Here is a 144,179-nt window from a genome sequence, read left to right on the forward strand (position 1 = left end):
ACAAAACACCAAGGCAATCATTTATAGGTCAATGTTGTGTTATGAGTGGCACCATGAGACAGAGTGGAGTATCAGTCGGGTACAGTTTGCATTACAGAAACAATACGTTATTACCACATTGTCAATATCTCTGGAAGAGAACTCCCCCAAGGTCCCCATTCATTCAGCAGTAGTTCAAGTAGAAGTTCTGATATAGTGGCTGTAGATGCATTTCAGCTATAGAATAACAGAGGTGGTAGGGACAATGATGGAAGCACTCTAACGTTTACCATAATATACACAGACATGAGAGGATGAGGAGTTACACCTGAGGACAATCAGTGTGTTTAACTAGCACTTAGTGACTTACTAAATTAGTGATCTAAATCTTCCAATTGAAGTGTTTGCCTTCTGAATAGGCGTTTCCTTCACAAGATTGACATACTAGCCATTTTTGTTTGCCAAGCGCACTTATAGGATTTACACTGAGCTAGCTACATGTTTTAGATAACATCGCATTGGTGGGATTCTTTACCATACTGTACCATGCAGACCCCTTAATCAACCAACTACTCGTATGAGTTGCTTTTCAGTTTGACTGACAGAAGTCGTGCTTGACCATGAAGCTAAATGAGTCATCAGTAAACTGTACCCAAGTTATAATAAACTATAGTATCTGTATCACAGTGCATTTTGTACTCATTTAAATATGTAATAGGATAGGATGTAGGTTGGATGGTAAACATGTACAGTCCCTTGTTGTCAAAGAACGCTGGAGAACTGCTCCGAGGGGGTTCGATGACTGCATAAGAGATGACAAATGACATAATAGCTTATATAATGAGGAAGTTTATGATCATTTGGCAGTGTCAAATTCAAACCCACAAAGTAATAGCAGCTGAAAGTGTAACGTAACACTACATTTCATAACAAAAGTAAACTACAAAATGACTAAACATTTTCCAAGGTTTTACTTTAATGCAAAGTTTAGACCAATTATTTTCAGTGGGGAAGAGAAGAAGAAACTATGTACATTTAATCTATAGATCCTGTCTTTGTCCACTTTCATGTTTTATTCTCTCTTGAAAACAGGTGAAATCTTTGCACGGGTGCAAATGCTTTATGCAGGTGGTGAGAGTAGGCAACGACAGCTCCGCCATGCTGACCCTCAACTCGGAGGCCCCCCAGGGGTGTGTGATTAACCCCCTTCTGTACTCCCTGTTTACCCATGTCTGTGGCCACACACGACTCCAACTCCATCAAGTTTGCTGTTTACACGATGGTGGTAGGCCTGATCACCAACGGTGATGAGAGAGCCTACAGGGAGGAGGTCAGAGACCTGGCAGTGTGGTGCCAGGACAACAACCTCTCCCTCAATGTCAGCAAGACCAAGGAGCTGATGGTGGACTACAGGAAACGGGGGGATGCACACCCCCATCCATACCAACAGGGCCACAGTGGAGAGGGTCAAGAGCTTCGTTCCTCAGTGTCCACATCACTGAGGACTTAACATCCTCTCACACCAGCACAGTCGTGAGGAAGGCACAGCAGCGCCTCTTCTTCCTCAGGAGGCTGAACTTTTACAGCTGCACCATCGAGAGTATCCTGACTGGTTGTATCACCGTCTGGTATGGCAACTGCTCCGCCCTCGACAGAAGGCCCTACAGAGGGTGGGCCAGCGTATCACTGGGGTTGAGCTCCCAGCCATCTAGGACGTACTTGCCAGGCGGTGTCTGAGAAAGGCCCGAAAAATTGCCAAAGACTCCATCCACTGGAGACATGAATTGTTCTCCATGCTCCCATCCGGCAGGTGGCACCGGTGCATCAAGACTCTGACCAACAGAATCCTACCAGCTTCTATCCGCTGACCACAAGACAAACGGCTAAATGGCTACTAGTATGTTTACTATGTTAAATGGCACACACCCCCTCACACCTATGCTACTGCTAAAATGGGTGCCAGGCGCACCGGTTTGTGTCAAGAACGGCAACGCTGCTGGTTTTTTCACGCTCAACTGTTTTCTGTGTGTATCAAGAATGGTCCACCACCCAAAAGGACATCCAGCCAGCTTGACACAACTGTGGGAAACATTGGAGTCAACATGGGCCAGCATCCCTGTGGAACGCATTTGACACCTTGTTGAGTCCCTTCCCCGACGAATTGAGGCTGTTCTGAGGGCAAAATGGGGTGCAACTCAATATTAGGAAGGTGTTCCTAATGTTTTGTACACTCAGTGTATTCTCGCATTCATGTTTCTTCAACCTATATCCTACTTCTTAATATATATATATATATATATATATATATATATATATATATATTATGTATATTATTATTATTATCATTATCACTGCATTGTTGGGAAAGAGCTCTCAAGGTGTACTGTTTTACAGCTGTTGTATCCTGTGCACGTAGCGAATAAACTTCTGAAATGATAAAATTCTATTGTATCTTGCCAAGCAGGTCTCTGATGTGTCACACACTGTGATAATTCATCGTATAATGACAGACAGGTATGAACAGAGAGAAACTCCCACGTTACTTTGACCTACTGTGTCCACAACACCCTGTGGCATTTGCAGACTTGAGTGGTATAAAATGTAATGATGACTCCCACAGAAATATTGTTGAAATTCTAGTCCTGTGTCCTTCCTCAACTTGTGAATACTACAGAGGAAGAGAGGAAAGGAGGCAGAGGGTGAAGAAAAAAGAAAGAGATGGGACTGAGAACGTTTAAAAAATATATAGAGAAAGAAAGAGAGCCTCCATTCGGATGGCTTCCTGAGACACAGCCGAGTCTTAATCAAAATCCACACAGGAAGAGCTACTTGAGTAACTTAATCAAAGAGGCTGCTGTGTATTAATAATGGAGCACGGCGGTGGAATGGAGTTTTACTTATTCAAGACTGTGCGCTTACTTTACCGCATACCTTTCAGAGTATTATTAGGCACAGGGTTCACACGTGTGTGTGGCAAGAGACTGAGACATGCTAATAGAGGTCTTAGGCTAATGACTGCTCCCCCCACGTTCAGTCCACCTACCACCTTTACTGGTGAAAGACAAGTCCAGTATGGAGTCTATGATGGTCGGGCCCGGCCCGTCCCATTCCTGGCCCTGAACTACCTTCATTATGATAGATATGGATTGTCGTTCATAGCGTGTTGCAGCAGAGCTGAGGCCTTAATAGCAGATGGTATTTTCTCGTTTAGAGGGGTATAACTCATGTCAACGGATTGGCCGTATATGTCAGGATGTCTTGACGAATCTCCCCTCTCTTTCCCTCTTCCCTTGCCCATCTCTCAACTACTCTTTCAAAAAACACAGAGATAGAACTTCAGAGCCCCACACCTGCCTTCCCCAAGGCGACGGCACTTGGGAAAATATCTGTGGGGCAGATAGGGAGCCGACTCACTTTGCTTTGCCTGTGACAACATAGAAGGGAGGCAGGTCCTTCTTTCAGTGTTTGATGAAGGTGGATCGTTTCCATCGCCCAACTATGGGGCCTGTGTCAAAAACCGAGGACAAATGCCTGAATGAAGCTAGCATGACTCAGTGACAGTTGCGGGCCAAATCTGATGAAAACTACAAAAACTCTAGTTACAGATAATCTTGTCGTCCATATATTTACTTCTTATAACCGTATTACCTAAAACACATTCTGATGTTTATTGCTTAAAAACAATATCCCAGACCCAGACATTCTCTAAACATCTCTTCTTAGATGATAATTCCTTATTTTCCTCGAAGGTGAGATGTTTTTCAAGGATGCCTTGTCAGGAACTTTTAAGACTCTCTAGTCTTAATCTTGCCGAGACAATAGAGGTAAGAGAACAAATAAGAAATCATTCCGAGTGCTTTACACTAAACCTCTGTCTGGTCATGTCACTACAGCACTGGGATCTCGCAACACTGTGACAAACAAACACTGACGTTACATGGGATTATTGAAGAAACCGCGGCAGACAATGGCCTTTTTCGATACAGTGGGACCCAGATGCGTGTAAACAACAGAAATGGCGGACATGTGTGGCGTGCAGATAGGGACGGGGACGGTAATTAGCTCAGCGAGAATATGGCGAAGCCCGCCATTGTCTAGGCGCCCAGAATGCCTGCACTTCAATGGCAATCTCACTTGTGGATTTGGACGCCCCAGATTGAGACGATGTGACTGGCTATTGTTCTGCTAAATGCTATTAACTTCTAAGCTGAGTGACACATAAAAGTGAAGCTGATGTAAATTACAATTCCCTTCTCATAATCCACTTGCTGATGGGAAACATTAGAGAGGCCTTGTGTCTTAACAACAGATTACCGGGTTGAGCTTTAACACTCTGCAGGTTTTAGTGAAATAGGGAAGATGCCACAGGATTTCTGTTTCATCCACCCATTCCCTCCTCCTTTTTTTCCCTCCTTCCCTCCTTTCATTGATCCTTTAGTGGCATTCAGTATCTGCCAATGGTGCATGCCTGCAGGGGGTCCACCAAATCCATTATCAGGTAGAACAACAACCTCCACAGTGTTTTTACTCACACTGAATTTCGGAGCGGGGAGGGGAAGTGGGGGCTCGCCCGTACCTTTTGAAGAAGATTATGAGAAAACCAGGGAGACAAACGGGCGACACGAAAACACAGCGAACAATGAAAGAAAGTTCTAGTTGCCATTGAGTGTCAGAGATGTGCCACATTGGCTGCCTACGCTTACTCCTGTCTCCTGAGATGCCTGAGATGGTGAATAATGGACATAATCAGAGCTATTACCAGAACAGGACAACAGTACACTCTCACTCATCAGACAGGTATATTCTAAAATCCTTACGAGAGATCAAAATTAATTGACATAGTTTGTTTTGGTTCATGAGAGGTCAGAAATTCATGCTATCGAGGAACATAAGCTATTGGCGAATGCAACTCTAGGCTAATATGTATTAGGATTCCTTAGGAAATACAATATTTTATATATAGGTTAACAGAACCAACACCTGTGCTTTCTAATGCGTGTTAGCAGTGGTTAGGAGTCTTGGGTGTGACAGCTGATCGTACCAAGAGTCCTGCTGGTGATCTCTGGGAAATCACTCCACACCTCGCTAATTAGCGCTAGATTATTTTCGTGTGATAGCACCGGGGCCCTCTGAGCGCACTCAGTAAGAGACCGTGTTTACCTGTGCTCCAGAATCCCCATCAGCACGCTGACAGAGGCATGACAAAAACCGGATCCCCCTTATCTAGCCAAGCGGCCTTCTGAGGTGCGCCGAAAGTGACAGGTTGAATAAGTGTGTAGGCAGTCGGAGAGAGAGAGGCAGAGCCGGCTAATCCCCAGAAACATTGGTTTCTTCTCTCTGACTAAAACGGTGGGTGCCCAGACTGACCAGCTGCATCTGCATCGGCGTGGCCCCTAATTCTGCTGTGCATGGCATGCATACACGCACGGGAGGTGGCACCCGTTAGGACTGGCAGGCGTTGGGCACCTCTGACTTCATAGCGACTCCACAGCCTGGCTGGCTGCATTGGTCTCTCTGCAGGGCAGAGCCTCACCAGGGGGCCAGCATAACGACGTACACTCTTAGAAAAAAAGGTGCTATCTAGAACCTAAAAGGGTTCTTCAGCTGTCCCCATAGTAGAACCCTTTGAAGAAGCTTTTATGGTTCCATCTTGAACCCTTTCCACAGAGGTTTCTACATGGAACTTAAAAGGGTTCTACCTGATACCTTAAACCAAAAAGGGTTCTCCTATGGCGACAGCCAAAGAACCCCTTTGGAGCCCTATTTTCTAAGAGTGTAGCGTACACAACATCCACACTGCCCACTGCTGAGTACCAGCCTGAGACAGTCCAGTGCAGTGTGCAGCACAGCGTGCCTAACCCCCGGGTACCATTCATCCTGGCTGCTTGCCACCCCTCGGATTATTCACTCTATTTCTTTAAAAGCTTTCAAAGAAAACGAGAGGGCCAGAAAGAGAGAGAGGGGGGGGGGGGGAGAGGAGGGAGAGAGGAAAAGAGCTCTGCGAGTAAAGATGGGCTAAAGAGAGGTAGGTAGGGGCTGTAGGAGCTGTTGGGTGACCTCTTAACACAACCAACCTGAAATAGCCATTTGTGTGACCTGCGCATATTCCAACACACCGTACCAAAATAATGTATGCACTTACTAACTGTAAGCCGCTCTGGATAAGAGCGTCTGCTAAATGACTAAAATTAAAAATGTAAAAATGTAGCCGTCAGGATGCGACTGTGTTTCCCTGCAGTCTGACTTGCCTTTCCTGAGGGGGGGGGGGGGGGGGGGGGGGGGAGTCAGGGCCTGTGGCTTAGCGACTGCAGTGCAGCAGGGCTTTTCTTTTGAAACCTGAAGCCGCCGATGGCTGCCTATGGCTTGGCCCAGTCTGGGGGTGTAAGGTATGAGGGAGGAGGGAACCTGTCTGGCCGGAACGGCGTGTTGTCTGAGTTCCAGGTCCCTCTGGCTCTCATGGGAGTCGTGACGTTACTCCTGCCACCGTACTGTAGCTGGCCTGCTGTCAACAACAGGGCATGGGGTTTTGAGCGACTGAGCGCACCTATCAAACTGTGTCATCTTCGACACCAAAGGCCTTTTCGAATGCCACTCTTTCATTGTCTTTCACTCTACATAAATATACCCTCCAAAATAAATGTGTTGTCAGCGCATTTATCCCCCAGATATGCATTTCTAAGAGCAGAACCACAGGCATTTTGGGAGATACCAAAACTTAAACTTTGGCTTCAGGTGATACTAGTGTAGAACAAGATCTTTAGAGCGTATAATAGATCTTTAGAGATATTCAAATGATTGAACTCTCATAAATAAATAAAATTGGGATGCACTTTATCTCATAATGTTTTGGTTTGTCTTCCTGTAAACACAGTGAATCTACAAAGAGAACAGAGCACTGTGTGAATTGACAGGCTAATTTCGCGATAGCATTCCAGGAAAATAGAGCAAGTCGAATGCATTCTCTGTAGTGGAGTAAAGGTCAGAGTCACACTTGTCATCCTGCAAGGAGACGTGTTTCGAGAGCCGTAAAGAGCAGCGCACACAGCTCTAATGTGGCCTTAATAAGCAAAAGCAAAGAACTCAGAGGATGTTGCGTGTTATGCAAACAAGGAAGATTTACCAAATAAAATCTCTATTTCTCCACTCAAGCTTCGGAGGCTTTACGGTAGCCAAGATATGGAGTATGAAGAGATGAGGAAAAAAATCTGAATGACTTCCAAATGATAATGCTGAGAACCTTAGGCACGTCTCCAAGATAAAATACTGGAATGGTGTATTTAAAGGTTAATGGTCATGAGTGTTCCTGATTGTGTCTGTGTGTGTCTGTGCACATGTGCACACATCAGCCAAGGCAGATGAGGATGACAGATGTGTGTGAGCGAGCGTGTGATGGAGGGATGTTGAATCGACATCGAGGGGGGAGACGGCACTTTGAGTTCCATCCTCTCGTCCTCCCTCTATTCCTCTGTTTCCTAAAGGCACAAACTCTGTGAGTTGTCACCTTGGAGTAGTCTGGAGGCCTGCTGAAGCACTCGACTCCTCCGGAGAGAGAATGTCAGCCCGAGCCCTGGGCAGTTTTGACAAACAGAGTATATATTGATACATGATAAAGTATGCTAGAAATCACCCCACTGCCAAAGGCTACTATAGTTTTAATATCATCATTTGAATTAACAAGCATTCTGTGGAGAAATAATGAGCTTTCATTATTCAGAACATCATCCTTACCCGGGGAGCTCAGAAGCTATTAGCGCTTGAGAACTTAATGAAAAGAAGATAGAGAAGGTTTGAGATAAAAGTTTGAATGACCACACTCGGTAACCAGAGTTAAATTTTAATGTGGCCCAGTGGATGACGGATAGCCTCTTATCTCAGCCTCAGCCGGGAGGAGGGCGGGTGGACAGGGTGACAGGGTGAGCCACCCCCAGAAGGTGCCAGGCAGGCTGGCGCGCAGGTGAAGGATGGGTGCCCACCTCACCTCTGTGAGTTACCACGACAGGCCTGGCAGAGTGTGCCCATCAGGGTAGTGCCAACCTTCCCCCAGTGTGATCCTGTAGGTATAGATAACCTGACACATCTATGGCCCAGACCTCCTAAACTGACTGTTAACCGTGTCTCAACTGTGTTCCTTTTGTACAGTATTGTAAAAGTGCCATACAGTGGGGAAAAAAAGTATTTAGTCAGCCACCAATTGTGCAAGTTCTCCCACTTAAAAACATGAGAGAGGCCTGTAATTTTCATCATAGGTACACGTCAACTATGACAGACAAAATTAGAAAAAAAAATCCAGAAAATCACATTGTAGGATTTTTTATGAATTTATTTGCAAATTATGGTGGAAAATAAGTATTTGGTCAATAACAAAAGTTTCTCAATACTTTGTTATATACCCTTTGTTGGCAATGACACAGGTCAAACGTTTTCTGTAAGTCTTCACAAGGTTTTCACACACTGTTGCTGGTATTTTGGCCCATTCCTCCATGCAGATCTCCTCTAGAGCAGTGATGTTTTGGGGCTGTCGCTGGGCAACACGGACTTTCAACTCCCTCCAAAGATTTTCTATGGGGTTGAGATCTGGAGACTGGCTAGGCCACTCCAGGACCTTGAAATGCTTCTTACGAAGCCACTCCTTCGTTGCCCGGGCGGTGTGTTTGGGATCATTGTCATGCTGAAAGACCCAGCCACGTTTCATCTTCAATGCCCTTGCTGATGGAAGGAGGTTTTCACTCAAAATCTCACGATACATGGCCCCATTCATTCTTTCCTTTACACGGATCAGTCGTCCTGGTCCCTTTGCAGAAAAACAGCCCCAAAGCATGATGTTTCCACCCCCATGCTTCACAGTAGGTATGGTGTTCTTTGGATGCAACTCAGCATTCTTTGTCCTCCAAACACGACGAGTTGAGTTTTTACCAAAAAGTTCTATTTTGGTTTCATCTGACCATATGACATTCTCCCAATCCTCTTCTGGATCATCCAAATGCACTCTAGCAAACTTCAGACGGGCCTGGACATGTACTGGCTTAAGCAGGGGGACACATCTGGCACTGCAGGATTTGAGTCCCTGGCGGCGTAGTGTGTTACTGATGGTAGGCTTTGTTACTTTGGTCCCAGCTCTCTGCAGGTCATTCACTAGGTCCCCCCGTGTGGTTCTGGGATTTTTGCTCACCATTCTTGTGATCATTTTGACCCCACGGGGTGAGATCTTGCGTGGAGCCCCAGATCGAGGGAGATTATCAGTGGTCTTATATGTCTTCCATTTCCTAATAATTGCTCCCACAGTTGATTTCTTCAAACCAAGCTGCTTACCTATTGCAGATTCAGTCTTCCCAGCCTGGTGCAGGTCTACAATTTTGTTTCTGGTGTCCTTTGACAGCTCTTTGGTCTTGGCCATAGTGGAGTTTGGAGTGTGACTGTTTGAGGTTGTGGACAGGTGTCTTTTATACTGATAACAAGTTCAAACAGGTGCCATTAATCCAGGTAACGAGTGGAGGACAGAGGAGCCTCTTAAAGAATAAGTTACAGGTCTGTGAGAGCCAGAAATCTTGCTTGTTTGTAGGTGACCAAATACTTATTTTCCACCATAATTTGCAATTAAATTCATAAAAAATCCTACAATGTGATTTTCTGGAGAAAAAAAATCTCAATTTGTCTGTCATAGTTGACGTGTACCTATGATGAAAATTACAGGCCTCTCTCATCTTTTTAAGTGGGAGAACTTGCACAATTGGTGGCTGACTAAATAATTTTTTCCCCCACTGTACCAATGGGTAAGCTATAGTTAATTAATTAGCTATGCATGATTTCTATACAATAACCCTGCCCATGCCCTGGGACATGTACCGGACCATCAGTCTTTTTCAAACATGATTTCCTTCAGTATGCAGTGACTGTAGTTTATTACATAATTACACAAATTGCAATAATGTAATGCATTGTTCTGATATGAGGGTATCATTATGTAATCGCTGAACAATTACTCTTTACAATCAAAGTCAAGTCAATACAGGTCAACGACGACACATTTATACAAATCCAAATGAATGACGACTGGTTGGAGAAATGTGAACGATGTTCTAGTCTAACGTTATATATGGAAAGTGCACAGAGAAAAAACAGAAAGACAGAGGGGGGGGGGGAACCACTGGAGTAGCAGGGCAACTCACTCTCTCTCTGTGTGATGCTGCTGCCTGTGTTTCTCCCAAGGGCCTAGGGAACTATGTTTGCTTGCTGAACCATTGTGATGTCTCCAACAGACATGTCTGCTGCGCTGTGCTGGAGGAAATCTTTGTGAATGGGAGAGGAATGCATTGATTTGATGAATGAGTGGATATTTGCGGGAGTACTGGTGGCCAATGTGCAATCTGGGAATTATTTTTGTTGCTTTTGCGAGTTCTACTTAACAGCAGCTAAAACCTTTAGCTTTGGATGCAGACTGCAAAAGTCACAGTTTAATGAAATGCCAGCGAGGGGTTTTCTTTTCTCTCTTGAGAGCAAAACTGAGACACGCCACATCACACTTTCTATCTTCGTTAGCTGACGATTGTGTTCATGCATGAAGCGGCATCCAACTTGAAACTACAAGTTCCATCTGCATAAGGTTTAATTCACATACTTCGAATGGCCAGTTAATTCTGGTATTTCAGCTAGGCGACTACTTCCCTCTTAGTCTTTAGAAATAAGTTATATATCATCACCAGAGCATTCAGAAGTTCCCCTAAAAAAGTGCTTTTCAATCTATAGATTATATACTGTATATACTTAGACCTACATCAACATGGTTGGTTGCTCACCTCATATTTGTAATATTCGACAGTAATGGTAAGTGCGGTTGAACAATACAATTTACCACATCTCACCGCATTAAGTTTAAAATACCTCAAACCAAAACCCCAGTGACTGACCCCTCGCCTATAGTTTGGATTTTATGTCATCTTACCCTCAGCTTGGGTGATTGGACCCAAAGTACTTCAGTCTGGTTATCTTTCTGGATATAGGCTGCACCTTGTCCCATTCCAAATACATCAAGGACACATACATATGTTGCCAATGTGCATTTCAGTATATAAAACTCATATGTAGGCCTATATAATATTTTTTAAATAACCAATTAATACTTCTACTAGGACAATAAAGTTGGACATCAAACTCAGGTGTTTTATAGGAAAAAGGTAAATATCATTTGAATGCATTTTACTCCACAGCTTCTACTATTTGTACCACAGTATGTGTCACACTTCAAAGAAAGTGCTTAACTTTTTAAGTTCCCATAAAGAATCCTTACCCAAAATAGGGACTCTGTTTATGGTGGCCATATAACCGTAATTAAACACACCCATGTGTTGCCTGCTACAAGTGCTTAACACAGAACAGCGGCAATACAACTCCACAAAATAGAGTTGAGGGGAGAGAAATGCCCACTATAGATTTTCATATATATTTTTTAAAAGCAGTTTACCTTTGGATTCCACACATAAACAGCTTGCTTTGGCCTACCTTACCACCTTCTATATACTCCAGCTAATATCAATGTGATAAAGCAACTGTTCACTTTGATAAATCCAACATTTACTACTTGGATATTCATCACTTTACTCAAAGTGTATAAAGTCTTGTTGAACTCAATGTCCAAGTCTGAGTCTCTTAAATCTCAAAAACCTGAAGCAAAGTATCTGACACGGATTAAAGATGACACAAGGGTAGCAGGCATTTCTCCCAAAATTGTATTGGAAAATGTAGTAATCAAATGGATTTTATTGGGGATTCTATAATATATAACGCCAGCTTTCCTGATAACTTCAACCTCTTTAATTTGCCTCTATTGCATCACTTTGGTTGGGATTTATATTTGTAGCACTGCTGGGGCCTGGAATGGCTGAAGGGTGAAGCCCGGCAGGGAGAGGGAGAGTACCCCGGCAAGCCCTGTGTAAGGCAAGCATTCACAAGCCCCAAGCAGGCAGGCATCGTAAAAAAACAGCCTACTAATCATTTCAATACACCGCCCAGCCAGGCACCTCTGTACTCATCCACTCTCACACTGAGATAGTGTTATGAGCAACAGTGTACAAGGGAACAACTGGTTGGGTAATGCTGTAACATTATCCGCAGAAGAGGAGAAGAACAGGTACTGCATTTTTATGAGAGGGCGGGGCCCTCCCCCCACCCGACACAAAAGACACCTAATTTAGATAAATGGAGCTGGCATCTCATGGGGAATCTTCCTCATAATTTCCCTTGGAGTCACAAACAGCTGTTGTTTAACTAGATCATATCAGTATCACATTGCTGCAGGCCTGAAAAGTAGCTCCTCCGTCGCTCCTGATTGAGCTAGATAGTCATTTTTAAAGTTGATCTTTTTCAGGTACTTGAATGTTACCGCTGCCTCGTGAGACGGTATACATGCCTGCGAAGCGAAACCCGAGACACCAGCTATTAAATATTTCTTTAATAAATCTCCCGACCTAGGCCTTAAAGTGAATCTAAGCCCACCGCCAAACCCCCGTAATAAAGAAGGGATCCGTCTTTCCGTCTCTATCCTGCATGCCGTTGTCCAGGAAGTTCCAGCCTTCCCGTTCCAGCGTTCCCAGGCTCCCACACTCCTTCCATGTGTTGACGCTTGATTACAAACACATGGCATCATTTCTATACAGCCAGCTCGGGACAGAAAGACAGACAAGCAGGCAGGCAGACAGATGTCACGTGCCCCAGACTGCAGACAACCTGTAACATACTTTTCATGTAGTCCATCCATGAATGTGTGTTGCAGTCAATCAGAAAGTCTCATTTTCTAGCAACTGTAAATGGGGGTTCCTCAGGGATCCGTCTTAGGACCTAATGAAGTCACTTTGTTACACTGAGATTTATCCTTGTTTAATTAATATTGTATATTACTTTATATTACTTGCTGTTATTTTGATTTCGCATTTACTTTGATATTTTACTTTTGATTATTGATATTTGTACTGCACTGTTGAGGAGAGCTTGCACGTAAGCATTTCACTGTACTGTACTGTTTACACCTGCTGCATCCTGTGCATGTGACGATAAACTTTGAATTGATTCTGATTTGGCCATTCTCAGCTGGTTATCCAAAATCAACTCACAAAACATTTAGTGTCTGAGGCTCATGAGGGAATCAAAGCCACAACCAATGGAGTTATCTCAGTCTGAATCAGAGGCCTGTGAGTGATTTGGGATTTCAGTTGAACAGAGATTACTAGAGCTCTCTCTTTTCTATTCGTCTCCGACCCCCTGGAATGACTTCCTGCCAGAGTGCATTCACCAATCAGCAGCCAGCTGTGAAATTGGCATTGAGAGTTAGCAGTCTGTTTCTCCGGCTCTCCGGGACGGACAGGAAATGGCTTGGGTTGGCCGGCCGCTGAAAATTGATCACCTGCGATGCGTTTCCACCCCATAGAACCCGACCACATCGGAGAGGCAGGGAGCTAAGCCTGGATCACCATAGCTTAGTCTACCCTACCATTTCTACAATCCACTTGTACAATCCTCTACAATGTGATAAAAAAAACATGAAGCTAGCCAAATGAATGTCCCACTTTAGTATCTTACTTTTACAGTTACACACACACAAGTGAACAAGTGTCTAAAATCACCTAATAGTTACATAAATAACACACAAAGCGTTTTTGTCAAAGAGCCCCATTACTGATGTTAAGGGACGAGGACAAAAGGACTCCCCTATAGCAAAGTGCTACATTTTCTCGGTGGCCGGATACTTTTACGATAATTGCCGCTACTTTCCCTATGTAACACTCTCATAATTAGGGTTTACTTCACGTCCCCCAGAGGGATTTTTGGGAAGCGCTCGCTTGCATCATACGTGTGTTTACACTTCTGCTAGAGAAAGTCTTCATTCAGATACTGCTCACGACCTGGTCTACGGAACAGAACAGGAGTGTTTTTACATCTTCATGCTTCGATCAAAAACAGAAATATGAGTTAAGGACACAGAAATGCTAATGAAGTATAGGCTATGGTATGACGCAGTGTCATACAGTACTGCTGTCTATTACCCCCAACAACTATTTCTCTATGTCAATCTAAGTCACTCCAGCAACTGTTGTTTCACGGAATAACTGGCTGGATAAGTGTGTGTGTGTGTGTGTGTGCGTGTGCGTGTGTGTGTGTGTGCGCGCGCAGGCAGGAGAGCAGACAGTCAGAGTGCGTTGCTCTGGGGCGTAGCTCAGGGGAGCTGGTTTTCGAGTACAGCGCAGAGGCCTTGTCATATTCATGTCACATTACCGGTATAATACACTGCTTCAATCCAATTAACTTCTCCTGGGACTGGCCTTGCTGCAACAGCCATGCAGGGTGCTTTTCAGGAAAACCCAACCGTACAGTAGGAGCTCTGACCTTGACCCTCTGTAAGGACGATGTCTGATACGGAGAAAAAATTTATATGATATTGTTGGGTATAGTATGTCTTATCAATTAAAATTTTTATAAAATTTTATTCGTGACATATACAGTTTACAGCAGGTATAAAAGTTGCAGTGGAATGCTTACGGGCTAACTCCGTTAACATTTGCAGTCCAGTATCAATATAAAGTAATAAGTCATAATAGTTATTCTATAATCACATTTATACAACAAAACTGTATTACACTGCATGTATTAGACTGTCCAGATATGTTTCTTATAACGTGTGTGTGTTGTTGATGCTAGACGTGTGTGTTTGTGTTAGCGTGGTGCTTCAGTGGAACACAATGGGGAGCAGCTAGTTTCTTTGATGACTCATTGAGAGTCATAAGGTGAGTCACTGGGTGTCACATTCCACAGCCAGCGTTTCCTGTGTGAGCTTGGTCTTAAGAAACGCATCCACTCCAGGTGTGTTGGAAATGAAACACGTGAGTAACTGTCTTTGGAACAAACTACAAATCGATAGAGAGATGCAAAGACGCATACCCCCACACATTCACACTGTGATTCGAACCCAACCCAGCCCACATAAAAAATGAGCAGAGAGCGTGTTAATGTTAGTAGCATAGGATCCCACAGGGATAATGTTCACAGCACTTTGCAGCTCCATTGTGAATATGTTACGGCAGAAGATCAGTGGAGAGATCTACGGTTAATGTGACTTCCTTTGATGACCTACGCTTCTGTGCGGGCCTTATGCACTGTGTATACATGGCGTATTACTCAAAGGACTGTGGTGACAAAAGTGTCTCCGAAAGCCCTGTTTTCATTCCAGAGCGCCGGGGCAAACTTGACAGTCTGGTTTTTCGCCAGTGACAAGCGGGACCAAAAGGTCAGAGACTTCAAAGGCGAGCCCGGCAGCAGCGTCAACACAGCGCTCAGCCCTGACTGCCAGCCTACTTCAGGGGGGATTTGCGTGGGGTTATGAGAAATCCTTGGAAAACAGGCGTCAATAGGGCTGTGTGGAGTGCGCTTGGTGCACTTTGCAATCAGCACCTCTGGTTTCAATGCACTTGTCCAGGTATGGACTGACAGACTGACAGATACACACACACCAATCCAACTTGCCAAAGTCACATTCAACTCTCCACCATAACTCTGTTTTCTTTTAGAGGATTTTGGGGATTTTTAGGGGGGGAAATCTGACACAAATATACAAAACAAATAAATCAATAAAACAAATATATGCATAATAAATATTAATCAAACTTTGAGGAAGCAAAAGAGAGAAAAAACTGCTCTATCTTGTGAGCAGGGGAGGTTTCTGTCCTTATCAAAGTGGCACAGGGCAAGATTAAAGAGTCCAAATCCTCCGTGTCCTATCCTTCTCTCCCTCTCTCTCCCTGTAGCAGTGGGCGCTGGGTGCCAAGCTCTCGTCCTCTCTGCCTCCATACATCCCTTCTTCCCTGGAGGAGGGCGTATTAATTACTCCAGTCAGGGGGATCTGCATCCTGTGCCATGTTTGCTCTTAGTCCTTCATTGTCACCATGCAGATCTACCATCACCGGCACAATTATCAATTTAGAGCACGGTTTGGGATGCTATCATTTCGTCCTTCTCTCTAAAAGTGTGACGTCGCCGCGGCTTCTGCGTTCATTCTGTTTCCACTCTCTTCTGCTTAGTGATTGTTGTGTATAGCTGTTTTATTAGCGACTTGGCCTTATGAGATATGACTATGATGTGGGGGGTGTTAGAAGGTCCTAGTTGGTTGGCTTGTTTTATCTGTTGCAGTGTTTACCAGGTGATGAATGGAGAACACAGGTGGATTACTCAAAGGTGAGTCTTCATAGGGTCATTGCATGGGGGGCTGTTTGGGGTTGATGACATCACTTCCTATTGCTGTACAGTAACTGCTAAATGACAGCATTTACCATTTGTATTAAGATCACGAAAGTATAAACAATATATATATACACAGTACCAGTCAAAAGTTTGGACACACCTACTCATTCAAGGGTTTTTCTTTATTCTTACTATTTTCTACATTGTAGAATAATAATGAAGACATCAAAACTATGAAATAACACATATGGAATCATGTAGTAACCAAAAAAGTGTTAAACAAATCAAAATATATTTTATATTTGAGATTCTTCAAATAGCCACCCTTTGCCTTGATGACAGCTTTGTACACTCTTGGCATTCTCTCAACTATCTTCATGAGGTAGTCACCTGGAATGCATTTCAATTAACAGCTGTGCCTTGTTAAAAGTTAATTTGTGGAATTTCTTTCCTTCTTAATGCGTTTGAGCCAATCAGTTGTGTTGTGACAAGGTAGGGGTGGTATACAGAAGATAGCCCTATTTGGTAAAAGACCAAGTCCATATTATGGCAAGAACAGAGAAACGACAGTCCATCATTACTTCAAGACATGAAGGTCAGTCAATACGGAACATTTCAAAGAAAAAGCCATATCTCAAAAAGAAAAGATTAAGATAGGCAGTCTGAGATATGGCTTTTTCTTTGCAACTCTACCTTGAAGGTTAGCATCCCGGAATCGCCTCATCACTGTTGACGTTGAGACTGGTGTTTTGCAGGTACTATTTAATGAAGCTGCCAGTTGAGGACCTGTGGGGCGTCTGTTTCTCAAACTAGACACTCTAATGTATTTGTCCTCTTGCTCAGTTGTGCACTGGGGCCTCCACACTTTCTATTCTGGTTAGAGCCAGTTTGCACTGTTCTGTGAAGGGAGTAGTAAACAGCGTTGTACGAGATCTTCAGTTTCTTGGCAATTTCTCGCATGGAATACCCTTCATTTCTCAGAACAAGAATAGACTGATGAGTTTCAGAAGAAAGTTATTTGTTTCTGGCCATTTTGAGCCTGTAATCAAACCCACAATTGCTGATGCTCCAGATACTCAACTAGTCTCAAGAAGGCCAGTTTTATTGCTTCTTTAATCAGCACAACAGTTTTCAGCTGTGCTAACATAATTGCAAAAGGGTTTTCTAATGATCAATTAGCCTTTTAAAATGATAAACTTGGATTAGCAAACACAACGTGCCATTGGAACACAGGACTGATGGTTGCTGATAATGGGCCTCTGTACGCCTATGTAGATATTCCACTAATAATAGCTGTTTCCAGCTATAATAGCCATTTACAACATTAACAATGTCTACACTGTATTTCTGATCAATTTGATGTTATTTTAATGGACAAAAAAATTGCTTTTCTTTCGAAAACAAGGACATTTCTAAGTGACCCCAAACTTTTGAACGATTGTGTATATATCTCTATCTGCAGTTGCCGAAGAAATATCTCAAAATAACATCCAACTAAAAACACTAGCACTCCGATACAAAAACCATGACCTAACGAATATTAAACAAATGTTCATAGCTTCCTCACCCTCCCCTCTTCACATCACTAGGGCCAATTCATTACCCCTCATCTAATTCAGTCCAATTGAAGCTGTATATTATTGAAGCCAATGAGTCCAGAGGGCCCACACATGGACTGATGCTGGGTTCAGACTTCAGCCTTCATGCAGTGCCTCTCTGCGCCTGTTGTGCCCACTGTGCCAGGGCCGGAGAGCAGTGTGGACAGCCCTGGCTCTGACTTGCGTATTCTTGGCTGCTAAACAGGGGGAAGTAGAGCCTGCGAAACTTAGGCCCTCAGGATGTTCTGTCCCCATGCCAACGCCAGAAGTGTGGCTGGAAGATAACGGGCCCACCACGTGCACTGGTACACTTTACACACAGAGCGAGGGAGGGATGGAGGAGGAAAAGAGGGGAGGAGGGAAAAGGAGAGCAGGGAGAGAGAAAGGGGAAGGAGATAGGCGGGATGAGAGAGGGAAAGAAAGATGTTCACTAGAGAGATAGAAAGACAGAAAATGAGAGAGAGAGAGCAACCACAGTCTGGGCAGGATCAGAGATGTAATGTTCATTTCTCCTGAGAGGGATTTCAAGGTTGCCGTCTACTCACATCTCGATTTAGTGTATATACGTGGTATACAGGGCTAATTATTTAGACATGGTGTACGGTGTACTTCTTCTGCTATTGAGGTCAAGGCTGTGTTGCATTATGCTGCAACCAGTTCACATAGAATATGCTAATGTTAACAGCATTCTGCGTGCAGACACACACACACAGTACACACACACACACACACACTGAGGGCTACATGTTACACAGAGGGAATTGGAGATGCATCTTCAGTCAGGTTGCCCACTCCCCTCTCTCTCTCTCTCCCCCCTCTCTCTCTCTCTCTCTCTCCGTCTCTGTGGTGTCTCATTGGAAATGTAGAATGGAGGAGCTCGGGGCCATGTGTGGAGGCTTGGCCAATTATAGGGATTTTCATCAGTGCTGGAGCTGCTCGTTGCTGCAGGCGGAGAACAGGCAAACCAGCCACGGGTCCCTGGGTCAACACTGTACTCTCATATCTCAACACAATGAGCATACCTGGGAGAAGCAGGAGAGAGATTTGCACAGTAGATAGTCAGAGAAATGCAGCACCGACTTTACAGCATATCGTAAAAACGTAGACCGTGGTACTGCATACAGATCATTTCATGGCCTGGCTGCTATAGCAGCCACTGCTCTACCAATGGTGAATGCTACTTGTTATCGCTAATACTAGTTTAATGTCTATAACACTATGACACTGACACTATATTGTAGGATCATTACTGCTGATGACAATGATTGAAAAAATATTACATTACATGCACATAACAACATGTGATCTACTAAGAAGAGGGTTGAATGCTGTCAATACACTATAATAAAACTGTGAACAGTGGACAGCTTTCCTTCAGTTCCCTACTACTACTACTACTTACCTCACTTCACCTGCAACAAGCTGATTTAACTAGTTTCCAAGTCATAGTCAGGTAATCTACAAATGAGGAGGAAGTGAGAACAACCAGAGTTTTGGGTGCAGCTGGTGAACTAAATTGTGGAACTAAATGGCCATGTCACCCACAGCCAGCCTCGTGTCAGGCTGATAACCCATTGAATTGGCTTCGGCTTACTAAAGGTTACAGACCCCATGCAAGGTCTAAGACAACGATTCACTCGTATATAATTTAGTAGCTTGCGGGATATTCAGCAGCAAAACTGGATTAAGCAAGCCCTGAATCTTCTTAAGTAGTAGGAATCAAAGCATGGTGAATGTTTGCCCTAGGTTTTGGCTCGGGGATGAAACGTTTGGCCCGCTTCATGAACTAGAACCAACACCAGAAATGTCTCTGTGAATTATCTGCCTTTGTGCTGAACAGAGTCTCTGACAACACTGCACCGTGTTACACTACAAAAACTCAAAAATGGCTGCAAATTGAGTGACTTGGAAAAGGCACCAAACTTGTGGCCCGTTCCGTGGTGTTGCTGTGTGTGTGTTAGCACTGGAGGCTAGCTTGTGGTGGAGGGGGAGATTCACGCCTCCTCACACGCCAGCTGAGAAACCGCTAACCGCCTGCATTTACAACTTATCCCCGACGCAAGTAAACACGTCTCTCTTTTTTTTAAGAGAAAGTAGCGAGCACATCCAAAAGCACTGCTGGGGGACTCACAATGCTCCTGAACAAACACTGTTGGGATTGCTAAATTACGCTTGTCATCTAAACGCAAACAAGTCTTCGATACGATCGGAGGGGATTAAGCCAAGGTGTCAAAATGGAGAGAGCAAATAAAAGGAGGTGGTCGCTTCTCCTCTCACAATCACAGGATTTCTCTTAACGCTTAATGAGGAGGGGGGCGTTGATTTAAAAAAGGCCAATACAGACTCCTGAGTCTATTTAAAGAGAGACAATTGGATATCAGAACCATATTTATTTCCCAGAATGCAAAGGGGGGCGAGAAAGCGAGAGAGAGAGAGTGAGACAGAGCGCGAGAGAGCTCTAAATCTGTGTCAAAAAAGACATTAGGCCTGGGCGAGATGTTCATTTAGCGAACCAGCAGTGAAAGCAGGTATGTTGGCCCATTAATTAAAATAATCACATCACAGGTGTTAGAATAATTCATTAACTCAGATTTAGTTAATGCTTAATTTAATAAGTCCTTGTTGGTCAGGAGAATTGAGAAGGAGGGGGAAAAACGGTACAAGGAGGCTATTAAACAACGGCGGCCAAATTGTCAGTCTGTGTTTAGGCGTTCCATGGGGGAAACATTCCTCCCTTTTAAGAGATATATTATTTTATGAAAGACCAAAGGGATGGAGGGTTGGAAAAAAAAGACAAAAATGGGGTGGGGAAAAAATCAAGTTGCCTTACTATTTTTAACTGACCCATAAATCTGTTTTTAAATTCCCTTCCATTTAAAATACCCTGGTGAAGGTTTCCTTCTATCGCACAGTGCTGTTAAGTACCACAATCCATGCATAGCGCTACATTTATCCTAACAATGTAATTGGTCCAGCTCCCTCGGCTAGTGGCTCAGTTACTGGCCCTCCCCCAGGCCTAGAATGAAGAGAAATCCCAACCCTCTGTGGGACTCAGACATGGAGAAATAAAAACTACTACTACGCTAGCGTCAACTACACGCCTGCTAACAACTCCACTGGAGGGGTGTGTGTATGTGGGGGGATTCTGCCTAGTCGCACCATGGGCAACAGATGAAAAGGAAGGCCTGCCCCTGCTCTTAGACACACACACACACACACACACACACACACACACACACAACCCGAGCTGGCCACTCGGCAGCGAGGCGCAGCGCAATTACGAGGAGGAGGACAAAAGCTTCACAGAGAGAGCAACAGAAGGGCCGGCTCCCTGTGTCACCTGCAGCTAAATATATAAAGCAAAGGGGAGGCTAAGGGGTGGGGGGAGAGAGGCGCATAATCAAGCACTTGACTAATTTGGAAAGCTCCAGCTGGTTTGAGCCAGAGGGCCTGAGTAGCAAGAAAGTCTGAAGCACCTTACTGCTAGACTCCACCCCCCCCCCTCCCCCAACCCTACACACACACACACACACACACACACACACACACACACCTTCCTCTATCTACCAACATACTCCCCCCTGACCAAAACCAACACCACCCACAATATAACCCCAACTCCACCCCCTCCTCCCAATGCCCCTCCCTGCACCAGCAGCACGCTCCCAAAACAAAGAGCCAGAGACATCAAACGCTACAAAATGTCAATATGTTTGGTGTGGGGTTGGGGTGGGTGTGAGGTTGAGGGTGGAGGAGGTGAGAATCTACCATGTAGTACCTGGTTTGCGTGCCTTCCATATTTACATATCTGCATTTACATTCTGGCGCTGCACCTGGGTTTCACATGAAACCCATACAACTTATCATGCAGCTGGAATGGGCCACAGATGACAATGGTATGGGCCCTTCATGTGTGAAAGGCCATCTGAAGTGTCAGTGTCAACAACCCTGATGCTCCTACATATACAGTACACTAAAAGAATCCTGTTGTTTTTACGGTAACATACTGGCAGCGAGTTACCTGTAAGTTCATGTAAAAAAGGTACAGTATGTTACTGTAAATTCCCAAAAACCGTTGGTTTAACAGTACATTACTGTAAACTTTACAGTAATTTACTGTTAAGCCAAAGTTTCTTTGGAATCTACGGTATCATATTGTACTTTTTTTTTTACAGTAACTTACAGGTAACTGGCTTCCAGTAAGTTACCGTAAAAACAACTGGATGTTTTTTTTTACAGTTTAAGCTTGTAGTATCACTATCAGGGTCTTTCAATACAGGAGTATCAGGTGGAGGTTTTTACATTGACATTCAGCAAGAGAGTGAGTAATGGTGTAAGACCTGCCATGAAGGTGCTGGTTGATACACACGTTAGCTAACATATGTCAATAAAGTTACAAACAAACAGGGATAAACCCAGACCTATATGGATGAGATGGTCTCCCGACTAACCTGATATTGTGAGAAACAATGTAATTTTTGATTAGTCAAAACACGCACACACACACAGACACACAAACACACACACACCAAATAACAGAGACCCATGTGGGCGAATCACGGCAGTGTTCTCTACCCCTCTGCCCAATGACAGAGTTCATGACGAGGAGGAGGAGCTACGACTGAACAACTAACGGAAGATCTCTCAGAGGGAGATCAGATGACGGTTGATGCTCGAAAGCACAGCAACTTCGGATCCCAACGATACAACCGAGATGTTCAGGGGAGGAGCACAGAGATAAAGAGAGATAAAGAGAAAGAAAGAGAAAGAAAGAAAGAAAGATGGGAGACAATGGGTTTTGTGGTCAAGAGGTCAAGAGGTCAAGTGGACTATCCCTATCTGATGCCATGGATCGCATTAGGACTGAGGGTTTAGAATAAAGACAGAATCTGCATCACAAATGGCACCCTATTCCCTACATAGTGCCATAGACACTACCCTATGGGCCTTGGTCAAAAGTAGTGCACTACATAGGGAATAGGGTGCCATTTGGGACAAAGACAGACAGCTGCCATTGAGGGAGAGGTTTTGTGTCTCTGGTGTACCGGTGCCACTAGTCTGTCCTAGATTTTTTGGAGGTTGATTAGATGAGTTTATAAGTCACATGCACAGGGTCGCAGATGTATTCGCAGGGTACATTGAAATTATTATGCTCCGAGCTCCAACACTGCAGGTAAAAAAGAGAGAAGTGAATGAGACAATAATAATAATAACAACAACAAATATACACATTTACAACTGTAGCAATGATACATGTCCATAGGGGGGTGGCAGGGGGGGTAGAATATCAATAGGGGGAGCAGCAAGGGTGGGGGTAGGAAGTCCGGGGGGCAGGAGTGGGATGGGGGAGAAGGTAGCTGCCTAGCGGCTACTCAGCAGCTTTATGGTCTGGGGGTAGAAGCTATTGGCCAGTCTATAAGGATGAGGGATGAGGTATCACCCAGGAGAGCTGAGATCAATGGTTTCCTATTCACTTTACATGGGTTATGATAATTGAAAGAGATTCTGCTAACAGTTTGTTTTGATTGTCCCTATATACTAGCAGTAACGCGCATGTCTTTTGCCAGGTCGCAGTTGTAAATGAGAACTTGTTCTCAACTGGCTTACCTGGTTAAATAAAGGTGAAATAAAAAAATTAATAAAAAATAAAAAACTTTTTTTATTTTTTTCAACAGGGAACCATAAAGTAACTGTTAGCTTAATTTGTGGGTCATTTCTTGAGGATCTATAGATGTAAACACAATAGACTGTCAATATAAAGTTTTACAGAGAATACTGAATAGGAACATCAGGCAAATTGTAACTAAATTGAAGGGAACCAATGAAGCCAGTTACCATTACAAATACCAATGGAGTCTTTAAACAATGAGATTTAGGGCATGTTCCCAATCTGCAAACTACTTGGTAAACCTCAGTACTTTCATGGTTACCTGGGGTGTTTTGGGGTGACAGTGTTTTGATTTCTACTGCTGCCATACTGAAATGTTCGCTAATTCAGAACATATGGTCATTTTTACTAGATTTACGTCCAGCCAAGATTTGTATTCGGTTGGCAGGTGAAGTCAAGAGTATGAGGCCTGTATGTGAGTGTGCGCACACACACTTGTACAGACGCGCACAAACAAGTCCCCCAAGCTGGGGTGTGGTGGTGCCCACTGAATGACAGGCACCTGAGCAGACCAAGCAGCCCTGTCAAGCAGTCTGTCACTGTAGTTTTATGTGCTCTTGATTTATGAACTTTTGGCTGTGCCCCCGCTGGCACTGTGGCAACACATTTAAAATGACATTTCTCTCATTCTCTTTCTCTTTCACGCACACGCACACGCACACACACACACACACACACACACACACACACACACACACACACACACACACACACACACACACACACACACACACTAAGTAGCTCCCACACACAGCGGGAGGGCCCGGCGCTGGGTTCACGTCGCTGTGTTTAATTTGCTCTGCGCCTCCATTAAATCCACGCAAAACACTCAGCACCCCAAAAAAGATCTGAGGGTGAAGTGGCAAGAGCACGGCCCCGACCATTTTTCAATCATCACACAGCCTGCCACTGCCAGGGCAGCAGCCAGACCTGCTAGCTGTCAGCAGCTCCAACACTGTAATAAATTAGGCAGGCAAGGCCACTGTGGTGGCATGTGGATATGGTTCATATGGTTGTGCTATAAACATGCACTGCACACATAGGTCTGTTGATTGTAGGCATACCTGTAGACTATTCATAATATTGATAAGACCTTCACACACACACACAATTACAAACACACAACGTACATATAACATCGACTTCCAAAGAACCCCATACATACAAGGGTATAATACCCACGCACACTAAAACACCTACAGTCCATGTGTACCTTCACCCACCCCATGTACCACTCACATGTAGCCTACACACAGAGAGCCGCAGAAAACAAGGGCCAAATTGGATTTCCGAGGATGATTGTGTGATGAAAGATTGTGTATTTTTCTCATCTCCCCACCAGTTAGTGTGATTAAATAAAACCTTGCCCAAGTTTCAATAAACGTATTATAACAATTGCATTGCCTTGACAAAGATTTAGGGACTGGCGTGATGGGATTTGATTACTTCGAAACATTGAGGTTTTTTAATGCTATTTCTGCTTCTTTAAGTTGAATGTACACCTCCACTTGAAGAAGTTTAAAGGATTACTCTTCTTTTCAACACGTGGTTAACAGTACTTTGATGACGACAGCGGCGGCTTGAGTTCCTCCCAACAAATTTGCCCAGATTGTAAAAGTACCATAAGGAACCATATCCAAAATGAGACCTTATTCCCTATATACAGTAGTGCACTACTTTTAGTGCACTATCAGTGTTGGGGCAACGACTCTGAAAATATTGTTTATCAAGCTACAAATGACTTCACACTGGAAGAAGTTAAGCTACACTAAAGCAACCCTTAAGAAAAACAAGCTTACTTAGATACTTAGAAAAAGTAGTTCACTACATCCAAACTACTTTGTGAAGAATTATCATTTCTAAATCAGAAATGTCATAGACTACAAATTGCAAGAACAGTTCTCTTTGGAGTCAGATATTAACAGAATGTGTAATTTAGCCTATTAAACACAACGTGAGAATTAGGCACACAAAAAGTTTTTCAAGTGAAAAATATTTTTGCTAAAAAAAAGTGTGTAGTTCCAGTAGTTAGCTACACCACTACATGGCAAAAAGTAATTAACTACAGAAAACACAACCAATATTTTTATTTAGTTCAACTACTACCAAGCAACTGCAAAATGTAATTAAAATTACTATTTGAACTAAATGTAGTTCAATACTCCCCAACACTGTACACTATATAGGGAATAGGGTGCCCTTTCAGACGCTGACTTAGAGTACAATAGGCTAGTAATCACAGGTAGGGGGAAAAAAGGGGAATTCATCTGTTTTAGACTGTCTTTAGGTGTATGCATACTGTCTGTCTGAAGAGAGTCTAGCAGTATGACCAGACAGGATTACTAAGTCTAGATGAGCGCTGACACAACCAGAGTCTACTCTACTGTTCCTCCATATGGGCTGACTCACAGATGGGCCTGACGCATGCTTTCCACTGCATCATGAAAGAGAGAGAGAGAGAGAGTCATCTGTTGGCCTGCTCATTGATTTACCTCTCCAAGGGTGAGAAGCAGAGACAGGTAACAGGCAGACCCAACCCCAGTTTGTTCTTGGCAGGTGGTGACAAGCCGCAAAATATCTTCCACGCCTTTTCTTCTAACCAAGTTAACTTCTGACGCAACACATGAGATTGAATATCTGTTGGGAGCCACAGATATCCTGAGTGATCGTCAGCTACACTGGGATCTGTTTTCACCTCTCTGTGTTCCCACACGCCATTCAACTCACACTGTAATAGGCCACATCGCGTCATCACAGAGAGGCAAGGATGGATCCTGCTGAGGTGTGTGGGTGTCTGCCTGTCTGTCAATACACACATACTCTATATGACTCTGTCTGTCTGAGTTGATCTATATGAGTACTAAGTGTACTGTGTGAGAGTGCTAGTTGCCCCTGATACTGTCTGACGTAAGCCCACTACAGCAGTGCAGAAACAGAGTGTGTTTCCCTGTCTGGAGGCACATCTGCTCCCACAGCTGCTTCCCCCCTCACCTTGAGTCAGCGGCTCTGCTACTGCCAGACCAGTGGCACCACTTCCTGTTGGGCGTAAACAAATGATAACCAGGTAACCATGGAGCGGAGATAGTGAACAACTACACCACCACCAACAACAATAGCTAAGCCACTGAGAGGAGGAGAGAAATAAGAACTGTCTTTACTTATTAAAGTAACTGTCCAGTGTTTCCAGATTTCTATGAAATATGACCTATAATTAATTACAATATGAGTGAAATATTTTTCCACCAAAACTGTAATTAAGTATGTTAAAAAGCAGCTTTTCTGTGTTGGAATGGTGTGGGCGTACCCCAACAACAGAATGGTGTGGGCGTATATCGGTCATAAAAAATATTCACTCGCGTAGATCACTGATTGGTCAGCTCATCCTCTATGAGGAAATAGCGAATCAAATCAAATCAAATGATATTGGTCGCGTACATATATAATGCAGATGTTATCGTGGGTCTAGCGAAATGCTTATGTTCCTAGCCCCAACAGTGCAGTAATACCTAACAATACAAAACAATACACGCAAATCCCCAAAATTAAAATACAATTATTAAGAAATATATAAATATTAGAAAGATCAGTGTCAGAGTCCGGAATATAAATATATATGTATATGATGGTGTGCATATACATTATGGACAGTATATGAATAGAAAAGGTATACACAGCAATAGTTATATAGGATGAGCCTTGACTAGAAGACAGTACAGTATATAGAGTGCCTTTGGAAAGTATTCAGACCCCTTGACTTTTTCCACATTTTGTTACGTTACAGCCTTATTCTAAAATGGATTAAATAAATAAAAATCCTCTCAGCATTCTACACACAATACCCCATAATGACAAAGCGAAAACAGGTTTTTAGAATTTTTGCAAATGTATTAATAATAAAAAACAGAAATACCTTATTTACATAAGTATTCAGACCCTTTGCTATGAGACTTCAAATTGAGCTCAGGTGCATCTTGTTTCCATTGATCATCCTTGAGATGTTTCTACAACTTGGAGTCCACCTGTGGTAAATTCAATGTACAGTTGAAGTCGGAAGTTTACATACACCTTAGCCAAATACATTTAAACTCAGTTTTTCACAATTCCTGACATTTAATCCTAGTAAAAATGCCCTGTCTTAGGTCAGTTAGGATCACCACTTTATTTTAAGAATGTGAAATGTCAGAATAATAGTAGAGAGAATTATTTATTTCAGCTTTTATTTATTTCATCACATTCCCAGTGGGTCAGAAGTTTAGCATTGCCTTTAAATTGTTTAACTTGGGTCAAACGTTTCGGGGAGCCTTCCACAAGCTTCCCACAATAAATTGGGTGAATTTTGGCCCATTCCTCCTGACAGAGCTGGTATAACTGAGTCAGGTTTGTAGGCCTCCTTGCTCGCACACGCTTTTTCAGTTCTGCCCACACATTTTCTATAGGATTGAGGTCAGGGCTTTGTGATGGCCACTCCAATACCTTCACTTTATTGTCCTTAAGCCATTTTGCCACAACTTTGGAAGTATGCTTGGGGTCATTGTCCATTTGGAAGACCCATTTGCAACCAATATTTAACTTCCTGACTGATGTCTTGAGATGTTGCTTCAAAATATCCACATAATTTTCCTTCCTCATGATGCCATCTATTTTGTGAAGTGCACCAGTCCCTCCTGCAGCAAAGCACCCCAACAGCATGATGCTGCCACCCCCGTGCTTCACGGTTGGGATGGTGTTCTTCGGCTTGCAAGCCTTCCCCTTTTTCCTCCAAACATAACGATGGTCATTATGGCCAAACATTTCTATTTTTGTTTCATCAGACCAGAGGACATTTCTCCAAAAAGTACGATCTTTGTCCCCATGTGCAGTTGCAAACCGTAGTCTGGCTTTTTTATGGCGGTTTTGGAGCAGTGGCTTCTTCCTTGCTAAGCGGCCTTTAAGGTTATGTCGATATAGGACTCGTTTTACTATGGATATAGATACTTTGTACCTGTTTCCTCCAGCATCTTCACAAGGTCCTTTGCTGTTGTTCTGGGATTGATTTGCACTTTTCGCATCAAAGTACGCTCATCTCTAGGAGACAGAACGCGTCTCCTTCCTGAGCGGTATGACGGCTGCGTGGTCCCATGGTGTTTATACTTGCGTACTATTGTTTGTACAGATGAACGTGGTACCATTGTACCTTCAGGCGTTTGGAAATTGCTCCCAAGGATGAACCAGACTTGTGGAGGTCTACAATTTATTTTCTGAGGTCTTGGCTTATTTCTTTTGATTTTCCCATGATGTCAAGCAAAGAGGCACTGAGTTTGAAGGTTGTTGTTGGAAAAATTACTTGTGTCATGCACAAAGTATATGTCCTAACCGACTTGCCAAAATTATAGTTTGTTAACAAGAATCTTGTGGAGTGGTTGAACAACGAGTTTTAATGACTCCAACCTAAGTGTATGTAAACTTCCGACTTCAACTGTCTATATAAGGTCCCACAGTTGACAGTTCATGTCAGAGCAAAAACCAAGCCATGAGGTCAAAGGAATTGTCCGTAGAGGTCCGAGACAGGATTGTGCTGAGGCACAGATCTGGGGAAGGGTACCAAAAAATGTCTGCAGCATTGAAGGTCCCGAAGAACACAGTGGCCTCCATCATTCTTAAATGGAAGAAGTTTGGAACCACCACGACTCATCCTAGAGCTGGCCGCCCGGCCAAACTGAGCAATTGGGGGAGAAGGGCCTTGGTCAGGGAGGTGACCAAGAACCCGATGGTCACTCTGCCAGAGCTCTAGAGTTCCTCTGTGGAGATGGGAGAACAATTTTATCAATTTTACAATAAAGCTGTAACGTAACAAAATGTGAAAAAAGTCAAGGGGTCTGAATACTTTCCGAAGTGGGTAAAACAGTATGTAAACATTATTAAAGTGACCAGTGTTTAATGACTATGTACATAGGGCAGCAGTCTTGGGTTGAGTACCAGCTGGTAGCTGGCTAGTAACAGTAACTAAAGTTCAGGGCAGGGTACTGGGTGGAGACCGGCTAGTGGTGAGTATTTAACAGTCTGATGGCCTGGAGATAGAAGTTGTTTTTCAGTCTCTTTGTTTCAGCTTTGATGCACCTGTACTGTCTCCGTTTCTAGATTGTAGCGGGGTGAACTTGCCGTGGCTCGGGTGGCTGAGGTCCTTGATGATCTTCCTAGCCGGGTGCTGTAGATGTCCTGGAGGGCAGGCAGTGTGCCCCCGGTGATGCCTCACCTCCTCCCTGTAGGCTTTCTCGTTGTTGTTGGTAATCAGGCCTAACACTGTTGTCGTCTGCAAACTTGATGATTAAGTTGTAGATGTGCCTGGCCACGCAGTCATGGGTGAACAGGGAGTACAGGAGGGGGCTGAGAACGCATCCTTGTTGGGCGTAGCGGTGGTGTTGTTGCCTACCTTCCCCACCTGGGGTCGGCCCGTCAGGAAGTCCAGGAGCCAGTTGCACAAGGTGGGATTCAGATGTAGTCGATGAACAGATGGGATAGGGCAGCGTGCAGTGTGATGACGATTGCGTCATCCGTGGATCTGTTGGGGAGGTATGCAAATTGTAGTGGGTCTAGGGTGTCGGGTAAGGTGGGGGTGATCCTTAACTATCCTCTCAATGCACTTCATGATGACAGATGTGAGTGCTGCAGGGCGATAGTCATTTAGTTCAGTTACCTTCACTTTCTTGGGTACAGGAACAATGGTGGACATTGTGACGCAAGTGGGGACAACAGACTGGGATAGGGAGAGATTGAATATGTCCGTAAAACACTCCAGCCAGCTGGTCTGCACATACTTTGAGGAGGCAGCTAGGGATGCTGTCTGGCCATGGAGAATGAGAGCTTGTGAGCGGCTTTGGCCCGCGTCAGCGGCAGTATGTTTTCCTTGAAGCGGGCGAAGAAGGTGTTTAGCTTGTCCGAGAGTAAGGCGTCGACGTCCACGACGTGGCTGGTTTTCCCTTTATAATCCATGATTGTCTGGAGTCCCTACCACATACATCTCGTGTTTGAGCCGTTGAATTGCGACTCCACTTTGTCTCTGTACTGACGTTTTGTCTGTTTGATTGCCTCACGGAGGGCATTGCTGGACTGTTTGTACTCGTCCATGTTCCCAGTCACCTTGCTGTGGTTACATGCGGTGGTTCGCGCTTTCAGTTTTGCACGAATGCTGCCATCTATCCACGGTTTTTGGTTTGGATAAGTTCTAATCATCACAGTGGGTACAACATCCCCTACGCACTTCCTGATGAACTCAGTCACCGAGTCAGTGTATATACGTCAATGTTATTCTCAGAGGCAACCCAGAACATACCCCAGTCCGCGTGATCAAAACAATCTTGACGCATAGATTCTGATTGGTCAGACCAACATTGAACAGTCCTTACCACAAGTACTTCCTGTTTAAGTTTCTGCCTATAGGAAGGGAGAAGCAGAATGGAGGCGGGATCTGATTTACTGAAGGGAGGGCGGGGGAGGGCCTTGTAGCCGTTCCTGAAGGAGGAGTAGCAATGGTCAAGAATTCTTGATGAGCGAGTAGTGCAGGCGATGTGTTGATAAAACTTCGGTAGTGTTTTCCTCAGATTTGCTTTATTAAAGTCCCCAGCTACAATAAATGCGGCACAAAGTCCAGTGTAGTTCCTTGAGAGCCATCGCGGTGTCGGCTTGTGGGGGAATATACATGCCGTGACGATGACTGAAGAGAATTCTCTCGGGAGGTAATGCGGTCGGCATTTGATAGTGAGGTATTCTAGATCGGGAGAACAAAAGGACTTGAGTTCCTGTACGTTACTACAATCACACCATGAGTAGTTAATCATTAAATATATACCTCCACCTTTTTCCGGAGAGTTCTTTCCTTCCTGTCCGCGCAATGTACGGAGAACTCTGCTTGCTGTATGGATGGGAACAATATATCTGGAGACAGCCATGATTCCGTGAAACAGAGTATGTCACAGCAAGCATTTTTGAAATGGTCTGTTTGAGATACAAGTTTGAGGTTTTTTTCTGAAATGTATACTTTGGCCACAAATAGTATAGGATGAGTCAACAACATTCTTTGGGTATGAGTTAAAAGAGTATGAGTTATAAAAATATTTAGTTATTTTAATAACATATTCAATGAATACAGGTATGGAAGTCGAACAATGTGCATTGAGGACCTCATAAACACACACAAACACACTTATTCCTCCGTTCAGGGGCCAAGAGCACGGGGACTGTGAGGAGAGGGCCATATTCATCATCCCAGCGCCAGGCTGGCACCCCCACTCAATCACGCCGCCTTGTCAGAATGGTCAAACCTCATTCACATCTTTAAACATTCAATCACTGGCTTTACCCTGACCACAGACAGACAGATAGACAGGTATAGCCCTCAGCTATATGTGACAGGCCTCTACTTTATCCAGGCTGTCTCCCTCTAACCTGGGATAGCACACATTATACCTATAGCTCATCCACTATCTATCTACATGTCTCTTGTATCTAACATCTGATCCAATGAAATTGACAGAACTGAAGTCACACCTCAACCAATGAGAGGTGACACAGAAAGACATAACAGAATAATAGATAGTATTCTAAAATATTCTTCATAATTGTGTTTCTGACTACTGTGTTTGAGGCGTAGGGCCCCGTTGCATAGCTCACAGTACAGTAACTCTTTCTGCCTGAACAGGTCTCCTTGGAGGGAAAGGCAAAAGGCTTTCATTTATCCTGAATGGAAGACAAAGCACAAAACACAAGTCCCCAGTGGCCCCCTGCACTAGGAAACTACGCGAACACCTTGCCCCAAATATCTGATCTTGGAGGTGCAAAAATAGCATCCGCTGTATTTGTTTGCTGGGACGAATTCTTCCAATCCCCAGACATTGTCTTGTCATTGAACATTTGCCGCGGTGTGTTAGGAATATAAAAATGCGTTTCTATAAAAAAGAAAACACATAGCATACTGCTCAAGAACAAAAAGATAATTGTATTGATTTGGATGTGATGTGCAGAAGTTCAAAACTCTCACCTGGGTTATAATGTTTGCTGTCAGATGGGCTATATTGACCGAGTTGTTGACGCAGGAGCTCTGCTCAGAAATGGATCAATGAGTTGGTTTGAACTCCACATGAAAAGAAGAAGCTCAGAGTAAAAAAACAAAAGAAGTTCCAATGGATATGAGTTCAGTTCCTTTGAGCCGAGAGAAAGAGATGTGTGTGTGTGTGTTTCTGTTTATGTTTATGTCTGTGTGTGTGTGTGTGTGTGTGTGTGTGTGAGACAACGAGAGAGAAAAGTGTCTGGTATGGAGGCTGTGAGAAAGTGAAAGTGACTGCGAGCCCCTGAGCCATAGGACTGAACATAGCTGGTGGGTTTGGTGGGGCGGGAGACTCAGTAAGCGAAAGCTGCACACACTGACATCAATTACACTGAAGTAACTAACAGTAAATGGCAGTTGTCAGTTAGTCTTGATGGCTTGGGGAAATATTTCCTCACCTGAAGGTTATTGGCCAGCTCTGAGGAAGCCAGGTTTTGCTTGTTGCAGAGCAGGCCCACTTTCTCTCTCTCTCTCTTTTTCACTCCTTTCCCCTCTCTCCTGTCTAGCTCCGAGCTATGGTAAATCAAATAGATTTGCATGATGATAAACATGCTGGGGCAGCGATTTGAGTGGAACAGCACTCACATTTATAAAAAGCAGAGCAAGATGAAACACACACACACACACACACACCAATAGCTAAAGCAAGTGTACAGGGGGACTAGCAAGACAAGAAATCCAAACGGCAGTCACAATCGCTGACATCTCCAGGACGCTGTATGCCTGCCTGCCTGCCTGGTTACATCCCATCCAGCATGCCACAAAGTCAGCTAGCCTTCAGCCCTGCTCGTAAAACCAATGACTAATTTCCATTCTCTCTGCTGCCATTCAGCCTCAAGGTGGACACGGTCTGGGCTCCCTCAGCACACACAGATACAGAGGGGGAGAGAGAGAGGCAAGCTCTCTCTCTAGCTCTCTTTTTGCCTGGGAGCGGCTGCTGTACAGTAGCTGGGCAGGTTGCTGTTGTGTGTATAATCCAGTGAACACAGTGTGCAGTGTAGCCCACCCTCCCCCCTTTTCTATCCCCCTCTGTCTGAAACAGACCCAGGAAAAGGGAGGCCCAGGGGTCAGGCAGCCAGTCTCTCCCCAGAGGGGGTGTGCTCCAGGGGGGGCTGGGCTAGGTCGGCGTGTGGCTGAGGCAGGTGGTGGTGGGGAGGCAGTCAGCGAATCGGCACCTCGCTGCCAGGGCCCACCCACACACAGACAAACGAACACACACAAACACACTGAAGACTGGAAAGTTGTATCTACTGATCAACCCTAGTCGCCTCGCCAGGGGGCTTGTGGGACACCCCTGGATTTTGGCAGCAGGTTCCAGTTGCAGCCAGCCCTCTTTTTTCATAGCAGGAAAAGCGTGTGTGTGTGCTGTGGGTGTTTCTGTGAGTGTGCATGTGGGTGAGTGTGTGTAGTCACAGAGCATGTGTTTTTATTTATGTGGCCATGTTTGTTTGGTGTGCGAGTGTGTGTTAATTTAGGTGCATGCCTGTGTAGGTGTGGTATGCCTGTGAAGATTTGTTTTCGAGTGAGTGAGCCTGGGTGTGTGTGTATATATGAGTCAGAACCCCCCCCCCCCCCCCCCCCCCCCCCCAAACCATTTCCTGAGAACACACATGCACAGCCACTCCTGACCCCTCCTTTTATAGCCTCCTGTCTGGCTGTTAAGGTTGCCTGCTTGCATTAATTACCTCCCGCCCTGCGCTCCCTGGACACCCTCATTCCAAACCCACCTTTAGGGTCCGCCATGCAGGAGCAGGCCTGACCAGGGTTCAAACCAATTAACAAACAGCTTTCCTTAAAGGAGTCTATGCCTTTATTCTCCCCACTCTCCAAGACAGAGCCTAGTACCACCTACCTACCCTGAGAGCTGGCATGCCCTGCGTCTAGCTACCTCGGTTAGTTGAATTAAAGAAATGAATAATGAATCGACTTCACCACCCCAAGACTTTTTCGTGCCTCTCGTGTTTGCACCGCAGCTCATGTAGCCCTCCCATCAATTAAGCATGTTAATACAGCCACGGTTATTCATTTAGGTGTGCTATTGCCTACTCAGCATGTTGTGTGCAGTACTTTAGAAATCCCATGGTTTGCTTAGTTGCTTATGCCCAATGGCATGCTGACGGTGGTTCCGTCTATGTGCCAAACGTTTGATGGGTTTGAATCTGATAGTGTGGTAGTAAGTGCAGTCGGAACGTATCAAGCCCTCCGGTGTGGAGTTGACGTTGTGGTGGGTTATGGGTGTCATGGCTAGGTTTGTGTTCTTCTCATCGCAAGCCTGTACATGCAAAACATATTTCACATGAGATGGGATGCTTGCTACACACACACACACACACACATACACACACACATACACACACACACACACACACACACACACACACACACACACACACACACACACACACACACACACACACACACACACACACACACAAACACACCTTTCACCTCTACATACACTACAAATGACAACAATGTTTATTTTGCCATACCTATAAATAACACAAGACAGTTTCAGCACAAACCAGTATAAAACAAGTATACAGTGATACATTTCATGTTGTCAACATTTAAACTGACACAGATACCATATTTACTGTGTTTCTATCCCACACTTCCTGCATCTCCCTCTCCCTCTAGCTCGTCTTACAAACGCCGCCTGCACTGCTTATTATCATTGGTATGCACAATGTTAAAGAGGAAGGAGAAAAAGGTAGAGGCAACCTTCCTGTCAGACAGCCAAGAGAGGCAGACATTTGATTTACGAATCCCCACCTGGTTGTCAGGAGGATGTACCTGTGCAGTGGAAACTCAGAAGGTGAATCATTATGTGTGTGTGTTGCGTGTGTGCGCTTGTGAATGTGTGTGTGTGTGAGAGAGAGAGGAGGCTAAGCAAACGAGAGACAGGTGGAAAGTGGAGGGAGAGATATTTGTGGTTCGGCTACTAGGGTGTGATGTGCATTGTTTTGAAGAGCAAGAACATTATGTAAATAAATACTGATATCCTGCATCAGCAATGAAACGGACAGATGTAGAGATGTAGACAGGCACATGCATGCCCCATGTTTTCAGTTAGATGGAGGAGACAGCATACACACAGGGCTGTACAGCAGGGGCCTATACTCATTCAGCTGACTCACTTGCTGTCTTGGGTGATGATGACGGTGGATGAATCCAAGACGACCTCACTTCCTCTTCCTGTCACGTGACCTCTGGATGACATACTTTAGAGGGGGGGGGGGTGATGTCATAAGAGCCCTCTGATTTGGCAAGGCCAGCTTCCTTCATCGCAAACCATTGGTTGATGAATGCAACGTCCAATATCAGTCTTGTCCAATGTGATATCAGCTTGTTTAGCGTGTTCATTTTGGTGCTGAGGGGCCAGTGGTTTAATGTCCATTCCTTTCCACTCTGTCCTCTCCGACTACACGGTTCCACTGAAAAACATCAAGGGGAGGAATGTGTGTAACGTTTTATGAATCCGACACAATTAAGACCATCGTTTCCTGTAGCCCGGAGCGGCCTGTAGAAGAGCAACTGTCTCAGCAGAGCCCAAGTGAAATGTTTTTCTAATTACCACACACCCACACACACACACACACACACACACAGCCCCATCACATGGTTTGCGTTACATTTTTAAGTAAATACAGCTAATCTTTATTGGTAATTTCATCAAATAAATGGGGCTGTATAAATGAACCACATCAGGTTTTTGGGCATCAGAAAGTGAATGAATGGACGTCCTGATTGAAATGAAGGTCTCTTCAAACTCCCCAGTGAGGGTTTTCATGAGTACCAAAGGGAAGTTGAGGATAAGACAAAAGTGCCTCCGGTCCAGTGGGACCTGGGTTACATTTTTCTTAATGTGTTGGTTTCTCTAATCAAAACGTCTGTATGTTTATTCTCAGGTAAACCTCTGTAATTTCCCTCATATGTTTGTAATCTGACCAATTTAGTCCGTCATTCCTCAAGATTTGGTGTAATTTGTCATATACAAAAAAAAAATTCTCCCTCCGTTGTGACTCTGTTACATTATTACTCAAAACCATACCTCTCCTCTCTCCCTTTTCTTCAGCTTTATTTCTGCCAGACGACAGCCGTTCAGTGTGGGCCTACATGAAATGAACAAACAGAGAGTGTTTAATCTCACACAGATGACAATAATGGCTGTTGTTGTGACCACTCTACTGATGGCAGTGACCAGACGCTGTATTGATCAAAAGGTATTTTTTCTCTCTCCACAAGCAGACCGTTGAATGTGTTGGTCTGTGGTGCTAGACAATGCTATTGACCGATAGCTCTCTCACTCTCTGGGTGACAGGATAGTTACTGTATGTATTGGTGAGAACATCATATGTGAGAGAGAGAAAGAGAGAGAATTAGAGAGAGAGAGACAGCGAGAAAATTAAGGAAGAACACTAGAGGAACATCTTGTAATGTATCCTGACATGGCTTATTGTGTAAAGGTGAGGTAAATCAAGGCTCCAGATATTAAATCAAAAGTCTGACCTCACCCACTCCAAGAAAATTACAAACCCAGAGAAGATGGAGGATGCTGTCAGTGTCTTATTAAACCGCTGTAGGTCTAAGCCCTTAGATCGCAATTTCTACTAAGCCTACAGTGGGGAAAAAAAGTATTTAGTCAGCCACCAATTGTGCAAGTTCTCCCACTTAAAAAGATGAGAGAGGCCTGTAATTTTCATCATAGGTACACGTCAACTATGACAGACAAAATGAGAAAAACAAATCCAGAAAATCACATTGTAGGATTTTTAATGAATTTATTTGCAAATGATGGTGGAAAAAAAGTATTTGGTCAATAACAAAAGTTTCTCAATACTTTGTTATATACCCTTTGTTGGCAATGACACAGGTCAAACGTTTTCTGTAAGTCTTCACAAGGTTTTCACACACTGTTGCTGGTATTTTGGCCCATTCCATTTTTGGCCCATTCCATTGATGTTTTGGGGCTGTCGCTGGGTAACACGGACTTTCAACTCCCTCCAAAGATTTTCTATGGGGTTGAGATCTGGAGACTGGCTAGGCCACTCCAGGACCTTGAAATGCTTCTTATGAAGCCACTCCTTCGTTGCCCGGGCGGTGTGTTTGGGATCATTGTCATGCTGAAAGACCCAGCCACGTTTCATCTTCAATGCCCTTGCTGATGGAAGGAGTTTTTCACTCAAAATCTCACGATAAATGGCCCCATTCATTCTTTCCTTTACACGGATCAGTCGTCCTGGTCCTTTTGCAGAAAAACAGCCCCAAAGCATGATGTTTCCACCCCCATGCTTCACAGTAGGTATGGTGTTCTTTGGATGCAACTCAGCATTCTTTGTCCTCCAAACACGACGAGTTGAGTTTTTACCAAAAAGTTATATTTTGGTTTCATCTGACCATATGACATTCTCCCAATCCTCTTCTGGATCATCCAAATGCACTCTAGCAAACTTCAGACGGGCCTGGACATGTACTGGCTTAAGCAGGGGGACGCATATTGCACTGCAGGATTTGAGTCCCTGGCGGCGTAGTGTGTTACTGATGGTAGGCTTTGTTACTTTGGTCCCAGCTCTCTGCAGGTCATTCACTAGGTCCCCCCGTGTGGTTCTGGGATTTTTGCTCACCGTTCTTGTGATCATTTTGACCCCACAGGGTGAGATCTTGCATGGAGCCCCAGATCGAGGGAGATTATCAGTGGTCTTGTATGTCTTCCATTTCCTAATATTTGCTCCCACAGTTGATTTCTTCAAACCAAGCTACTTACCTATTGCAGATTCAGTCTTCCCAGCCTGGTGCAGGTCTACAATTTTGTTTCTGGTGTCCTTTGACAGCTCTTTGGTCTTGGCCATAGTGGAGTTTGGAGTGTGACTGTTTGAGGTTGTGGACAAGTGTATTTTATACTGATAACAAGTTCAAACAGGTGCCATTAATACAGGTAACGAGTGGAGGACAGAGGAGCCTCTTAAAGAAGAAGTTACAGGTCTGTGAGAGCCAGAAATCTTGCTTGTTTGTAGGTGACCAAATACTTATCTTCCACCATAATTTGCAAATAAATTCATAAAAAATCCTACAATGTGATTTTCTGGATTTTTTTCTCTCAATTTGTCTGTCATAGTTGACATGTACCTATGATGAACATTACAGGCCTCTCTCATCTTTTTAAGTGGGAGAACTTGCACAATTGGTGGTTGACTAAATACTTTTTTCCCCCACTGTATGTATGTGGACACCCCTTCAAATTAGTGGATTCGGCCATTTCACACACATTGCTGACATAAGTATAAAATCAAGCACACAGCCATGCAATCTCCATAGACAAACATTGGCAGTAGAATGGCCCGTACTAAAGAGCTCAGTGACTTTCAACATGGCACGGTTATATGATGCCACCTTGCAACAAGTCAGTTCGTAACATTTCTGCCCTGCTTGAGCTTCCCCGGTCAACTGTAAGCAAAGTTATTGGGAAGTGGAAACATCTAGGAGCAACAATGCTCAGCCGCGAAGTGGTAGGCCACACAAGCTCTCAAAACGGGGCCGCCGAGTGCTGAAGCGTGTAAAAACCGTCTATCCTCGGTTGCAACACTCACTACCGAGTTCCAAACTGCCAAACTGCCTCTGGAAGCAATGTCAGCACAATAACTGTTAGTCTGGAGCTTCATGAAATGGGTTTCCATGGCCGAGCAGCTGCACACAAGCCTAAGATCATCGTGCGCAATGCCAAGAGTCGGCTGGGGTGGTGTAAAGCTCGCCGCCATTGACCTCTGGAGCAATGGAAACGCATTCTCTGGAGTGATGAATCACGCTTCACCATCTGGCAGTCCGACGGACAAATCTGGGTTTGGAGGATGCCAGGAGAACGCTACCTGCCCCAATGCATAGTGCCAACTGTAAAGAGGAATAATGGTTTGGGGCTGTTTTTCATGGTTTGGGCTAGGCCCCTTAGTTCCAGTGAAGGGAAATCTTAACGCTACAGCATACAATGACATTCTAGGCGATTTTGTGCTTCCAACTTTGTGGCACAGTTTGGGGAAGGCCCTTTCCTGTTTCAGCATGACAATGCCCCTGTGCACAGAGCGAGGTCCATACAGAAATGGTTCGTTGAGATGGGTGTGGAAGAACTTGACTGGCCTGCACAGAGCCCTGACCTCAACCCCATCGAACACCTTTGGGATGAATTGGAATGCTGACTGCGAGCCAGGCCTAATCGTCCAACATCAGTGCCCGACCTCACTAATGCTTGTGGCTGAATGGAAGCAAGTCCCAGCAGCAATGTTCCAACATCTAGAAGAAAGCCTTCCCAGAAGAGTGGAGGCTGTTAGAGCAGCAATGGGGAGACCAACTCCATATTGATGCCCATGATTTTGGAATAATCTTTTTGACAAGCACATGTCCACATACTTTTGGCCATCTAGTGTAACATATGGAATATGGAATTGTTTTAAGATGGTCATAAAATGTATTATCATTTATCCATTTAATTTAGAATTTTAGGATCCCTGTAGGTATAAAAAAAAAATATATATTATTATTATTTGATGAAACATTGAATTTGGCCTTTACTGCTATAGCTCATAGAAACTAATTGAAAAACACATTCATAATAGGCAAAACAGAAAGTGAAAAAATAAATCATAAGGAACAAGGTTTTGAAGTGTCTGTCCTATATCTGAGAGATATAAGAAAACTTTTCTAGACCCATGTTTGGTCACGTTATTTTCAGCTTGCGTGCATTGTAGAGCAGAACAATCGATGCCTTCGTGTTTGTGAGTGTCTCTCCTTTCGATATTGGTGACATTTTAGTTTGTAGCTCCAACGGTTCGGTCTGGAAAGTTGGTTTTGTGAGAAGACCTCTTTGAAATGACGACATCCGCGACAGAGAGTTCAGACAACTCCCGTAAAGCTTTTGGATGTTGTAGTGCCAAACAACTGACACTGTCGTGTTCGTGAGAGTCTCTCCTTTCGATTTGGTGACATATTAGTTTGTAGCTCCAACGGTTCGGTCTGGACAGTCGGTTTTGTGAGAAGACCTCTTCGAAATGAAGACATCCGTGACAGATAGTTCAGACAACACCGGGGAGTTACTTGTGTGTAGAAAAAGGCCACTTTCACAAGCCCTATGTTATGGAATTGGCACAATCGGTGGAAAGAGGGGATTGAGCTGCAGCCACTACAATATGGGAAGTATCTAGCATAAACACACAGAGAGCTATTCAATATTCAAAATTATGTCACTGTGTGACGCACGGGTGCGTCAATCAACTCTATGGGGTTTTAAGGACTTAGGGGCTAACCAAGGAATGTGTGTTAATTTCTTATGAATCTGACACAATTAGGGATGTAGGGAGGGCTATCCCAATAACACACTTAGGTGGAACGTGAGCCTAGATATGGGGGTCAATTCATATTTCTATTCAGTCGAATAGGCTATTGTTTCCTATGAAGATTTTTCTATTCATAATATGAATTTCAACTCACTTTCTGAATAGAAAACCGCATTGACCCCAACCCTGGTACTACTCAACATTGACCTCTGTAAAGGACCAATAGCCCTGCAAGACCTGTGTTGCATTGGGGAGAGAAGTCTCAAAATACAGTATTTACTTTATCAGCTCAAAATCTGGTATGATACAGTGAGGAAAAAAAGTATTTAGTCAGCCACCAATTGTGCAAGTTCTCCCACTTAAAAAGATGAGAGAGGCCTGTAATTTTCATCATAGGTACACGTCAACTATGACAGACAAAATGAGAATTTTTTTCTCCAGAAAATCACATTGTAGGATTTTTAATGAATTTATTTGCAAATTATGGTGGAAGATAAGTATTTGGTCACCTACAAACAAGCAAGATTTCTGGCTCTCACAGACCTGTAACTTCTTCTTTAAGAGGCTCCTCTGTCCTCCACTCGTTACCTGTATTAATGGCACCTGTTTGAACTTGTTATCAGTATAAAAGACACCTGTCCACAACCTCAAACAGTCACACTTCAAACTCCACTATGGCCAAGACCAAAGAGCTGTCAAAGGACACCAGAAACAAAATTGTAGACCTGCACCAGGCTGGGAAGACTGAATCTGCAATAGGTAAGCAGCTTGGTTTGAAGAAATCAACTGTGGGAGCAATTATTAGGAAATGGAAGACATACAAGACCACTGATAATCTCCCTCGATCTGGGACTCCACGCAAGATCTCACCCCGTGGGGTCAAAATGATCACAAGAACGGTGAGCAAAAATCCCAGAACCACACGGGGGGACCTAGTGAATGACCTGCAGAGAGCTGGGACCAAAGTAACAAAGCCTACCATCAGTAACACACTACGCCGCCAGGGACTCAAATCCTGCAGTGCCAGACGTGTCCCCCTGCTTAAGCCAGTACATGTCCAGGCCCGTCTGAAGTTTGCTAGAGTGCATTTGGATGATCCAGAAGAGGATTGGGAGAATGTCATATGGTCAGATGAAACCAAAATATAACTTTTTGGTAAAAACTCAACTCGTTGTGTTTGGAGGACAAAGAATGCTGAGTTGCATCCAAAGAACCCCATACCTACTGTGAAGCATGGGGGTGGAAACATCATGCTTTGGGGCTGTTTTTCTGCAAAGGGACCAGGACGACTGATCCGTGTAAAGGAAAGAATGAATGGGGCCATGTATCGTGAGATTTTGAGTGAAAACCTCCTTCCATCAGCAAGGGCATTGAAGATGAAACGTGGCTGGGTCTTTCAGCATGACAATGATCCCAAACACACCGCCCGGGCAACGAAGGAGTGGCTTCGTAAGAAGCATTTCAAGGTCCTGGAGTGGCCTAGCCAGTCTCCAGATCTCAACCCCATAGAAAATCTTTGGAGGGAGTTGAAAGTCTGTGTTGCCCAGCGACAGCCCCAAAACATCACTGCTCTAGAGGAGATCTGCATGGAGGAATGGGCCAAAATACCAGCAACAGTGTGTGAAAACCTTGTGAAGACTTACAGAAAATGTTTGACCTGTGTCATTGCCAACAAAGGGTATATAACAAAGTATTGAGAAACTTTTGTTATTGACCAAATACTTATTTTCCACCATAATTTGCAAATAAATTCATAAAAAATCCTACAATGTGATTATCTGGAGAAAAAAAAATCTCATTTTGTCTGTCATAGTTGACGTGTACCTATGAGGAAAATTACAGGCCTCTCTCATCTTTTTAAGTGGGAGAACTTGCACAATTGGTGGCTGACTAAATACTTTTTTCCCCCACTGTATAATCTAATATGAAATTGCTGAAAACAAAAAACTTCTACAAACACAAGGGACGTGGCTACTGTACACAAACCAATGGGGGCCTGCCATGAGAATTCTGACCAGCTGTGCTGTACATAAGTCTTAAAAACAGCTAAGTACATATACCACAGCTTATTGTATTGTGTTGTGTTCAATGCTACACAATAGGAAATACATTTAAAAAAAATGTTTTCAGGTTTTATTGTCACGTGAACAAGTACCGTGAAATGCCTTTCTTGCAAGCTCTTTCCCAACAATGCATTAATCAATATCAATATCCAGTATAGTACTATAAAATAAAGTAAAGTAGAACAAAAACACACAAGAAATAGAAATAAGAAGAACACGAGAAATTAAGTAAGCTATATACAGGGTCAGTTCCAGGGTCAGTAAGCTATATACAGGGTCAGTTCCAGGGTCAGTAAGCTATTTACAGGGTCAGATTCAGGGTCAGTAGCTATATACAGGGTCAGTAAGCTATATACAGGGTCAGTTCCAGGGTCAGTAAGCTATATACAGGGTCAGTTCCAGGGTCAGTAAGCTATATACAGGGTCAGTTCCAGGGTCAGTAAGCTATATACAGGGTCAGTTCCAGGGTCAGTAAGCTATATACAGGTTCAGTTCCAGGGTCAGTAAGCTATATACAGGGCCAGTTCCAGGGTCAGTAAGCTATATACAGGGTCAGTTCCAGGGTCAGTAAGCTATATACAGGGTCAGTTCCAGGGTCAGTAAGCTATATACAGGGTCAGTAAGCTATATACAGGGTCAGTTCCAGGGTCAGTAAGCTATATACAGGGTCAGTTCCAGGGTCAGTAAGCTATATACAGCTTCAGTTCCAGGGTCAGTAAGCTATATACAGGGTCAGTTCCAGGGTCAGTAAGCTATATACAGGGTCAGTTCCAGGGTCAGTAAGCTATATACAGGGTCAGTTCCAGGTCAGTAAGCTATATACAGGGTCAGTTCCAGGGTCAGTAAGCTATATACAGGGTCAGTTCCAGGGTCAGTAAGCTATTTACAGGGTCAGTTTCAGGGTCAGTAAGCTATATACAGGGTCAGTAAGCTATATACAGGGATGTAACTCAGTTGATAGAGCATGGCGTTTGCAACGCCAGGGTTGTGGGTTCGATTCCCACAGGGGATATGAAAATAAATAAATAATGTATGCACTAACTAACTGTAAGTCGCTCTGGATAAGAGCGTCTGCTAAATGACTAAAATGTAATGTAAATGTATGTCAGTTCCAGGGTCAGTAAGCTATATACAGGTTCAGTTCCAGGGTAAGTAAGCTATATACAGGGCCAGTTCCAGGGTCAGTAAGCTATATACAGGGTCAGTTCCAGGGTCAGTAAGCTATATACAGGGTCAGTAAGCTATATACAGGGTCAGTAAGCTATATACAGGGTCAGTAAGCTATATACAAGGTCAGTTCCAGGGTCAGTAAGCTATATACAGGGTCAGTTCCAGGGTCAGTAAGCTATATACAGGGTCAGTTCCAGGGTCAGTAAGCTATATACAGGGTCAGTTCCAGGGTCAGTAAGCTATATACAGGGTCAGTTCCAGGTCAGTAAGCTATATACAGGGTCAGTTCCAGGGTCAGTAAGCTATATACAGGGTCAGTTCCAGGGTCAGTAAGCTATATACAGGGTCAGTAAGCTATATACAGGGTCAGTTCCAGGGTCAGTAAGCTATATACAGGTTCAGTTCCAGGGTAAGTAAGCTATATACAGGGCCAGTTCCAGGGTCAGTAAGCTATATAAAGGGTCAGTTCCAGGGTCAGTAAGCTATATACAGGGTCAGTAAGCTATATACAGGGTCAGTGCCAATACCATATTTACAATGTGCAGGGATACTGGAGTGGTAGATACTGTATGTATAGGGGTAAGGGGACTAGGCATCAGGATATATGATAAATAGAGTAGCAGCAGCATATATGATGAGTATGTTAGTGTGTGTGCGTGTAGAATCAGTATGAATGTGTCTGCATGTATGTGTGAAAAAAAAAGAGTAAAATCCACCGCACTAGGCCGTTAAACATAACCATTACCGTTGCTTTACTTGTTAGCATTCTAGTAAAATCTGGGTTTTAAACCATCAAAAAATGCTCTTGCACTGAGCTGCCCACAGCCCAGGTAAGGCCCCTGAAATCCCCAACTCAACCCAGTTAATGACCATGAATAATGTCCACTGCTCTCCTCTTTGTCTTGTCTGGGTGCCCAGCCTAATCCGGCCTGACAGTCAGCTTTGCTCTTTTATTAACTCTGCGTCACTTGTAATCAGTGACAGTGAAGTCAGGCGGCAGGCAGGGCGTGCTTGTGTGAACTCCCACCACTGTACTGCCTCCCCTGGCCCTGTATGGCTGTATCTGTATGGCCTGGGCCAGCCTGGCCAATAATGCAGCTACTGGGGCACAAACCCCACATAATGAAATAACCCTGGTCCGCCTGCTCTCCCGTATTTGGGTCAGGCCCATACAAAGCTCTATTGATTTTTGCTCTGTGTCCGACTGTGCCCCTGTCGGAAAACCATCATCCTCTACTAATACGCACACCGCTGCTGCAGACTCTCTCCCGGATCACACCAGAGTTGTTGGAGATGGGGTGTGTGTTTTTTCTCTCTTAGCGTCCCCTGCATTGGCAGACACTGGAGTGGTTTGATAAAGAGGCAGGCTGACATTCGAATGGGCAATTTGTGTGCGAGCGGCGACGAGGAGGGGATCAGGAATTCGCTTTACTCCCTTAAAAGAATGTAGCAATGCCCATATGTCCGTCTGCCCTACTACATACTCGTCGGAGTGGAAGAGCTCAGATGGATGCTAGAGTGCTCTCTCTCCCTTTCTCACTCACTCTACCCCTTTCTGCAGGGCTGACAACACTCTCTCCACTCTCTCCAGTGCTGTGCTGCAGACCCAAAAGCCTAATGCTATTTTGTCTATCACATTAAACCGTGCACTGTCCATGTCCATTTAGGACGGTATACAGGCCACAGCATGGTGAAGCAGAAGGAGAGATGGCCTCGTTGTTGTCATTCTCAGCCGAGGTTAAAGAACGGACAAGCTGCATTTCACATGGAAACATCGAACATTATGAGCATTTATAATGGAAGGCTGGAATGTCACACATCCTGAACATCCAGCATTTCTTCTCTCGAGTACAAAATGCCTGAAACCCTGGTAAAGTGCTTTTAGAAGAGCCACTATTCATTCTCTTAAATGCAGGTTTGAAACCTGTATTTACTCCCGCAGACCTTTTGACCCTGGGACTGGCTAACGTCTAATTTGTAAAATTGGCTAATTTGTAGAACGGCTGAAATTTTGGTAAAACTACTTAGAGGTAATGGGGGTCTCATTTCAATATATCAGCCATGCTGAATGGAGGGGAATATAGGGGCAGAAGAGTTACTACAAGCTGCAGTGAGCCAGGGCCGGTCCTAGTATTAGCTGGAATTGCCCATCTCTCAGCACACAGCTATTTTCCCAACATCAATCTGAACAGGCTTTTAGCACTTCCATTAGCTTCCTATTCGTTATCATGTATGCTGTAGGCTTTTTCTCAATTACAGTCATTTATGACGGCGAGTAATTACATTAAACTCAGTTACCTGTAAGGTGGGTAACAGTAAATTAATTTGGAAGTTTCTGTCTTTTTCTTTTCATTTGGAAGTAACCGGGGCCGACTGTTATTATGCAACGCAACCAGGGGGCAGAATTCTGATGCAAGACACTGACCTCATGAGGAAATAAAAAAGAGACAGAATTTAAAGTTCAGAGCAATTTCATCGCGCCAGGAGATAGAACACGATATGTGACAAATGATGCTAAGCGTGCACATTGTCTACACCCGACACAGAAATGCCTGCAAGTATTTTAGAACATGCTGCCACTCTCCCCATTATTCCTAATGCTAAGCATTATGCACATGGTTAGCATTAGTCATAACAAATGATTTGTTCATTTTTAAACAGTTTAGGGCATGACATTAATATATTTCCTAATGAACCCTTCCGTATATAGCACTATCACCTTCACTAGCTTTTGAAGAATGCATGATCCCTTCTATTCCATTTAACTTATTATCCTGTTTTAGAGGTGCTGGCTGATAACCTTTTGCACATAAAATACATGGAAAATCCTCAGGGTCTAATACAACAGAAGTGATGTGTGGAAAAAAAGGTTTCCCTGCTTTCACAATACATACGGTAACTTAACTCCCTTAGTATCAACTGGCTCTGTGCTCTGCAGTTCAACTGAGCGCTGAGCCTAATTCTATAATTACTGATATTGATGACAATGGAACGGGAGTTTTTAGAAACGCCTCTTCCACACCCGGGTGGGGGGGAGCTATCTGTAGTACTGGGCTGTACAGAGAGCCATCTGCAGTACTGGGCAGTACAGAGAGCTACTGGGCCGTACAGAGAGCTATCTGCAGTACTGGGCCGTACAGAGAGCTATCTGCAGTACTGGGCCGTACAGAGATCTATCTGTAGTACTGGGCCGTACAGAGAGCTATCTGTAGTACTGGGCCGTACAGAGAGCTATCTGTAGTACTGGGCCGTACAGAGAGCTATCTGTAGTACTGGGCCGTACAGAGAGCTATCTGTAGTACTGGGCCGTACAGAGAGCTATCTGTAGTACTGGGCCGTACAGAGAGCTATCTGTAGTACTGGGCCGTACAGAGAGCTATCTGCAGTACTACATCTAAACTTTAACTGCTACTCTAAGGAATGTGTCTAATGAACAGCTTGTGTGTGAAAATGTGAAATTCTTATAACCTCCTAACCTTTGTAAATTAACACCTTGGTGTTTTCCTTCCTCAGCCTTTGCCTGCTCTCTCAAACCAAGCTGATCATCATCCTACTGCAATACCGCTGCTACCCCATCACAGGTGCAGTCAGCACATTTAGCATAGCCCTTCATTTGTGCTCATCATTTAGGCTAACAGCTTACTCAGCCTGTTTATTGATGGTTCCTGAGAGCTAAATTAATAAAAGAGGCTTTGGGGACCCAGAGCCGAGTCATAAGCAGGATTGTAATGATCGTTTGCGATGTCGAGACACTCACAGCAACTAATTACCAATTTGCCTCTCTCTCAAATCCTATTTCGAAATATAGCTCTCATCGTACTCCTTTGTTTTTAGGTACCCGCGAGCTATGAACGACTTTAACACAACATGTTGAAGGGTGTAACTTCACAACTTGTTTTGCGGAAGGAGAGCGTGAGCACGATGCACATACTGTAGACATACTGCAGACGTTTAACATCTGCTGAAATGAGGATTCTTCAATGAGCACATCCGTCTACTATGGTTTGACTGACTATTCATTTTACGGCAGTCTTTGTCATTCACTTTGAAGGATGCTGCAGTGAACAAGCCAGTCTTACTCTGACATTTAAAACCTTCCATGTAATCAAAAGCTAGAGTTGAGCCACTGTTCATGGGTTGAAGGAGTATTATCTGATAAAATTCTAATGGGGTGAGGGAAGTCAAATACTCAGGGCCCTAAGAGCCTACAGTGGTGAATCGGCGGTAAAGGGATTGAATGATTGTAAAGGCAGTATTTGTCATTCACTTTGAAGGATGCTGCAGTGAATCAGCCAGTCTTACTCTGACATTTAAAACCTTCCATGCAATCAACAGCTAGAGTTGTTTCCTGGTCAATCAGCACTTTCAGGGCTGGTACTGTCATAGATATACAATCACAGAACATTGACTTGAATGGGGTTTTCCATTCTAGTAATTATATTTCTATGTGTACAGTAGTAAGCTCCACCCTATTACCTACAGACCACAGGGAAAAGTGCCAACTGAAACAGCCTCAGAGTTCAGCCACACTGCATGTTACACACCCATCTTACAGACCCAATTCCAAGTCAGTTATCCTTTATCATCTCCAATTAGTTTTGCCGAAATAACTCTATTTTGGTGGCCTCTGGTACATTCTAATTCCTTTATTTCATCTGAAATTATTGAATATTTAATTGATTGGAAAATGTTGTTTTGGTATTGTGTAGAAAGACATGACAGTGGTGTAAAGTACTCAAGTAAAAATAGTTTGAAGTACTATTTAAGTTGTTTTTTGGGGTATCTGCACTATTTTTGACAACTTTTACTCCACTACATTTCTGAAGAAACTATGTACTTTTTACTCCCATACATTTCAAATGCTCAGGCAGGACAGCAATATAGTCCAATACACACACCTATCAATATAACGTGTTGTCATCCCTACTGCCTCTGATCTGGTGGACTCACTAAACACAAATACTGCATTTGTAAATTATGTCTGAGTGTGAGAATGTGCCCCCGTCTGTCCGTAAATGTTTAAAACCAGAACATTGTGGCGTTTGGTTTGCTTAATATAAGGAGTTTGATATATAGCATTTACTTTAACTTTTTCACTTTTACTCAAGTTTGACAATTTAGTACTTTTTCCACTACTGTACTTAAAGGGATACGTCGAGACTGGAAGTCTATGGGTATCTGCTATGGGTATCTGCTAGCATGCTAGCAGATACCCATAGACTTCCAGTCATTGCGCTAACACTAGTTAGCAACTTCCTTCAAACTGCATAAAAATGGTATCCACAAGTTCATCTGACTCTGGGGAAGTAGATAAAGGGCCTCATTGCCAAAATCCCGAAGTATCCCTTTAAAAACATTTTAAACCAGATACTTTTACTCAAGTAGTATTTTACTGGGTGACTTTCATTTTTACTTTTTTAGGGGGTAGAGCCGCTTTAATATTGCAGATTGTGGCTTCTATCAATTTAATTGTCTGCATCATTTCCAATCCCCCATAAATATATATATATATATATTTTTATAAATACACTACCGTTCAAAAGTTTGGGGTCACTTAGAAATGTCCTTGTTTTCGAAAGAAAAGCAATTTTTTTGTCCATTAAAATAACATTAAATTGATCAGAAATACAGTGTAGACATTGTTAATGTTGTAAATGGCTATTGTAGCTGGAAACGGCTGTTTATCATTTATAAAGGCTAATTGATCATTAGAAAACCCTTTTGCAATTATGTTAGCACAGCTGAAAACTGTTGTGCTGATTAAAGAAGCAATAAAACTGGCCTTCTTGAGACTAGTTGAGTATCTGGAGCATCAGCAATTGTGGGTTCGATTACAGAATCAAAATGGCCAGAAACAAAGAACTTTCTTCTGAAACTCGTCAGTCTATTCTTGTTCTGAGAAATGAAGGCTATTCCATGCGAGAAATTGCCAAGAAACTGAAGATCTCATACAACGCTGTGTACTACTCCCTTCACAGAACAGCGCAAACTGGCTCTAACCAGAATAGAAAGAGGAGTGGGAGGCCCCGGTGCACAACTGAGCAAGAGGACAAATATATTAGAGTGTCTAGTTTGAGAAACAGACGCCTCACAGGTCCTCAACTGGCAGCTTCATTAAATAGTACCCGCAAAACACCAGTCTCAACGTCAACAGTGAAGAGTCGACTCCGGGATGCTGACCTTCTAGGCAGAGTTGCAAAGAAAAAGGCACACTGGACAATAAACATAAGTTTGAGGTGTTCGGATCACAAAGAAGAACATTTGTGAGACGCAGACCAAATGAAAAGATGCTGGAGGAGTGCTTGATGCCATCTGTCAAGCATGGTTGGGGCAATGTGATGGCTTGGGGGTGCTTTGGTGGTGGTAAAGTGGGAGGTTTGTACAGGGTAAAAGGGATCTTGAAGAAGGAAGGCTATCACTCCATTTTGCAACGCCATGCCATACCCTGTGGACGGCGCTTGATTGGAGCAAATTTCCTCCTACAACAGGACAATGACCCAAAGTACAGCTCCAAACTATTCAATAACTATTTAAGGAAGAAGCAGTCAGCTGGTATTCTGTCTATAATGGAGTGGCCAGCACAGTCACTGGATCTCAACCCTATTGAGCTGTTGTGGGAGCAGCTTGACTGTATGGTACGTAAGAAGTGCCCATCAAGCCAATCCAACTTGTGGAAGGTGCTTCAGGAAGCATGGGGTGAAATCTCTTCAGATTACCTCAACAAATTGACAACTAGAATGCCAAAGGTCTGCAAGGCTGTAATTGCTGCAAATGGAGGATTCTTTGACGAAAGCTAAGTTTGAAGGACACAATTATTATTTCTATTAAAAATCATTATTTCTAACCTTGTCAATGACTACATTTCCTATGCATTTTGCCATTTCCTATTCAAACTCATTTCATGGATGTTTTCATGGAAAACAAATACATTTCTAAGTGACCCCAAACTTTTGAACGGTAGTGTATATGCAGTAGGAGTCAAAAGTTTGAACACACCTACTCATTCAAGGGTTTTTCTTTATTTTTACTATTTTCTACATTGTAGAATAATAGTGAAGACATCAAAACTATAAAATAACACATATGGAATCATGTAGTAACAAAAAAAGTGTTAAACAAATCCAAATATATTCTATGTTTGAGATTCTTTAAATAGCCACCCTTTGCCTTTATGACAGCTTTGCACACTCTTGGCATTCTCTCAACCAGCTTCACCTGGAATGCTTTTCCAACTGACTTGAAGGAGTTCCCACATATGCTGAGCACTTGTTGGCTGCTTTTCCTTCACTCTGCCATCCGACGCATCCCAAACCATCTCAATTGGGTTGAGGTTGGGGGATTGTGGAGGCCAGGTCATCTGATGCAGCATTCCATCACTCTCCTTCTTGATCAAATAGCCCTTACACAGCCTGGAGGTGTGTTGGGTCATTGTCCTGTTGAAAAACAAATGATAGTCCCACTAAGCCCAAACCAGATGGGATGGCGTATAGCTGCAGAATGTTGTGGTAGCCATGCTGGTAAAGTGTGCCTTGAATTCTAAATAAATCACAGACAGTGTCACCAGCAAAGCAATCCCACACCATAACACCTCCTCCTCCATGCTTTACGGTGGGAACTACACATGCGGAGATCATCCGTTCACCCACACCACATCTCACAAAGCCACGGCGGTTGGAACCACAAATCTCCAATTTGACAAATTTCCACCGGTCTAATGTCCATTGCTCGTGTTTCTTGGCACAAGCAGGTCTCTTCTTATTATTGGTGTCCTTTAGTAGTGGTTTCTTTGCAGCAATTCGACCATGAAGGCCTGATTCACACAGTCCCCACTGAACAGTTGATGTTGAGATGTGTCTGTGACTTGAACTCTGTGAAGCATTTATTTGGGCTGCAATTTCTGAGGCTGGTAACTCTAATGAATTTATCCTCTGCAGCAGAGGTAACTCTGGGTCTTCCATTCCTGTGGCGGTCCTCATGGGAGCCAATTTCATCATAGCGCTTGATGGTTTTTGCGACTCCACTTGAAGAAACTTTGAAAGTTCTTGAAATGTTCCGTATTGACTGACCTTCATGTCTTAAAGTAATGATGGACTGTCGTTTCTTATTTGCTTATTTGAGCTGTTCTTGCCATAATATGGACTTGGTCTTTTACCAAATAGGGCTATCTTCTGTATACCCCCCGTACCTTGTCACAACACAACTGATTGGCTCAAACGCATTAAGAAGGAAAGAAATTCCACAAATTAACTTTTAACAAGGCACACCTGTTAATTGAAATGCATTCCAGGTGACTACCTTATGAAGCTGGTTGAGAGAATGCCAAGAGTGTACAATGCTGTCATCAAGGCAAAGGGTGGCTATTTGAAGAATCTCAAATATAAAATATATTTTGATTTGTTTAACACTTTTTTGGTTACTACATGATTCCATATGTGTTATTTCATAGTTTTGATGTCTTCACTATTATTCTACAACGTAAAAAATAGTAAACATAAAGAAAAACCCTTGAATGAGTAGGTGTCCAAACTTTTGACTGGTAGTGTATATACAATTATTATTAAATATATTTTCCTTCTTTATTATTTTCCCCTAACCCTACCACCCGTCCCCATTGGAGTAAAATAATGGACAACAATACTTAGGCTTCTACTTCCAGCTACATACAATATACATTTTATGGACACAGTATATTTTACATTAGTTACCTTTATTTATTTATTTTTTAATTTTGGCCCACCCTTCAGCTACCCTCAATCCCTCCCATCTAGTTTTGATTTCTAATTGCCATATCATTTTCTTCTTTACTTGAGTCATTTTCTATTAAGGTATCTTTACTTCTACTCAAGTATGACAATTGAGTACTTTATCCACCACTGCTGAAAATGTTTGAATTCAGCATATTGTTAGTTGTTTTGAATATCATCTAGGTCTTGTTAATGTTGGGATGTAGCTCAGTAGAGCATGGTGTTTGCAACGCCAGGGTTGTGGGTTCGATTCCCACGGGGGGCCAGTATGAAAAATATAAAATAATGTATGCACTAACTGTAAGTCGCTTTGGATAAGAGCGTCTGCTAAATGACTAAAATGTAAATGTAAAATGTAGGCCTACAGTGCCTTCGGAAAGTATTAAGACCCCTTGACTTTTTCCACTTTGTTAGGTTACAGCCTTATTCTAAAATTGATTAAATATTTGTTGTTCTCAGCAATCTACACACAATACCCCATAATGACAAAGCAAATACAGTGGGGAAAAAAAGTTTTTAGTCAGCCACCAATTGTGCAAGTTCTCCCACTTAAAAAGATGAGAGAGGCCTGTAATTTTCATCATAGGTACACGTCAACTATGACAGACAAATTGAGAAAAAAAATCCAGGAAATCACATTGTAGGATTTTTTATGAATTTAATTGCAAATTATGGTGGAAAATAAGTATTTGGTCACCTACAAACAAGCAAGATTTCTGGCTCTCACAGACCTGTAACTTATTCTTTAAGAGGCTCCTCTGTCCTCCACTCGTTACCTGTATTAATGGCACCTGTTTGAACTTGTTATCAGTATAAAAGACACCTGTCCACAACCTCAAACAGTCACACTCCAAACTCCACTATGGCCAAGACCAAAGAGCTGTCAAAGGACACCAGAAACAAAATTGTAGACTTGCACCAGGCTGGGAAGACTGAATCTGCAATAGGTAAGCAGCTTGGTTTGAAGAAATCAACTGTGGGAGCAATTATTAGGAAATGGAAGACATAAAAGACCACTGATAATCTCCCTCGATCTGGGGCTCCACGCAAGATCTCACCCCGTGGGGTCAAAATGATCACAAGAATGGTGAGCAAAAATCCCAGAACCACACGGGGGGACCTAGTGAATGACCTGCAGAGAGCTGGGACCAAAGTAACAAAGCCTACCATCAGTAACACACTACGCCGCCAGGGACTCAAATCCTGCAGTGCCAGATGTGTCCCCCTGCTTAAGCCAGTACATGTCCAGGCCCGTCTGAAGTTTGCTAGAGTGCATTTGGATGATCCAGAATAGGATTGGGAGAATGTCATATGGTCAGATGAAACCAAAATAGAACTTTTTGGTAAAAACTCAACTCGTCGTGTTTGGAGGACAAAGAATGCTGAGTTGCATCCAAAGAACACCATACCTACTGTGAAGCATGGGGGTGGAAACATCATGCTTTGGGGCTGTTTTTCTGCAAAGGGACCAGGACGACTGATCCGTGTAAAGGAAAGAATGAATGGGGCCATGTATCGTGAGATTTTGAGTGAAAACCTCCTTCCATCAGCAAGGGCATTGAAGATGAAACGTGGCTGGGTCTTTCAGCATGACAATGATCCCAAACACACCGCCCGGGCAACGAAGGAGTGGCTTCTTAAGAAGCATTTCAAGGTCCTGGAGTGGCCTAGCCAGTCTCCAGATCTCAACCCCATAGAAAATCTTTGGAGGGAGTTGAAAGTCCGTGTTGCCCAGCGACAGCCCCAAAACATCACTGCTCTAGAGGAGATCTGCATGGAGGAATGGGCCAAAATACCAGCAACAGTGTGTGAAAACCTTGTGAAGACTTACAGAAAACGTTTGACCTGTGTCATTGCCAACAAAGGGTATATAACAAAGTTTTGAGAAACTTTTGTTATTGACCAAATACTTATTTTCCACCATAATTTGCAAATAAATTCATTAAAAATCCTACAATGTGATTTTCTGGATTTTTTTCTTCTCATTTTGTCTGTCATAGTTGACGTGTACCTATGATGAAAAGTACAGGCCTCTCTCATCTTTTTAAGTGGGAGAACTTGCACAATTGGTGGCTGACTAAATACTTTTTTTCCCCACTATATATTACAAATAAAAAACAGAAATACCTTATTAACGTAATTCAATTGATTGGACATGATTTGGAAAGGCACACACCTGTCTATATAAGGTCCCACAGCTGACAGTGCATGTCAGAGCAAAGGCTACCAAGAAATGTCTGCAGCATTGAAGGTCTCCAAGAACACAGTGGCCTCCATCATTCTTAAATTGAAGAAGTTTGGAAACACCAAGATTCTTCCTAGAGCTGGCCGCCCGGCCAAACTAAGCAATCGGGGGAGAAGGGCCTTAATCAGGGAGGTGACCAAGAACCCAATGGTCACTCTGACAGAACTCTAGAGTTCCTCTGTGGCAGGTAGCATAAACGTTACCACATGTAACATATAGATTTGCATTAGTATACACATCAAAAGTCCCAATGCAAAGTTACACCTCACTTTCCTATTTTTTGAGTTATTACATAAAAAATATCAGAATTCCGAAGAATGCTGAAGTCATGTCGGGGAGTGATGTAATATGGAGGAATTGGCAAGCCAGGCTATTGCCTATAATGTAACAGAAATAACTTAAAATGTATAACTTAAAATTAAACCAAATAATTTGCACTTATGACTACTGGTGTCAAATACATTTTCAGCCAACTTACAAGCAAATACTTTATGAATGTATTAATACAAATCAACTTGCAAGGCCGCTAGCCAACTAGCCTGCTAACGTTAGCCCTACTAGCCTGCTAACATTAGCACTACCAGCCTGCTAATGTTACATTAGCACTACATGAGTCAACCAGTTGCTATCAACACCTAGCTTACAGCTACATTAAAGTCAACAAAAGTTTTGGAAATACTGTACATTACGCCATCTAACCAGTTATCAAATTATGTTAGCTAATGCAGTTAACTTAGCCAGCAAGCTAGCCAGCCAGCTAACGTTAGCTATTTAGCAGAGTAGCTATTAGCTTAGCCATCTTAGCCAACCACCACAGTTATGGTTGGCAAGCTAGAGCCCAACTTCTGGAAAACAGCTAGAACACAACACAACTAAAACATACCACAGATCAAAGCAAAGAGAAAGCAGAGACTTACAGATTGATGGCTGGGGCCCATCTGATGGTAAAACTTTTTAAAGCGTGCACGCTGAGTTAGCTATCAAGCTAGGAGGCGGGCGCTTCACCGGCCGATGGAGAGTCAGGGAAATCCAAAATAGATAGATTCCAGATGTCCGTCAGCTAGCATGCTAGGACTACGCCAAGGTGAAAAAGTTACAAAACTCCTGTAGCCTACTTCACAGAGAACATGCCAAAAAATTTACTAAACAAAAAAAGAGAACAGACGAGGTACTACAAAATTAGAGCAATCAGGTAAGATTTTCTCTTTGACGTTCAGCCCACGGCAAGAAGGCTCCAAAGCCTGCCATGCTAGATAACACAGTCACAAAGTCCATAAAAAGCATGCAACGTGGCTGCACTTGCTTCTTGTTTACATCATACTTTCTGTGATTGGTGGATTGTAGCTCACCACCGCAACACATGGTCTGGAATGGAATTACATAATAGCATAGCTAGTGGCTAACGTTAGCCAGCTTGAGCTAGCAACCGAGCTAGAATATGACCTCGGTAGCACAAAGTAGATCCTCCATATGATGTTGAGAAATAGTGCATTGTGGGTAGAAGGATATCCGGAAATAAGTTAATAAATATGCAATAACCCAAAAACATAACTATGTTTGCACTTATACAGTTGAAGTCTGAGGTTTACATACACTTAGGTTGGAGTCATTAAAACTTGTTTTTCAACCACTCCACACATTTCTTGTTAACAAACTATAGTTTAGACATGTCGGTTAGGACATCTACTTTGTGCATGACACAAGTAATTTTTCCAACAATTGTTTACAGACAGATTATTTCACTTATAAGTCACTGTATCACAATTCCAGTGGGTCAGAAGTTTACATACACTAAGTTGACTGTACCTTTAAACAGCTTGAGTCAATTGGAGGTGTGCCTGTGGATGTATTTAAAGGCCTACCTTCAAACTCAGTGCCTCTTTGCTTGACATCGTGGGAAAATCAAAAGAAATCAGCCAAGACCACAGAAAAAAAATGGTAGACCTCCATAAGTCTCGTTCATCCTTGGGAGCAATTTCCAAACGCCTGAAGGTACCACGTTCATCTGTACAAACAATAGTACGCAAGTATAAACTCCATGGGACCACGCAGCCGTCATACCGCTCAGGAAGGAGACGTGTTCTGTCTCCTAGAGATGAACGTACTTTGGTGCAAAAAGTGCAAATCAATCCCAGAACAACAGCAAAGGACATTGTGAAGATGCTGGAGGAAACTGTTACAAAAGTATCTATATCCACAGTAAAATGAGTCCTATATCGACATAACCCGAAAGGCCGCTCAGCAAGGAAGAAGGCACTGCTCCAAAACCGCCATAAAAAAGCAAGACTACAGTTTGTAACTGCACATGGGGACAAAGATCGTATTTTTTGGAGAAATGTCCTCTGGTCTGATGAAACAAAAATAGAACTGTTTGGCCATAATGACCATCGTTATGTTTGGAGGAAAAAGGGTTAGGCTTGCAAGCCGAAGAACACCATCCCAACCGTGAAGCACGGGGGTGGCATCATCATGCTGTGGGGGTGGTTTGCTGCAGGAGGGACTTGTGCACTTCACAAAATAGATGGCATCATGAGGAAGGAAAATGATGTGGATATATTGAAGCAACATCTCAAGACATCAGTCAGGAAGTTAAAGCTTGGTTGCAAATGGGTCTTCCAAATGGACAATGACCCCAAGCATACTTCCAAAGTTGTGGCAAAATCGCTTAAGGACAACAAAGTCAAGGTATTGGAGAGACCATCACAAAGCCCTGACCTCAATCCTTTAGAAAATGTGTGGGCAGAACTGAAAAAGTGTGTGCGAGCAAGGAGGCCTACAAACCTGACTCAGTTACACCAGCTCTGTCAGGAGGAATGGGCCAAAATTCACCCAACTTATTGTGGGAAGCTTGTGGAAGGCTACCTGAAACGTTTGACCCAAGTTAAACAATTTAAAGGCAATGCTACCAAATACTAATTGAGTGTATGTAAACTTCCGACCCACTGGGAATGTGATGAAAGAAATAAAAGCTGAAATAGATAATTCTCTCTACAATTATTCGGACATTTCACATTCTTAAAATAAAGCGGTGATCCTAACTGACCTAAGACAGGGAATTTTTACTAGGATTAAATGTCAGGAATTGTGAAAAACTGAGTTTAAATGTATTTGGTTAAAGTGTATGTAAACTTCCGACTTCAACTGTAGGTAACCAGATCATGACTACAACTAAGTTACTAAGTCTTTGACCACACTGTGTTGTTACATTGGTGAGTAAAAACTCATGCTTCCTACCCTTTAATTGAAAATTATAGTTTGGTAGGGCCCTATAAAATCGTTTTTTGCCTGATTCTGTTTTGTTCTTTCCCAGATTCTGTTTTCTCCATTTTGTATTTTTCAGGTTTCTGTTGGGGTTTTTTCTTCTGTTTTTTGGGGGTGTAGTTACCCTTTAATTTAAGTGAGCACCTAGCAAGAGGCTGTTGTTTAGCATGTTTTTGTAGTGCACATGTGATGGTAGAGTTTGCAAAACAAATACCCACTGGATTGATGAAAATATAGTTAACATTTAACTGAGAAGGTTTTTCGGAAAGCCTTTCCATTTACCAGAAGACCGTTTTCATTAGCATCAAAGCTAACGGCTACACAACATTTTTGAATATTGTTTAATTCTGTTTTAATGCCTGGATTCCGTGAGAGCTCTAATTATCACTTTTGGACCAGAATGAGGCTCTCCACTACCTATTGATGCAGTGATGATTCACCATCTTCATCAAATGTTTTCATAATTTCTCTGCAGATAATTGCCGAAAAGCCTAGGCCTGCCAGTAAAGTATGCAAATAAACTGCTCCCTCACCGATGTGATTCGGTAGGCTACACTAACCAAGTGTACATGCACACAGTATTCCTGATAGTAGCTTATATCCCTCTTAAGGTCTTATTCGGTACAAGCTGTTTACATGCACCTTTGATATCCCGCTCATGACGAGTATCCTTGTATTCATGAATAAACAGAATATTTATAATTTAAGTTAATATGGGTTAAATGGAATAGTAACTGAAATATGGACACTGACTGTAGGCCTATAACCTCTCACATGTACCGTAATATAATAAGAACTCCTTCAGAATTATGCATTTCTTGCAATAAAATGATACATTTTGTCTCAGGAGTGGAAATATGATTTATTTCTTTCAGCATCTCTTGAGAAAATGTGAATGCGCGTGTAATGGGTTTTCTTTGACACTGTTATGCAATCAGATAGTATTTCAACCACATAAAATATGCACCCAAGAAAAACTGAAGTCTTATCAGAAACGTGTTCAATCGTTTTCTTAGCTCTCCATTTCCTTAAAACCGGTGATGACATTTGGACATTTTGCACAGGATCAATCTTATAATAATATGCCATGTAGCAGACGCTTTTATCCAAAGCGATTTACAGTCATGTGTGCATACATTTTTACGTATGGGTGGGTCCGGGATCGAACCCACTACCCTGGCGTTACAAGCGCCATGCTCTACCAATTGAGCTACAGAGGACCACATCTTTCCACTGTTTCGGAGTTATTGCATTTTCTCCCGGTCCCTAAACGAAACAGATAACTTTACCGGTGTTAACTATTACTAATGCATTAATTATATTAATGTAAGACATTATTCTGGTGGGCACTACTTTATTTAGTCTTCTGTGGCAACAAGTTATGACAGAAGAGAAGCTTCATGTATCTAACTATAGTTGACAAAACAAATGGCCTACCAAATGTCGGAAATTATAAGCAGAAAGTTGTCTAAATTAGGGGTGAGAGTAGTGGTGGATCGAACTACGCAGGTAGCCTACTTTTTGAAGTGATTTGTTTGACAATCAGATGAAAACATCATCACACAACACCCATGATATGCGAAACTGAGCGTGCACAGACCGCGAAAAACAACGGTAAACGGGATAAGATGTTTACATGCCATAGTATCCCGTCTAAGATCAGCATATCCCAGGCATCTTAACAGGGTTTCTCATAACCGGGATACAAGCCTTTTCGGGTTATTGTCGGGTTATTGTAAACGATATTGGTATGCATGTAAACGTGGTCACTGACTGACGAGAGTCGCTCACTTTAGCGTCACTGTCTGACATCCTACGAAAGGAAACCTAACAAATATGTTGGTTTACTTGTCCGGATGCGATACCATGTACATCAGTGGAGGCTGCTGAGGGGAGGACGGATCATAATCACAACGGGCTAAATAGCCTATGTGCCACGAGTCTGCATGGCTGGCTATGTGAAACACGCGAAAGAAAATAAATGAATGTGCCAGAAAACAATAATTAGGCTAAGTGGATTTCGACATGCAAATTCTCGAGCATCATGCTCTCCCCCTCCTCTATGTAAAGAAATTCGACTGCAATCAACCACAGTGCACACAAATTGTACCGGGGGGCTGGACAGACAGCAGACTGCGTTTACCTGTCATTGCTCGCTTTGTGACTAACTGGCACCTATCCTACCAATAGATCGCAAGAAGATGCATATCGTTCATTCTAGCATGAGAGGGCCCAACGGCCGGCGCTAATGTAAAACACTGCAACACGATCACAACAATGGCCATATATTGGCTATTTATTATATATTTTATTTAACTAGGAAGTTAAGAACAAATTCTTATTTACAATGACGGCCTACCCCGGCCAAACCCGGACGACGCTGAGCCAATTGTGCGCCGCCCTATGGGACTCCCAGTCACGGCCGGATTGTGATACAGCCTGGAATCGAACCAACCTGGAATTGTCCTCTAGCACTGATATGCAGTGCTTAGACCGCCACTCGGGAGCCCCATATACAGACTACACAATCCTAAATATGGCACTGCCTAGTCTGAGAAAATGTATATCCTGCAAAATGCTATAGTTCACCTCATTGTTCATGTGTGTATATACAAACAGAGGCCTGTGATCATAGTGGTCATGCTTGAGCTGCTGTCTGCAAAAAGCTCTTGTGCCATAAGAATGAACTAATCTGCTTGACACTGACAGTACGCATTAACTGTATCAACATTTTCCTCCACCCTTTTATGTACTTTCCCTCTCTGGTTAAACAAATACTGCACAATTACTCATCGTGCCATTCATCTATACAGTAAACAGAGTTTTCATCCAACCTCAATCTTATATTAAGAATTCAATTCAGAGCTCCCCTTTTCAATACAATTACAAATAATAGAATAAAAACCTTGACTTGACATGTGATGCTTCATCCAGTCTCTGTCAGGACAGATAATGAGTGATGGATAGGAGGGGGGAGAGAGATGGAGAGAGAGAAGAGAGAGAGAGAGAGAGAGAGAGGAGAGAGAGAGAGAAGACAGAGAGAGGGGAGAGAGAGAAGACAGAGAGGAGAGAGAGAGAGAGAGAGAGAGAGAGAGACAGAGAGAGAGAGAGAGAGAGAGAGAGAGGGGGGAGAGAGAGAAGACAGAGAGAGAGAGAAGACAGAGAGAGAGAGAGAGGAAGTGATGGCAGACCTTCAGTTTTCCCCACTTACAAGGTAAGTTAATATGGTAATACAACACACACAGTAGTAAACTTAGCCTTAAATCATTAACTTGGAGGAAATAGATCATTAAACGTTTAAAAGATACTGGAGTTAAACACACAGGGTGAACATTACACCCCTTTTAAACTTAAAAGGCAGGTGACGGTCCACTCTGATCTTTAGGTCAGTGTAGCATGTCCAGTTGAGGATTAAAGCTAAGGGAGTCCCTTGAAAACATTTCAATTCCAAATACACAGCTGAAATCACACAACAGTTATCCAGAGAGATGATTAACTGAGTTTAGCGTCAGTAGACTGCAGTGTCCGTCAAACGACGACAACCTCCAACTGTCATTACGCCATCTCCGTGGAATTCCTGCTAAGGGACAGAAGGGGTCTCAGGGGGTTTCATAATTATTGTAATCACTACACCCCTTCTCAGCCAGTTAATTGCATACTTACAGAATAGATGGGGTCATTGTCCAGTGGAGGAAGCTAAATCCAACCAAGAGCTGATTGAATCTATACTATTTCAATCACTAGGCCTAAGTCTATCATTTCTACGTCACTATTTCAATCACTAGGCCTAAGTCTATCATTTCTACGTCACTATTTCAATCACTAGGCCTAAGTCTATAATTTCTACGTCACTATTTCAATCACTAGGCCTAAGTCTACAATTTCTACGTCACTATTTCAATCACTAGGCCTAAGTCTATCATTTCTACGTCACTATTTCAATCACCAAAGTGATGTGTGTTCTAGCTGTATTATTTCTAGCTGTATGATGATATTCGTAACTCTATCTGCATAATAGATTCTTGCCTGTAGGAAAAGGAGCAACAACCATGTGTTAGGTTCCAGATGAGTCAAAAGCAAGCACTGCATTTGTCAATCACTGAACAGGCAATATGGTCCAATGAAGAGGGCCCTGCCACTGCCATGGAGTAGTAGTATATCTCATGTCTCCTACATGTCACCCAGTCAAGCTTTATGACACACTGCAGCCGAGGGCACTTGACCCGGCAGGGACAGGCACCGCCATCATGGCGCTGACGGTGTAGCCTGTTTTTAGCATAAAGTTTCGTCATTCCTATTTCCTACAGTTGTCCAATTGTTCTTTTCCTAAAGCGTTTGCGAGAGCTCACAGTGTGCTAATCAAAGAGGAAACTTGCTGCCTGTCAAGAGACGCATAATAAATCCTTGTCAAGAAATGCGGCTGTCGCATGCTAGAGATAGTCCTTATTGGTGAACAATATGTTCTCTAAATGGTCCCCATGGTCCCAATTTTCATAAGATCATGCCCTAATGATGACCCAAGGCCCATTTTTAATAATTATTTGTGGTGCCCTTTTAACAATCATTCCACTTCTTTGCACAATTTGACTCCAAAGCCCAAGATGGATTCCTTGTGTTCCCTTCCCTGCCTCGTAGACATAATATTTTGGGGACATTAGTTTCTTGTTTTATCACAAGCAGCAGGCATGATGCATTCAAAGAAAGCAGAACATTCAGCTAAAAGTCTTTACTTTTTTCTTCTCTATGCATATTAAATATATCATGCTTGACAGACTTCATTCCCCCTTTTTTTTCTCCCCTACACGTTCCGAGTGCAGAAAAGCTATTTCCCAAAAGCTATGCTGAAGCGGAGCACAATCTTACAAAATATTCAAACACCCACCACCCTTCACTCCTTATGTGCAGTACAAGTCTGCATGCACTCCGAGGTTCAAGGGAACTAGTGAAGTTCTATACTTACACATAAATTGAAGTGCAGAACTAAGCAAGCAAGCTAGAAAAAACTTTGTGACAGCTTGAATTACAGAGATTTTAAGACTAACTAAAATACATGATAGATAAAGTTATTCTAAAATAAACAAAAATAAACTTTACTGGGCAAGTTGGTACAGTGATCTTTTTTCTCATAATAGTGAGACTGGGATTTAAAAATAATAATATTTTCATAATGTTTGTGGTAGGAACCACTTCCCGTCACAATGACTGAAAATGACGTGTGTTCTTTCAACAACAATCTACTCGTCCAATTTACTAATTATATATTTTGTCTTTATAATAAATATCCAAAAAGATTGCTCAAGACATTAGCCTAAACCTTCGTTAATATTGACATTATCAAAGTGTATAAAATATAAATCCTAGGCCTATGATGAGTGCATTTCCAGGTTTCAAAAGGGATTAAGTTCATACAGTGGCTTGCAAAAACTGCAACACTACATTCATGTTTGAGTAATCTAGATGTGAATAATAAAGTAGCCTTCAGGTTTATGTATTTTCCCTTCACCGGTCTGGTTATTTATAGCTTCATCTTTCTTACACGCTTAAATACAGTATATGACCAAATATTTGGACATTTTGATGGCAGAGAGAGCTATAGGTCTACAGTAGGCCAAATCAATCATTTGTTTCTGAGTTAAGTCAACTTAAAATGATGTGTTTGCTCAAATAGTCTCAGACATGATGGCATAGCAGGAAGATCGGAATACCATGAACCTAGAGGTTGTGGGTTCAAATCCCAGGTGATGACATGTTGAATAATATCTACTGTATAAATGAACATGCACAATGTAATCATGTGTGTCAAATATGTAAGTTGAAAACATTGTATGTTAAAATGACTGTGTAACTAGTTCCACAGCCTTTTTTAGGTAAGATGACCAAATCATAATTTCTAGTTGAATTAACATATGAGACAATTTCAGCAAACACATCATTTTAAGATGACTATATGTTTGCCTACGTTTTCTCAAGTTGGAGCTAAGTTTTGGCCACATTTTTTTTCGTTTGTTCAGGTAACACTTGGACCAAAAAGTTTAGTAAATAAATAAAAAAAAAGGCTGTGGAACCAGTTACTTAATAATAATTACACTGAACGAAAATATAAATGCAACAATTTCAACGATTTTACTGAGTTACAGTTCATATAAGGAAATCGGTCAATTTAAATAAAATCATTAGCCCCTAATCTATGGATTTCACATGACTGGGAATATAGATATGCATCTGTTGATCACAGATACCTTAAAAAAAAGGTAGGGGCGTGGATCAGAAAACCCGTCAGCATCTGGTGTGACCACCATTTGCCTCATGCAGCCGACATCTCCTTCGCATAGAGTTGATCAGGCTTTTAATTGTGGCCTGTGGAATGTTGTCCCACTCCTCTTCAATGGCTGTGCGAAGTTGCTGGATATTGGCGGGAACTGGAACACGCTGTCGTACACGTCGATCCAGAGCATCCTAAACATGCTCAATGGATGACATGTCTGGTGAGTATGCAGGCCATGGAAGAATTGGGACATTTTCAGCTTCCAGGAATTGTGTACAGATCCTTGCGACACGTTGCCGTGCATTATCCCGCTGAAACATGAGGTGATGGTTGCGGATGAATGGCACAACAATGAGCCTCAGGATCTCGTCATCGTATCTCTGTGCATTCAAATTGCCATGGATAAAATGCAATTGTGTACGTTGTCCGTCGCTTATGCCTGCCCATACCATAACCCCACCGCCACCATGGGGCACTATGTTCACAACGTTGACATCAGCAAACCGCTCGCCCACAAGACGCCATACACGCTTTCTGCCATCTGCCCGGTACAGTTGAAACCAGGATTCATCCGTGAAAAGCACACTTCTCCAGCATGCCAGTAGCCATCAAAGGTGAGCATTTGCCCACTGAAGTCAGTTATGACGCCGAACTGCAGTCAGGTCAAGACCCTGGCGAGGACAACGAACACCCAGAAGAGCTTCCCTGAGACAGTTTCTGACAGTTTGTGCAGAAATTCTTTGGTTTTGCAAACCCACAATTTCATCAGCTGTCCGAGTGGCTGGTCTAAGACGATCCCGCAGGTGAAGAAGCCGGATGTGGAGGTCCTGGGGTGGTGTGGTTACACGTGGTCTGCGGTTGTGAGGTCGGTTGGACGTACTGCCAAATTCTCTAAAACAACATTGGAGGCAGAGAAATGAACATTAAATTCTCTGGCTACAGCTCTGGTGGACATTCCTGCAGTCAGCATGCTAATTGCATGCTCCCTCAACACTTGAGACATTTGTGGCATTGTGTTGTGTGACAAAACTGCACATTTTAGAGTGCCTTTTATTGTCCCCAGCACAAGATGCACCAGTGTAATGATCATGCTGTTTAATCAGCTTTACATGTTGCGTTAATATTTTTGTTCGTTATAGTTTAAACAACTTTATTGGTTTTTCAGTGTATAGTAGTGTGTACTGTTTGACCTTGTAAATAAACTACAAAAAGTGCAGAAATCAATCGCTCCTCTCTGAAGATGCCACAATATTGTATTTTGGAGCTGGGGGAAAGAAAAGAACGTAAGCAAGATGAACAGCTGTATTGTGATAAACCGTCACCCCATATGCTGAAGGAAAACAATTTCTATGAAGTGGGAGAAAAAAATACGCTTAATCAACTAACATTGATATTACTTCTGGCAATTAGGAGCATGCTGATAATGATATGAGTTTTCAACTGTAAATAATTATGCTGCCTGCAGGCCATGCTTTAATTCTCCTCTGTATCTATAAACAATAATCAAACCACCAGGCTAGAAAGTTGGATTTGGCGGTTGCGGTGCGTACTGTTGTTTGGGGAAATGCTGCTCAGTGGGGCCCTGTGGTGCTGCCCGTGGCAGGCTTGACCTTCAGGTGCTCTGAGTGCTAATGTGCTAACGCTATCGATCAGCCTGCAAGCAAACCCAACCAGCCCAATGCCCCGGCTAGCCCAACATCAAACAGCCAACTGTCTGTGAGCCTCTGTGCCATGACAGGAGGGGTGGGGCTGGGCCCGCTACTGTGGCCTCTGTGGTCCGCTAAATGGGGACATTATAGGGGAACCGCTGCCATTGCAGCAGACCACAACTTGTTAATGAGTAATGTATATTTGGGCCTCATGCAGTTTCAGCTTTATTGTTTATACAGTTTATACAGTGCTGCTCCCCCATGTTGCTGGAAGAGTAAAAAAATTACTCCAATGAATGTCACAGTCGGCGTTTGGGTTTGCCTAATTGCAGTAAAAAATACATTCAAAATGCATTAACAGTATGTGACTGTGTTGACTGCCGTTTGAGTACAGATGGTACAATGATGCCATGCCACCCTGACATTGTAGATCATGCAAGCAACTATTAAATGCAAGTAAGCCTATAAAACTATTTCACTAGTTTCAAAGAACTACAGTATATGGCACAATAGAGAGAGCCTAGTTGCTTTGGCAGGGCAAGTAAAAAAACCAAACTAAAAGCCTGACAGCTAACTTTACTCACTGTCTACCACGAGGCACAAGTGTGTCAATGTCAGAGGACTAAGATGAAGAACATAATTAAGGAAACATATGAAAGCTGGAGCTGGGCTTGAGATTAATTAGCCACATGTCAATACTCTCATCAATACCCGATTAACAAATGACACATGGCCCAATGAAGGCTATTGATTCCCCTTGCATTTTGTAGCGTTAATAGGTTGAAGCTGATTCTGAAAGCTGACAAAAAAGAGAGAGTTTTCAAAGTACAGTTTGCTGCTGAGCCTCACCGAGAACAAAACAGCAAATCTAAAGTCTGAAATCACCGAAAGTAGCAAAAGTCTTTACTGTAATTAAAAATGACCCCTAAGAAAAAACAAAACGAAATGAAGCAAAAAAGGACTCAATCTAAATTAATGGTGCCAGAACGGCCAACATCATAAGTTAGTCCCTTTATGGTAATGATAGTAATGAACACTTAGATGAGGGATGAACAATTCCTGTCCTAGAGTCGAATCCCTATGCAGGTTAATTAGGTAAGATAACATCATTAACCAGTCTCATGCCTACATGGAGAATTAATTGGATAAGATAGAGCCAGATCGTAGATTTAGGTCTATATTTAATCATTTAAACGATCAAGGACAACTAAGCTGGAAAATGGGCTGTCCAGATCGGTGAATGTCTTATTTAGATCACATATACAACCAGTTTATTAGGCACATAGATCATGCTAAGCTCTGTAGTTTGGTGATTGTATAGGCCTATTGACGTATTACTGAACAAAGGACTTTATTTCAGGAAATATATTATAGATTTGGTGCCCTCTGTTTTGTTTATATGTTTTTTTTCTATTGTGCATGTTCTTCACTCTATTAAAGGTAACCTGTACATCTCTGGAACTAACCAGTTGATGTCTAACATGCATTGTCCAATATAAATTAGGTGAATGTTAGTTTATCATATTATTAATGATCAAACATGGTAACATGGATTCCAAATCTCTAAAAGAAACAAACAAATATATTTCTCATGCAAGCAATCTCTCTCCCTCAGATGAAAAGGCCACCGATGGCCTAGGTAGTTCCTCAGTAATAAATAACAAAGCTAGGGCTGTTTCTTCTTGTGGAGACATTAGCCATGCCCTGTGCCTATTGTGAAGGAAGTAATCTGCTGTGTTTTGTACCTATTCTTCACACCAGCTGTAATGCACTCCAGGTTTTCTTTGTGACAAGAATGTTTATATGAACCATCCTAAATAATTAATGGGGAACCTTTGTGTGAATTGTCATACTGCATAATGAATGTTTACAAAGCTGTATGATGGCTTTACCTTGGATGGGACCTCATTACTGTAATTGATGTTGAGAAGTAACAAAGTCATAATATCACTCCTCCCTGGAAATACAGTGGTGGTGAAATCTCTTTGAAAGGTTGTCTGAACCCATGCAGATCTGCTCTGCATAAATAATAAATCAACATTTAAAATACTAACGGTTGTGCCATCTGGCAGATGTATGTAGCCTACCCATTGCTGAAACCTTATCTTTGCACTCAACAGTTACACCAAACAGTAACAATGTTGCTTGCGTGCTCGTAATTGGCTGTCGTTTCCCATTTGCCAAAACGTGGAATTATGGTATCAATGTTATAGTTAGTTACACCGACGTTATAGCCATACTGCCAGATGAAAGGAAAAATACTTGGAATTCGACGCCTGGAATAATGTAGGCCTTTTGTACGCTATTTAGACACAAAAACCGTTCACTCAATGAATGATGTTTATATTTTACGAAAAACGTATAGAAACTTAGGATACATTGATAAATATTTGAGAGCTCGAGCAGGACATTTTGATACTCACCTGTAGTAATGACCGCAGCATATTGGGTAGCAACGTCACCATCACCTTGGCTACAGGATCCTTGGTGAAGGCAGGGTAGTGTTCCGGGGAGAGAGGAAGGCAAAACTGTGTAAGGTAATTTATTCTAAAATCCTATTCCTGTTGCCAATTCGCATATTTTAACATTTACCCGAAGTCATTTCAAAGTAAGATAGAGCTGAGTGATGCTATCAACCGACAAATATCACGTTTTATCCTTCTGTATCATGAGTTAACAAAGGCCTTGCCTTGTAACGCTAGACTAATGCAGGAAACGTGAGCTTTTATTCGTAGACGTTTGAAGTAATGAACTAGGCTATAGGCATTATTTCGACATGAAACATAAATTCCACTCACATAAACTTGTGTCAACGTATTTAGGGGTACAGTTTGCCATTCTTGTGCTACCTTTGTGAGTTGTTCTGAAATTGCAGGTGTCTGCCTGACTCGAGCGCGCGTGCGCCGTGCCATACCTTTGGGTCGTCACTAGTTACGACAGCCACAAAGTCATATGCCGCGTTCAAAACAACTGGGAACTCGGGGATAAAAAGAGCTCCGACTGGGAAAAATCGATTTGAACGGTCATCCAACTCAGAACTCGGGCCACTTTATAGAGTTCCGACTTTGCGACCTGGTGATCACTGACGTCATGATTTGACCTCGTAGTTTTCCGAGTTCCCAGTTGTTTTGACAATAAACCCCACAGTCTTATTAAAATGTGATTTAAAACCTAACCTTAACCACACTGCGAACATTATGCATAACCTTAAATGAAGACCGAAAAGCTCATTTTTGTTTTTCATAAATATTGTGGCTGTGCTATCTAGTGGAAACCATACCTTTGACATATCTTTGCGGGCTTGGTTGGCTGCTCACTCGAGTCAGACTCAGCGAAACACCTTCAATTTCAGAACACACACAGGTAGGTAGCACAAGTGGCAAACTGTACAGCTAAAAGGCTGATATAAGTTTATGTAAGTCGAAATAATGCAATAGTAGATGGCCTATTTCACGACTTGTCTACAAATAATAGTCTAGCTAAGCTTTCTGTAACGTTAGGCTAGTGGGCAAGGTAAACTAACTCATAATACAGATGAATAAAACGTCTTATTTGTCAGTGCCATATGTGTGTGAAATGTTTCTCCATTCGCCTGCTGCTAAATCAATCCAATAATGTGAACAACAATATTGCACCTCAAGCCAGGCCTTGTCGACTACTGCAGGAAACTTCAGCTATTATTTGAGGACTATAAATACACATTTTCGACATGAACATATACATTCAAAACGCAGGAAGTTGTTTGCATATTTTGTGATATAGTTTGTCATGCTAGTGATACATTGTTGCTCTCAATTTGCAGGCATCCCACATCCTGAGTAGGCTTATGCACTCGAAGATCAAGTTCCACATGCATGTGCTAGGTTTCTCGATTCAGCTGTTACTCATTCCATCTAGTTGCCAAGAATGTGAACTTCATAAGAAGAAACAGGTAAATAAAATAGAAGTAGTTATTAAGTAGTCTATATTGATAACAGGGCAGGTAGATAGGCTATTGTCAAATAAACAACTGGGGAGCAACAATAATATTGCACCTAAATGGCATGCAGGAAATGTGGCCTCTGTGTCCAAGACAAGATAAAATAAATACTTAGGAAATAATTGTGGTATGTGCCTCAATGACTATGAAATTACATCCTTTATCCCTGTTGGTGGAAAACAAAGAATATCAACCAAAATGTAATGTCACACAAAGCCTTAGAGAGCGGAAGTTCTTATGCATAGCAACACAGAACAGAACACCCTCTCATTCAGGATTAAGAGTAGATTGAGCTTTGCTGAGTAGTTTACCTAGGAGATGATGCTTCTCAGGGCAGAGGAATGGGAGGTAGTAAAATAAGTTATTTGTATCACTACATCCTGTTGAAACCATATACAACTGGGTTTCATTTTCTGTTAAGGTAATTTCACACTTTTTATAAGCTCTCTTTGGGTCCATTATTCCAATGGAGCGCTTGATTTATTGGAAGAATTGTACATTTAAGATTTGTAGTAACAGTTGTCATGACATGTTTTCTTCAAAGTCTGTATTTAACAGGATTTTATGTTATTGGTCAACACTGGCACTGTATGGCATAGATCAATTACTAAGCATGAGATAATGTAAGACAAATCAATGAACTCATAGCCAGTCATCACTGGATGGGCGCTTGTGTCGTTAACTTCAACCCACAGAGTGTATTAAACTCGAAGGACTGAAGGGTGTTGTGTACATATATTTGCATGGCCTTTGCAGAGCCAGAACCCGAAGCAGTAATGAGTCAGTCATTTCTGTGGTTAAGAAACTGTTGGCAATCACATTACTTGGAGAACAGCATTTGGCAGATAGAGGCTAACAGCTTTTTACAACCAATTGTCTGGGCTTCTCACAGCATCTCGTTTTATGACCCTTATAAAACATTCAACCACCCATCTCTATTAATAACTAAGAAAAACAAAACCCCAAATGAAAAACATGAATTTGAAAACTGCCTTTAATTCAATAAAATGCACATGTACAGGAAATGCTACAAAGTAGCTCTTTATCCGAAAAGAGTCCTAATCTTTCCCTTATCCCAGTGATAAAGAGGAATGGAAAGGAATAGATGCAGCTGGAAATATAACTAAATAGTTATTATTTTTCTCAGTTGTTGGAACTATCTACGTAATGGCCCATATTAAGGTGTAAGGATATCCCGTGGTCTTTTCTTTTCTAGTGTGTGTGATGTGGACTACACACTGGATCACTTTCACCCGGTTATTACGCAGAGTGTAATTTGAAATAATTACAAAAACATCGGCCCACTTGTTACAATATACATTTTCCCTCACACATACAGCACACAGATTCAATAGCTTAATGTTTTTCAATCACACCCAGTGGAGCAGTGTTTAGTGTGAAAAAGTGTAGCATTTCATCCTAACTCACATGGTATGGGATCATCTTTCACATTTTGCCTGGGGTTTGTTTAGCTATTTCAGCAGAAACTTGTTGAAGCCATGTGAATTACCATAGGAAAAGAAGATAGAAAATACCAAATAGTATTGTATCAGATGTAAATGAATAAACTATTTGAATAATAAGGGCAAATAATTTGCTATCTCTGATATAAATAAACTGCACTTAGCCCTTCATTCTCCTAGATGCATTTCAAAGATTACAGTCTGTAGATCTAAACACAAACAACAGAGGGAAATTAAAGATATGATAGTACTGTATGAAATGAAGCATTTTGTGCTATAGGGTCTGCATAGGCATACAGTAAGAACTCTCTGCAATAACAGCATACAAAAGTGTTTACTATATTCACTCAATTGATTGCCAACTTTGTATAAATATAGTTTTTCTTCACGATTCATTTAGCAATTTTGTTCTGCACAGGTTCCAGTCACTGTCCAAGGATCAGAGTCAAATGCTCCAAGATCGGTGCAGTGTGAGCAGTCATGGACACCTCTGGCAGCGTGAGTACAGTTTTACCACTAGCCTCATTGCCAAATACAGGGGTTAGGCCTTCGTACCTCCATTTTCTCTGAAGGTGCTGGGGCAGGCTGACCGTTGACATTTAGCATTCCTCCAAGCTGCCTCTGAGATTTCAATGGGGATTGAGGGTTGTAGAGGGCAGAGCTGCGGCTGTGGGGAGTTCTCAAGGAGAGGGAACAAAAAGGCTCTTGAAAATCCCAAGGAGTTCCCATGATCCTTGGTGAAACCTTGATCCTACTGTTTCCATTACTTGGATTAGGGTGCACAAAAGTCCATATTTCAGTGATTTATTTTGCATCTTGCCAAGGCGTTAGACAATGAATTTGTGAGATTTCCCCAGTTTGGGAGTGAAATGTTTAAAATGGATTTGATAGTTATGATCTCTTTGTTTTGCTCATTATTCAGGCCTGGGAATGTCTGGTCCATAATCATTGTGTATTATGGGTCTGCACTGACATTTCTTTCAGCCTTTAGAGCAGCCTGTAGTGACATTTTGTCATGGAAAGTTTTCAAAGTCATATTTCAAGGTTCTCCCTGTAACATACATAATCTGTTAGCATCAAAGGAGCACACATGCATACATAATTGACTAATTCACTTAAAGGGGCCAGCATAGATTAATTAAGCCTGAATACTAATTATGTTTTTCTGTCTACACCAACTGAAGCTGTTGTTTTAATGTGAAACTGTTTGGTGGACAACAATTACCACAAACCTATAAGACTATTTATATCCTCTAAATGAAAATAGGTTTAGTTCCGATTTAATTTAAAATAATATGTTTTGATGCTGTTGTAGGACAGAAATGTCAGCCTTTTCCTATAGTGTTTTAAGTCAGGGGGTATTGTACTATACACACTTTGATTTAAATACAAAATACCTCTATATACATTGTATTTCCATCATTCACGTTTTGCTGATATGACTCTTATCTCAAACTGATTTAAAATAGCTTTTCATGCGGTAATTTTTTTTGAATTGGCCACTGCAAATGTATTTGAAAGTAGATAAAGCGGGCCTACATAAAAGATGACAACAAAAGCAATTTCTGCCAGCATTGATTAAACAATATGTTGTTTAGTTCAGTCCCAGCCTGCACAAACCTTTCACTACACGACTATATACCTGTCACACACTTGCATATAGATTGAAAAAAGATTCAATTCCATTGTCAATTTAGATATGCATCCATTTACTCTCTGTGTGGCAGTTGTTTTCCTTTCATGGGCCAAATTGGGAGAATAGCCAGTAAACTAATGCACAATGCTGCTATCCTAATGATTTAAAAAACAGTTGTTCAGATTTGGAGCGCTCTAATATAATATAAGGATAGAGACACAACACGTCAGCATCAGTACGGGCCTAATGTATTCGCCCCTTTAAACCCCAGTAAAACTCTGTCATTCCAAAGAAGCTCCTCTCTTTGACTCTGTGCCTGCTGCACAGACTGCTGTCTGGAAGTGGTAGGCTTTAAGTTGCTTGTTTCTGACACAGCGGACTTGGGCTGTCTGCGCTCCCATCGTAAGCAGATTGGGATGAGGGAGACAGCTCAGAGCGGGGCTTGTTTACAGCCGGATAGAAGAAAACAGCCAGACGTAAATTAGGGTTGACGGTTTCATGAAGCACAATTGGTTGATGGCAGATTCAATGTGACTGGCCTGAACTGGGCGATGATCCGTACAGTATGCAAAATTTACTTTCTAGCTGGTCTGTGCCCACCAGCCTAGCAGCAGTCTTCTCCCCGAGCCCTCACAGCTCCGGCTTTGAATGGAACCCGAACTGAACAAGGCATTGTTGTGCCCAATTCCTTTTGACAACAATCACATTCTTTTAAAAAACTTCATAGATTTTTCTTGTCACCAGTTATTAATGATTTTTTTCTCGTCTTGACCACAAAGTAAGCATTTCTTATGTGCCGATTCAATTAGGGAAGGAAGGGGCATGGTTTTGAGCAGTAGATGCCTTCAGATGACAACACAATGAAATCAGGGCATTTTTTGCTTTGTATTCAGGGCTTGTTATAATACTCTAGATCTTCTTGGCACATGACTCCAATACAGCACCATGAATTTAATATATTTATGTTCATTGGAAAGACATGTCAGAAGATATTTGCCCCTCTGTAGTTTATCCTGCTCGTGATATTGTTAGAATTGGAACAGTTGTTCAGATTCCTAAAATCCAAGCTGGCAGAATCGTCACATTATGCCACGTCTATTACCTTGTTTTTATCACTTGCATGTTTTAGAAATGAAACATCTGCATGCTGCATTCTGTTAGAGCACATTGGGTTATTGTCGTTGTAAAACGGGACATGCTGTCACTGTCAGTGGAAACCAAGGAAGGAGAAGAGAAACATGCAATCTTTTAGCTCTCTAAATGGAGTGGATTAAGTGAAGTTTTCTGATTTTGATTTTTTGCAACAATGACCAAAAGCGTTCTGCTCGCAGCATGTGCACGCTCCATGTGTACGTTTTTCTGAAATGGTTTACTGAGGTTTGTCTTAAGCAGGAACCGAACTCAAGGCGATACATTCATGCAAATCTCAAAATGTGTTGACATTTTGGTAGAAAACAGAGCTAATTCATTTGAGGAATAGGACCAACTCCCATTTTAAATTTAGCCAGACCTGATGTGCAGATGTACATTTAAACGTTATGAGTTTGTCTTTTGATGTTGATTTAGGTGTTACTGACAATAGACTACAGTTTGCCTTTCTTAACAGCAGATTGATGCAGAAAATACAGAAATACTCAAAGTCCTACGACATAACAACGGACTCAGCTTGACTCATACAGATTGGGAAAACATGTCTTGAATAAGCCTGGGCAATAATGCAGCATTATCAAGAATCACAGTATACTGTACATGTAAATGCACTGAATAAGATGTCTCTTTAAAGGCAGTGTTAAAGGGATTGGGAATGCTACATTTCTATATTTTCTATAGGGAAGGAAGCAAATATGGATATTTCATAGTAATTAGAAGGATGTATAGTTCATTTTATTCTGGCCTAAGATAAAACATAATGCGTGATAATTAAATGGGATTTATGTTAGGTTTTTTGCCTCCCTCTTCAAAGTGCCTTAGTCTCAAGGGCAAAAACAATTATTTGAAAAATAAAGGCGTGCTATCCGCCCACATTGTGCTAATTTGATGATTAATTACACTAGCTAACTAAAGACCAGCCCCACAAATGTCTCAATGTATCCTACAATACCACATACAATACATGCCTACTGTCATTTACTGTTAATTCCTCACCATGCTGCATTATTGCATATTCTACAGTATTTTTCAAACGTAAACAGCAGTTTCATAGTGTGTTTATCTCGATTTGTCCTTCAATATGATGATGAATTCTCAGAAGTATGATTTGTAGGTTACCATGAAACTAAAACAACAACAACAACCCAAGCACCATTTTGCATGCTGCTGCATCTTTTTTTAATTACTAACTCAGCCTATTACGGAATCATATAATCTGGTGTTCATATACACAAGGCGATGTTCATTATGTGTCATTTTCCTCATTTTCCTATTAGTAAACTCATTACTTGCTTGTTTCTCAAGTAGCGATACTATTATAACTTCGTCATTTACTTTTGGATATGAACCAAAAACTGTACAGTATGTGTTTAAAAAATATGTTTGACACTGGAAAAGGAAACTGAATCTCGTGCTACACACTGGTCTCTGGTCAGTGTTTAAGTCTTACTGTTCTCTACAACTGAGAGAAATTGATTGGAATGCAGTGGAAAGAGAAAATGGTTTTTAAATAAGTTACAATTAGATAACCATTAATCTCTATGGTATAAATGAATGTCTTGCTGTAGGGCTTGTTGGATGTAAAAACAGATTTACAAAACTCTTCTTTCCAGATTGGAATGTGTCCTCCACTATTTTAATTGCTCTGTCATTTAGAATGAAAAAACACCCCCGCCCTCCCATACCCCTGATTTTGTCTTTGAAATTAAATATTGTATACAAATACATGCTGTTCATGGGCATGGGCACCGTTCATCATCAGAATCTGCGTAAATGATTTTTGAAATTGAAGTTCCAACTAAATGCTTTGAGGCTATAGCTAGAGATCTTAAACATAAGGATATGCACGTACAGGAAAATAAACATCCATAACAAAAACAACTACTTATGTGATTTACCTGGGCTTTTCTTATTGTTCTTCTTGTCCACAGAAATTAGAGAAATGCGGGGCTCACCATTTTGTTCCACCATTTCTTGGTTTCAAAGGGGATTTCAACATTTCTAGTGTCCATTGTCATTAGTATACCACTCAATTGAATGACATCGCCTCCAAGAGTATATGGAGCATATAGAAATATCCATGAAACGTTATGTCAAAATCCTCATTATTACATTGAAGTGCTCATAGAGAAATACCCATTATAGGCCTACCGTGCATGTATTCCGGTAGGTGGCTTTCAGCGATCACGGTTTGTATTTCCCTCTTTCTTGTGTTACCTGAAAATGTTATATTGTGGCCATGTACGGTAGGCCATTGAATGGTCTTATCTTTGGAAGGGGCAAAGGGATGCTTCATCTAACTTCTTTGGAGCACACTAGATCTTAGCAAAACTATTTTAGGAAGATCACAATATGCTGTGATTAAGTGAAAATGTTCCATGATGCTTGGGGTTGTACATCAAAGTTAACAAATGGCTGTGGAGCCCAATTACTATGGGGCATTCATAGGATATTATGAAAGGTTCGCTGCAAGTTGGGTTGTGTTTGGGCTTTGATATGCAATTTGCTTTCTATCACATAAGGGATATTTTTTTTGCACTTCCCATGAATCGAGTATTGAATATTTTTCAAAGCATCACAAAAAAATATCAGAAGCCTTTAACTCTCTGATTTAAGGACAATTTTTCTCCAGACTTTTTAGGATGTGTTCATGAGAATGTACGTAATGAGCAATGTGCTTGGATTTCCATATTCATTTGCACACTGAATCTCCACACTCACCAAGCCTGTGTAAAAATGCATCATTTTCCAGGGGAGAGAGTGTTGTTTCCCATACATTTGGAAAAAGGAGGAAGTATTTTAATGTGACCTTCATTACGCATTCGTGACAACTTTTCTTATTTATTTATGATTAAAAATGTTTCCACTCCTGTTGTTCAATTAGTGCTTGACCCCTTTAGCGGCGATGTAAATTAAATGACATTTCGGTGTCGTCCCATATTTAAAATACTGCGTTAGTTGCGGATCATAAATGATGATCTTCATTCTGCAGCTAATTTATTCATTTAACAATTTCCCTCCAGAAGTTACAGCAGAAGGCTCTGCAGCAACCTAAGCAGAAGAAATCCAAGTCGGCTGAATCTCTGATGGGTGAGCCCTGCTTGATGAGTTATTGCTCATAATTTGTGTAAGGATTAATTAACTAATTACAGACAAATGGCTTTGGGCTAAATTTTGCTCTTGCTTGTCAGGGCGCAATTTGTAATTATTTTAATCATTTCTTCTTCTTCTCCCCCCCCCCCCTCCCCCCCCCACCTCCCCCCCTGCAAGATTCTGATTTAATTTTAACCTAATTGTGTTTTAGTGACATTCGAGGAGGATGCACATGAGTATTTTGGGGGAGAGGAATCACTAGAAGGAATGTTCTGCTGCCATTAAATGTACTTTGGTATAATGCGCCGCTTCTGACCTTGCTGTTGTGGTGTTTTTTCTTCTCTTTTTGCAGGCGGAATGGAGGAGAGCGCTGTAGTGGAAGGCATTGAAAACCCTACCTTCGATGGCGGCTACAGCACAGAGCTTTCAGCTTCGCGGGCTTCAGCAGGGAGAGAAATTCGACGTGACAGGCAAGATAGCACCCTTGCAGCTCACCAACAAAAAATGGAGCTGCGAGCCCCTGCCAAATCAAGAGGTGAAGCTTCATTCTTCATTAGCCTCAAACTGGTTGACAGTGGATTTGTGGATTTGTTTCTGATCTAACCTTTTGGGTTTCTGAGGGCCTGGTCCTCACATTCCAAAGCTAGCGTGTCCTAACAAGAACCCCTCATATAAATTCCACCTAACCGAAGAATGTCACAAGAGTGGGGGTTCCAGAACACCCTGACGGAATCAGCCTCTCGACTCCCACTCTAACAGTATTCTACCTTCTGGAGGGCTGGAGTCATCGGAGAGAGCATTTACTTAGCCTACCCCTACCAGCATATACACACTGTCTTTATAGTGTACGCCCCTGAAACAGAGCTGATGGCCCATCATGCAGAAAAATATGCCCCGTTGTAATTTACTATGTTCAGTGAGACTCTTGGAGCAATATGATGTTACACACGCTGTGATGCGTTCAAACATAAATAAATAAAAATGGTAGTTTGGTCTTGATAGGTCACACAAGTCAGGTATTTTGAATTAAGAGATGTTTTTATTTATTTAATTAATAATCTAGTAATTAATTGAAGCTTAATTTTAGTGGAGAGAAGCTTCCAACATTGGGCCATCATTCAAACACACACACACACTTTTTCTGGAGCTGTTGAGAATAACCCTTGGTTACTTTTGTCATGGTTGTGTCTGTTCCATGACAAAGTTAAGGGATCATTCTAAAAGATTTTCAAAAGATAATACTGCCAGTTGGAGTGAGACACAGAGAGAAAGAAACTGTTGGGGTTTAAATCACGAACACGGATGCATAGACACATCATAACACATGATCGTAAGCAGTGAGGTTCTCTTGGTATCTTTCTGAGTTCCCATGTACCCAATTTGTGTAACCCATGGTCACAGTAAACTCATTAGTCTATTTTATACTGAAGAAAAGTGGATTTTCCTTAGATCTGGTGTATTACAGTAGTTTTGATTAGTGGCATTTTATTGTGGGGAGCAAACCTCATTCAAGTCTAGTCCATTTTGCCCCCACCCAGTGCTGGGTAGAGTAGCACATTAGACGACAGTGGTGCTACTGAGCTGATCCATCTGATACAGTAGACATTGTGTCACCCATCGGCACGCCAGGCAGGGAGCAGGGAGCAGGGCTTTGATGAATCCCAGGGAAGTCTTCTCTCATCAGAGATTAAATCGATAGCATCTGCCCCCCACGTCTCTGAATTGTCAGGGAGATATCTTATGACTTGCACTTATTTAAAAAAAGAAAGAAAGAAAGAAAGAGGAGAAACTGTAATATTCTGAGACGAGGAGGCCGCCTGTGTGAAATCAATCATTCATGGGAAACTTTCTCATTGGATGTGGATGGTGTGTGTGCCGTTGTGTGTGCGTGTGTGCAAATGCCCCCGAGACTTTCAATGTGTGTCAAAGTTAACACTGAAAAAATACCTTATAGTTGAAGGAGCGCTAAATGAAAGAGTAGTGTCTCATCAGTTATGGATCAAGGCTTCTTTAGAAATGCTACATCTTATACGTAGGGCTAATAAAATATGTGTATTACTGAGATAAAACATTTACTTCTACAGAAGTGTATCGTGAGCAATGCTACAATTGTCCCCCCCAGTAAATTTAACATTACATCTAGAATACTATCCTATGTATTAGATATAATTTAGAGGTCTGAATTTTCATTACAAATTGAAATAGAGCAGCCAAACATATGTGGTCTTATTTCTCCATCAGGCACTGCAGTTATTTTCATATTCAAAAAAGGCATATATTAAATCCCATTGCTAGTGCACTGACACGCATAGCAACAGTCTGTAGAGCCTGTACCTCTATATAATAGATGCAAGCGGCAGCTCTTTCATGTTTGTGACACTTCTATTTGGTTATCCTCAATATCTTTCATCAAAACTGCCTGTTAACAGTAGCGTTGGATGGAGAGAAGTAGTGTGGGTTATTGATAGCTTGCATGTAAGAACAGGGAATTGCTATTTTTATTAGAGGCGAAGAACTGGAGGACAGCCAGACTATTTAGGTAAATCAAAGATATGATTCAAAGACAAGATCTTTGAGAGCTGCCGCCATTATGTAAATTTAGATTGAAAAAAGGCTTTCATAACCTCGAAGCTATTGCGGCAAAATTGTTAAAACTGTGTTTACGACGTAAAGGGACTTACTTGTGAATTTTACAGTTAATTTATGGTGTCACTAAAATTCATAAGTGCAGCAATGAATATACAGGACTCCAGCCTAATAAGTGTCTCTATCTGACAATTTGTAACTGGCGTTCAACAGTGAGGAAGGTATGTAGAAAAGCTTGTACAATATTTGACATAAACACAAATAGAAGCCTACAGAATTCTTGGTGGGTGGGTAGTGGCAGAGTAGAGGTCCTATGCAAACACACTTACTCCACATTTGTATGCGTCCCAGCGTTGATCCTCTCCCTCTAATATAAATGTGATCCTTGTGTGAAAAACATTTTTTACGCACACCTCTTCATTTAGCCCGACCGAGTAATACAAGTAAAGCAATTTAGATTGGGGATATAGTCTGTGAAATATTCAAGCCAGGAGAATGATTTCAGGTTAAGAAAGCAACTCTGTGGGGTGTACCTGTTTTAATAGAAACACCCCTTGAGGTGCTGGATTCCCATAAATTCTAGCAGAGCAGCTTTGATGCCCATAGGTCAGCGATTGCTAATAAGAAGTCAATGGGACACGGGTTAAGTTATTTTCCTTCTCTGCCTTCTCTCGGCCCAAGCCGACCGGGTTCTCCCAACCGTCGACCCCAGAGCATTTAGAGGGGTATTGTCTTTGAAATTCCAGGTACTTTTCACTTGTACATTTTCTCATTAGTTCCTTTTGAACACAAGTAACATATGGCAATCGTATTTAAGAGATTGCCTGGCGTGACCTTTCGCGGCATGCTAATTAGGCCCCAGAGCTCCTCTGGGCCCCGGCGAGCCGCGCTCATGTGAACGGACTGACCGGCCAGGGCTTATCAGGTAGCAGACGCTGGCTCTCTGGCCAGCCTCAACAGTGTGGCTTTCAAAATTAACATTTCGCTTCATATGTTTCTAATAAACACTGACCTCCACCAACCTGCCCCTCCACCACTCCCAACTTCCTCCTCCTCTCTCACTCTCTCTCGCTCTTCTGGCGTAGTTTCCACAGGAAATGAGCGTGCCCGAAATTACTTTGACCCAGCGCTGGTGCAGGAAACCAACCCAAGGCGGTGCGGGATGGCGGAGGTCAGCACAGAAGATGAGCTGGAATTAAGTATGCCATTTCTCGTCATAATAGTTCTCCTCAGTTCATTAAAGTGAGGTGAGAAAGATCACTCATTGCCAGCCAGTTTCTGACGGCAGGGGCGGTACTATGTAAATACATTTACTACTGATGGTCCACAAGATGGCTCATACATAGGACAGTGTGTTAGTTTCAAGCTCGTTGTCATTGACGAAGGTCACGTATCATTGGTCAGTTTCATTTCGCTCCAGCTTTTCTTGCACTCCCATCAAATGACAGACACCAGACAGAGCCATATCAATAGTTGCACCCCCCCCCATGCCTATTAAAACCATGCTCTTGGGAGTCAAGTAATATGCATGTTATAATGAAACATGGCTATTAACAGAGGAGCCATTTCACCTGTATCTTTTGGATATCACTGCCTTGTAATATCAAAGGAGTCCTAAAGCCCAATCCCATCAAATGATGACAATCAACCTAAGAGGCATATTCCTGCTCCTTTTTCATTACCTTTGTAGAAATGTTATTCCCTACCTGACCATTCGCTATTACCCCATGAATGAGAATGATTTGCATGTCTGCATATATATTCTTGCCTTGACAATTTGAATGTAATTTCAAGCACACATATATGCATATTTTGTAACAGTATTCATATTGAACAAAAATATAAACGCAACATGCAACAATTTCAAAGATCTTACTGAGTTACATTTCATATAAGGAAATCAGTCAATTAAAATACATTCATTAAGCCCTAATCTATGGATTTCACATGACTGGGAATAAAGATATGCATATGTTGGTCATAGATACCTTTAAAAAAAGGTAGATGCGTGAACAGAAAACCAGTCAGTATCTGGTGTGACCACCATTTGCCTCATGCAGCGCAACACATCTCCTTTGCATAGAGTTGATCAGGCTTTTAATTGTGGCCTGTGGAATGTTGTCCCACTCCTCTTCAATTACTGTGCGAAGTTGCTGGATATTGGCTGGAACTGGAACACGCTGTCGTACATGTCGATCCAGAGCATCCCAAACATGCTCAATGGGTGACATGTCTGGTGAGTATGCAGGCCATGGAAAAACTGGGCCATTTTCAGCTTCCAGGAATTGTGTACAGATCCTTGCGACATGGGGCTGTTTATTATCATGCTGGAACATGAGGTGATGGCGGCAGATGAATGGCCTCAGGATCTCGTCACGGTATCTCTATGCATTCAAATTGGCATTGATAAAATGCAATTGTGTTCATTGTCTGTAGCTTATGCCTGCCCATACCATAACCCCACGGCCACCATGGAGCACTCTGTTCACAACATTGACATCAGCAACCGCTTGCTCACACGACGCCATACACGTGGTCTGTGGGGCGGCAGGTAGCTTAGTGGTTAAGAGCGTTGTGCCAGTAACCGAAAGGTCGCTGGTTCTAATCCCCGAGCTGACTAGGTGAAAAATCTGTTGATGTGCCCTTGAGCAAGGCACTTAACCCTAATTGCTCCTGTAAGTCGCTCTGGATAAGAGTGTCTGCTAAATGACTAAAATGTAAAATGGTTGTGAGGCCAGTTGGACATACTGCCAAATTCTCTAAAACAACGTTGGAGGCGGCTTATGGTAGAGAAATTAACAGTAAATTATCTGGCAACAGCACTGGTGGACATTCCTGCAGTCAGTATGCCAATTGCACGCTCCCTCAAAACTTGGAGACATCTGTGGCATTGTCTTGTGTGACAAAACTGCACAAGGTGCACCTGTGTAATGATCATGCTGTTTAATCAGCTTCTTGATATGCCACACCTGTCAGGTGGATGGATTATCTTGGCAAAGAAGAAATGCTCACTAACAGGGATGTAAACAAATTTGTGCACAAAACTTGAGAGAAATAAGCTATTTGTGCATATGGAAACTTCTGAGATCTTTTATTTCAGCTCATGAAACATGGGACCAACACTTTACATGTTGCGTTTATATTTTTGTTCAGTATAGTTAAATTTGAAAAAGAAGCGAGCAATTCTGAGTTGAAGTAATACAGTTATCAGGAGATTATGTGACATTTTATGTGACATTATTTGTTTGATTTGTAGAAATAATGAACCAAGATGAAAAGGGCCTATATCAGAAAATGGCTGAAATGATGGACGCAGACGACGACACAACCATCATAGACTTACCAGGTATTTTCGCAACACTCCAGAGCCTAAAAACACATATAAAACAGTTTTTAAAAATTCCAAAATGATCAAACCGCAACTATGGAGTCAATATGCAGGCAACTGCTCAATCGAAACATGCTGTTCATTTTCGGACGGAACAAAGAAGAACACTTTAAAGGGACACAAAGTAGAAGGACTTGTTCCAAGCTTTCCAGGCACAGGCCTATTGTGGTGCAGTAGGCGTGCCTTTTTCCATTAACAGAAGGCTCATTTGAATATGTACCCAAACGGGGAAACTGAGGTTGGTTTAAGCTGGCATTGTTCTGGGGGGGAGACAAGACAGTCGCACCGGATCCTGTTGACATGACGCATCTCTGTTGTAATTCCAGTGCAGAAGGGATGGGCTTAGACCTGCTCGAACATGGTAGAATTTTGCCTGCTTGTATTATTCGGCATTGTTATGGATTTAGCTGTAGCAGTGAGATTAGCAGCCCCTTCCATTGTCACAGAATGTACATGAAATCCGGTAAAAAAAAGTAAAGAGGTTCTTGGATTAACAGTTTTATGCAATAGGCACAGGCAGAGCCCTTCTCTCTCCTGCACTGCGAGCGCCCAACAGCATCGACTGCCAGAGAGCTCTCCGGTGAACCACAATAGACTTCAAGACAATCACCTTATGCTTTTCTATGGATGCCTCCCACCGGTATAGGCCGCAGCCTGACTAGGCAGGCTCTCTCTCTCCTCCTGATCCTGATGCATTGTGACTGGAGCAGGGTTTTCTCTTCCTCTTACAGTTGTGCACAAAGCACACGCACAACAAAACGAGGGGGAAGAAACAGAACATTAATGAAATGGACACAGTCCAGTGAAAGTCATTTCAGGAGGGATTCCTGGATAAATCCCCCGCAGGGAGGTTGTCATCTCATCTGTTTACCTCTTGAAATATTTCATCTCTTTGGTTGAGAAAGAAGAAAATAATCACTTTAGGCATTGATTGGCTTCATCTGATTCACACATTGGACTGCACACGTTGACTGTACCTACAAGAGGTAATAACAATACCTCATAATCACTATTAACAAGGCAATGCAGTAGCGTAGAAGATACATTTCAATGTTGAATCCATCCTCTATTTCTAACTGAAACCTAGCTAGCTTTGTTAAAGGTATAGTTCTACTCTTGTTACTTCCCAACTACGAGCAGAGCACAGAAGCCAGCAATGTCAGCCCAGCTGGATATTTCTCTCTGTGCTGCAACACAATAAACTCCCTCAGAATTTTGAGACCAAACTTAGAAACATCAGTACATGGTGGGTATAGTGGCAGTTTCTATATTGGAGCTGTCACAGTGTTGAGTCTGTTTGTCGACCTCAGACTTTTTATGGAGAAAGTGCTGCATCAGTGGCCTCTTGAAAAGCTAGCTTGGCTAATCCACCGGCAACAATTCATTGATGTACTGTAGGGGACTTGCTGTAGCACTGGTGGTGATTTAGTGATGGACATTAGTTAAGGCTTCGACTTATCCAGTTCCACACTGGATGCATACTATTACAACATGTCATTGACATGGACGTAGATGGTCAGTGGCGTATAAGATGTGAGTTTGTCCAGTTTTTTTGCCAGTGCTTATAAGAAATAATGTTTCAGACAAGTGCATTTTTCAGATGGCCTTCAGTACTCTGCATGTGAAATCTTAACTGTCTACTACTTGTGCATACAGTATGTGTGTGCGTGCATGCATATTTGTGTGTACATCCATCTGTGTGTGTGTATGTGTGTGTGTTAACTCCACACACTCCCCTGTGTGTCCAGGTATGGTGCTAGCCCACAGGGAGGAGGCAGAGGTGTGGAAGGTGAGGGCTGGTGATCCAGCGCTGGGTACCGGTGCTGCAGGCCGTGGGCACTTCATGGCGGCGGTGGAGGAAGGGGAAGAAGAGGTGATCCCCCGCTACGCCCAGCAGCTGAGGGAGCGCGTGCTGCCTGACATGATCACGCTTGGCAGCCTTTCACTGGAACAGGTCAGAGCCACAAAGAGGAATATCTATGTCATCTCCCATATTCACCAGCACATGAGCCATGTCCATTACATACTCCGGCTAATGGACAACACTGGGTGCTTCGCTTCCCGCCCACCTGCCCCTCACTGAGATTTCTCTCTGTGTTGTGTTTCATATTTTTTTGTTTTTTAGTGGCCCTTTTAAAAGTTGCCCGTTTGGTTCCTAATGTAGTTGATGTAACTTTCAGATGCACTGAACTGAAATCTTTTTTTATGTAACTTTAATTAATTGTAAGGTTCAATTCATCTCGATCCCAGATTTGCCAAATTGATCGCATCATACATTGTGTGTGAAAATAGGATATTGTCCAAACTATTAATTTGTTAGCGTTTGTTGTTTTTGTGATTATTCATCATTATGCATTTGTCATTGAAGCCTGGATTTCCATCTTGGTTTGTCAACCATCTCTTTTCAGGAAAAATAGAGCGTGACAATTTTTTCTCCCCACCACTTGTTTTGGGAGAAGGGGATTTTGTGAAATAGCGTGAAGATCTGAAGAAGCTTATGAAATGAGTGTTGATACTCCATCAGTCATAAAATGGGGTGAAAACGGGAACATGGGGTTTTCATTGTTCAGCGCTATTGAGGTAGCCAAACCCAAACATAAACGCATATCTAAACAGAAAAGAGAAAACTATCCAGTATATTTATAGCTGTAATCTGATTTAAAAAGGAAGAAGAATTAAGGAGTTGCAAATTAACACCAAGAATATGGAAGGAAGTGAGAAATGGATGGATCTTGTGATGTTAAGACTTGAGTCATCGTTTCATGTTTTGATAATCAGTTCCATCTACAGTAATACTGTGTACGAGCAGAGATCAGTGTTTTATGCTATCATAATGTGTATTCACTCCCCAACTGTTTTGCGCCCACTTCTCTTTGAAAGAACATTAGGCTATGCACCGGAGATTTCCTCATCTATTTTGAAATAATAGGGCTTTTTTCCCCCGTTTGTTACACACAAAAGCTTTCATGGTTGCTTGCGAGACGTTGTCATTTAACAGTGTCAATGCGACTGAATAGCTGTGTAAACTTGCTGACTGAATGGTACCGGCTGGAAGGATTCATCAACCCGTTACATGTCTGTAGGCTCCGGGCTGGCTGCTATTGATTGCCTGCAGATTGCATTACCACGTTGTTTCAGAGTTAGATGCTGTGTACTTAATTCACACTAGACCTCCCTATCACAGATCTCGCCCAAACTAAGGGTGCGTCTGAAATGGCACCCTATTCTCTAGCACACTACTTTTGACCAGGGCCCGCATAAGGTGCCATTTTGGATGCAGCCTAAGTGTGTGCTTTTATTTTTGGCAGGATACACATCTTCAAAGAGGAGGGATGTCTCAGGAAAATGAGTGGGTGAGGAAGAAAAGACTAATGTCCTTCTTAAGGGGAAATGCAAAGGTACTTTGCTGTGTCCATAAAGGGAAAGATTACTTTGTGCTATGTAAAATGATATTTCCTGAAGTAGTATTGTTGGTATTACTGGGATGATTTGAATACATTGTGCCAGGTTCGCTGAGAGGCATTTTAATCTCCTTCCTCTTATTGTGTCGTAGAGTTGTACATGCAATCGAAGCTGTTATAGTAATATAAACCAGAGAAATCTCTGAAATGGTTGTAGTTCAAATCATGCACTATTTCATCAGTATAATAATATAATAATATGCCATTTAGCAGACGCTTTTATCCAAAGCGACTTACAGTCATGTGTGCATACATTTTTAGGTATGGGTGGTCCCGGGGATCGAACCCACTACCCTGGCGTTACAAGCGCCATGCTCTACCAATTGAGATACAGAGGACCACTGTATCACTTCTGCATGCGTTTGTTTTGTGAGTATTTATTTTTACTGGCTGCAAAATGCCCATGTTGACAAAAAGTTGGCTCATTCTTTCAAAGGAACCCCAGGCCCAGTCACACAGAGACTGTGACCAACAGGAGAGGATACTGCAAGACAGGCTGTATGCAGCATTTCAATGGTATGTTCTCTATAACATCTCACTCAACATTTACAACTAATGTTACATGAATGGAATAATCATTCATTGTACAGAACATTCACCATTTCTATTTAGCTGCCATTTGAGAAAACATGTAAGATGACTGTAGCCTATATGGGCTCTATATTGCAATGCATTGTCTGTGCTTCTGCATTGTGGGTAAATGGCTGCGAGGCATGAAAATCTGCCTATGTCACTGGACTCAGGAGCATCAGTTTGTGTTCCATCCACATCAGTCTGGAATCATGCATCTCCTCCCTCAGCCCAAAGGCTATAATGGCATGTAGAGTTTTTTTAGTAATTATGGCCTACCATCCGGCCTGACATAATACAGTAAAATCAAGAGAATCTACATGAGCCTGTTGTTCTCACTGTTTACTGTGGGTGTTGGTTTGGACACCATGGCTGTCAGATGAATGCCGTTTGAGTTTAGCAACGATGACCTTCTCCGCGCAGCCTTGGCCCCTGCAAATTCCTTCTGATATCATTGGTGGGTGGCTATTAGACATGAGAGGCTTTAATACACATCACCTAGGGCTACGTTTTCTGAGATTCAATGAGAAATTATCTCCTTTTCTCTAGAATGGGAACGGGATGCCAAGCTGACTTTCTTTAAAACATGTAATTTATTTCCTTTCACTGTTTTTGATTTAACAGTAATTTCATTAGGGAGAGGGCCCCCATTCTGCTGCGTTGTTAACTGACGAAAGCACATGTAATACTTTTGATCGGGCGAGCAGAAAATAAAGTTGGTGGCTGGCTTTGATGCTGCGCCGATGAGCATTTATTTGCTGAATTATTCTTACTTTAAAGCCATCTTATCCACTAGCAGGCGGGCCTATGATATTGCTTTATTTTGAGGAATTAAGAGAGGTGGCTGGGAGACGGAGCGGAGCAGCAGTTTATTACATTACCCCAGATAAGATTGAAAGGCCAAGCAGGCTGAGGAGAGAGCGAGAGAGAGAGAGAGAGAGAGAGAGAGAGAGAGAGGGGGAGAGAGAAAGAGAGGGAGGGAGGGAAAAAAGTGGAAAGTGTTTGTTGTTGCGTTATTAGATTCTCCGCTGTTGGCTACAAAGTGGAAACAAGAGAGCACAATATGCAGGTGGCTGGTTAACAGGGTTACCGCTTGTGTTTCGCAGCGCAGAGAGCCAGTTGCTGAAGGCACTGCGGGAGCGCAAAGGTGAAGTGATCGCCAAATACGGCGAGATGACAGAAGCCTCCTCTGCAGCAGAACCACCGTGGGCCAGGGAGCCGGGCCTCGGCTGGCAGGTAGGATATGTTATCCCAGCCATTATCAGACACAAACACAGGAAGTAACATGGCACATCAACAGGAAGTCCCACTTCTATATCGGAGGCTTATTTCCACCAGGGTTCAACCATAGAAGAAATGATGATATCTCGCAAAATATGTTTATGGCCCAAGAAACAGATAGAGGAATGTTTTTTTTAAAAGTCAAATGATGTAATTATATGAAATCCATGCTGCCGTGAATGGAATCTGTCAGCAGAGTCTATTTTGCAAGCACACTCATGCACGCGTGAGCATACACACACACACACACACACACACACACACACACACACACACACACACACACATAAAAGGCTTCCCTGTGTTTATCATGGAACACTGGGCAAAACCGCCGTCTCTCTTTCTCCTTTATTTAGGATGTTTTTCATCCCCCAGTGTGTAAAAAGCCGTCTGGTGTCTTAAGGAAAACAGAAAGGGAAAGAAGGGAGAGTGAGGAGGAAGGAGCAGCATCAGGCAGCAGCAGCCTTAGCATCCGTAGGAGTGTGCTGTTGTGTTGTTAGGCTGGGGATGAGGCTGCTCTGCCACCATGCAGGCTTAGAGATGTAATGAATCTTCTATCAGCCCTTCCTGCCAGGGTGACAACTCGCTTTGAGGAAGGTTGTAAATGTAGGAGAGATTGTGGTATAATTCCTCAGACTGGCATTTCTGCCCCCCAGTCACCATTCGATTATCTCCCAAATTGCTGTGTTTCAGAGAGATAAAGATTTTTTATGGCTTGCTGACTTGAAACAACCGGCACAGCCAGGAAAAGCAATGGCCAACCTGCCATGCATAGTAATTCCATTGGTAAATGACAAAATCTTTGTATATATGACATTTCCAAAATTACTGCGGCAGATGAATCTAAAATATAAAATGTCACATTTGGCATGCAAAACTATGAAAATATATTTCTGTGCAAAATTCATGGAGGCATTTAATTTAGAACGTGTTTAATAACTAAGTCTGCCTGCATCAGTAATCCTGCCTGGAGGTCCCAAAAAGATTGTCATATTTATTCACTCGTTTCTCCCCCCCCCCTCCCTTCATTCCGAAGCCAAAAATTTAAAGGGTGAATGTTCATTGTTAATTAAGATTTACTAATTAAAATGAAAATAATTAACGAGAAAGCTTAATCTCCGAATATTAGGCTATACTTAGAAAGAAAATATGTTTTTGTATGCGGCATTTCCTATATATTAAAGAGTTCATTTTGTGGAGCAGTCAATGTAGGAACCTTGAAAATATGTTTCGGTGAAGGATGCGCTGTGTGCCAAAAAACTGCTAACTGCTGAGGATCCGTGGCTGAATGCTTTGATCTCATCTGTAGGAGTGGTGTAATGTTATGGCACTTTAGGCACAACTAAGGCTCCGGGCAAACAAACCACCTTCTGATATGGAAAATTGTCTCACTCCGCCTTTTACCTTCCCGGATGTCTTGACTTTCCGCCGTGCACGTACCGGTCCATGCATGAGAGACCGATATTAACAATATCTCTAAAGACACATATAGTGAAAAATGAACACTGGTGTGCTGTGAAGTTTTTATTTATTTGTATTATTCTTTTTGTACCCCCTTTCTTTCTCCCTCTGCAGTGTGGGGGCTTAGAGCCCTAACCTCCTGGATGTGCGATGTGTGGGCTAAACCGCTTTACCACCAATTATACTAATTTCACTTCTGCCTAAATTGTTTTGTGTTGTGGCGTATGCAAAGATGCTCAGCGAGGAGATTGCGGGACATAACGGCAGGGCTCGGCACACAGCTTCCCCCTCTGAGGCTAGCTTTGCGCTGGGCACTGCCAGGCACAGGCACGCACGTGGTGCTGGGTGTGTATCTGTTTACGTGTGTGTGTTTATGTGTGTTTGTGTGTGTGTGTGTGTCTGTGTGTTCCAAATGGTTAATATGGGCCATTAACAGTCAAAGAGCGACACTGCCAGGCACACAGCGCTGGGTAGGTGAATCCAAATAGTGTCACCAATATAGACCGTTTATGTAGCATGGGAAAAGTCAGAGCGGAACATGCAAATTTAGTTAAATAAAATCTCCAGAGGATGTTTTGGAATATAATGGATGGCTTAAGATATGGTGACTGTGTGTTGAACTGTCATCCCTGTGCTGTTTGTGGACGTGTGTTTGTTTTGTGGTAGGTGAATAACACCAGTATCTGTCCCCTTTGCTCCTGCTCAACCGCCACTGTCTAGCTCCCGGGTAGCTGACTGTATAATTCAAGACCTACAGTGCATTTGGAAAGTATTCAGACCCCTTGACTTTTTCCACATTTTGTTACGTTACAGCCTTATTCTAAAAATGGAAGGTTCTCCCATCTCGACAGAGGAACGCTGGAGCTCTGTCAGAGTGACCATCGGGTTCTTGGTCACCTCCCTGACCAAGGCCCTTCTCCCCCGATTGCTCAGTTTGGCCAGGCGGCCAGCTCTAGGAAGTCTTGGTGGTTCTAAACTTCTTCCATTTAAGAATGATTGAAGCCATTGTGTTCTTGGGGACTTTCAATGCTGCAGACATTTTTTGGTACCCTTCCCCAGATCTGTGCCTCGACACAATCCTGTCACGGAGGTCTACGGACAATTTCTTCGACCTCATGGCTTGGTTTTTGCACTGACATGCACTGTCAACGGTGGGGCCGTATACAGTGCCTTGCAAAAGTATTCATCCCCCTTGGCGTTTTTCCTATTTTGTTGCATTACAACCTGTAATTTAATTGGATTTTTATTTGGATTTCATATAATGGACAAAATATTATACAAAATAAATACCAGAAAAGTGGTGCGTGCATATGTATTCACCCCCTTTGCTCTGAAGCCCCTAAATAAGATATGGTGCAACCAATTACCTTCAGAAGTCACATAATTAGTTAAATAAAGTCCACCTGTGTGCAATCTAAGTGTCACATGATCTGTCACATGATCTCAGTATATATACACCTGTTCTGAAAGGCCCCAGAGTCTGCAACACCACTAAGCAAGGGGCTCCACCAAGCAAGCGGCACCATGAAGACCAAGGAGCTCTCCAAACAGTTCAGGGACAAAGTTGTTGGGTTATAAAAAAATATCAGAAACTTTGAACATCCCACGGAGCAAATTGAAAGAATATGGCACCACAACAAACCTGCCAAGAGTGGGCCGCCCACCAAAACTCACAGACCAGGCAAGGAGGGCATTAATCAGAGAGGCAACAAAGAGACCAAAGATAACCCTGAAGGAGCTGCAAAGCTCCACAGCGGAGATTGGAGTATCTGTCCATAGGACCACTTTAAGCCATACTCTCCACAGAGCTGGGCTTTACGGAAGAGTGGCCAGAAAAAAAGCCATTGCTTAAAGAAAAAAATAAGCAAACACGTTTGTTGTTCGCCAAAAGGCATGTGGGAGACTCCCCAAACATATGGAAGAAGGTACTCTGGTCAGATGAGACTAAAATTGAGCTTTTTGACCATCAAGGAAAACACTATGTCTGGTGCAAACCCAACACCTCTCATCACCCCGAGAACACCATCCCCATAGTGAAGCATGGTGGTGGCAGCATCATGCTGTGGGGATGTTCTTATTTCTTGTTTGTTTCACCCCAAAATATATATTTTGCATCTCTAAAGTAGTAGGCATGTTGTGTAAATCAAATGATACAAAGCCCCAAAAATCAAGGCAACAAAATAGGAAAAATGCCAAGGGGGGTGAATAGTTTCGCAAGCCACTGTATAGACAGGTGTGTGCCTTTCCAAATCATGTCCAATCAATTGAATTTACCACAGGTGGACTCCAATCAAGTTGTAGAAACATTTCAAGGAGGATCAATGGAAACAGGATGCACCTGAGCTCAATTTCGAGTCTCATAGCAAATGGTCTGAATACTTATGTAAATAAGGTATTTCCGGGGGTTTTTCTTAATACATTTGCAAAATATTCTAAAGACCTGTTTTCGCTTTGTCATTATTGGGTATTGTGTGTAGATTGATGACGAAATAAATGCATTTAATCCATTTTAGAATAAGGCTGTAATGTAACAGAATGTGGAAAAAGGGAAGAGGTCTGAATACTTTCCGAATGCACTGTATATTGTTTGTTGAATGCTTAATGTTTGAATTTTCATGTATAACTGGGTACCAGGATGCACTGTCTATGGAACCTTTTTTATGCCCTCGGCGCTACTGTACTAGATAGATAGATAGAATGATAAATAGATAGATACTGTACCTTCAGAAAGCATTCATACCCCTTGATTTATTCCACATTTTGTTGTAAAAGCCTGAATTCAAAATGGATTAAATTGTGTTTTTTTTCTCTACACACAATATCCCATAATGACAAAGTGAACAGGTTTTTAGAATAGTTTGCAAATTTATTGAAAATGAAATACAGACATATCTCATTTACTTAAGTATTCACACTCCTGAGTCAATACTTTGTAGAAGCACCTTTGGCAGCAAGTACAGCTGAGTCTTTCTGGGTAAGTCTCTAAGAGCTTTGCACACCTGGATTGTGCAATATTTGGTTGTTGATCATTGCTAAACAACCATTTTCTGGTCTCGCTATAGATTTTCAAGTAGATATAAGTCAAAACTGTAACTCGACCACTCAGGAACATTTACTGTCTTGGTAAGCAACTCCAGTGTAGATTTGGCCTTGTACTTTAGGTTATTGTCCAGCTGAAAGGTGGAAATCAGACTGAACCAGGTTTTCCTCTAGGAATTTGCCTGTGCTTAGCTACATTCCGTTTATTTTTTCTCCGGAAAAACTCCCCAGTCCTTAACAATTACAAGCATACCCATAACATGATGCAGCCACCACTTTGCTTGAAAATATGGAGAGTGGTACTCAGCAATATATTGGATCTGCCCTAAGCGTAACACTTTGCATTAAAGACCAAAAGTTAATTGCTTTGCCAAATTTTTAGCAGTATTACTTTAGTGCAACAGGATATTTTTATTCTCTACAGGCTTCATTCTTTTCACTCTGTCAATCAGGTTAGTATTGTGGAGTAAGTGCAATGTTGTTGATCCATCTTCAGGTTTCTCCTGTCACAGCCATTAAACTCTGTAACTGTTTTAAAGTCATCATTGGCCTCATGGTCAAATCCCTGAGCGGTTTCCTTCCTCTCCGGCAATTGAGTTAGGAAGGACGCCTGTATCTTTGTATTGATTGGGTGTATTGATCATTAATAATTTCACCATGCTCAATGGGATATTCAATGTCTGCTTTTTTTACCCATCTACCAAAAGGTGCCCCTCTTTGCGTGGCATTGAAAAACCTCCCTGGTCTTTGTGGTTGAATCTGGGTTTGAAATTCACTGCTCGACTGAGGGACCTTACAGATATTTGTATGTGTGGGGTACAGAGATGAGGTAGTCATGAAAAAATCCTGTTAAACACTATTAGTTTCACACAAAGTGAGTCTATGCAACTTATTATGTGACTTGTTAAGCACATTTTTACTCATTAACTTTATTTAGGCTTGCCATAACAAAGGGGTTGAATACTTTTTGACTCAAGACATTTCAGCTTTTCATTTTTAATTAATTTGTAAAAATGTTGAAAAACATAATTCCATTTTGACTTGATGGGGTATTGTGTGTAGGCCAGTGACAAATACATATTTAATTCAGGGTGTACACAACAAAATGTGGAAAAAGCCAAAGGGTGTGAATACTTTCTGACGGCTAGCCTTTATATACTGAACAAAAAGGAAAGAATCCAAATAGTGTCACTAGTATTGACCGTTTATGTAGCATGGCAAAAGTTGAGAGCGGAACATGCAAATTAGTTGGATGGTTTAATATTTGGTGACTGTTGGTTGAAGTGTGTTTGTTTTGTGGTAGGTGAATGATATCAGGATCTGTTCCCTGGTCAACTGCCACTGTCTAGCTCCCGGGTAGATGACTGACTAAATCAAGACCTGCAGTATCTGCAGGGGTTTTGTGTGTAGGCCAGTGACAAATACATTTTTAATTCAGGGTGTAACACAACAAAAGGTGGAAAAAGTCAAAGGGTGTGAATACTTTCTGACGGCAATGTATCTAAGCCTTTATACAGTGCCTTCGGAAAGTATTCAGACCCCTTTACTTTTTCCACATTTTGTTACGTTACAGCCTTATTCTAAAATTGATTAAATTGTTTTTTTCCCTCATCAATCTACACACAATACCCCATAATGACATAGCAAAAACAGGTTTTTAGAAATGTTTGCTAATTTACCATCAGGTGGATGAATTATCATGGTAAAGAAGAAATGCTCACTAATAGGGATGTAAAGAAATTTGTGCACAAAAGTTGAGAGAAATAAGCTTTTTGTGTAATCTTTTATTTCTGGGATCTTTTATTTCAGCTCATGAAACATGGGCCCAACACTTTACAGGTTGCACTTACAGTACCAGTCAAAAGTTTGAGAAATAAGGATACATAAATGATCAGGTTCATGCCTAAGTTGTATTCGGCTGAGCCCGGTGAAGCATGAGGCTAGCTAACCCACTACCTGGACTAGCTAGCGGGTAGCTACTGGTAACTATTAGCAACTGTGGATAGTTGTTTCACGCTTGAGAGTACCTGTAATTACGCCAGCTAGCTGCCTACCATTCAGCTGTTTTTCTAACCTCATTGTCTGAAGCGTTAACGTTAGGTAGTTAGTAGCTACTGTGCTCGAAATGTAGCTAGCTTGTTGCTACCTGGATAGCTACTAAACAATAGCTGGAACGACCTAGCGAACAGACGCGAACTGGCTGAGTCGATTCAGTGGCTAGCTTTGCACTTGGCTAGCTAACAGTAGCTGCTAGGGGTAAGTTATACATAGTTATACAAGTTTTTACATACTGGTAACCAGAGTCGTTCAAGGGAATTCGGGACATGGGTGACTAGTTAACGTTAGCTTGGCTCTCTCTGTGTGTTCGTGCCGTGGGAGGAAGGGTTTTTTCGTTGGCAGAAAGCAATGGCTAGCTAGTATGCTAACTATTCTAGCTAACTAACTGGCTGAATAAGTTGACGACGGACTCGCTCAAGCTGTCGGGACTAACCCACAACGTTAGACAAGGACACGAATGATCTGCTTGGCGTGTTGACACACTGGTGGTTTATTGTGGCCGAGTATTGGTGCTAAACCGTGTTGTTGGAGGCTGGCATGCTAGTTGGCTGTGGCGTCATAGGATTTGGTGCCCTGGATGGTTTTCACTGAAGAATACTGTACCAAGTTAGCTAGCTGAATAAACTAAGTTAGTCTATTCCTAGAAAACATTGAACCGCTGTAGTTTACAACAATTATAGTTTCTGAGGTGGAAGTTGGGAGAGTTATATTTGGGTGTTTCAGTGAAACGTAAGTGAGGGAGGCCCCGCTCTCTCGCTTTCACAAATGTTTAGTTCATTTCATTCCGATCTCCTTTGCATTATTGTAGCCATTTTCTGTAGCCTGTCAACTATGCGTCTGTCTATCCCTGTTCTCTCCTCTCCGCACAGGCTATACAAACGCCTCACACCGCGTGGCTGCTGCCACTCTAACCTGGTGGTCCCTGCGCGCACGACCCACGTGGAGTTCCAGGTCTCAGGCAGCCTCTGGAACTGCCGTTCTGCGGCCAACAAGGCAGAGTTCATCTCAGCCTATGCTACCCACCAGTCCCTCGACTTCTTGGCGCTGACGGAAACATGGATTACCACTGAAAACACTGCTACTCCTACTGCTCTCTCCTCGTCTGTCCATGTGTTCTCGCATACCCGAGAGCATCTGGTCAGCGGGGTGGTGGCACAGGAATCCTCATCTCTCCCAAGTGGACATTCTCTCTTTTTCCCCTGACCCATCTGTCTATCTCCTCATTTGAATTCCATGCTGTCACAGTCACTAGCCCATTCAAGCTTAACATCCTTATAATTTATCGCCCTCCAGGTTCCCCTGGAGAGTTCATCAATGAGCGTGACGCCTTGATAAGTTCCTTTCCTGAGGATGGCTCACCCCTCACAGTTCTGGGTGACTTCAACCTCCCTACGTCTACCTTTGACTCATTTCTCTCTGCCTCCTTCTTTCCACTCCTCTCCTCTTTTGACCTCACCCTCTCACCGTCCCCCCCTACTCACAAGGCAGGCAATACGCTTGACCTCATCTTTACTAGATGCTGTTCTTCTACTAATCTCACTGCAACTCCCCTCCAAGTCTCCGACCACTACTTTGTATCCTTTTCTCTCTCGCTGTCCTCCAACACTACTCACTCTGCCCCTACTCAGATGGTAATGCGCCGTCGCAACTTTCGCTCTCTCTCTCCCGCTACTCTCTCCTCTTCCATCCTATCATCTATTCCCTCTGCTCAGTCCTTCTCCCTCCAATCTCCTGATTCTGCCTCCTCAATCCTCCTCTCCTCCCTTTCTGCATCCTTTGACTCTCTATGTCCCCTATCCTCCCGGCCGGCTCGGTCCTCCCCTCCTGCTCCGTGGCTTGACGACTCATTGCGAGCTCACAGAACAGGGCTCCGGGCAGCCGAGCGGAAATGGAGGAAAACTAGACTCCCTGCGGACCTGGCATCTTTTCACTCCCTCCTCTCTACATTTTCTTCCTCTGTTTCTGCTGCTAAAGCCACTTTCTACCACTCTAAATTCCAAGCATCTGCCTCTAACCCTAGGAAGATCTTTGCCACCTTCTCCTCCCTGCTGAATCCTCCTCCCCCCCCCCCCCTCCCTCTCTGTGGATGACTTTGTCAACCATTTTGAAAAGAAGGTTGACGACATCCAATCCTCGTTTGTTAAGTCAAATGACACTGCTGGTCCTGCTCACACTGCCCTACCCTATGCTTTGACTTCTTTCTCCCCTCTCTCTTCAGATGAAATCTTGCGACTTGTGACGGCCGGCCGCCCAACAACCTGGCCGCTTGACCCTATCCCCTCCTCTCTTCTCCAGACCATTTTCGGAGACCTTCTCCCTTACCTCACCTCGCTAATCAACTCATCCTTGACCGCTGGCTATGTCCCTTCCGTCTTCAAGAGAGCGAGAGTTGCACCCCTTCTCAAAAAACCTACACTCGATCCCTCCGATGTCAACAACTACAGACCATTATCCCTTCTTTCTTTTCTCTCCAAAACTCTTGAGCGTGCCGTCTTTAGCCAACTCTCTTGCTATCTCTCTCAGAATGACCTTCTTGATCCAAACCAGTCAGGTTTCAAGACTGGTCATTCAACTGAGACTGCTCTTCTCTGTGTCACGGAGGCTCTCCGCACTGCTAAAGCTAACTCTCTCTACTCTGCTCTTGTCCTTCTAGACCTGTCTGCTGCCTTTGATACTGTGAACCATCAGATCCTCCTCTCCAACCTCTCCGAGCTGGGCATCTCCGGCGCTGCTCACTCTTGGATTGCGTCCTACCTGACCGGTCGCTCCTACCAACTGGCGTGGCGAGAATCTGTCTCCACACCACGTGCTCTCACCACTGGTGTCCCCCAGGGCTCAGTTCTAGGCCCTCTCCTATTCTCGCTATACACCAAGTCACTTGGCTCTGTCATATCCTCACATGGCCTCTCCTATCATTGCTACGCAGACGACACACAACTAATCTTCTCCTTTCCCCCTTCCGATAACCAGGTGGCGAATCGCATCTCTGCATGTCTGGCAGACATATCAGTGTGGATGACGGATCACCACCTCAAGCTGAACCTCGGCAAGACGGAGCTGCTCTTCCTCCCGGGGAAGGACTGCCCGTTCCATGATCTCGCCATCACGGTTGACAACTCTGTTGTGTCCTCCTCCCAGAGTGCGAAGAGCCTTGGCGTGACCCTGGACAACACCCTGTCGTTCTCCGCTAACATCAAGGCGGTGACCCGATCCTGAAGGTTCATGCTCTACAACATTCGGAGAGTACGACCCTGCCTTACACAGGAAGCGGCACAGGTCCTAATCCAGGCACTTGTCATCTCCCGTCTGGATTACTGCAACTCGCTGTTGGCTGGGCTCCCTGCCTGTGCCATTAAACCCCTACAACTCATCCAGAATGCCGCAGCCCGACTGGTGTTCAACCTTCCCAAGTTCTCTCACGTCACCCCGCTCATCCGCACACTCCACTGGCTTCCAGTTGAAGCTCGCATCTGCTACAAGACCATGGTGCTTGCCTACGGAGCTGTGAGGGGAACGGCACCTCCGTACCTTCAGGCTCTGATCAGTCCCTACACCCAAACGAGGGCATTGCGTTCATCCACCTCTGGCCTGCTGGCCCCCCTACCTCTGCGGAAGCACAGTTCCCGCTCAGCCCAGTCAAAACTGTTCGCTGCTCTGGCACCCCAATGGTGGAACAAGCTCCCTCACGACGCCAGGACAGCGGAGTCACTCACCACCTTCCGGAGACACTTGAAACCCCACCTCTTTAAGGAATACCTGGGATAGGATAAAGTAATCCTTCTACCCCCCCTTACCCCACCCCCCAAAAAAATAAAAAAATAAAATAATTATACATATTGTAAAGTGGTTATCCCACTGGCTATAAGGTGAATGCACCAATTTGTAAGTCGCTCTGGATAAGAGCGTCTGCTAAATGACGTAAATGTAAATGGGTCAAATATTTATTTCCCTAATTAAAATGCAAATCAATTTATAACATTTTTGACATCCGTTTCTCTGGATTTTTTTGTTGTTATTCTGTCTCTCACAGTTCAAATAAACCTGCCATTAAAATTATAGACTGATCATTTCTTTGTCAGTGGGCAAACGTACAAAATCAGCAGGGGATCAAATACTTTTTTCCCTCACTGTAGGTCCTGGATGGCAGGAAGCTTGGCCACAGTGACATACTGGGCCATAAGCACTACCCTCTGTAGTGCCTTACGGTCGGATGCCGAGCAGTTGCCATACCAGGCAGTGATGTAACTGGTCAGGATGCTCTCGATTGTGCAGCTGTAGAACTTTTTGAAGATCTGGGGACCCATGCCAAATCTTTTCAGTGTCTTGAGGGGGAAAAGGTGTTGTCATGCCCTCTTCACGACTGTCTTGGTGTGTTTGGACCATGATAGTTTGTTGGTGATGTGGACACCAAGGAACTTGAATCTCTCGACCCGTTCCACTACAGCCCCGTCGATGTGAATGGGGGCTTGTTCGGCTCTCCTTTTCCTGTAGTCCACGTTCAGCTCCTTTGTCTTGATCACGTTGAGGGAGAGGTTGTTGTCCTGGCACCACAATGCCAGGTCTCTGACCTCCTCCCTATAGGCTGTCTCATCGTTGTCGGTGATCAGGCCTACCACTGTTGTGTCGTCAGCAAACTTAATGATGGTGTTAGTTGTGCTTGGCCATGCAGTCGTGGGTGAACAGGGAGTACAGGAGGGGACTAAGCACGCACCCCTGCGGGGCCCCCGTAAATCACCAGGTTGTTGCCAAGTTTCCAGGAGGTCAGCGATCAGAGGAAGAATCCAGGCAGGTGGAGGTGATCACCGCAGCATAGTCCAGACTCAGAGGTAGGCTAACAGCCAACTAGCAAGCTAGCTAGCACTAATAAGCCAATGTTGTAGAAGTCACAAAACTCCAGTAGGCCTAAAAGTGGACAAAAACAAACACTTAACTAAAAACAGACTAAGAACTATGTTAACGTGTAAACACTGTTTCTAAACAGGTACCAGGGAGAAATGGCAGTCAAGTACCACGCCAGCAGATACTCGCCTGGAAATAACATCACTGTCATATCTCAGCATATTGAATGAGTCCATATTTGGCCATAGGAAATGTCCATGTGTGATTTTGGAGTAATCCCAATATCATACAGTGCCTTGCAAAAGTATTCATCCCCCTTGGCGTTTTTCCTATTTTGTTGCATTACAACCTGTAATTTAAATTGATTTTTATTTGGATTTCATGTAATGGACATACACAAAGTAGTCCAAATTGGTGAAGTGAAATTAAAAAAAAAAGTCTATAAAATAAATAACGGAAAAGTGGTGCGTGCATATGTATTCACCCCCTTTGCTATGAAGCCCCTAAATAAGATCTGGTGCAACCAATTACCTTCAGAAGTCACATAATTAGTTAAATAAAGTCCACCTGTGTGCAATCTAAGTGTCACATGATCTCAGTATATATAAACCTGTTCTGAAAGGCCCCAGAGTCTGCAACACCGCTAAGCAAGGGGAACCACCAAGCAAGCGGCACCATGAAGACCAAGGAGCTCTCCAAACAGGTCAGGGACAAAGTTGTGGAGAAGTACAGATCAGGGTTGGGTTCTAAAAAAATATCTGAAACTTTGAACATCCCACGGAGCACCATTAAATCCATTATTAAAAAATGGAAAGAATATGGCACCACAACAAACCTGCCAAGAGAGGGCCGCCCACCAAAACTCACGGATCAGGCAAGGAGGGCATTAATCAGAGAGGCAACAAAGAGACCAAAGATAACCCTGAAGGAGCTGCAATGCTCCACAGTGGAGATTGGAGTATCTGTCCATAGGACCACTTTAAGCCATACACTCCACAGAGCTGGGCTTTACGGAAGAGTGGCCAGAAAAAAGCCATTGCTTAAATAAAAAAATAAGCAAAAAGGGTATGTGGGAGACTCCCCAAACATATGGAAGAAGGTACTCTGGTCAGATGAGACTAAAATTGAGCTTTTTGGCCATCAAGGAAAACGCTATGTCTGGCGCAAACCCAACACCTCTCATCACCCCGAGAACACCATCCCCACAGTGAAGCATGGTGGTGGCAGCATCATGCTGTGGGGATGTTTTTCATCGGCAGCGACTGGGAAACTGGTCAGAATTGAAGGAATGATGGATGGCGCTAAAAACAGGGAAATTCTTGAGGGAAACCTGTTTCAGTCTTTCAGAGATTTGAGACTGGACGGCGGCTCACCTTCCAGCAGGACAATGACCCTAAGCATACTGCTAAAGCAACACTCGAGTGGTTTAAGGTGAAACATTTAAATGTCTTGGAATGGCTTAGTCAAAGCCCAGACCTCAATCCAATTAAGAATCTGTGGTATGACTTAAAGATTGCTGTACACCAGCGGAACCCATCCAACTTGAAGGAGCTGGAGCAGTTTTGCCTTGAAGAATGGGCAAAAATCCAAAATGTTGTCTTATTTCTTGTTTGTTTCACAGTAAAAAATATTTTGCATCTTCAAAGTGGTAGGCATGTTGTGTAAATCAAATGATACAAACCCCCCAAAAAAATCAATTTTAATTACAGGTTGTAAGGCTACAAAATAGGAAAAATGCCAAGGGGGGTGAATACTTTCGCAAGCCACTGTATATGTATAAAAGACACATCTGGATTTAATTTTTTTATATACACTACCAGGCAAAAGTTTGGACACACCTACTCATTCAAGGGTTTTTCTTTCTTTTTATAATTTTTTACATTTTAGAATGATAGTGAAGACATCAAAACTATGAAATAACACATACGGAATCATGTAGTGAACAAAAAAGTGTTAAACAAATCAAAATATATTTTATTTTTGAGATTCTTCAAATACCACCCTTTGCCTTGATGACAGCTTTGCACACTCTTGGCATTCTCTCAACCAACTTCACCTGGAGTGTTCCAACAGTGTTGAAGGAGTTCCCACATATGCTGAGCACTTGTTGGCTGCTTTTCCTTCACTCTGAGGTCCGACTCATCCCAAACCATCTCAATTGGGTTGAGGTCGGAGGATTGTTGAGGCCAGGTCATCTGATGCAGCACTCCATCACTCTCCTTCTTGGTAAAATAGCCCTTACACAGCCTGGAGGTGTGTTGGGTCATTGTCCTGTTGAAAAACAAATGAGCCCAAACCAGATGGGATGGCGTATCGCTGTAGAACGCTGTGGGAGCCATGCTGGTTAAGTGTGCCTTGAATTCTAAATTAATCACAGACAGTGTCACCAGCAAAGCACCCCCACACCATAACACCTCCTCCTCCATGCCTTACGGTGGGAAATAATATAATAATAATAATAATATGCCATTTAGCAGACGCTTTTATCTAAAGCGACTTACAGTCATGCGTGCATAATTTTTTTTGTGTATGGGTGGTCCCGGGGTTCGAACCCACTACCTTGGCGTTACAAGCGCCGTGCTCTACCAGCTGAGCTACAGAGGTCCAAATACACATGTGGAGATCATCCGTTCACCCACACCGCGTCTCACAAAGACACGGCAGTTGGAACTAAAAATCTCCAATTTGGACTCCAGACCAAAGGACACATTTCCACCGGTCTAATGTCCATTGCTCATGTTTCTTGGCCAAAGCATGTCTCTTCTTATTATTGGTGTCCTTTAGTAGTGGTTTCTTTGCAGCAATTCGACCATGAAGGCCTGATTCGCACAGTCCCCTCTGAACAGTTGATGTTGAGGTGTGTCTCTTACTGGAACTCTGTGAAGCATTTATTTGGCCTGCAATTTCTGAGGCGGGTAACTCTAATGAACTTATCCTCTGCAGCAGAGTTAACTCTACGTCTTCCATTCCTGTCGCGGTCCTCATGAAAGCCAGTTTCATCATAGCACTTGATGGTTTTTGCGACTGCACTTGAAGAAACTTTCAAAGTTCTTGAAATGTTCCGTATTGACTGACCTGTTTTAAAGTAATGATGGACTGTCGTTTCTCTTTGCTTATTTGAGCTGTTCTTGCCATAATATGGACTTGGTATTTTACCAAATAGGGCTATCTTCTGTATACCCCCCTACCTTGTCACAACACAACTGATTGGCTCAAACGCATTAAGAAGGAAATAAATACCATGAATAAACTTTTTAAGAAGGCTAACCTGTTAGTTGAAATGCATTCCAGGTGACTACCTCATGAAGCTGGTTGAGAGAATGCCAAGAGTGTGCAAAGCTGTCATCAAGGCAAAGGGTGGCTATTTGAAGAATCTCAAATAGAAAATATATTTTGATTTGTTTAACACTTTTTTGGTTACTACATGATTCCATATGTGTTAATTCATAGTTTTGATGTCTTCACTATTCTACAATGTAGAAAATTGTAAAAATAAAGAAAAACCCTTGAATGAGTAGGTGTGTCCAACCTTTTGACTGGTACTGTATATACAGTGGGGGAAAAAAGTATTTAGTCAGCCACCAATTGTGCAAGTTCTCCCACTTAAAAAGATGAGAGAGGCCTGTAATTTTCATCATAGGTACACGTCAACTATGACAGACAAAATGAGAAAAAAAAATCCTGAAAATCACATTGTAGGATTTTTTATTTATTTATTTGCAAATTATGGTGGAAAATAAGTATTTGGTCAATAACAAAAGTTTCTCAATACTTTGTTATATACCCTTTGTTGGTAATGACACAGGTCAAACGTTTTCTGTAAGTCTTCACAAGGTTTTCACACACTGTTGCTGGTATTTTGGCCCATTCCTCCATGCAGATCTCCTCTAGAGCAGTGATGTTTTGGGGCTGTCGCTGGGCAACACAGACTTTCAACTCCCTCCAAAGATTTTCTATGGGGTTGAGATCTGGAGACTGGCTAGGCCACTCCAGGACCTTGAAATGCTTCTTACGAAGCCACTCCTTCGTTGCCCGGGCGGTGTGTTTGGGATCATTGTCATGCTGAAAGACCCAGCCACATTTCATCTTCAATGCCCTTGCTGATGGAAGGAGGTTTTCACTCAAAATCTCACGATACATGGCCCCATTCATTCTTTCCTTTACACGGATCAGTCGTCCTGGTCCCTTTGCAGAAAAACAGCCCCAAAGCATGATGTTTCCACCCCCATGCTTCACAGTAGGTATGGTGTTCTTTGGATGCAACTCAGCATTCTTTGTCCTCCAAACACGACGAGTTGAGTTTTTACCAAAAAGTTCTATTTTATTTTCATCTGACCATATGACATTCTCCCAATCCTCTTCTGGATCATCCAAATGCACTCTAGCAAACTTCAGATGGGCCTGGACATGTACTGGCTTAAGCAGGGGGACACGTCTGGCACTGCAGGATTTGAGTCCCTGGCGGCGTAGTGTGTTACTGATGGTAGGCTTTGTTACTTTGGTCCCAGCTCTCTGCAGGTCATTCACTAGGTCCCCCCGTGTGGTTCTGGGATTTTTGCTCACCGTTCTTGTGATCATTTTGACCCCACGGGGTGAGATCTTGCGTGGAGCCCCAGATCGAGGGAGATTATCAGTGGTCTTGTATGTCTTCCATTTCCTAATAATTGCTCCCACAGTTGATTTCTTCAAACCAAGCTGCTTACCTATTGCAGATTCAGTCTTCCCAGCCTGGTGCAGGTCTACAATTTTGTTTCTGGTGTCCTTTGACAGCTCTTTGGTCTTGGCCATAGTGGAGTTTGGAGTGTGACTGTTTGAGGTTGTGGACAGGTGCAGTGGCGGCTCCTGAAAAAATTCTCAGGAGGGGCAATTTTTCTGATGATTTAGGTGACCTACACACATTTTAAAAAAGATATGTCCAGCAACAACATGAAGACAGGGGCAGCATATAAGTCAATACCAGAAGCATTTATTGACTGATCTGGGGAGATGGATTCCAGTTTCTGTGACAGATTATAAATAATCTCTGATGCCTTTGTTATATTAGCTTTTGGTTGAATGTACTGTCGTAGTAAATATATAATGTTATAGCTTGGTCTGACTAAAATCTTGTGCATGACCCATTTTGTGTTGGGCGTTTGTTTTCAATCAATGCTGTTCCTATCCTATAACAATGGACAAAAGAGTCCTATCTTGTCAGCCTTGTCAGCAGGTGGCCAAGGACAACACCCACGCCATAGGTCTCTCAGTTCTTCCAACTCACGAGTTCTTGCTCTGAGGACACACACACACACACACACACACATCATCACTGATAACACACACACACACACACATCATCACTGTTAAACACACACACACACACACACATCATCACTGTTAAACACACACACACACACACACAAAAATCCCCTCTCTTTAGGCTGAACATTTGAAGACAGAGAACCCGACTCAGAGCCAATGCAACAGTGGAGGGGACCTCGCCCAACTCATCAGGACCAATCAGAAGATCAGAACTACTAGATTCAACCTACATCATTTATTGTATAAAATGTCAGCACACAATGTTTTCGGGGCTCTCTTCAGATAGCTCCCTAAGAGTTTGACGAACGAGTCCGTGCACGCGATTCCAGATATCTTTACCTCTGAATAAACTGCCTTTATTATACCATATCCACCCTGTCCAAAGTCTCTACTTGGTCTCAGTTCTCCAGTAAACTTGTGATTATCAACAGTACACAACGGTAACAAACAATTGGGGGAACTCACGGGGCAGATAGTAAGGTCGCAGTGACACAGAAAGCAGTTCAATGTCGGGGTACAGAGTCGCTCTCTTACCAGGATCGATTTTCCCTGTGACTGTCAGATCGAGGTCCGCTCCGACCAGGGTGAAGCCGGCCGGCTCCACTTCTCTGTCCGGGACTCTGTCATCCAGCCAAGTCTCCCAGCTGTATTGGATTCCGCTGCCAGCAACGTTTTCATTATTTAGTCCGTTCGTAGCGGGTATGTACACGATCAACAAGATCAGTCCAAAACCCACCACTCGAAATCCATGGTTGGCAGAATGTTTGTAAACTAAGTGTACAAATTAAAAACATAAAATAACGCCACTAAGTGTACAAATTAAAAACATAAAATAACGCCACACTGCAGGTCGCAAAGAGACGCTGCTAGCCGCTATTTGCTTAGTTACGTTCATGGTTACGTCACGTATGACGAAAGCGCGTAAGTGCAAGCCCACAGACACCCATAGAGAATGTATTGAAAGCTTTGAAATTTGAAAAAAATAGATTTTACATGACAGGCTATGAGAGACTTCTGGGCGATTTTCAACCTGACTGAAATCGCCCAAAAACGGGCGGGGCCATTTGAAGCACGACTTTAGCCTGATTTGACATTTAGTGGCAGTCAGATCAGATTACAACACTGATAACTACTGTTGCCGTGATATAATTGATTAGAAAAAAAATCCCTTCCTTTTCCCGTTTGGCAGTGCGTCGCCCATATCGCCCTATTGAACAGGCCGTCCCTGGACAGGTGTCTTTTATACTGATAACAAGTTCAAACAGGTGCCATTAATACAGGTAACGAGTGGAGGACAGAGGAGCCTCTTAAAGAAGAAGTTACAGGTCTGTGAGAGCCAGAAATCTTGCTTGTTTGTAGGTGACCAAATACTTATTTTCCACCATAATTTGCAAATAAATTCATAAAAAATCCTACAATGTGATTTTCTGGAAAAAAAATTCTCAATTTGTTTGTCATAGTTGACGTGTACCTATGATGAAAATTACAGGCCTCTCTCATCTTTTTAAGTGGGAGAACTTGCACAATTGGTGGCTGACTAAATACTTTTTTTCCCCACTGTATATATACACAGTGCCTTAGGAAAGTATTCAGCCCCCTTGACTTTTCCACATTTTGTTACGTTACAGCCTTACTCTACAATGGATTAAATAATTTCCCCCCCTCATAAATCTACACACAACACCCCATAATGACAAAACATAAACAGGTTTTTAGAAATGTTTGCTATTTTATTAAAAATAAAAAATGAAATACTACATTTACATAAGTATTCATTTACATTAAATACATTTATTTAAGTATTCAGACCCTTTGCTCAGTACTTTGTTGATGCACCTTTGGCAGCGATTACAGCCTCGAGTCCTCTTGGGTATAACGCTACAAGCTTGGCACACCTGTATTTAGGGAGTTTATCCCATTCTTCTCTGGAGATCCTCTCAAGCTCTGTCAGGTTGGATGGGGAACGTTGCTGCACAGCAATTTTCAGGTCTCTCCAGAGGTGTTCGATCGGGTTCAAGTCCGGGCTCTGGCTGGGCCACTCAAGGACATTCAGAGACTTGTCCCGAAGCCACTCCTGCGTTGTCTTGGCTGTGTGCTTAGGGTCGTTGTCCTGTTGGAAGGTGAACCTTCGCCCCAGTCTGAGGTCCTGAGCGCTCTGGAGCATGTCTTCATCAAGGATCTCTCAGTACTTTGCTCCGTTCATCTTTGCCTCGATCCTGACTAGTCTCCCAGTCCCTGCCGCTGAAAAACATCCCCACAGCATGATGCTGCCACCACCATGCTTCAAACTCCAAGTGGGCTGTCATGTGCCTTTTACTGAGGAGTGGCTTCCGTCTGGCCACTCTACCATAAAGGCCTGATTGGTGGAGTGCTGCAGAGATGGTTGTCCTTCTGGAAGGTTCCCCCATCTCCACAGAGGAACTGTGTCAGAGTGGCCATCGGGTTCTTTGTCACCTCCCTGACCAAGGCCCTTCTCCCTGACTGCTCAGTGTGGCATGGTGGCCAGCTCTAGGAAGAGTCTTGGTGGTTCTAAACTTCTTCCATTTAAGAATGATTGAAGCCATTGTGTTCTTGGGGACTTTCAATGTTGCAGACATTTTTTGGTACCCTTCCCCAGATCTGTGCCTCGACACAATCCTGTCACGGAGGTCTACGGACAATTTCTTCGACCTCATGGCTTGGTTTTTGCACTGACATGCACTGTCAACGGTGGGGCCGTATACAGTGCCTTGCAAAAGTATTCATCCCCCTTGGCGTTTTTCCTATTTTGTTGCATTACAACCTGTAATTTAATTGGATTTTTATTTGGATTTCATATAATGGACAAAATATTATACAAAATAAATACCAGAAAAGTGGTGCGTGCATATGTATTCACCCCCTTTGCTCTGAAGCCCCTAAATAAGATATGGTGCAACCAATTACCTTCAGAAGTCACATAATTAGTTAAATAAAGTCCACCTGTGTGCAATCTAAGTGTCACATGATCTGTCACATGATCTCAGTATATATACACCTGTTCTGAAAGGCCCCAGAGTCTGCAACACCACTAAACAAGGGGCTCCACCAAGCAAGCGGCACCATGAAGACCAAGGAGCTCTCCAAACAGTTCAGGGACAAAGTGTTGGGTTATAAAAAAATATCAGAAACTTTGAACATCCCACGGAGCAAATTGAAAGAATATGGCACCACAACAAACCTGCCAAGAGTGGGCCGCCCACCAAAACTCACGGACCAGGCAAGGAGGGCATTAATCAGAGAGGCAACAAAGAGACCAAAGATAACCCTGAAGGAGCTGCAAAGCTCCACAGCGGAGATTGGAGTATCTGTCCATAGGACCACTTTAAGCCATACTCTCCACAGAGCTGGGCTTTACGGAAGAGTGGCCAGAAAAAAAGCCATTGCTTAAAGAAAAAAATAAGCAAACACATTTGTTGTTCGCCACTCTGTGGAGTGCTGCAGAGATGGTTGTCCTTCTGGAAGGTTCCCCCATCTCCACAGAGGAACTCTAGAACTCTGTCAGAGTGGTCATCGGGTTCTTTGTCACCTCCCTGACCAAGGCCCTTCTCCCCGACTGCTCAGTGTGGCATGGTGGCCAGCTCTAGGAAGTATCTTGGTGGTTCCAAACTTCTTCCATTTAAGAATGATTGAGGCCACTGTGTTCTTAGGGACCTTCAATGCTGCAGACATTTTTTGGTACCCTTCCCCAGATCTCTTTCTTGACAAAATCCTGTCTCTCCTCTCTATGGACAATTCCTTCGACCTCATGGCTTGGTTTGTGCTCTGACATGCACTGTCAACTGTGGGACCTTATACAATTGAATTTACCACAGCTGGACTCCGATCAAGTTGTAAAAACATCTCAAGGATGTTCAATTGGTAGAGCATGGCGCTTGTAACGCCAGGGTAGTGGGTTCGATCCCCGGGACCACCCATACGTAAAAATGTATGCGCACATGACTGTAAGTCGCTTTGGATAAAAGCGTCTGCTAAATGGCATATATATATTTTTTAATTGTTTTATGATCAATGGAAACAGGATGCACCTGAGCTCAATTTCGAGTCTCATAGCAAAGGGTCTGAATACTTATGTAAATACGTTTTTTTTGTATTTTATTTTAAATACATTTGCAAAAACTTCTAAAAACCTGTTTTCGCTTCGTCATTATTTGGTATTGTGTGTCGATTCTTGAGGATTTTTATTTATTTAATCCATTTTTGAATAAGGCTGTAAAGGGATCTGAATGAGGGGATCTGCAGTTCTTTTTAAGTCTTGATTCCAATAGTTATTTTCTTTCTAATTGATTCTCAGTTGGATATGCTCTCTGCAAGGTTTTGTATATCTTCCCTATCATATGAACATCCTTTTCTGACTCAAATAAGATTCCCTCAAGGCTGCTCTGATGTCAAAAGATTTCAAATCAAAATGATCGTGATATGTAACTTTTAAATTGCATGTAATCTGAGCAAAAATATAAATGCAACATGTAACAATTTAAAAGATTTGACTGAGTTACAGTTCTTAGAAGGAAATCAGTCATTTGAAATACATTCATCAGGCCCTAATCTATGGATTTCACATGACTGGGCAGGGGCGCAGCCCTCCTCAAATGATCCTGCAGGTGTAGAAGCCAGATGTAGTGGTCCTGGGCTGGCGTGGTACACGTGGTCTGCGGTTGTGTGGCCGGTTGGATGTACTGCTAAATTCTCTAAAACGACGTTGGAGTTGGCTTATGATCGAGAAATGAACATTCAGTTCTCTGGCAACAGCTCTGTTGAACATTCCTGCAGTCAGCATGCCAATTGCTCGCTCCCTCAAAACTTGAAACATCAATGGCATTGTGTTGTGTGGCAAAACTGCACATTTTAGAGTGGCCTTTTTTTGTCCCCAGCACAAGGTGTGTAATGATAATTCTGTTTAATCAGCTTCTTGACATGCCACTCCTGTCAGGTAGATGGATTATCTTGGCAAAGGAGAAATGCTCATTAACAGGGATGTAAACAAATTAGTGCACAAAATTTGAGAGAAATATGCTTTTTGTGCGTATGAAACATTTCTAGGATATTTTATTTCAACTCATTAAACATAGGACCAATACTTGTGTTGCGTTTATATTTTTGTTCAGTATACGATGTTGTTGATCCATCCTCAGTTTTCTCCTATCGCAGCCATTAAACTCTGTAACTGTTTCAACGTCACCATTGGCCTCATGGTGAAATCCCTGAGCGGTTTCCTTCCTCTCCGGCAACTGAGTTAGGAAGGACGCCTGTATCTTTGTAGTGAATGGGTGTATTGATACACCATCCTTAGTGTAATTAATAACTTCACTATGCTCAATGGGATATTCAATGTCTGCTTTTTTTTATTTTTACCCATCTACCAATAGGTGCCCTTCTTTACGACGCATTGGAAAACCTCCATGGTCTTTGTGGTTGAATCTGTGTTTGAAATTCACTGCTCGGCTGAGGGACCTTACAGATAATTGTATGTGTGGGATACAGAGATGAGGTAGTCATTGAAATATCATGTTAAACATTATTATTGCACACAGAGTGAGTCCATGCAACTTACTATGTTACTTTTTAAGCAAAGTTTTATTTATTTAGGCTTGCCATAACAAAGGAGTTGAATACTAATTGACTCAAGACATTTTAGCTTTTCATTTTGAGTTAATTTGTATATATATACAGCTCTGGAAAAAATTAAGAAACCACTGCAAATTTTTCTCAAATCAGCATCTCTACATGTATGACATCCATTCCAGTGTCTGTTGAATTCCAACACAGGGACACCTCATTCTACTGAATTAGGTACCGATTAGGTGATCACCTGAACCAAATCTTATTTAACGAGGAAAAGTATAAAAACCACTGCTATGGTCATCACTATCCTCTTGCAATAGGACCAGCTTGATGGCAAAAACAGTGCTAATAGTACCTCAAAAGTAATATTAATCAAAAAATAACTATGGACCATGCCAAAAGAGTTGAAAAGGAAAGTTTTGAGTGAGGAAAAGAAGGGTTCAATTCTGGCTTTACTGGCAGAGGGATACAGTGAGCTTCAGGTTGCTTCCGTCCTTAAGATTTCAAAGACGGCGGTTCATAAGAACAAGGTCAAGCAGCAGACATTGGGGACAACAAAGCTACAGACCGGCAGAGGGCGAAAACGACTCTCTACTGACCGGGATGACCGCCAACTCATTCGAATGTCACTCAACAACCGTAGGATGACATCAAGTGACCTAACGGCAGCTGGGGTGAAGTGCACGGCGAGGACGTTCGAAACAGGCTCCTAGGGGCAGGGCTGAAGTCGTGCAAAGCTAGAATAAAGCCCTTCATCAATGAAAAGCAAAGAAGAGCCAGGCTGAGGTTTGCAAAAGACCATAAGGATTGGACCGTAGAGGACTGGAGTACGGTCATTTTCTCTGATGAGGCCAATTTTCAGCTTTGCCCAACACCTGGTCGTCTAATGGTTAGACGGAGACCTGGAGAGGCCTACAAGCCACAGTGTCTCGCACCCACTGTGAAATTTGGTGGAGGATCGGTGATGATCTGGGGGTGCTTCAGCAAGGCTAGAATCGGGCAGATTTGTCTTTGTGAAGGACGCATGAATCAAGCCACGTACAAGGTTGTCCTGCAAGAAAACTTGCTTCCTTTTGCTCTGACATTGTTCCCCAACTCTGAGGATTGGTTTTTCCAGCAGGACAATGCACCATGCCACACAGCCATGTCAATCAAGGTGTGGATGGAGGACCACCAGATCAAGACCCTGTCATGGCCTGCCCAATCTCCAGACCTGAACCCCATTTGAAAACTTCTGGAATGTGATCAAGAGGAAGATGGATGGTCACAAGCCATCAAACAAAGCCGAGCTGCTTGAATTTCTGCGCCAGGAGTGGCATAAAGTCACCCAACATCAATGTGAAATAATATAATAATATAATATGCCATTTAGCAGACGCTTTTATCCAAAGCGACTTACAGTCGTGCGTGCATACATTTTTGTGTATGGGTGGTCCCGGGGATCGAACCCACTACCTTGGCGTTACAAGCGCCGTGCTCTACCAGCTGAGCTACAGAGGACCACGTGGAGACTGGTGGAGTGCATGCCAAGATGCATGAAAGCTGTGATTGAAAATCAGGGTTATTCCACCAAATATAGATTTCTGAACTCTTCCTAAGTTAAAACATTAGTATTGTGTTGTTTAAAAATTAACATGAACTTATTTTCTTTGCATTATTCAAGGTCTGACAACACTGCATCTTTTTTGTTATTTTGACCAGTTGTCATTTTCTGCAAATAAATGCTCTAAATGACAATATTGTTATTTGGAATTTGGGAGAAATGTTGTCAGTAGTTTACAGAATAAAAAGTCCTGTGTAGCTCATCTGGTAGAGCATGTCGTTTACAACGCAAGGGTTGTGGGTTCGATTCCCACGGGGGGCCAGTATGAAAATGTATGCACTCACTAACTGTAAGTCGCTCTGGATAAGAGCGTCTGCTAAATGACTAAAATTTAAAAAACTAAAATGTTAATTTTACCCAAACACATACCTATAAATAGTAAGACCAGAGAAACTGATAATTTTGCAGTGGTCTCTTAATTTTTTCCAGAGCTGTATATATATTTTTTATGGGGCATTGTGTGTAGACCAGTTACACAAAACCTCACTTTGAATTCAGGCTGTAACACAACAAAATGTGGAAAAAGTGAAGGGGTGTGAATACTTTCAGAAGGGACTGTATATTGTTTGTTGTATGCGTAATGTTTGAATATTCATGTATAACTGGGTACCAGGATGCACTGTTCCATGGAACCTTTTTAGGCCCTCGACACTACTGTACTAGATAGATAGATACTGTATGTACTTTAATAATCCATGAAGGGAAATTTCATATTAAATGCCCCATGTTTGTGTACGTGTGTGTGTTTTTGTGGTAGGTGAATACTGGGTACCAGGATCTCGCACTTAGCGCTCCTGAATTAGGCTCCTGGTCATTTACCACTGTCTAGCTACCAGGTTGCCAAATATGACACATTTCCCTTTTATCTACACTATACACTGAGTATATGAAACATTAAGAACACCTGCTCTTTCCATGACATAGACTGACCAGGTGAATCCAGGTGAAAGCTATGATCCCTTATTGATGTAATTTGCTAAATCCACTTCAATCCGTGTAGATGAAGGCGAGGAGACAGGTTAAAGAATGATTTTTAAGACTTGAGACAATTGAATTGTGTATGTGTGCCATTGAGGGTGAATGGGCAAGACAAACGATTTAAGTGCCTTTGAACGGAGTATGGTTGTAGGTTTCTGGCGCACCGGTTTGTGTCAAGAATTGCAACGCTGCTGTGTCTTTCACTCACAACAGTTTCCTGTGTGTATCAACAATGGTCCACCACCAAAAGAACATCCAGAACACACGCTTTCGACACCTTGTAGAGTCCATGCCACGACGAATTGAGTCTGTTCTGAGGGCAAAGGGAGGGGGGGGGGGGGGGGGGTTCCTAATGTTTGGTATACTCAGTGTATATTAAAGCAATAATGCACGAGGTGGTGTGGTATATGGCCAATATACCACGGCTAAGGGCTGTTCTTAAGCACGACGCAACACGGAGTGCCTGGATACAGCCCTCAGCCGTGGCATATTGGCCATATTCCACAAAATCCTGAGGTGTCTTATTGCTATTATAAACTGGTTACCAACGTAATTAGAACAGTAAAAATACATGTTTTGTCATACCGGTGGTATACGGTCTCATATACCATGGCTTTCAGCCAATAAGCATTCAGGGCTCAAACCAGTGTATATTGTTCTCTGTATGCTGAATGTATGACTATTTCTTTCTTTCTCTTTCCTGCCAATTTGCTAAAATTAGTGAAAAGGTTGTACATAATAAGTACATCATTACAATAACATTGGCACATAAGGGTATGCACACATCTGCTCTAGTAATTAATGATGTATGCTAATTCATACAAAAATGTATTTTGAAGATGCCATTGAGGACAGGAAATTAGTGTTTTTATATTGTTCAGTGATTATCTAGAATGAATTCCTAAACAGTCCAACGATCTTCCCGTATTACTCATTGTATCCTCGAAAGGAGGCTATTCCACCAAAGCAAACTATCAAACAACAACATCAAAGCTCATCCCGGAACCTCATTGTGATCGTCTACTGTTTTGTCACAGACTCAGACACTAACCCTCTCCCCTCCCAGATTAATTGCTTCCTCAATTAATCCAGTGTGTTCGTCCCCCCTTCAACGTTTCCAACTGAATCCCACCCCTCGATGGATTTCCAACCTGATATGCTTCCCCTTTCAACAGCCAATGACTGAAATTTGCAAATATTGTTTTTAATTCACTCAACTGTATACAGTTTGGTGGAAATACCGTACCAGGCTTTCCTTTCCAAATAAAACAGAAATTAGTCTGAGTTGTTTAGCAGCAATGCTTGTGTTACAGTACAGGACATACACATGAGATGTTTAGGGTAATGAATTTCCTTTGTGAGTAAGAATGATGTACTCTTCCTGTCTGCTGTCTGGTGGAGAGGTAGGCAGTGACATGCTGTCTGAGCAGAGGGAGAAAAGGATAGAGGGGGAGGGAGATAGATAGAGAGAGAGCGTGAGGGGGAAAGGGGGGGGGGGGAGAAAGAGAGGGAGACTCCAGTGCTGTGTCTGTGAGGGAGGCGTGCGTTGACCTCTGGTTCCTTGCTGCAGTGACAGTAACCTTAACATGGCCTCCTCTATGTAATGCAGGTGGAGTGGTCGCAGAGCCCCCAGCCCATGGAGGTGCGTGTGCGTTGCCTACGAGCAGTCAGGGACAAGCTGCCCAGGGGCCTCTACAGCATCAGTGTGGTCCTCCACAGCCATCTGGGGGGCCCTGCCCTCACCTGGTCCTGTCTGAAGGAGGAGCAGTGGGCTGGGACCACAGAGCCCGTGGAGCACGGGGGCCACTTCTACGACACAGAGCTGCACGTCAACCAGAGCCTGTTCACCGTACGTAAGCGTCACAGGGATGGGGACTGCTCCTCCGCCCCAATTGGGTGACAAACACGTTTAGTTTAGCCCCCCGTCCTGGCCTTCCTCTATCCTCTATTGAGAGTAATGTGTTTTTATTCAGGAGGGGAAGGACAGGATGTGATTTGTGGCGATGGGAGTTCATTCAATAAGACACTCTTTTATTGAAACGATGCTCGGGGAAGCCGCTCAAGAAATAGTCCTTGATATGTGCGATGATGGAGGAAAAAAATAAGAAAACATATTCTTCATCTGAAAGCAATTCTGACACTGAGGGGCTCTGGATTAAAACACGTTCACTTCCAAGAGGGGGAAAAGTCTTTGAAGTGAAACCCAATACTGAATTAGCTAAATGCTATCTTTAAAAACAAACAGGAGTGATCTGTCAGATAAAAAAACGACAATGCACACATGCGGTATTGAAATAACGGTTACAGCATGCTGTAGGTTTAGTTTGTTTTCCACAGCAATAATTCTCTTCTCTTCTTTCCAATGGTTTTCTCTTTGGCTGCAGAGTAGGCTGTATATTGAAAGGGGTTATGAACATTTATATTAAACAGTAACTGTGTATATGAGGATGGAGAGACATTGTATTAAAATATGCCAGTGAGAGCCTCTAGGTTTGACTTGGGGGAAATCCAATATGAATAAAACAGCAACTTTTCAAACATGACATTTAATCCATGCATGTAAATCAAAAGAGAGATCTATTATTCATTTATATAAGGGCATAGTGTTTTATTGGACTGAAAATGAAGTACAAATGCACTGAAAAATGTAGTGTATTTTCCAGAAGTCTATATGAGCAGCCATCATGCAGTATACCCGAGCTGCAGTGGGGACTAAAGTAGGCCTCTACAGTGGTATTTTTAGACATGGAACTTGGCAAATGAAACTATTTCCACTGTAACACCCTGGATAAAGTCTTGATACTTGTTACTCAGTTTGACAATTTTTTTTGACTAAATTCTATTGAATGTTATTAGTTCAGCTGCATTTTCAGATGATGGTTAGCATAGCAGTAGCATGTACCACAGTTTTAGGTCTAATAAGTATTTTTATTTAACCTTTATTTTAACAGGGAGTCCCATTGAGACCAAGGCCTCTTTCCCAAGAGAGCCCTGTGAACATTTTACACTTTTAAAAGGGAGCCCTTCTAAATGTAGCCTAATCCTAAATCATCGCTGTACTTTTCAAAGCACTTGTTGGCACTACAACAACAAATGCTAACAACAATAAACATGTTAGATGGTGGATGATGACCAGAAAGTAATATTTATTCATTGCTATAAGATGCCTGATGCAATGCTGATACCAACATATGAAAACTATAAGCAACCTAATCCACAATTTGTTTCCCTCCTGATCCGTTTTCCCAAAGTGTTATGATGCAGAAGGACTGTCTAGATAGTCAGTGTTCCAATGGCAACTCTAAAGTGCCTTATCGCATGTGGCCACTGTCAATGCACTGCTACAGTAGGTGGGCGTATTCATCAAGCCTCAGTCTCCTGATAATATTGTCTCAGGCTCCATCTGACATAAAGGACGGGGTAAGCCGCTGAAACTGAATGCGGACTTCGCTGGGAAAGGCTGTAGGATCTGATTCAGAGGTATAAGGGTTTAAGTACGGCACTGCAAATGCCTCGTGTCACTCTCAACCCTCTCTCCCCAAACCTGGCTCTTATTTATAGATGTTGTTGTTAGCTGTGGAAATGAGGAATTAGCAACAGTAGGAGGAAGCCAGGAGCTTATTTTTCTTTTTGGTTCCCCTGTTCTTTGTGTGTATGTGGTGTGTGTGTGTGTTTGGGGTTCATTTTACCAGGAACACCACTTCAATTTGATCTGTCTTAAAGATTCATGCAAGGAGGCTGCACACATGAAGGGTGTCAGGCCCACTGTCTTAACACAGTGTTTACTTCAAGTGGGTAGAAGCATAAGATCCAAAATCTTAATATTGAAGGGGAGGAAAAGGAGGGAAAGCATGGCATGATAAACTAAATCTTTGGATTTTCACCCAATCTTGTATTTTTTCCCCTCAGCCCTTCATCTTTCCTTTTTTTCAGTCATTGTTCTAATTGCTCAGCTTTTTTCTTCTCCTTTTTTCAAAAGAAAGTGTTTTAAAATAGTTTCCCAAAGACGGAAGAAGGATAGATAAAGTTCTAAAATTGAGTCGTCTTGTGTGTTAAAGTCTGGACAGTCAGGTTTTCTTTCTCTCTTTTTCCTCCATTCCTTTTTTTGTTCTCCTTTCAAGATTGGGGCAGTAAATATCAGTCTGTTTTTAATGAAATTTGATAGTTTAATGGTTTAATAGACGGTTCCACCAGGCCAAGGCACACTGGAACACTGGACCATATGTTTCTGTTTGCTGCTCCACCTGAGAAAGCCTGTAGTGCATCTCATCCAGGTTCTCTCATGTTCTCTCAGGCAACTGTGCCTTCCTCTCCCTTCCCTTCCTCTCCCTTCCCTTCCCTTCCTCTCCTCTCCCTTCCCTTCCACCCCCCTCCCTGTTTATGTGGCTTATATTTCTATTACAGTAAATTAACTATGAAATATTTTTCAATATCCATAATATGCAATATTATGCCATAAATTGTGTCTTGAGTCAGACACTTCCACCATCATTTCTCTCAGGTAGGTACCAAAAGCAGATTAGCGGGGGATACACATGATTTATGTGATAAAACAAGTCTTCACCGTTTTCCATTACAACTAATAGAAGGATGAAATATTCCCCCCCGGTGATTGATGAAGTGGCGTGCTCCTCGTTGTCAGTTCATTTTTTAAGCAGAAGGTAAGTCTACTGCTCTCTGGGTAAATAAGAGTCCCTGTTTGTCATCTGCTAGCACAGCCCAAACTGCTCTACCTGCTGCTGCATGCGTGATTTTGTAACATGGCTCAGTATGTTAAGGTCATGTTAGGCATGTTACTGTAAAATGTACATACTTTGGTTCACAGGGCAGTTAACGTTAATATCTCCACGGTGTCCACAGGTCCTTAAAACTGTCTTCGTTCTTAAATTAATTTATCTGAGCTGGGATGACATTGCCCTCCTCTTACCGAAGCAATTTGACGTGAAGCATTTTTGCTTAAGTCGGTAATTTCACTTCTGTCTCTCACTCCCGCTGCCCCCATTGCACATGGAGTAACAGGAGAGATGCATTCTGATAAGCGCATGCATTGACTACTGACAAGTTGAGCAACATTTTAAAATGTAATTGTGGGAAAGACTGTTCTTTTTTTTCTTCTTTTTTTGTGTGTATTTTACCCGCTTTTTCTCCCCAATTTCGATCTTGTCTCGTCGCTGCAACTCCCCAACGGGCTCGGGAGGCGAAGGTCGAATTATGCGTCCTCTGAAACATGATCCGCCAAACTGCGCTTCTTAACACCTGCCCGCTTAACCCGGAAGCCAGCCGCACCAATGTGTCGGAGGAAAAACTGTTTACCTGACAACCGAGGTCAGCCTGCAGGCGCTCGGCCCACCACAATGAGCCGCTAGAGCGCGATGAGCCAAGTAAAGCGCCCCCGGCCAAACCCTCTTCTAACCCGGACAGTGCTGGGCCAATTGTGCGCCGCCCTATGGGACTCCCGATCACGGCCGGTTGTGATACAGCCCACTGACAAAGACATTATCAGTCTAATTTTAATGGTAGGTTTATTTGAACAGTGAGAGACAGAATAACAACAAACAAATCCAGAAAAACGCATGTCAAAAATGTTCTACATTGATTTGCATTTTAATGAGGGAAATACGTATTTGACCCCTCTGCAAAACATGACTTAGTACTTGGCGGCAAAACCCTTGTTGGCAATAACAGATGTCAGACGTTTCTTGTAGTTGGCCACCAGGTTTGCACACATCTAAGGAGGGATTTTGTCCCACTCCTCTTTGCAGATCTTCTCCAAGTCATTAAGGTTTCGAGCCTGACGTTTGGCAACTCAAACCTTCAGTTCCCTCCACAGATTTTCTATGGGATTAAGGTCTGGAGACTGGCTAGGCCACTCCAGGACCTTAATGTGCTTCTTCTTGAGCCACTCCTTTGTTGCCTTGGCCATGTGTTTTGGGTCATTGTCATGCTGGAATACCCATCCACGACCCATTTTCAATGCCCTGGCTGAGGGAAGGAGGTTCTCACCCAAGATTTGACGGTACATGGCCCTGTCCATCGCCCCTTTGATGCGGTGAAGTTGTCCTGTCTCCTTAGCAGAAAAACACTCCCAAAGCATAATGTTTCCACCTCCATGTTTGACGGTGGGGATGGTGTTCTTGGGGTCATAGGCAGCATTCCTCCTCCACCAAACACGGCGAGTTGAGTTGATGCCAAAGAGCTCGATTTTGGTCTCATCTGACCATGACACTTTCACCCAGTTCTCCTCTGAATCATTCAGATGTTCATTGGCAAACTTCAGACGGCCCTGTATATGTGCTTTCTTGAGCAGGGGGACCTTGCGGGCGCTGCAGGATTTCAGTCCTTCACGGCGTAGTGTTACCAATTGTTTTCTTGGTGACTATGGTCCCAGCTGCCTTGAGATTATTGACAAGATCCTCCCGTGTAGTTCTGGGCTGATTCCTCACCGTTCTCATGATCATTGCAACTCCACGAGGTGAGATCTTGCATGGAGCCCCAGGCCGAGGGAGATTGACAGTTCTTTTGCGTTTCTTCCATTTGCGAATAATCGCACCAAATGTTGTCACCTTCTCACCAAGCTGCTTGGCGATGGTCTTGTAGCCCATTCCAGCCTTGTGTAGGTCTACAATCTTGTCCCTGACATCCTTGGAGAGCTCTTTGGTCTTGGCCATGGTGGAGAGTTTGGAATCTGATTGATTGATTGCTTCTGTGGACAGGTGTCTTTTATACAGGTAACAAGCTGAGATTTGCAGCACTCCCTTTAAGAGTGTGCTCCTAATCTCAGCTCGTTACCTGTATAAAAGACACCTGGGAGCCAGAAATCTTTCTGATTGAGAGGGGGACAAATACTTATTTCCCTCATTAAAATGCTAATCAATTTATAACATTTTTGACATGCGTTTTTCTTGATTTTTTTGTTGTTATTCTGTCTCTCACTGTTCAAATAAACCTACCATTAAAATGATAGACTGATCATTTCTTTGTCAGTGGGCAAACGTACAAAATCAGCAGGGGATCAAATACTTTTTTCCCTCACTGTATGTGAGTATAACAATTACTTCTCAACTGTCAATATAGAGGAAATAACACCACTTTACAATCAAAGTATGTAATTGAGATGATGCGGAACGGAGCGCTCCATTTGTGGTGAATACATCAAGTAGCCTATGCAGGCCTTCCAATGGAAGGTTTTCTCAGGACATTATATTTACTGTTAGATCAGTTACATAGCTATCTAGCAACAATATCATATTAAGAGTTAGCAATCTAGCTAAAGTGTTTTTTTTTGTGTTCCCACTTCCTCAGCTGTTAAATTATGTAGCATAAGCTATAGCCTAGGCCAATATTCACAAAAAAACATGCAGGCAAATTAATCTCTAAAAAGATAGGATTATTCTGGATCCTATTTTGACATGTTTTACCTCAAAATATCCATCATGCATTCCCTGAACATGTTAGATGAAATAGCACATTTCTTTCATGTCTTACTTGGCACTGGAAAAAGACAGTCTAGAGCCCTCCTGCTTAGCTATCTTGCTTGGAAATATAGCCATTTGATACCTGATTCACTGAATGAGGGAAGGACCTTGTTAAGTTGGATCAGTGGCCTAGCTCTACAGATGGAGAGTTGACCTCTTTTATACAGTAACATTGCTGTGTATTTTTCTTTAAGGCATTTTCTTCACAGTGGTATCGTTATGGTATTGAGTATCATTATAGTTGGTTTTGGTATCGAAGCCAAAATTCTGAACACTTAGAGTTTGTAATCTAGCTAATGATTAGCCCGTTGGGGTTACCTAAACAAATGCAGATGGGCAACCCCATGCTTCAGCCATCTAAAGCCACTATGCTACTACATCCGTTAGGCTACAGGAGAATGCCCATTGCTAAAATAGCACACCTGCCTGATATGAACTATGTAGGCTATAGCCTTCGGTGAAAAATACTACTTTTTGCCAACATGGGCATATTTCTGGAGGGGAATATTAGCAGGTGTGTGGCGCACCCAGATCTCAAAATTGGTATTCAATCGCATTCCAAGTGGCATTTACAAGGTCTTAAAGTCTTCAGTTCAACTTCATGGAACCTGCAGATACTTTCTCAAACCAGTCTTTATCATTTAACCACTTCCCAAACCTCAGTTCAATGCCAACATTGTTGTGGGACCGGTTAAGACCGTTAATGGAATCTATTGTAGGCCGTCATGCAGAGACAGTCATACAGCGTAATATGGAAAATAGATAAGTAGAGGATCTAGGTTGTGGTTTGAGAGTGAACCGTCTCCCCTGATGGCTCTTGTCCTATTTGCCCCCCTCTCTGTGTGTGTGTTTGTGCATCCGTGTGTGTGCAGATCCTGCCTGCGTCGTGTGACATGCTGCCATCCATGGTGCTGCTGTTCAGGTTGCTGGGTCTGACGGGGGAGCGGAGCCATGTGGGCACCACACTGGGCTGGGCTGCCTTCCCTGTCTGCCACGCCACCCTCACAACCGTCCAGGGGCGCTTCAAGACCCCCCTCCTCAGGGGGCTCCCGCACCCCCACCTCGACCAGTTCCGCAAGATAGAAGGCCTTATGTCAGCCGACCTAGACAACTGGCTGTGTAACCTGTACTTCCAGGTGTGTTAGTTGGTGGGTTGATGGTAGTGTGTGTGAGGGAGAGTGGGCGAAGGAGTTGTGTGTGTGTGTGTGTGTGTGTGTCCCTTTCAGTTGGGAATGTTGAGCCCAGGGGCTATGGACAGTCACCTGATTTGAACCATTATCAGAGAAGTTGGGTGGTTGGTCTGAGAGGACATTGTGTGTGGTAAATGGTTTTAGTGGAGAAATTGGAAATTGGACCCAGATTGTAAATAAACCACATATTTACTAAACATATCCGGATGCATTTGAGGTGATGCATTGATCCAATTACTCAACAGCTTAATTGAATTAAAATACAGAACAAAGGTTTCTCTATTTACAGTTCCTCTGCATTTTTTGTCCCAAGTGTATTTTTCCTATCAATAGGAATCAGTATCGCAACTAATATCTATAGTGGTTTTAAGACATAAAGGAGTAGCCGTACAGACATTCATTACTGATGTATTGCAGTAGACGTGTAGAACACAAGCAGCAGTGACATCACCACTGTTATGCACTAAACATCTGAAGTATGAAAAATGTATGCACTCACTAACTGTAAGTCGCTCTGGATAAGAGCGTCTGCTAAATGACTAAAATGTCAAATGTAAAAATGTTATCAATTCTAAATGTATCATTGCATCATGCACTCATTCTCGCTCTGTATCTCCCCCAACCCCCCTCCCCTCTCACCTTCCCATAATGGCTCTACAGGTGAGGAAGCTCCCCAGTGGCAGCTCCAGGGGGGAGGAGGAGCACAGTGTCACCCTGCAGATCCCCCCTCTCCTCGTCCCCCCTCCGCCCCCCCAGGCGGGCCCAAGCGGCTCCAGCCCCAGCTGGGAGAGAGGCGGCGTCAAGCCGTGTCACCGGGGGTCTCCTCTTCACCTGTCTGCCTCACACTCCTCCTCTGCCTGCTCCTCCTCCACTCTGCCAGGTAGGAGTCCCCCACCGTCACCCCCACTACCCCCTACTGCCAGCAGCCACAGTGGGGGACAAATTTCACCTAATGTCACAGACAGAGTGGCAGGTCTCCATGGCTGTCAAAGGAGGTGATTGTGCTCTGAGGCAGGTCCTTGGTGTTTATCATGTCCTATTATTAGTTACTATTTATTGTCAGTATTGCTATTATATTGCTAGATATTGCTGCATTGTTGGAGCTAGAAACATAAGCATTTTGCTGCACCTGCGATAACATCTGCAAAATTGTACGCGACCAATAAACTTTGATTTGATTTGATTAATAACAATATATTTGCAAAACACATTTCAGCCAGTTATAGTACCAGAGTGTATTACCAACATTGCCCATTTCAAATAAATTGAACATTTCATTCCATTCTACACAACAAACAAACACTCATAACTAGAAGGATGTTATGCAATGGAAACTATGGAATAGATCAAATGTTTTATTAAAACGAGGAAACGGCTAGTTCTCTAGCAGGAACTCATATAACCTCTCCGTGCGCAATTAGCATATTCATATTTTGTTCTTCTGTAGATGTGCTCAATGTGTTTGGGAAACAACAGATGAGAAAACCCCCAGCCTCATGCTGAGATTAAAGTCATAGGACATGTTGCATGTATTTAAAAGATACACTAAGTATGATTTGAGTTCTAGTGGGAAGTTCGTACTGCACGCGAGTACAAGCAAACAACAACAACCACCTAAAAACACATTTCGTAACAATTGGTTTGACAGCATAATACTGAAGCCAGTGTGGTTCACACATTTTTGTTCTGAAGTATTTGGCTTTTTTTACGCAGAAAACGTATTCTCATGGCACAGGGTGTATGTCTAGTACACAGCCTGTCCAGTTGACACCACAGCATCGTGAAATCTCTGAATAGTTTATTGGAGCTTTACTTTAGATATGAGGACTTGTGATTTATTATAACTCATTGATGAAATGCAAGCATATGGGAATGTCCTGGCCCTACAGTCCTAGCCTGGTCCCAGATCAGTTTGTGCTGTATAGCCAACTTCTACGGTCCATTTGGCATGACAGTGACCAAAGGAGTTGGCTATACAGCTCAAACAGATCTGGGACCAGGCTACTAAAGTCTCTCTTCAGTACGGTCACATGGATGTGTTTCTCAGCTGAATGAACAGGCAGGTGGAAAAGAGTAACATCGTCCATCTGTAGAGAGGAAGTGAATAATACCGGCCTGCTATTATCAATGATAATGCGTCCAGTTTCTCACTTAAAACACACTTCTCTTGTTTCCCCTGGTTTTCAGGTCAGGCAATATCCTGGCCAACGTCAGAAATCAAACGAAGGCTCATTTGGTATTGATCTAGTACAAAGACGACCAGGCCTCTGTTATTAATACATCACTTTTTTTTTGGCAGGGCGCTCATCTTTATTTAACAGTCCTCAAAAAAGTTTCTGGGGTAGTGCTGGAGCTTTAAACATCAGACGGGCGTTTTAATTACAAATGAGTTGTGACAGGTCTGCTGGGTAGCAACCTGGCCCATTTTAAACGTGATGTCGGCTGACAGCTCGAGCCGTGTTCTCCGAGTGTTCTCCGAGTGCCGCAACATGTGGAAGAAATTGGTATTTTACATTTCACAGCTTGTCACTTCCTCTGCAGAGCGACCCTTGACCTCCCAATGAGATCCTAACACCCCACAAGGGAAGTGTCCCCGCCAAGAGCATTCTGGGAGATTTATGTTCTACCACACAGGCAAAGTACCAGTCCTCCACATCCACCTCCTCCACCCCACCTGAAAAGAAAGAGGGGGGAACAACAGAGAAAAGTCAGGTGAAGAGGTGGCTGGAGAAGAAGTGAACCTGATCTGTACCTTGAGTAACGGATCAAAAGGTGTCCCTCACAGCACCTCGCGGAGGCCCGTAAGGCACCACTCTGTAAGTCTAGCTGAAGTTTGTGTCACATTTGCATATGGATCCGTTCACGTTGCATTACTTCTCGGAGCGGAGTTATGAAATTCAGATGGAGAGATTACGTCAAGCTCCGAGGAGAGAGATTGGATAGACAACTTTAACCTAGCCCACAACTGGAAATCAAATTCAGCGAGGAAAGAGAGGAACAAATTATTCCCGTTATCCAGCACTCTGTCAAAGTCTAGGGCCTCAATCATTTCCTTCCATTTGGAGGAAGCTCTCTGTTTTTGATGTATAGAGATTCCTTTTTCTTTCTATGCGTGTAACGCCCAAGTTTTTCTCATTATGTGCTTCCCTCAGAATCAGGACAAGTATATGGAGACCTCTTGTCATAGGATAACACACACATAGTCTTACTTGACAGTCAGACTGAAAGTTTTGCGTTCCTGGGGCCTTAAGTTAATTAATCTCCTTCGCATTATCACAGCCCTGGATGAGGTGTCTATTACAGACAAGAAAGTGACTGACAACCCAATCCATGACGACTATACCAAATAATAGATTTGACAAGTTTGGAGAAATGATGAAAAAACGCTAATGTATAGCAATTTTTTTGCTGTTGACTTTGTTGTGTCAGAAAAGTAAACTTACCATATGAGGATCATAATCCTGTTTTACTTCGTTTGCTCCGTGCATAACGGATACTATTTGCCTTTTGAACACACGAGAGTCACCAGAGGCGGTGTGGGTTAACTGACCTTTCACATTAACTGAATGATCCGGTTACACTTGAGTTTGTTTGAATCCAAATGACTAATTAGATTAGGCCTGTGTTCTATGATTGCCGTCAGTGGATCAGTAACTGGATGCAGAGGATCGGAGTTGAGAGGGTTTAGTTTTGTGTTGTTGCTTTTCTCTCCCTCTTTTTGCCAATGCATCATAATGAATCATAATACCACCCTTGAGCACAATTTCGAGGATTTTTCATCTGTCTCTGGAACGCAGCGCTGAACGTTCAGGATAAAGGTCCCTCAGGGTTAGGGTATTGGTCATCCAAGTCAAACGTTACCACAACGTTATATCATCCCCCCTCTTTATCAGTCTGTGATGGGCCCCCAATTAATTTTGCACTGTCCATATTCTAAATGGATGTTTTATTGTTATGTCAAAGCCTGTTTGTATAGATACAAGAGTAACCCCACAAAGGCAATGTTATAGACTGGGACAAACAGAACCCAAGGGGAACACTGTTTAGTTTAACCCCCCCACACACACACACACACAGCATACAGCATACATACAGCATGTCCTCTATGCTGATGAATGAACAGGGATGGAGATGTGAAGTGTCCTTCAACAACAAGATAATTTTATTAATCAACGCTATAATACTCCAGCATGATATCCAAGCTTCAAATGAGACTGCAAAGATCCGTGATCCTACTTCGAGTTGCGTTGTCGAGTAAACAATGTTCCGTTCGGATAACCACATCGCTACGAGTCGAAACAATCGCTGAATATAAAACCCCGCCACCGAATCCCGGCAGCGAGGGCACTCTCGGGTAATCAATGATTCACTGACCTTGGCTCCGCGGTCAACTTTGGACCAATCACAGGGCAATTAGAAGCCCAGGTGAGTGGAAAGGGCTCGTCCGGTCGGCTTTCACTAGCAGTAACGGGGCCCTGGACATCTCAGTGTGGTGGACCCGGGGCCATGTTTTCCAGCCGAGGTCTCTCTCGCTCTCTTCCAGCTCTCTCTCTCTCCCAGCTCTCTTTCTCTCTGTCTCTCTCACACTCTCTGTCTCTCTCTCTCTCCCAGCTCTCTCTCCCAGCTCAGAGAGAACCAGCTGGATAACAAGGAGGCTGTTGTTCTACCCTCTGAGCAACACTGGGGTTGTGGCAGCAGCCCTCCAAGTTCATGGACATAGCCTATAGCTGTCAACACTGTGCTAATTCTGGCCCAACACCATCTGAGAATCAGGGTTGGTGAATTAAACCCGAAGCTGCAGTATGGTGCTCTCTCTCTCTCTTCTCTCTCTCTCTCTCTCTCTCTCTCTCTCTCTCTCTCTCTCTCTCTCTCTCTCTCTCTCTCTTCTCTCCTCTCTTTCTCTCTCTCTCTTCTCTCCTCTCTTTCTCTCTCTCTCTTCTCTCCTCTCTTTCTCTCTCTCTCTTCTCTCCTCTCTTTCTCTCTCTCTCTTCTCTCCTCTCTTTCTCTCTCTCTCTTCTCTCCTCTCTTTCTCTCTCTCTCTTCATCCATAGCGGCGCTGGTGTTTTAACACACAAACAATGACAATGAATTTGTCCTCCAACTCTGGAGGCTTATATCAGACCTCAGCTGTACCGCTTAACTGCATGCCCATCACTTTCTGCAGTACTTCCAACCCGTAAGCAAGGTAGTTCTGAGTTTGTATTATTTAGATGTAGCTACTTAGTTTAATATATTATTTTAGGACCCATAGTTGCAGCTTATTTTAAAATATGTCAAAGCAAAAAATTATACTCATTGTCTGTTGAACGCATTTGAAATTAAAGGCATGTTGAACACATCCAAGTTTGTAAATAATGTTTTTACATTTGACTACAAGGGTCATTGACTGGGTGCCATTCTGTTATTGATTCTCGTTCACCTTCTCACTTTCCATCTCTGTCGGTCTCTGGCTTTTCTGTGAGGAGAACTGACATCTCATGTTTGACTTACAGTACAGTAACTGTCACAGTAAAAAAATATATTCTGAATTCAGTATATACTGTAGGATCTCTTTAACAGAACATTTTATGATTTTGAATTTTGACAGCGCACATAAAGACTTAACCATGCAAGCCAGAGTTGAATAGTTATGCAATCACATGACAGATCAGGTAAAAAAGAACATATTCTTCACTCTGAAAATAACAGATATAACCTTATTACCTTGTAACTGTAGGCATTCCTAATGTTTACCAGCAAAGCCCTGGTAATTAAGAACTACATCTGGGTTGGAATTAAATCTGATGTCAGTCTCCAAAACCAGGAGGAAGCTGAACAGTCTTGCCATTAAGTACACTTTAGCCGTCAGACGGATTTGCTGATATGTCGCCTATATTTAAAGGTTATTATTACTGATATATTTAATCCCACAGCAAGAGAGAAAAATGATATAATCTCAGAGGTTTCCATATGTATTATATAGATGTGACTGGCTGCAGAAGAAGACGAGAAAAAAAGCGATGAAAAAAAGTTTCACATAGTGATCAAGCTAAGGTTTACTTAATTAGAACCTCCAGGCAATGCAAGAACCCTTTTTTAAATTCTGTGAATGTTAATATGCTAAATAATGCAAAGCTCCGGCTCTTCAAGCATGAGACACACATCTGGCGGCTTACCATTTAAATTACAGCCCAAAAAATGAGAGAGAGAGAAAATAAAAGAAAAAGGGGAGGAAAAAACACTTCAAAAGTAATTTTCCAAAGGAAAGAAGAATGGAGAAATGTATTACAACCAAATTTAATTTCTTTTTCGATTTTTCATCATGTCTAATTGCATGCATTAGAGCGTTCAGGCTCGGAAGGTTTGGCTTCTTAGATTGTGGGAGATGTGTGTGCAGGGAAGTTTCATAAGTCACTCCACTCTCTCTCTCTTTCTCTCTGAGGAAAATCAGCCTCTTAGACTGATACTTTTGCAAACTCTCCTGACAGAACAACAAAACAACTTTACTACCTGCCTCTGAGTATGATCACTACACACCACACATGTGCAGTGCGCACCACTGGAAGTGGGAAGAAATATTTTAACAATATTGCAATTGATGTGTTGACACCCACACAATGTTTGATTGTTTTATTTTAGGAATACACTACATGATTTTGAAACATGTATTTGGTAATTGTATAGTCAATTATGCAGGAAGATGTTATTGATTGGTTGCTTAAATAAATGGTCCTTTTGAGTGATTTAAATGGTGATTTAACAAATATTTAAGAGTGCAACAGTGGAATTTGTATTTTTTAATATCCCTATTTAAATTGTATTTAGTTTTTCTTATTTTAGTTACTAGATACTGTATGTGACAAAGGTGTTAGTAGATATGTGAGTTACCAGAGATATATACATGCTGTTTGTGTGTATAAAATCATTGTTTCATCCTACTGTTTACTGTCGGTTTGAGATATTTTTACTCAATGAAGTTTTTTTTTTTTTACCAACATTTGTTATTGCTTCTTTTCTTTTTTAACAACCTACCTCGTCAACTCTTACCAGCACTCCTACAGTGAACAGAACCAGGATAAAAAATGTCAATTCATAAATCAGACATAAATGATGATGTATTACTCTCTCTCTCTCTCTCTCTCTCTCTCTCTCTCTCGCTCTCTCTCTCTCTCTCTCTCTATCTCTCTCTCGCTCTCTCTCTCTCTCTCTCTGTTGTTGCCAGATGTGCTTTGCTAATAAAAATAAACATGATTTTTATTTTATTTTATTTATTTTACTCTTATATGACAGGGAAGAACTCCACGGTAGTGGTCCCTGAGAAAACAGAGGAGAGGAGGGATCCCTACACAGAGAAAGCAGAGACATGGACCCACTACAAGGTAACAATGTGATTTAGGAAAAAGCGTTACTCCTCTCTTGAAATGAGCCCCCCCCACACACACACACACACACACACACACACATGCAAACCGTCTCCAGCCCTACACACACCGCCCCTCGTTATTATCTGAGATTTGTCAAAATACATTTCACACTAACAGGTATTTTTCAGTCTTCAAAGCCAGTTTTGATCTGCTTGACAGGCCAAAGCAGCTGAAATTCTGTGAAATCAGCAATGCCAGCCAGGCCTTTTTATTGCTCCGAACACGCCTCTTCCTGAGCTACAGAGGACTTAAGCTAAATGAACCAAAGCCTAGTACGTTACCTGCCATACTTTGAAGTGGTAATTGCAGAATGACTTTTCTTTGCTGATCTGGCATTGCTGTCTCACACTCTGCTTTGCTATTGTGCCCTCCTTTGTTGTTGTGATGTTATTGTTGTGATGTTATAGTTTTGATGTTGTGGTTGTGATGTTGTTGTAGTTGTGATGTTGTAGTTGTGATGTTAGTTGTGATGTTATAGTTGTGATATTGTTGTGATGTGGTAGTTGTTGTAGCAGATGATGCATATACACCACATAAGCTCCTATCCATCGCACACTCTTTCCAAGCCTTTATTCCTAAAGCTCCCCTCTACAGCCGCGTTACAAGAGGCTCTTAGTCTCAAGACGGCCAATAATCAGCACTGCTGACCTCTTAAATGAATACGTTTGTTGATACGAGGTGTTCTTTTTTCAGAAGCCACAAAGCTGCAGGGTTTTAAACGCTGCTAACTCTGTCAAATGTCACCCGGTTGAAGCCAGTTGTCTAATGATTAAGTGTGGTGATCTCAAACCTGCCCCAACCTGGGCGCGGGGGATCAAATTTCAGCCCCCTCTCAACCTGCGGTGCCAGGCTAATTAAAATTTATTTTCTCCAGGCGACCGCTTAAGCCCAGAGGGCAGGAATCGCAGTGGAAAATCTGGCTCTTAAGATATTGCATTAAATGTATTGTAGAGACACCAGAGAACATTGCGGTTTATATATCTCCTGTGTTTTTTCTCCTCTCTCTCTCTCTCTCCACCTTCTTTATTGTGATCATCACTCTGGAATTCGCACTTTCTTTGGCAAAGATTGCACTATGAAAATCAATGGGGCTTTTATAGGGGCCTTAGCCTATTTACCACATCCTGGGTGCAGTTCTCTCAGGTGTAGAAGAGAGAGACAGATAAATAGGGAAGGCTCTTTTTCAAACTAGGGAGCTGATTAACATAATCAGGGAGTATTTCACAACTTCTAGCTAGCAGACAGCCTAAGCCAACCCAAGGGCAAGGCAGCACCAGTTGACAGGACGAGGTAAAGCAAGCCGTTAACGCATGGCCGAGCTTAACAAATAATATCAGGCGCTGAAGTACCTCTGCATCTGAAATATTTAAAACCCACTTCCTACCTCCATTCTGACCATGTTTACACCACTCCATGACTAGTGTAAATAACAGCAACAGCTGCCCTAAACGTTCCATTGAATATCCCATATTTAACCTCTGCTGCATTTATCCATCTATGCCGTGTTTCTCCCTCATCAATGTTGCTCCTCTCCAGAGATGTGTTATTTGGGTGTCATTCAATTCTGAGACTAGAAGAGAACGGGCTCAAAAGTGTGATGCGCTGTCTCCATGTGATCCCCAGATAGATCGGGGCCCGTTTCCTGCTCTGCCTGCTTTGATTACAAACGACATCCGCATGTGTCTCCCCCCGATTTGTGCTCTCCCCAACAGAAGAAGCCAATCAACAAGATAAATAGCTCGAGTGCCCGTGTGAGAGGGAGCGCCGCACCAACACCGCCGCCGCCTCTGCAGGGCCAGGCTGACAAACAGGAGACAGCAGCTCCGGCTGCAGCATCATTGGAGAAGAGGGAGAATCTCTGGGCTGAGGAGATGGAGGAGTATACGTTCTCCCTACAGTAAGTCTCACTACTCATTATGTAACTTCCAGTCGCAGCACGGAGGAAATGTGGGTGACGACAGATTTTTGCCTCGTAGAAGATTTCAACGCAGAATGTCTTGAGAATAACTACTATAGTAAAGATGGCACACACACGTGTAGTAGTGCTGTGTGAAGAAGAAAAATATGGCGTTTATATATTTTTATTAAAACATTTTAGGGGTGGATCAGCTTTAATATTGTGGCTTCTGTCAATGTAATTGTCTGCATCATTTCCAATCCCCCATATATCTATTTTTTATATCTTTGTTTATAAAAAGTGAGTGATGATATCTCCAACCCCATCGTGTTTATGTATCTCCCCTGGTGCTATGGGGTCAGATCTTTTAGAGGGGTGTACATGGCAACATTGGCTCAACACACATACCTCTGTCACTGTGTGGTTAGTTGTTTTTCAATTCCCTTGCAATACAAACTGAATAAGGGGGTTGGGCAAATGTTTTCTCTTTATTGTTGCTTACAGCATTTGATTTTTAATGAGAAAACAGGGATGTGTCAAGCACAAACAGCCCAGGATACAACACATGGTATAAAACACCAAACACCATGTTTGATAAAAAACTATTTTCATAGAGTATTAAAATAATATAAAATGGGTATTGCTTATTTCAACGGGATAAAAAGTTTTGCAGGTATTTGTTTATATTTGAGCTGAACATAAATTAATACAAGGCGAATCTGCACCCATTACAATGAAAGGGAAAGCCTCACGCTCTCAGGGGATTAAAAAGGGGCCTGTGTTTCCTCATTTGAGAGTAGTTTGTAATTTATAGCTTCCGGTGGCATATTAAACAAGATCAGAGACTACACTCTGGCATCTCCCGAACACACCAGGGGAATTAAAATCATTACCACGACAACAAAAATAAAGCCACAAACATGACGACACAATGCTAAGTGAAGGGAGAGAAAAACACATAATGAATCTAACTTGTATGGGCGGACTATACGAAGGGAAACATTTAAAGTGTGTTTTACTTTTACTTTAGGACACTTATTCAAGATGTGGAACATACTCAACATGTGGAACATATTACAATTTTGCCTACAGTGCCTTGCAAAAGTATTCATCCCCCTTGGCGTTTTTCCTATTTTGTTGCATTACAACCTGTAATTTAAATTGATTTTTATTTGGATTTCATGTAATGGACATACACAAAATAGTCCAAATTGGTGAAGTGGAATTAAAAAAATTACTTGTTAAAAAAAATTCTAAAAAATAAATAACGGAAAAGTGGTGCGTGCATATTTATTTACCCCCTTTGCTATGAAGCCCCTAAATAAGATCTGGGTCAACCAATTACCTTCAGAAGTCACATAATTAGTTAAATAAAGTCCACCTGTGTGCAATCTAAGTGTCATATGATCTCAGTATATATAAACCTGTTCTGAAAGGCCCCAGAGTCTGCAACACCACTAAGCAAGGGGCACCACCAAGCAAGCGGCACCATGAAGACCAAGGAGCTCTCCAAACAGGTCAGGGACAGAGTTGTGGTGAAGTACAGATCAGGGTTGGGTCATAAAAAAATATCCAAAACTTTGAACATCCCACGGAGCACCATTAATAAAAGCTCCATTATTAAAAAACTTAAAGAATATGGCAGCACAACAAACCTGCCAAGAGAGGGCCGCCCACCAAAACTCACAGACCAGGCAAGGAGGGCATTAATCAGAGAGGCAACAAAGAGACCAAAGATAACCCTGAAGGAGCTGCAATGCTCCACAGTGGAGATTGGAGTATCTGTCCATAGGACCACTTTAAGCCGTACACTCCACAGAGCTGGGCTTTACGGAAGTCTGGCCAGAAAAAAGCCATTGCTTAAAGAAAAAAATAAGCAAACACATTTGGTGTTCGCCAAAAGGCATGTGGGAGACTCCCCAAACATATGGAAGAAGGCACCAAGGTCAGATGAGACTAAAATTGAGCTTTTTGGCCATCAAGGAAAACGCTATTTCTGGCGCAAACCCAACACCTCTCATCACCCCGAGAACACCATCCCCACAGTGAAGCATGGTGGTGGCAGCATCATGCTGTGGGGATGTTTTTCATCGGCAGGGACTGGGAAACTGGTCAGAATTGAAGGAATGATGGATGGCGCTAAATACAGGGACATTTATGAGGGAAACCTGTTTCAGTCTTCCAGAGATTTGAGACTGGGACGGAGGTTCACCTTCCAGCAGGACAATGACCCTAAGCATACTGCTAAAGCAACACTTGAGTGGTTTAAGGGGAAACATTTAAATGTCTTGGAATGGCCTAGTCAAACCCAGACCTTAATCAAATTGAGAATCTGTGGTATGACTTAAAGATTGCTGTACACCAGCGGAACCCATCCAACTTGAAGGAGCTGGAGCAGTTTTGCCTTGAAGAATGGGCACAAATCCCAGTGGCTAGATGTGCCATGCTTATAGAGACATACCCCAAGAGACTTGCAGCTGTAATTGCTGCAAAAGGTGGCTCTACAAAGTATTGACTTTGGGGGGGTGAATAGTTATGCACGCTCAAGTTTTCTGTTTTTTTGTCTTATTATTTTGTTTCACCCCAAAAAATATTTTGCATCTTCAAAGTGGTTGGCATGTTGTGTAAATGAAATGATACAAACCCCCCAAAAAACAATTTTAATTCCAGGTTGTAAGGCAACAAAATAGGAAAAATTCCAAGGGGGGTGAATACTTTCGCTAGCCACTGTATATGCCCTATAATGCACTAATGCCCTAGAAAGCTACTCCCATATTTATTACGTTTTAAGAACAAACACAAACTTCAAGCAGAGCTCACTAGCTTTACATTACATCTGTTCATCACAGCAATCAGAGGCGCTGATCTTGTCTTTCCTAAATATCCCAAACAGTCTTGCAGTGCTATTTTGAGCTATACTGGGCATGTCTAACACCTGAGGACTGTATGGGGAACAAGCATAGGGGGATTCTTGTATTGTTTTATTCACTATTCCACTCTTCTTACTGTAATGCTGTCATCTGTGCTGCCTTGTGCTGGAGCTGTGTCTTCTATTCAGAATTTCTAGATTCATATTGGGGTGATTGAGGGATATTACTGCCATCTAGAGAACCATGAGAGACTGAGCCCATTGATGAGAGCCTTGTTTTTAGGGCAAATCAGAGATACACACCACACTCACACTGTATACTGTAAATAATGTTCAAAACATACACTATAGTATTATGTATTTTCAGGTTGCAACTAACCACAAGTTTCACATCCTCTTGAACATAACCTGTTTGGTTTATGAAGGGATCTTGATTAAGCTAAAACAATATTACCAGGAATATCATTAACATATCAAATTGCAAATCATATGCCAATATCGCCATTTCCTTTAAGATAATACACAATGCTGGATAATAATTCTACAAGAATGTCAGTTACCCACACAAGAACAAACATGCCGTGCATCATCACTAACAAGAGCTAGAGAATAAAGTATTCCTTAAGATGAACTACTCTGTTTCTAACAAGAGGTAGAAATGACTAACACCTTTTGGCAGATGATAAAATACATTGAATGTTGTGTACTGTTCATAATATAGCGGGCCTACATAAATAATGTTTTACATTTGAAGTTTTAGCTCGATGGGGCAGTATCTGGTTCACCCCTCTCTTTCTTGGACTTTTGATTATATTCTCCTCTCAGTTTTATCCCCTTTGATTTTCATATCAAAAAGTAAGCTGTTAGTTGCCAACCTCAAATGCAACTCATCCCAAAACATACGTTGCTTCACGATAATAACCGTTAGCCATAAAGTACAATTTCAAAGAAAAACACAATGCTTCTAAGTGCAAGTATTGACAATAACAGACAATTCCCGGCAAATGAAAAGGCAGGAATTCCCTGCTCAGTTGATATCTGTTTGAAGAAACATGAAAGACACTCGCCGACCCTTCCACCTTATTTGATGTCTGCGAGTGGAAACTTCTTAAGCACCTTTCTCAAAAGAATGTGAGTGAATAAAATCAAAATGTTTGATTAGTGTTGTAATTTGATACGGGCAATTTGCTACTGGATACCATTGCAACAACTTTTGCTAAGGTAAACATATTTGAACTGACTACTATAGCCTATTGTACTGACTACTAAACAATGTAACAATCCAACACAGCATTTTAAATTCAATGGTGGATCTGTATTTTTAGGAGGGCCTCAGACTTGGAAGACTTTTCTGACTCCATATAAAATAGGAAATGAACAGGAAAGTGTTTGCTGCAATTACCTTGTCTCTTTAACAACCTCTTATTACCAACTTCAGTGGGCCACGCAAACTCCTCCTGATTTAATTGTAGTGGGTTTTGGTGTAATCTGTTGTGGGAGGAGTTGCCTTTTTAATCGCTTAGGAAAGTTTTCATTGCATTTGTGAAACCCAACTTTAACTTTAAGATGATAACAGTACTTGAAGTTTAAACTGTGACCTCTACGCATGAGCACCTCTAATAATACTAAAGACCCAATCAGCATTGACACAAGGGGCCAGTACTCATGAGGGGCCAGTACTCATGAGGAGCCAGTACTCATGAGGAGCCAGTACTCATTAGTCAACTATATTGGTCTGGAGGACTACAGGTCATTACAGAAAACATAGTCGTCCAAAATCATATGTCCCTCAAATGTGTTGTGCTTTCCCCCCTCTGTTTGTGCATGTTTGTGCATTAATTAGACTGCAGAGTGTGTCTCAGCAATGGTATCCAACTAAATATTTCTTTATCTCGTTTTGGGGAAACCTGTTTTAATCAAACTCACTCTCACATAACAATTAGATCTAATTAGCCCAATTATCAAGACTCTAATTACACTGAAATGTACCCCCTAAATCTCATATCAATTATATCTGTGACTTTCCTGTTAGAGAAAGAGAAAGGGAAAAAGATAAGACAAAGTGTAGCGACACCCTTCTCCTCCAGAGGCCAAAGGATGATGCAAGTATCTCCACAGTAGATTCACTCAATGCTGAAACTGGTATTGGAAAAGCTCTACTGTCTGATAGCATTGTGTATGTCTCCTTATCGCTCATTTGGATTTTCTAAATTCATACAGTACATGAGTGACATTTTGCACTGTCACATACTGTAACAGAGGATTGCTTTATTTCTGTCGCAAATAATGAATTCCAACATTTGAATAATTACTGTACGCACAGCTTTAGAAATTAGGTTGGTTCTGTTGAATTGATTTCTAGTATTTGAACTGTAGTAATCATTAATTGAAAGGCATCTCTCTCATGGGGAGTCAGAGGCCCTAATGCTTTCTAAGGTCTTTATGATCCATCAGAGCATAGTTGACCCAGTGCAGTCTCTCTCTTTGTTCTGGTACCCTATCTACCATTAGCATCCATTCATTCAGTCTTCCATCAATTTAACAGTTGCACTGTTGCAGCACAACACCAAATGCTGCATGCTGCAGTCCACAGGGCATACGGGGGAAATCGTAGAAACACTGTTTTTTTCCTCTGTGAGACTCGGAACCCTAACTGTTCTCATTGTGGCGTTCCGTGGAGTCACCAGGAAGTCGGGAACACAGTGACCTACTTTCCCCTCCAGCCTGGTGGGTTGGAGATCCACGCTTCCCTTCCACCCGTTCCCTGGCTGGGCTTGGCAAGGCGCCGCTTAGGTCCCTGCCTCTCCGGCTGTGTGTGTGTGACGACGAGAGGGGCTGGCCAAATACTGCCGGGTCACGAATCGAAGACGCTCACCCGTTGGCGGGGTGGGGGGCAGCCCCTCTCTCCCTCTGTCGACAACGCCGCTCTGCTTTTGGAAAGAAAAAAAAATTATATGCCTGTCTGTTTGGAAATGGCTATGAAAACACATTGTGCTTTGTTATGGGTTGGTTATCTAGATATTGCACTGAAGTGAATCACTGATTTGACAGTGCATTGACAAAAAAGACTGATGCACACTGATGTAAACAACAACCAGAGAGGAATGACTGGAACCTGAGAGAGGGAGAGAGAGAGAACCACCTGAAACAACAACAACCTTCCTCAACGACCCCACATACTGTGCTACTCCAATCCAGAACCCGGCAGGGGTCAATCAAATCTGATGTAATGCTCGGTGGAGTTGTGACGAACGGTCACCCACCAAAGGTTCCCAGGGCCCTTTCCTGCAGCCCCTGCCGTGGCCTGGGAGGACATGTTGCCTTCACCCCTCTGGGTTGCGCTAGATGTTGCTCCCGCTTTCACAGAAATCAGCGCTGTCAGCTCTCTAACAGGCAGGTCCCTGCCCTGACACCATTTGCCCGTCTCCGGCAAAGTGGGCATACGATCAGAGAAAGGCCCTCCTAGGCCTTGCAAGTCTGGTATCGTCTGGTCTGGGTCAGTGAGCTGTGTTTCCCACATCCCCTTTATGGGGCCTCAGAGAGAGAAAGAGAGAGACTGAGAAAGAGAAACTGAGAAAAAGAGAGTGGAGATGTTCACAGAGGGCAGGGGCAGAGGTGAGGCTGCTCTGACACTCTTCTCCGGTTCATTTGTCTTCACATGTTATCTGGATGACATGAACACTGAAAAAGATTGCCAAATCAATAAACATCTTGAAAAAGTTTGACTCATTCGAGTAGTTTCCCCAAAATTGTTTTTAAAACAAATAAATTATACTTGGATGGAAGTGACTTCTACAAGAGCGAGACATACTGACTAATGTACTGTAGTACAAACATACAGAACACTCTCCTTGGACAAATAAACACGGGATCCTGATTTTCTATTAGAACAACATCGCTGACGAGTAGCTCTTCTAATAAGCTGACAGGCTGTAACCATTGATTTTATCAGCCGTCTGACAGACATATTTGTATATCTAAATATGACTTGGCCGACCATTTTGGCCATTGTCAATTTCTGCCAAAGCACACTCTGAGCAATTGCTCTCCGATTGACCTGTTGTTACCCTTCCCTGTTCTCTAGGTAGTCATTGGATTAAATTATTTGCATTGGCAATGGCATGTGTAGCAATCGCTATGTTTGTAGGGTAGACTCTATTCCAGCGTCCTTTCCTCACACCAGTCTTTTACGTGAGTGCATGAGCTTTGCAGGTATGGGCTAGGTCGCTATTGTCACTCTCACCCTTCGTTGGCTGGCCTGTTCCCAGTGGAAATCCTGTGCCTGACACACACTCTGGAGGCTTCTGTGGGCCTGGAGCCCCATGGCTCTGGGATTACAGTCTGCCACTGGGCCCTGATGGAAGGATGCAGTCTTAGTTGGCCAATCCTCACCACCACCTCCATCCCCTACCTACACACCCTCCATCCTCTACCTATACCACAACCTTCCCCTACCTACATCCCCTACCTACACCCCCCCTAACCCTGAACGTCAACCATCACCACCTTCCCCTACCTACACCCTCCCCAACCCTGAACGTCAACCATCACCACCTTCCTACACCCCCCCTAACCCTGAACGTCAACCATCACCACCTTCCCCTACCTACACCCCCCCCTAACCCTGAACGTCAACCATCACCACCTTCTTACACCCCCCCTAACCCTGAACGTCAACCATCACCACCTTCCCCTACCTACACCCCCCCTAACCCTGAACGTCAACCATCACCACCTTCCCCTACCTACACCCCCTAACCCTGAATGTGTGGTGAGATAAGTGAGAGAACGAGAGGAGAGCGTGATGAAGATTTGACACGCCAACACGCCTGCTGGGAGCGTGTGCAGTGGCATGTGGGGTAGCATGGTGTGCAACCTGCCTGGCACAGAGAAGAGCCTCACACATGCATGCTGGGAATGAAGCAGATCTTGTTGCGCCTCTCTCTATCTCCCTCTCCCTCTCCCTCTCTCTCTCTCTCCCTCTCTCTGGTGACAATGTCCTGCAGTTATGAAGACAAGGTCACGAGGAGAATGAAACTACCATGTTAAATACTGATGCAACTCTCAGGAGGCTTCCTGGGGCCTCCCAGTGTGCATCACCCAAATAGATCTCTCCAGAGCAGTTGTGATTAGTTGTTTCCCCTGCCTTAATCAGAGGGGTTATTCAACTGCAGCGATATCACACCACGAAGCATTGGATTGTTTTTTTAAAGGTCAGAATTATACTTGGGTGATGGAAAGCAACCTGCTTTGGGATGCTAAGTGCTGTGTTTATAGAGGGAGAGAGTAAGGGTAGCCCGTTTGGTTCGTTGATCCCAGGTGCATGCGAATCCTAATGTTTCCACCCCTGTTTATGGTTCGCTATGGGACCTACCATTTCCATGTTTTAATCCTAAATCTATAAAAAGGCCACATGTTGCATTTTGGGTTGAAAAACAGTGAAGAATGGCTACCTCATATACACAAGCAGGCCTGTTCTCATGAACGAGGCCAAAACACGTTTCGGGGGGTATTTGGCTTGGGTAGAACCTTCCTCTGACTACCCTTTCTCTCTGCCAGTTCTGTAGCAATATTATAGCGCTAGCGTTTCATTGGTTCTCCTACACTTGCCTCGCATGTAAGTGCCTCCTCCTCGCATTAAAAAAGGCAGAGGCAGCTATTAGTCAAACAAGGCCTCCTAATTAAGTGGAACATATTTTTTCACTACTTTTGATTAGGTTAGAGAGCCCAGGCTCCCAGTCCCTCTCAGCTGCAAATAATTCTGATAATTTGGCAGTAAGGGGCATTATACTATTCTAATTATATGATGTACTCCAATTCTACAGCTGAGTCATGATGCCATAATTCTCTTTACTATACCCCAAATACCTACTGCTTTCTCATTTTCTCAATGAAACTCATTTATGTGTATCTTGCTTTGCCAGCGTCCTGTAAATGGGGCAGCATATAAAACCGAAGATGTTAAAGTAATTGTAGGGGTTGGGAGAAAAAGAAAACGATGCTAAGTTAAACCTAGAGAAAATGTTGAGTACTTTTTAAAAAACAAATAAAACTTCTCATAAGATGATATCAAGATGACTCAATTAACCAAAAGCCTTGGTTATGGCCTCGCGGCCATGCTGTTGTGGGCTTTTTTACTTCACCTTTTTTTGGGTGGCTTTTAGAAAAATACCACCATTGCTGGACCATATGATTATCATTTAATATATCTTATGGGAGAGAGTGTATTTGGGATTTTCACTTGGTTTTTGATTAAGAGGTTTCATAGCTTCCTGCTTGACTTTAACCCACCTGCTCCAGCTTTTTAAATGCCAAGATCATTCAATCTATGACAGATACTTCTACCCCAGAAGTAGAAACACCTATATATTTATAGTGATAACTCTTTTCGCTGTTACAAAGGCTCTTTAAAAATGTGTACACAGTGATGTAATGTTGTCCCATGGCTTGCAGAGTTACCTCCCCCCTATCGACCCAGGGGACACGGCACACCGTGACAGTGATGCCAGCCTGACTACAATATTGTCCCTAGTTAATTGTCAGCAGGATTAGAAAGGTCAGGCTGTTGGAATCACATAGTGCTTTGATTGAAGCATTCATTCCCAGCTCGTGTTTTACCAGGAAGTGTTTTTTTTTTAAGCTACAAAGGGTCAGATTAACTAGGTGACTTTCTCTCTCTCCTACAGATGTAGGATCTTAATTTGACTTATATTGTCACAGTAAAATAATCCTGCAGCAACAGGATTTGAACATTTAGTCCATAATGTTGCTTGATAGGTGGTTAGACTATTAGCTGGTCAAAAGTAGGCTACATGAAAGTGCAATACTGTTAATATAACTGTGTGTTAGTGTGGGTTTTCAGTGAATTTATGTAAATCACAAAGCTCATCTGCATTTCCTACGGTGCAGGAAATTTCTAGGCAACAAAAGTGTGATCAAATTAAGGTCCTACATCTGTAGGCCAGGTTTAGTCTGCTGTCAATTATAGATAAGAATCTTAGTTTACTGTCACAGTAGAAAATAAATAATACTCTACTGCGCGCGCATGTGTGTGTGTGAGAGAGAGAGAGTGAGTGTGCAATGAGCCGCAGTGGTGTTGAGGAGCATATGCACCCTTCACTGTGTGACTACCCTTAATTTAAGAAAAAAGCCCATCAGCTGTTGAGGAGGAGACAGCCATTTCTTGTCTCTCTCTCACTTCAAAGAACCAGGTACTGTAACTCAGTGTAGGCCTGTGAAATCCTCCTTGAAGTTCAGGCACGCTTTGGATGTGTTGTGTAAAACACGTCGCTATAAAGAAGACATACACTGTGATATTGCTAATCCCGCGATTTACCATCAATCACCAAAAACGCACAGTTCTCTTTCCACTGCTCAGCGGCTTGATGCTCGCTTTAAGTGAGACTGCTTGAGTAAAAAACATAGAGAGAGACGGAAGGAGAGGGAGCATGCTTTCTTTGTTTGAAAACTGGGAGTTAGAAAGATACTTTGTAGGGGAACTTGGAGAACTTTGAAGATATTTGCCTGTGAAGTGAGTGTAGCTGCTGCACCAGTGGAGCATAAAAGCTCTGGTGTTAATTTATGCATGTATTCTCTAATACACTGCAGAGGAGCAGCAGGCCCCTGTGTAATGTGTGTGGTTGGGCCCTTAAGTGGAAGTGACATAGTACTTTGGTTCCAGGATTGTATTATTACATTCTTAGCTGGTTTTTGCTCAGATAACTTTGAAAACCCTTGTTGTCCTCGGTTGTAAGCTATAGAAGCTGATTGGAAATCGGTCTGTATATGGTTTGCCATTATGTCAGACAAACCTTCAGAAACGCAAAGGAAAAACTGTTCCCTTGTCCTGCCTTGCTTACAGAACATAGAATGTAAACAAGGATGATATGTCATTTTTTTTGTCAGTCCTATCTCCCTACTTTGCTGAAAATCGACAGTATTTATGATTTATGTCACCGATATGTATTCAGTGTGTGAAGAAACAATAACATTATGGGGCGTTTGGCGAACTGTGTAGCTAGCATTTTATTTTTTATTTTTTCTGCAGACAAGTATCCATTCCCCGACGACGGGGCTTAACAAAAAAGTTGTTTTGGTGCATTTACAAAACAATGCCCATGGCCCATAAAAAATAAATAAAAAAAAAGTGACAGAAAATAACTTAATCCTCCAAATAAAGGATAAGTCCGGTCTTTAAGTGGCCCCAGAGTTAGAGCCTTAACTGACGGTGGGGGGGGGGGGGATATTTCTCAGGGTTACCTTCTTTCGTGCTTCCACCCCTGCAGCCATCTCCGCATAAATCAGCTTTAAACTCCACGCCACACTATCTCCCTGCAGTACTGCCATCATTACCCATGCCAACTTAAAGGCTTAATACGTGTCCCTACTCGTTGCTTACTTTATACTATTTTTCTATTTTTAAAGAGCATGGCTTTCATGTCCATGGTATATCATATATAGAGAGAGTGATGCTCTCTTGTAACACTTGACTGGAGAGGGGTGTGTTGCAACATTATCCAGATTTTAGTTGAAGCAAAATGATTTTATTCATGGTGAGTTGACAACCCTTACGGTGTGGGCTATAAAGAGTTGGCAACCTTCTGACCAGGTTTACGGTTGTGTACGATTATTGGTGTATACAATGCTAATCTTCTTTGGAAACTGAGAAATAAACTACAATGAACTCCAACATGTAAAGTGTTGGTCCCATGTTTCATGAGCTGAAATAAAAGATCCCAGAAGTTTTCCATACGCACAAAAAGCATATTTATCTCAAATTTTGTGCACACATTTGTTTACATCCCTGTTAGTGAGCATTTCTCCTTTGCCAAGATAATCCATCCACCTGACAGGTGTGGCATATCAATAAGCTGATTAAACAGCATGATCATTACACAGGTGCACCTTGTGCTTGGGACAATAAAAGGTCACTCTAAAATGTGCAGATTTGTCACACAACACAATGCCACAGATGTCTCAAGTGTTGAGGGAGCGTGCAATTGGCTGCAGGAATGTCCACCAGAGCTGTTGCCAGAGAATTGAATGTTAATTTCTCCTACCATAAGCCCCCTCCAATGCGTTTTAGAGAATTTTGTAGTACGTCCAACTGGCCTCACAACCACAGACCACGTGTAACCACGCCAGCCAAGGAACTCCACATCTGGCTTCTTCACCTGCGGAATCGTCTGAGACCAGCCACCTGGACAGCTGATGAAACTGAGGAGTATTTCTGTCTGTAATAAAGCCCTTTTGTGGGGAAAAACTCATTCTGATTGGCTGGGCCAGGCCCACCCATGGCTCCACCCCTGCCCAGTCATGTGAAATCCATAGATTAGGGTCTAATGAATTTATTTCAATTAACTGATTTCCTTATATGAACTGTAACTCAGTAAAATCGTTGAAATAGTTGCATGTTGCGTTTTATATTTTTGTTCAGTATATATGGAATAGCTTTTTCACATATGAAATAGTATATACATTATGTTCACAATATGTCTCTTTGAATGTATGACACTGTATAGCATTGCAATAAGGCGTGACATTGGAGTGAAAATCCTTCTTCTCATCACACACAAGCCCACACCACCCCCTCTCCCTGCTATTTAAATATT

The sequence above is a fragment of the Coregonus lavaretus genome (genome assembly GCF_964263955.1).
Source record: "Coregonus lavaretus genome assembly, chromosome: 2".
NCBI lineage: Eukaryota > Metazoa > Chordata > Actinopteri > Salmoniformes > Salmonidae > Coregonus > Coregonus lavaretus.